The sequence below is a fragment of the Zonotrichia leucophrys genome, chromosome 28 (assembly GCF_028769735.1).
Source record: "Zonotrichia leucophrys gambelii isolate GWCS_2022_RI chromosome 28, RI_Zleu_2.0, whole genome shotgun sequence".
In the NCBI taxonomy this organism is placed as follows: domain Eukaryota; kingdom Metazoa; phylum Chordata; class Aves; order Passeriformes; family Passerellidae; genus Zonotrichia; species Zonotrichia leucophrys.
Genome location: NC_088197.1, coordinates 2793731 through 2915626, shown reverse-complemented (window position 1 = coordinate 2915626; position 121896 = coordinate 2793731). Strand labels below are relative to the sequence as shown.

At 44.3% G+C, this 121896-nt stretch overlaps 5 protein-coding genes across 20 annotated transcripts in view; 3 read left to right on the top strand and 2 right to left on the bottom strand.

Annotated features, from left to right (window-relative positions):
- The first annotated feature begins 548 nt into the window (after positions 1–548).
- On the top strand, positions 549–16463 carry SIN3B (SIN3 transcription regulator family member B). 2 transcript variants are annotated; one of them, XM_064734237.1, is made up of 19 exons: positions 549–656; positions 1197–1303; positions 2186–2339; positions 3391–3654; positions 4020–4163; positions 4372–4494; positions 4977–5066; positions 5311–5429; positions 6016–6223; positions 7221–7337; positions 7784–8022; positions 8496–8679; positions 8883–9477; positions 10419–10588; positions 11423–11596; positions 11847–11939; positions 12234–12328; positions 12818–13022; positions 13992–16463. In XM_064734237.1, the coding sequence occupies exons 1-19, from the start codon at positions 549–551 to the stop codon at positions 14220–14222; spliced, it is 3420 nt and encodes a 1139-aa protein (XP_064590307.1). In that variant the 3' UTR covers positions 14223–16463. The 2 variants fall into 2 exon arrangements, with proteins under 2 accessions (XP_064590307.1, XP_064590308.1); XM_064734238.1 differs by lacking the exon at positions 549–656 and adding an exon at positions 1055–1073.
- Positions 16464–23100: 6637 nt separating this feature from the next.
- F2RL3 (F2R like thrombin or trypsin receptor 3) lies at positions 23101–25349 on the top strand. Its single transcript, XM_064734547.1, has 2 exons — positions 23101–23176; positions 24280–25349. The coding sequence occupies exons 1-2, from the start codon at positions 23101–23103 to the stop codon at positions 25347–25349; spliced, it is 1146 nt and encodes a 381-aa protein (XP_064590617.1).
- Positions 25350–26321: 972 nt separating this feature from the next.
- Positions 26322–94983, bottom strand: CPAMD8 (C3 and PZP like alpha-2-macroglobulin domain containing 8). 2 transcript variants are annotated; one of them, XM_064734391.1, is made up of 43 exons: positions 94794–94983; positions 91409–91560; positions 89655–89677; positions 88636–88801; positions 88471–88523; positions 87289–87306; positions 86240–86294; positions 85986–86099; positions 84489–84573; positions 84106–84214; positions 82465–82692; positions 82160–82330; positions 81680–81808; positions 79221–79410; positions 77892–78064; positions 77633–77782; positions 77163–77324; positions 74766–74908; positions 73697–73762; positions 70075–70300; positions 68807–68960; positions 68137–68279; positions 67645–67696; positions 66138–66436; positions 64796–65021; positions 64081–64257; positions 62005–62086; positions 60138–60294; positions 59631–59705; positions 56904–57069; positions 53578–53664; positions 52549–52685; positions 52073–52228; positions 51652–51714; positions 50091–50323; positions 45418–45505; positions 40638–40712; positions 39972–40077; positions 39778–39888; positions 38287–38502; positions 37709–37783; positions 30903–31098; positions 26322–29892 (listed from the first exon to the last, which is right to left on the bottom strand). In XM_064734391.1, coding segments are annotated over exons 1-43 (5574 nt in total). In that variant the 5' UTR covers positions 94880–94983; the 3' UTR covers positions 26322–29891. The 2 variants fall into 2 exon arrangements, with proteins under 2 accessions (XP_064590461.1, XP_064590462.1); XM_064734392.1 differs by having other exon boundaries at positions 73697–73759.
- Positions 94984–102095: 7112 nt separating this feature from the next.
- On the bottom strand, positions 102096–109623 carry HAUS8 (HAUS augmin like complex subunit 8). Of its 3 annotated transcripts, XM_064734179.1 has the most exons (11): positions 109406–109621; positions 109199–109302; positions 108820–108916; positions 107990–108103; positions 107408–107496; positions 106728–106799; positions 106094–106252; positions 105236–105377; positions 104066–104207; positions 102613–102750; positions 102096–102450 (listed from the first exon to the last, which is right to left on the bottom strand). In XM_064734179.1, exons 1-10 carry the CDS (start codon positions 109557–109559, stop codon positions 102624–102626), a joined length of 1200 nt encoding a protein of 399 aa, XP_064590249.1. In that variant the 5' UTR covers positions 109560–109621; the 3' UTR covers positions 102096–102450; positions 102613–102623. The 3 variants fall into 3 exon arrangements, with proteins under 3 accessions (XP_064590249.1, XP_064590248.1, XP_064590250.1); XM_064734178.1 differs by having other exon boundaries at positions 102096–102750; positions 109406–109623; XM_064734180.1 differs by having other exon boundaries at positions 102096–102750; positions 109199–109299; positions 109406–109623.
- Positions 109624–110549: 926 nt separating this feature from the next.
- Positions 110550–121896, top strand: part of MYO9B (myosin IXB) — a 56125-nt gene continuing 44778 nt past the window's right edge. For all 12 annotated transcript variants that reach the window (XR_010442916.1, XM_064733969.1, XM_064733968.1 and 9 more), the window contains exons 1-3: positions 110550–110629; positions 117751–117859; positions 120355–121248. Coding sequence is in view for 11 of the 12 variants with exons in the window: in XM_064733969.1 (XP_064590039.1) it covers positions 120412–121248 (837 nt within the window). In the remaining variant the exon portion in view is untranslated. The remainder of the gene's footprint in view (positions 110630–117750; positions 117860–120354; positions 121249–121896) is intronic.

The following is a 121896-nucleotide window of genomic DNA, read 5'->3' as shown; positions in this document are numbered from 1 at the left end:
CCACCAGCCCTCCCGGCCTTCCCCAGCCACCCTTGGGCTCCTCCAGCCCCGTCTGAACCCCTCCAACACCCCCCGGCTCCCTCAGCCCCGCAGCGCCAGACGCGGCTTCTCCAGCCCCGGCCGTTCCAGTTCTCAGCCGGCGGCTCCTGCAGACTCCGTGGGATCCCGCAGCCCCCTCAGGCTCCGGCAGCCCCCAGGGCTCCTCCGCGGGCGCTGTTCCCCCTCAGCCCCGGGCTCCTCCGCGGGCGATGCTCGCCCTCAGCCCCGCCGCGGCCCCGCCGCTCCCTCAGGCGCTCCCTGAGGCGCCGCTCCCGCCCCGGCGCTCGAACGCCCGGAAGCCGCACTGGGGGCGTGGTCTGTCACTAATAAAGGCGTGGCTTACTGGACAGAGGCGTGGCTACACAGTGTGGGCGGTAAGGAGGTGTGGTTTATCACGGGGCGTGGCCAATCAGAGGGCGGAGACGCGGAGGGGGCGTGGTCTGTGCCGTGCGCGCTGACGCAGCGGCCGCGCGCGCCGCCGGGGCCGCGCTCGCCCGCCCGAACCCAACATGGCGGCGGGGGGCGGCGGCGGCGGCCGCGGGGCCGGCGGGGGCAGCGCCCCGCGCTGGGGCGGCGGCGGCGGCCGGGCCGCGCCGCACGAGAAGCTGCCGGTGCACGTGAGTGCGGGGGCCGCCCCGGCGGCCGCCATCGCCCCTTCCCCACCCTCCCCGCCCCCGCGAATGGCCGCTCCGAGCCCCCCCGGGACGGCCCCGCCCGCCCCCGCCGTGACCTGCCCTGTGCCGGCCGCGGTGCCCAACTCGTCCCCCGGGGCTTGTCCCTCACCCGCCGGTATCGGGGGGTGTCCTGGGGGCTTGTCCTCATCGCGCCGGGGGCTTCCCCGCCCTCCTCCGCTGCTTCCGTGGGGTCCCCTGGGGCCGCATCCTTTCCCCCCGGTACCGTGTCGTGTTCCCCCGGTACCGTGAGGGCTCCCCGGGCCTGTTCCCCCCTCCCCTGGGCCATACCGCTCTCCCCGGCCCTGCTGTTCTCTCTGGTACCGCGGTCATCCTCCCCAGGGACGTGTTCCCGGCTCCCCGGTACCGTGCCGTGACACCCCCGAGCCCGGGCAGCCACCGGGGCCTCTCCGGTACCGAGTGCCCTTCCCGGGGCTCCCCCGGGGCCGGTTCCCCTGCCTGGACTCACCGTGTTCTCCCCCACAGGTGGAGGATGCCCTTTCCTACCTGGACCAGGTGAAGATTCGCTTTGGCAGCGACCCCGCCACCTACAACGGCTTCCTGGAGATCATGAAGGAGTTCAAGAGCCAGAGGTAAAGCCGAGGTCCTGCAGCCCTGGGTGCTCTGGGAGCTCCTCAGCCTTTCCCAGACCCCCAGAACATCCTGAGCTGGGAGGGACCCTCAGGGATCGAATCCAGCCACCCCAACACCCCCACCCTGGGCACCCCTGGGAGCTCCTGCAGCTCTGGCAGCCTTGGCACCATTCCCTGGGCAGTGCCCAGCAGCCTCGGGGGGCAGAACCTTGCCCTGAGCTCCATGCCAAGGCCTGGCACAGCTCCAGCCCTTCCCCCAGGTCTCAGCCCTTGTGGGGTCTGTGCAGAGCCCCCCAGCTTCACCCCATCATTCCCCCTCCACCCTGTCCCACAGTGCTGCAGTCCTGGAAGGTGGAGTATTTCTGCCCATCCCATCATTTTCCAGAGGTGAAATCCACAGGAGAAAGCAAAATCTGCTTTTGCTTTCCACTCTCAAACACAGATTTGAGAAATAAGTGAAGCAGCCTGAACAGAACTCATGACCTGCCAGCCCTGGAGGTGCTGTCTGTTTGTCTGTCTGTCTGTCTGTCTGTCCTGCCCCTTTGCCAAGCTGCACTCTCATCTCTCCTCTCCATGGATCACATTCCCAGGGTGAAGCTGAGGTGGTCAATCCCTCTAATTGGGCTAATTTTTTAAAAGAATTGCATCCCTAAGTTACCAGATACTTCACATTTCTCTTGGTATTTTGTGGACTTGTGTTTCTGATTTGGATAACAAAGTAACAAACCCCTCTCAGTGCTCATTCCCTCCAATTTAACTAAATTTTTTTTAAAGAATTGCATCCTTAGGTTACCAGATACTTCACGTTTCTCTTGGCATTTTCTGGACTTTACTTGTGTTTCTGATTTGGATAAAAAAGTAACAAACCCCTCTCAATTTTAGCATTGACACACCTGGAGTCATCCGACGTGTTTCTCAGCTTTTCCATGAGCATCCTGACCTCATTGTAGGATTCAATGCATTTCTGCCTCTGGGCTACAGGATAGAAATTCCAAAGAATGGGAAATTAAGTATACAGTCACCTTTGAATAGTCAGGTATGTCACAGAGCTCTTGTTCTCTAAATAAACTCTTCTGTGTGTCACTGGACATGTCTGCTCAGTTTAGGCTGTGCAGATTTATGTGTAGTGCACGTTGCTGATGCTTTTCAAACCTGTGATAATGGGTGTAATATAAATTTAAATGTTTATTCAAAGACTCACAGAGTGCTTTGGGTTGGAAGAGACCTTAAAGATCACCTAGTTCCAACCCCTGATTTATTCTCAAACCAGGTAGTTTGACTTACACAGAATGGTGATTCTGCATGCAACACCAAATATTTCAGTTGTATTTGGAAACTGAAATGTAACAATATCAAGCCAATTACTGAAATTGTGATTGGCTTGACATTGTTAAATGGGTTCCTAATATTGGTTGTGGGTAGTGGCAAATTTCAAGGGTTGATCCTGGAAGAATGCACTTCCAGTCTTCCACTGAGAAACCAGGAAATTTGTTTAGGAAGCAGGCAAAAGAACTGTGAAATCATTGAGTTGTTTATGTTGGGAAAGGTCTTTAAGATCATGGAGTCCCCATCAGGTTCTGTTGGTGTGAAACACTTGCTGGGATACAGATGGGTGTTACCCCTGCTTGTTTTTTGTTGTTATTGTGTGGTTGTGGAGCTGAAATAGAACTGATAAACTTGTGGTTTAACTCCAGCTAGCAGCAGGAACTACCTTTTAAACCTCAGCTCCCTCAGATCTCTGTGTTGTTTAGGAATTAACACCTGTAAGGGTGTTATGTTTAATATAGCCCTTAAAACTGGCAGCTCCTCTGCAACAACCAGTGGCAGCAGCCTCTCAAGTAAAGCAAATAAGGCTGTGACAGCCACAAATCAGGTGATTCCTGCACCAGGGAGAACTTCAGGCATTATTTTAACAGGTGGAGTTAATAAACCTGACAGGGAAATTGATTGGTGACTGAAATACTTTTTCTTCCTTCTTCACGTGACAGTATTTCTTAGCTGGACACCTTGCCAGCACTGCTGCTGGCTTGTTGTTGAGCTGATCCCTGATCTTTTTCCAACCCATCTCGTGTGTCCTGTGCCCCCAGGTGCCCCCAGAGCCTGTTCCCAGTGCACTCCCTGGCAGTGGGCTGGTCTTGCACTACTCCCAGGAGAACTCCCACAACCACAGCGACTGCTCCGAGGAGTTCCGCCAGCAGCTTCCCTACAAAGAAGATAAATCCCAAATCCCCCTGGAATCTGATTCTGTGGAGTTCAATAATGCCATCAGTTACGTGAATAAGATCAAAACACGTTTCCTTGACCATCCAGAGATTTACAGATCCTTTCTAGAAATTCTTCACACTTACCAGGTAAAAAGTCTCCTGTGTTGGAGGCGGTGGGTTGGCACTGGAGCTGTTGGAGTTGTGGTTGTCACATTTAATCTCTGCCTGTTGAGCAGACTGAGAGTTCCCAAGCACTTGTCTTCATAGATATTCACAGAAAATTACAAAAAATATGAAAACTGTGAGGTGTAAAGAGGCTGTAGCCAGACCTGTCTTTACTCACCTCCAGCTGATTTTGTGATCCTGTGTGTGAAAAGAGGCACTGTAAGAACGTGGAGCTGCCTGAGAATCCTTTCAAATTCTGTGGCATTCATGTTTTTGTCTCAGGGTGAATTTTCTGGCAGAGTGAAGGAATTTCTGACTCTGTTGAACATCTGTGTGTGTTTTTTCAGAAGGAGCAGCTGAACACCAAGGGCAGACCCTTCCGGGGCATGTCAGAGGAGGAAGTGTTCACTGAAGTGGCCAATCTGTTCCGGGGACAGGAGGATCTGCTCTCAGAGTTTGGACAGTTCCTCCCAGAGGCAAAAAGGTCTTTGGTATGTGCTGAGAGCAGGGCAGGATATTGAATGCTCTTTCTGCATGTAGAATATGAAAAACATGGAAAATCATTCAGCCAGTAATGAACGTTGCTCCTCTTCATTGTTTGGATTTTCTCAGAACAGGTGACTTAACCACATGCTCTGTGTCCTGTTAGGATTCTTTATTGGAGAGGAGAATGTTGAAATCATTATTTATTTACTTCAGTTCACAGGAAATGGACCATGTGAAGTGAACAGTGTCCAGAAAACTGAGCATGAGAAGAATCTGGAGCACAGCAAGAAGCGATCCAGGCCGCTGCTGCTGCGTCCTGTTTCTGGCCCAGCAAAGGTATTTTCCAAAAAGTAAAAACTCATAAAAACCTCATATTAATTGTGCTTACTAATTACTGAGATAAAAGTGTAATGAGCAGTGTCTTTGATGTATGTAGGTGTATGAGAAACAAAATTTTGAGTTATTTTAATTGCTGTAGAAAAAGGCAATTTTTAATGCTTGCGTAAATATGTGTGGTAACATGTTTGATACTAAATATCACAATTTTCTGTGCCAAGTATTGGCCTGGAAAGGGACAATTTATTACTTCTATGCAGGATCTGAAGTGATTCTCTTTTTTTGTTGTTTCTTCTTAGCTGGGAGACATTTGACAGAGATTGCTGTGAGGATGTGACACAGCAATGCCAGATCACTGCTGGGGAAATACAGGGAAATGCAGGGAAATGCAGGGTCTCAGCCTTTGCAGGGAGCTGTTCTGTGTCAATAGAGTGGCATTTGAGTCACAACATTTTAAATGTAATTGCTTGTTCTTTTAACAGAAGAAAATGAAGCTGCGAGGTACCAAAGATCTGTCAGTCGCAACAGTGGGGAAATATGGGACACTGCAAGAGTTTTCCTTCTTTGACAAGGTCAGTATTTGTCCTTTTCTCACTTTCTCTGGACTTACCTTCAGCTTTTTATATGGTTGTTAATTTGTTGGTTTTCTGTACAATTGATGTGTCAGCACTTAAGACATTCCCTGACTTTTCAGGTATAGAAAAACCAACAAAAATTAAAATAAGTGGGTTTGGAAGATGAGTGGACTGCTAATGAATAATTTTCTCAATACAAGTGGCATTCAGGGGCTGTGATCATCTCTCCAAACTGCTGCAGGTGCGCAGGGTGCTCAAGAGTCAGGAGGTCTATGAAAATTTTCTCCGTTGCATTGCTCTCTTCAACCAGGAGTTGGTCTCTGGCTCTGAGTTGCTCCAGCTTGTTACACCCTTTTTAGGGTAAGTTACTAACTTACCTCTCTGCCCTTTACTTTGTAGATCCTACTCTGTTATTTTTTGGGCACATTGTGAATGTTTTGGATTTAATGTAGAAGTATCTCCTGGGTAGCAGGCAAAAAAAAATGAAGTTTAATCCAAAATGAGGAGGAATAAAATCTGAACCATTAAATTTATCTATACAGCTCTTAATGAGTATTGTGAAGAGGATATTTTCTTCTGTCTGTTCACACTCCCCATTTAATATCTCAAAGTGTAAAATGGTATAAACATGAAATCTGAGAACAGGGCTGTGAGAAGGATAAACAGCTCCAGCTCTGCTCTGAGCCTCCTGAGCTGTTGGCTCGCAGAGAAGAGGGAGAATCAAATGGCAAGGATCAGTTTCTCCTCAGGCACTTAAGGGGGAGTGTTTGTGTGGTGAAGGGAAATAATTTTCCTACCTTAAGTAAAAAAAAAACAAACCCTAGAGCAATTCAGAGAGAATGATAACAGAGGTGAGATGTTGGAGAAAGATTTCTCCCTTTTACGACATGCATTAACCACCCTAAAACTGTCACACTGAAATAACAAAATACTTGTGTTTTTGAAGGAAATTCCCAGAACTCTTTGCACAGTTCAAGTCCTTCCTTGGGGTGAAAGAACTTTCCTTTGCTTCTCCTCTGAGCGACCGCTCCGGGGACGGAATGAGCCGGGAAATCGATTACGCCTCCTGCAAACGCATCGGATCCAGTTACAGAGCTCTCCCAAAAACCTACCAGCAGCCCAAGTGCAGTGGGAGAACAGCCATTTGCAAGGAGGTACTCTGGGGTCAGGCTCTTCCATCCCTGAACACACTTAAAAATCAGAGTGGGGCGGTTCGTGCCACAGCTGCTGCATGTGGAGTCCCCTTTTCGGTGCTAATTCAATTTATTCAGCCAATTTATTGAAATAATACCCACATTTCACTTATTTTATCTAAACCTTTCTCAATTCACATCTCTAATACCTTTTGAGTCTGTGTGCAGACAGAAATTTATTCCTGTAGACAGAAAAGAATATTGAATCTGCTTGTCTTCATAGATGAGGATAAGATGAGGTTCGTTCATGGATTTCCATCCTGGAATTAATTTTCTCTCTCTCTCTCTCTCTATATATATATATAGGATGGATATAGGAGGTATATATATAGGATAGATATAAGATGTTGGATATATAGGATGGATATAGGAGGTGTGTATATATAGGATATATATATTTATAGGATATATATAGGACATAGGATATATATATAAGATATAAGATATATATATATATATATATGGGAGATATATATATACACACACACATATATATATATCCTATATATCCTATATTTATCCTTAATATAAAGCTAAAAGCTGCTCACCAAAACAGAACAGAAAAACTTCAACCCCAAGGTCTCAGGGGGACAGGGCCAGAGACCCTGTTCTTGGGGACCCCCAGGGCTGGGAGGGTTCAGTGTAAACAATTTTTCTCTAGAAGAGCCCCATGAGGCAGTGGCTGAGGTGCCATTCCTGCTGTTGTGAGGAGCCCTGTCTCCTTTATTTACAGCTGCTGATCACTGTTTGTGAGGTGACAGTGAAGGTGTTGAGTTTTCTGAACAGGGCCCTGCAGTTCCACACAGACCTCAAATCTGGGGAGTGGTGATGTGGGAATTAAACCTGGAATATCCTACAGAACCTCAGGAAAGAATTGTGCAAAAATACAAGAGAGAAAACCCCATGAGACCAGCTCTGGGCTCACAAGGCTCAATGTCATGCCTCTGCACTGTTGCAGGTGTTAAATGATACCTGGGTTTCATTTCCATCCTGGTCTGAAGATTCCACTTTTGTCAGCTCCAAGAAGACTCCGTATGAGGAGCAGCTGCACCGCTGCGAGGACGAGCGCTTTGAGGTACCTCTGCTGCTGAGCCCCCTCTCTGCTCCCTCAGAAAGCAAAACTGGATTTTGCTGAATTAATTAATGGCCAATTCCTGAAAGTTCTGTGGGTGTTTGTTGGTTTGAGCTGGAGTTTGGTGTGGAGTCTAATAGTTCTTCCTAGACTTGACTCCAGTTCTTCCTAGGCTTGAAAGTTCTGTTGGTGTTTCTTGGTTTGAGATGAAGTTTGATGTGCTGTGCTTGGAGTCTAACAGTTCTTCCTAGGCATGAATCCAGTTCTAAATTGCATGTGACCTTTGGGAGAGCTGGCAGAGGTTTGGTTTCCATTAAAAACCTTTCTGCTGCTTCCTGGCTCCACCCTGTGGGGCTGGAGCACCTTCCACAAACCTGAGCTGCTGCTGCTGCTCTCCGTGTTCCTGCTCTGCCTGTTCTGACACTGATTTTTGGCAACTCTCTCAACAGCTGGATGTTGTCCTGGAGACCAATTTAGCCACAATCCGGGTGCTGGAGAGTGTGCAGAAGAAACTGTCCCGCCTGAGCCAGGAGGACCAGGAGAAATTTCGCCTGGATGATTGTCTGGGAGGAACCTCAGAGGTGATCCAGCGCCGGGCCATCTACCGCATCTACGGCGACAAAGCGCCCGAGATCATCGAGAGTCTGAAGAAAAACCCAGTTACTGCTGTCCCTGTGGTTCTGAAGAGGTAATTCCCATTGTGTTGGGTTCTTTAAGAAGATGAAAAAGGATTTTTAAAGCATTTTTAAACAGTAAAACTTGAGGAATAGCCTCAGGCTGCGCTGCTGGTTGGACATCAGGGGGAATTTCTTCATGGAAGTGTTTTTAAACATTGGAAGGGAGGTGGTGGAGTCCCCATCCCTGGAGCTGTTCAAAACCCAACTGGAGATGGCACTTGGTGCTCTGGTCTGGTTGACAAAGAAGTGATTGATCAAAGGTTGGACTTGATGATCTCAGAGGTCTTCTCCAACCTAAATGGTTTTGTGATTCTCTAGGTGTCATCATCACTGCTGGTGCTTTCTCAAATGTATTTATTGCTTCCAGGAATCAGTTCCAGTTTTCCATTGAAAACTTCTTGTTGCTCCACAATTGGCTACATTAAAATGTTTTGGGTGTGTTTCTGTGTCTGTCTGTCTGAACTGACATTGTTCATTTATGCAGGTTGAAAGCAAAAGAGGAAGAATGGAGGGAGGCCCAGCAGGGCTTCAACAAGATTTGGAGGGAGCAGTATGAGAAGGCCTATTTGAAATCCCTGGACCACCAGGCTGTCAACTTCAAGCAGAATGACACCAAAGCTCTGCGCTCCAAGAGCTTGCTGAATGAAATTGAGAGTGTTTATGACGAGGTGGGTGTGACAGGGAGTGAGCCCTCCTGCATTTCCTGCCTTGCTGGTGTGACCCAGATGTGTCCGTAACATCTGGGACCGTGTGGAATTGTTGGAAATTGGGTCAAAACCAGCTGTGCCAAGCAGAGGCTTATTCCTCCTGGCAGGAATGGCTCTTGAGTATGGATTGGAGGGATCTTTATCTGTTTTTCTCTTGATTACAGCACCAGGAGCAGCATTCAGAGGGGAGGAGTTCATCCACAAATGAGCCTCATCTTATCTTCATCTATGAAGACAAGCAGATTTTGGAAGATGCAGCTTCTCTTATCAGCTATTATGTGAAAAGGCAGCCCACCATCCAAAAGGAGGATCAGGCAACCATCAGGCAGATTGTGCATCACTTCATACCTGAGCTCTTCTTCTCTCAGCCACCTGAACACAACATTTCTGAGGAATCAACAGATGAGGACAGAGAAAACCACCAGGGGCAGAACCTGGATACTCCTGAGCTGAGGAAAAAACACGTGCCTGGGCCTCCAAGCAGTCCTTTGGAGACCAAAGCCACCTTCTGTGATGTGACAGCTGCTGAGCCCCACAACACCCTGGATGATGTTTACAGCCTCTTCTTTGTCAATAATAATTGGTATTTCTTCCTACGCCTTCACCAGACTCTGTGCTCCAGGCTCCTCAAGATTTATCGCCAGGCCCAGAAGCAGCTTCTGGAATATAGGACTGAGAAAGAGAGAGAGAAGCTCCTCTGTGAAGGGAGGAAAGAAAAAACCAATGATCCAGCCATGGAGCTGAGACTCAAACAGCCAAGTAAGAATAATGCAGGGCTTAGTTCATTCATAATGCTCTGGGTGCTCCATTGTGTGTGTGTGAGTCACCAGGGCCAGCAGTGTGAGGGGTGTGGAGGTGCAATGCTCTGCTGTGTTGGTGATTTGTGGGCACAGCTCCTTCAGCAGGGCACTCAGGGTGGCACAGGCTGCTTCACAGAGATTTCCTGAGCACTGTGATCAGCTGTTCTCAGATACCTCACTGTAGGAATCCTGTTACTTTGATTTACAATGTAAACAGCCCCACAAAGAAATAGTTATTGCCCTGGGCACTCCTGGAAATGCATGAGGGAAACTGTCCCAGCCTGTCAGGGCAGCTGGCAGGGAGCTGCCTGTCTGTAGTGTCACTCTCCTGTCTGCAGTGTCACTCTCCTGTCTGTAATGTCACTCTCCTGTCTGTAATGTCACTCTCCTGTCTGTCATGTCTCTCCCTGCCCTGGGTTTTGTGGTTCTCAAGCAGTGCTGCTGTGGTGGTGTTCTCAGGGGTCCCAGGATGAGGGAAGAGATGAGAATCTTGACTCCATGGTTCAGAAGGCTGATTTATTATTTTATGATATATATTATATTGAAATGATATATTAAAACTATACTAAAAGAATAGAAGAAAGGATTTCATCAGAAGGCTAGCATGGAATAGAAGGAAATGGAATGATAATAAAATCTTGTGACTGACCAGAAAGTCCAAGACAGCTGCACTGTGATCGGCCATTAATTAAAAACAACCACATGAGACCAATCATAGATGCACCTGTTGCATTCCACAGCAGCAGATAATTATTGTTTACATTTCATTTCTGAGGCCTCTCAGCTTCTCAGGAGAAAAAGATCCTAGCAAAAGGATTTTTCATAAAATATGTCCGTGCCATGCTGCCTCTTGCATTGCTTGACTTCACTCTGCCTGTTCTGTGCCTTTCCCCATGCCAGGTGAGGTGGAGCTGGAGGAATACTACCCAGCCTTCCTGGACATGGTGAGGAGCCTTCTGGATGGGAACATTGACCCCACTCAGTACGAGGACACCCTGAGGGAGATGTTCACCATCCACGCCTACATCGGCTTCACCATGGACAAGCTGGTGCAGAACATCGTGCGCCAGGTGAGCCTGGGCTGGGCAGGGCTGGGCATCTCCCCTCACACACTGCCAGCCTTCTGCCAGTGCCCTGCAGAGCAGCGGGCACTGAGCTCAGAGCAAATCCAGAGAAAAGTTAAATCTGACACAGAAATGCCCCAGCAGAAGTTTAGGGAGAGAATTCGGCTTCTATACAAAAACCATCTTAGGGGGTTTATTCTTTCTGGCCTTTCCCAATTTTTTTTGGTTCCAGTCTTTTCAAAATTCTGCCATGCTCAAAATACATCTGTCATTTTGATTTTTTAAAGATTTTTCTAAGTTTTTTTAAAGATTTTCTAAGTTTTCTGATGTTTTCATTCTTGTAACAAACTTTCTCACGCACTTTCTGTAAATAACTTATTGTTTTGCATTCTTTATAGAAGAAGAAAAATTTGATAGATGTTTGTCCAGTGTCATTGGAGAGGTGGCATTTTCACCTTCCAATCCACTGTCACTTTTGGAAAACTATAACTGTTAAAATCAGAAAATAAATTTCCTTTTTCTTCACCTTGAGAGTAGAGCTCATGTTGTTTCATGTCCTATAGTGACAAACATGTAAGGCAACACAAAAAATGTCAGATCCTTCTTACTCAAATCTGTCTTCCAGCTGTACTTTTATAGTTAAGGCACATCAGCCCCTCACTCCCCTCTCTTCCTTTTATTGCAAAGTCATGAAAAAGAGAGTGAAATATGGGAAATCTTTGGAGTTTGCTGCTTCAGCTGAGTGTGATGCCATGCTGAATTTCACACTGCTTTCATGACACACTGGAGTTAACTCTTGGCCCAGGTTTGCTGACTGAATTCCCCCTTTTTTAATGGAAGCTTCACCATCTAGTGAGCGATGACATCTGCCTGAAGGTGGTGGAGCTCTACCTGAACGAGAGGAAGCGAGGAGCTGCTGGGGGGAATCTGTCATCCCGCTGTGTCCGGGCAGCAAAGGAGACCAGCTACCAGTGGAAGGCTGAACGGTGCATGGCTGATGAGAACTGCTTCAAGGTGAGACCTTGCTGCCAGGGAACTTCACAAAATCACTGGAAAATTCAAGAAATCTCTGGGTTTGGAAGCTCCAAGGTGAGAGAGTGAGCAATGTGGAGAGAAGGTACCAAAATCAGAGCACAGGCAGTGAGGGGACATTGTGGCACTGCTGCTTCCCTCCTAACTTCTGTTTGTTGTCCAAATGACTTGGGAATATGCAGCATTTTATGGTGAACCCCTGTGGCAAATATTTTCTGTAACTTTATCCCAGGTCATGTTTCTCCAGAGGAAAGGACAGGTGATCATGACTATTGAGCTGCTGGATACAGAAGAAACCCAGACAGAAGATCCTGTGGAGGTCCAGGTAACACCACAGTGACCTTAGGGTCTGTGTACCACAGAGCAGATGTCTAAAAATGAGGAAAAGTCATTTCCCTGCTTAATTGTTCAAAATGTGAGGCTTTGCCAGGAGAATAAATTTGCCTGGGAGGTGGGCAGATGATGTGTGGGGCTTGGCCATTGACAGAAATGATGCTTTAGCAAAAGAGTATCAACCTAAATCAGCCTCAGAATAATCAGCTTGGAAATAAACCGGTTCTTTGCAGTGATGTTTGTCCTGATGAAGTGAAATCTCACTGGAATTGTCTCCCTTGTGTAGCACCTGGCAAACTACATGGAGCAGTACGTTGGGGTGGAAGGAGCTCCCAACAACCAGAACGATGGCTTCCTCCTGAAACCGGTCTTTCTGCAAAGGTGAGCTGCTCCCTGCCCCGAGCCACACCTGCAGCCTCCTCCCTGCCCCTGTGCTGGGCTTTGGGTGCTGTGCCAGCCCTGGGGAATGCACTCACCTCTGAGGGGCTGCTCCAGCCCTGTGAGCTGCATGGCAATGCTGACAGAGAGATTTATGATCACTGCACTGAGGTTTGTTCATGGAACTGTGTTTGGAATGGAGCAGGATGCGCTCAGGATGGGATTCTGGGTCTGCTTTGTTCCCATTTCACTAAACATTTGTCAGAGGATACAGAGGAAGCTCCCGGAGAGAGCCTGAAATACAAAACATGCAAATACAAGTCCCGTACTTGTGCTGTGAGCCCTGTCAGCCGAGGAGGGCACTCCAGCAGGTGTGACACATGCTTTGTCAGCCGAGGAGGGCTCTCCAGCAGGTGTGACACATGCTTTGTCAGCCGAGGAGGGCACTCCAGCAGGTGTGACACATGCTTTGTCATCCTTGCTTTGCTGCAGGAACCTGAAGAAGTTTCGCAAGTGGCAGTGCAAGCAGGTGAGGGCCCTGCGCAGCGAGGTCAAGAGCTCCTGGAAGCGCCTGATCGGGGTGGAGAGCGCCTGCAACGTCGACTGCCGCTTCAAACTCAACACCCACAAGATGATGTTCATCATGAACTCTGAGGATTACATGTACAGGAGGGGAGCTCTCTGCAGAGCCAAGCAGGTACATACATCTCCCTTCTGCTCCCACTGCAGCCCAGGTGGTAGCAGAGGTTGGGGGTGTGATGGTGGTCACAGGGGTCTGAGGATGAGGGAAGAGATGTAGAGCTGACTCCATGTTACAGAAGGCTGGATTTATTATTTTATGATATATATTACATTATAACTACTATACTACTATATATTATACTAGATAGTATACTGTATATACACTATATACTATATACTATATATACTACACTATATACTATATACTATATACACTACACTATATACTATATATACTATAGTATACTATACTAGTATACTATACTACTATAACTATATATATTACATTAAAACTACACCAAAAGAATAGAAGGAAAAGTTTCATCTCAGAAGGCTTAGCTAAGCTAAGAATAGAAAAGAAAGAATGATAACAAAGGCAGCTGCCTCAGAGTCTCTGTCCGAGTCAGCTCTGCTGTGATTGGCCATTAATTAGAAACAACCACACGAGACCAATCACAGATGCACCTGTTGCATTCCACAGCAGCAGATAATCAATGTTTACATTTTGTTCTGAAGCCTCTCAGCTTCTCAGGAAGAAAAAATCTTAAGGAAAGGATTTTCATAAAAAGATGTCTGCGACAGGGGGTGGGAGGCAAAATGCAGGTACCAATAATTCTGATTCCACAATACCAATTGCACGAATTGTGGCTAAATTCTTGCAAGCTGCACCCAAAAGTTACAGCTCTGTGTTGGGTGTAACACAGAAGAGAGCTGGTAAATGCTCTGTACTTTGGATTAGCTCAGCAGCCTTTTCTTTACATGCAAATTCTAAGTGGGAGTGGCAGCCATTAGGAAATAGGGGTGGTTAAACGGTCTGTGGTTTCCTGTTTCCGTTTGTGCTGTTCCCAAAGCATTGCACACCTCAGGGAGAGCTCAGGGCTTTGCCTTTCCCTCTCAGTGATCTTTCCTGCCCTGCTCCTGCCAGGTGCAGCCCGTGGTGCTGCTGAAGCACCACCAGCAGTTCGAGGAGTGGCACAACCGGTGGCTGGAGGAGAACGTGTCCATGGAGGCCGTGGATGTGGTTCAAGACTGGCTCATGGGGGATGAGGATGAGGAGATGGTGCCCTGCAAAACCACCTGTGAGACAGTGAATGTCCACGGGGTGCCCGTGAACAGATACAGAGTGCAGTACAGCCGCCGTCCTGCTTCACCCTGAGCACCCAGACAGGCAGAGCTCTGCTGGTGAAGCACATTTACCATGAGAATAGTGGTGGGAATGCAATGTATGTATTAATGATATTTATCCAAGCAGCATTTTACTTTGGATTATCATGTATTTTCCATATGGCATAGACTTGTCTCCTTGCAGTGTAATCCTCCAGCCATCATGAAGAGACTTTGAAAAGCTTTTATGGGAAGGGGGCTCTTGGCATTGCCACACACTTTTGAGCAGTTTCCTGGCTTTAGGCCACTGCTGACCAGCTCAGTGAGGGGGTGAACTACCACTGGTGGCTTTGTTGGAGAGGTGGAGCTGGGCTGGTGTTTGAGCAGATGCTGGCAGCTGCTTCCACTTCCAAGGGTTTGATATTCCCTATCTTCCTGACGTTGTGCTGTCTTGGAGCCTGCAGAACTCCTCACTGGGGCTTCGTTATCCCTGTGACCCAACAAGGCAACAAATGACTCTTGTTCCTGGTGCTGTGGTGAGAAAAATGCCAAAACTGACACGGGGATGGCCAGCACTCAGGCTCTGACTGTCCTTCATCAACCAAGTGTTCAGGAGCATGAACTGAGGGAAGAACCCTGAGCTGTGGTGCTGGGATGGGAGTGATGCTCAGCCAGAAATCCTCCAGCTGAAATCCAGAAACCCACTGCTTTGGGAGCTGCAAACTCTGCCTTCCAGAATATCCATGGGGAGGGGCGTCCATTGCGAGGTCTGGCCTGGTTTTTGGGTTCGTGTTTTGCATGTTGGACGGCAGCTCCGGAGCTGGGCGTTTCCCTGCCCTGCCCCCGGCGCTCGGGGCTGCAGCACATCGGTGCCATCGGCAGATGGAGCTCCCGGAGCACGGCTGCGAGCTGAGATCCAGCCCACGGACTCTGCTGCTCCTGCTGGGTCAGCACAGGCGCTGGGTTGGCACGGAGAGCTGCGAGGAGCAGAGGGAGATGCAGCCACAACCATCCTAGAGAGCATCCATACTGCTATTGAAGCCTAACACAGCCTGCCCTGATCCCTGCAGAACACTACATCTGACTTAATCTAGTGAGAAATCAAGGAAATTTATTGGTGTCTGTCCTGCAGCCCCACTGTGACTTCTTCACTCCTGTTTTTCAGTGGCCAAGGGCAAGCACGCTGTCTGTGGAGTGTATTACAAAATCAACATTTTTGAGGCATACCCAGCCTCCTTTCAGCTTTGCTTCCAACTTTTCCCTGGCTTTTGGGGCAATAACCCCCCCCCCTACCCCTGAAACTTTCTGTGGCTTTGATTTTTAGGTTATGATTTCTGCCAGACCTAAGGAGCAGCCTGTAGGATTTGTCCTGGGTTATTTCCACTGTACGACATTTGGTTTCGCAATTGTCTCACTTGACAGTAGAAAAATTGGCCTTTGGGGTATGTTTAATAGAAAACTGTCCCAAGTCTTTGTCTTTTTTTGCAAAATAATCTGTGGGAGGGAAGGAGGGAGGCCACTCTCTGGCATTCGTGGCCACTTGCACAACCACTGCCAGCAGAGACTTTTCAAGAGCCCCTGTGTTCTCCTGGGCTGGGTTTCTGCTAAACTTTGGTTCCTGAAATGATCTGAAGGTTCTTCCCCTGCCCTCCTTGCAGTGATAAGAGACCACGAGGCTCTGCAGGGGCTGGGGGGAGCAGGGGGACAAGCCCAGTGCCAAGCACAGTGTCCCCCTTTCCCTTGCAGCCAGCTCACCAAAACACACCCCAGCCCTGCTCACCTCTCTGCTGTCTCCCAGTGGAGATGACAATTGTGCCAAATTTTATGGTTTTATGATACAGAAAAGTGTTTACTAGAAAATAGGTGGCAACTTGTGGCTTAAAATGCATTTGATTGCAGGTGTCCCAAGGTGGGCAGCACACCTGGGCACCGTCCTGTTCCATCACCCATTCTAAGTGTACTTCAGGTATTTTTAAGCATCCTTATTTTGTAAACCTTAATTTATAATCTGAACTGATTAAGCAAGACTTTTGCCCTTTTACAGTGCTATTGTCTCAAAGCTGAGAGTAGCAAAGGATGTGAAGGGAATATCAGGCAGGTTTGAGAGGGGCTTGTTCATGTCTGAGGGTTTCAGCTGTGTAACTGCACGACCTTGAGTCAAGAGTTTGTTCTTCCATTTGTTTGAAGGATTCTTTGCTTTTGGGCTTGTAATTGGTTTGCCAGCTCCTTGAATGTAGTTTTTTTTATATTTATTTGCACATTCAAGTAAAATAAAATATTGATTTTAAAAGTCTGCAGCTGCCGCTGTTTTATATTTTATTCCAACTAATTTAAACTTTGTGACAACCCCCAGAATTGATTGGTTTTTACCTGAAACTGGATTTTAAATGGGAGAAAATGCAATGGAAAGGTTGAAGGCTGTGCTGATGCAGCTGGGTGTCAGCAAATGCTGTGTGAGGGTGTGAGCAGTGCACTGCTGATGGAAAAGGGAAATAAATTCCCTGCAAGCAGAGATCCCACGCAGGAGCTGGGGCTGCACTCACCAAAACCCCTCCTGCAGCAGGGACCCAGGGGGTGGCACAGCTGCTCCACCAGAGAGCTCTCAAAGCAAACATTGGAAGGGCTGCAGCTGTGCCAGGCCTTGGCATGGAGCTCAGGGCAAGGTTCTGCCCCCCGAGGCTGCTGGGCACTGCCCAGGCTGCCCAGGGAATGGTGCCAAGGCTGCCAGAGCTGCAGGAGTGTTTGGACACAGAATTCACAGAATCACTGGGTGGGGAGAGACCTTCAAGATCAAATCCAACCCAGCCCCAACACCTCAGCTGAACCCTGGCACCCAGTGCCACATCCAGGCTTTGTTAAACACACCCAGGGATGGGGACTGCACCACCTCCCTGGGCAGCCATTGCAGAACTTCATCACCCTTTCCATTAAAAACCTTTTCCTAATATCCAACTATATTTTTTTCCTGATATCCAACCTGTATTTCCCTTGGTGCAGCTTGAGGCTGTGTGCTCTGGCTGTGTCAGTGCTGCTGCAGACAGAGCCCAGCCCAGCTGAGCACAGGCCCCTTTCAGGAGCTGCAGAGAGCGATGGGGGCACCCCTGAGTCTCCTTTTCTCCAGGCTGAGCACCCCCAGCTCCCTCAGCTGTTCCTCACAGGGTTTGTGTTCCCAGCCCCTCACTGACAGAGCCCTCAGGGCTGCTCAGGGTGGGGTTTTTGGAGTGTCTGTGCAGGGACAGGGCAGGATTTGATCCCTGAGGGTCCCTCCCAGCTCTGTGACTTTTTCAGCTTTTCCCAGTCTCACTGATATCTCACAAAGATGCGTCACAGCAAGGTGACTTTTCCTCCTTGTGTTCTCTTCCCCACAGAAATACATAATTTAAATCCAGAGAAGAGGCTCAGAATCGACTCCTGTATGAGTTTGCTCCTCCAGATGATGACCTGCTGCAGAACAGAACCTGAATGATGACTACTTGCTGATGCCCTCAGAACTGTAGGCTTTGCTGCCCCACGGGGCAGATCTGGAGCTCTAAGGGGGACACTCAGAGTTATTTTTCTGTCCATTTTCCTGCCTTCTTGTGCATCCTCTTTGGAGCCCTCCCAGTGATGAGAGACCCCCAGCTCCCTCAGCTGTTCCTCACAGGGTTTGTGTTCCCAGCCCCTCACTGACAGAGCCCTCAGGGCTGCTCAGGGTGGGGTTTGGGGTGGCTGCAGGGACAGGGCCTGGATTTGATCCCTGAGGGTCCCTCCCAGCTCTGTGACCTTTTCAGCTTTTTCCCAGCCCAGGCTCTGCTCTGTCTCACAAAGATGCAGGGCCAGGGGCTGGATTTGATCCTTGTGGGATTATTCCAGCTCTGGAGCTGTGCCCTGCCAGGCAGTGGCTCCTTGCAGCCTGGTTCCTGCCCAGCAGCACCTTTGAGGGGAGGCACAGCCCCAGGAGCCCCTCAGGGAACACCAGCAGGGCTCGGGGGAAGGGGCTGATCCCAGCTCCCAACCCCACAAACACATCTGCTACAGGTTAAAACAACACAAACTGCAACCATGAAAATAACCCTCCACCCGCCTTTCCCTCAGCCTCCCCAAATTCCTGGCTAATAACATGTTGAAGTGTGTTCCCTGTGAGCTCTGCAGGACAAATGAATGAGTGGATTTTGCAAATGAAGCTGCAGTGATGTGACCCAGAGCTGATAGGAGTTTCCTTGACATCATCCCCAACACTTCCGTTGCCATAACAAAAGGCAGCTCTGCTCTCTGGGCAGCCCCCTGCTCACTCACAGGGAAACCAAGGGTTGTTCTCCCCAGAACAATCCTCTGTGCACAGAATAATTGGATTAAAATGGTGGTGGTGGGGTCTCAGAGGACACAGCCCACTTTGCACAAGTCCTCTCACAAAGTCCCTGTGCTGCACAGCCAGGTGTGACATGAGAGCTCTTGGAGATATCCTGGAGTGGACAACAGCAAACAGCTTAAAAATATCCCTCAGGTCTGCAGGATGTAATAGGTACAAATGGTTTGCACAATTAAACCCAGAGTTGCTAAACCTGAGTTCAGCATTTAACATTACAGGATGTTTTTAAATTGTTTCCTCATCACAGAGATGCACTGGGAGAGCTGGGGCTCTCTCATCAGTGAGAGAGTCTGGTGAGCAAACACAAATTGAGGTTTTCTTCATGTTTTAACCATTCTTCTGGATTACAACTAACTAATTCAATTTACAGGCTAAATTAAAGTCTGGCAACTCCTAACCTGTGCTAAAGAGGAGTTAACTAAACTCCTAGTTAAATAAACTCCTAGTTAACTGAACTCCTAACCTGTGCTAAAGAGGATTCATTCTTTATAAAGAATGAATCCAAAGGGTCCTGATGCTGAAAAGGAATGATGATGATGATGATGAGGCTGTGTCAGACCAGGTAGTCCCCACCCCACTGTCACTATTTTACTGAGAAAGGCCCCCAAAAAGCTATTCCACAACACTGAGCTGTAGGGGTGTTAATAAGCTTCAAATACTCATGGAAAATGTCTTCACATGGACTTTTATGGTGTGAAGTGACAGCTGCCAGCAGGCAGAAGAGCAGCTCTGAGCAGCCTCCCTGAGCAGGGTGAGGCTGAGGAGAAAGTTTGGGATCAGCCAGGGTGGGATCCCAGAGGAACAGGAGAGATGTGGGATGAGCAGGAGGAGAGGAGAGGATTCCCTGGAGCCATGGAGAGTCTCAGGATGGCCCAGGGAGAAGGAGGGGACCTGTGTCAGAGATTTTAGGGCACTTTGAACGTGCAGAACCTGCAGAACCAGCTCCAGGAACCCCCTGGAGCTGCCACAGTGAATCCCATCCTTTACCCACCACAGTTTGCTCTTCCAAGCTGTGGGATCTCAGCATCTCAGTCCTGAGATGCCGAGTCACCGAGACCACCCTTGGGGGGCTCGGGAGTCCTGGAATGTTCCAGAAGTGTCTGGTGGCTGGGCTTTGATCCTACACAGGAGACGACACCTGTATGAGGATGGGAGGACTTCACCGGGGTGAATGGTGAAGGGATGAGTTAATTAGAGAGTGAAACACAGGGTTTAGGATTTCTGTACAGGGGGGTTTAGAGAAGTAAGATGGAGGAATTGGGGTGTGTCCTGTCCTTCTTCTCTTCTTCTCCTCCATCTTCTATGGTGATGGTGGCACTTTGGATTGGTCATTACTAAAAGTGCACCAGGCAATAAGAATAAATGGTATTGGGGAAAAATGATAAATATTGTACACGTAACTTTGGGTATAAAGATAGGTGGCTGTCCAGAGGGCAGACAGTGTGCTCATGGCTGGCTGCTGAGCAGACTCTGTCGGGCGAAAGAAAATCTTTTAGATAAACAATTAATAACAAAAACCGAAAGAAGAACTGAAGCCTCTTCTCGTCCTTTGATACGAGGGCTGCCCCAAGGCCACTCCGGGCCTTTCCAGGCCCTTCAAACAGCCGAAAACCGGACACCAAGCCTCCAAGATGTGTGGGACAGGCCAGGTGGGGTTTGCACCCTCCCTCCGAGCTCTGAAATCCCCAGCCTGATTTCCAGCATTACATCTTTTGGCTTCAGAGGCACGGAATGGAAGAGCCCCTGCTCCCAGGAGATGATCTATTGCACAATGAATTACTTGAAAACCAAATTGTTACCCCACAGGGCAGGGATCACATGACTTAAAGAGATGTTAACAAGCCGTGACAAACCTCTGGCATCAGAATTTTCAGGCAAGCTGTTCTGCATCGAAGGCAGTCACTAAAGATCACACAGCATCTGAAAAATGACGGATACAGAGATGAGTAACCCCTCTCTGCTCCACTCCAGAGACCTGCCCATAGGAAGCAGGGCTGTGATTTGCACACTATCTGAACCTGATTATGGCTAATTTTTTGCATACAGAGCATGGAAAGGATCCTGGCTGAGGCATGGAAAATATGCGGCCACATGAGTCATTCTGCAATGGTTCATAAATCCTGAGAGAATCACAAAAGCAAAACATCTAACATTGCATCTTCCCTCTCCCTGCCAGTGCAACCCCACCTCTTGACACGCTCGGCACAGGGATGTGGGAATATGGTGAAAGCAAAGGAAATAGGATCATTTTCTCCTTGGAATAGAAGAATCTCATCAAACAGCAGCCAGGCTCAGATTTGCAACCTTCACAGAAGAGGCCATTCATGAGGAGAGGAGAAAGAAACGAGCTGCTCCTCCTCGCCTTGCCAAACCAAATTTACAGTTCCTACTGCCTGGGCTCCAGCTCCTGTCCTTCCTTCCTTCCCTGCAGAGCACAGCCCAAAGCCAGCACCCTCCTGTCCCACTGACCCACGCCACACTGGGGCTCTGACACAGGACATGGGAGAGGATTTAGGTGTCAGAGCTCAGTGCATCCCTCTGGGTGTCCACAGTTGATGATAATCCTGCCAGGGGGGTCAGAGACCCTGGCACGCAGCCCAGAACACCTGGGGATTTGATTTTGACCTCATACAGCTTTGTATGAGGACCTGAAAGTCACAGAAGTTTAAATAGTAGAATAAAATTATCACAGGGTTGCCCAGAACCCCACCAGGGGGCTCAGAGACCCTGGCACACAGTCCAGAACACCTGGGGATTTGATTTTGACCCCTGGAGCAAGTTACCAGCTTTGTAAGAGGACCTGAAAGTCACAGACATTTAAATAATATAATAATAAAAGGATCACAGGGTGAAAATGTAGATTTTAGGATTTTTTGTATGGGGGTCATGGGAACAAGATGGAGGAACTTGGGTGTGTCCAGCCTTTTTTCTTCTTCTTCTCCTCCTTCTTCTCCTCCTTCTCCTTCTCCTTCTCCTTCTCCTTCTCCTTCTTCTCCTCCTTCTCCTTCTTCTTCTCCTTCTCCTCTTTTCTCCTCTCTTCTCCTTTCTTCTCCTCTTCTCTTTCTCTTCTCCTTCTCCTTCTCTTCTCCTCTCCTTCTCTCTCCTTTCTTCCTTCTTCTTCTTCTTCTTCTCCATTTTCTGCAGTGATGTTGGCACTCTGGGATTGGTTTAGAGTAGAAGTGCACTGTCTAACACAGGTGATAGGTATTGGGAATTAAGTGTAAATATGTTATAGGTAGTTTGTAGTATAAAAAGACAGCACAGAGAGTGCCTGTGGCTGCCCTGCTGAACAGAAAGTAAAAATTTATAGATAAGAATTAATAAACAACTTCAAGAGTGAAAAGTGAAGAGTCCGGATTCGTTATTCAGACACACGGGCTGAAACAGAGACACCCTGCACATCTCAGGGCAGCAATTAACAACAATCTGAGAGATTTAGGAGCTTCCCAGAGCAGAGCACAGGAGGGACCTTCTCTGGGGGTTAGAGCAGGGGGAACCTGGCAGCAAAGGATCTTCAGGCTCATTTAAGCTCTGCCAGGCCCTGTTCCAGCATCATCTGGGTTGTCTGCAGCTCCCTGTGCTGCTCTGAGCTCTTATCCCAGGCCCAGTGGGGATTGTGAGGGTGGGACTGCTCAGCTGTGGGGAAAAGCAGCTTTTAGTGGGGCAGGAGTGGCTGGAGCTCCCCATTATCTCCCCACCAGCAGGGACTTCCTGAGTGCCCTTTGCAGGCCCCTTTCCTGCTGCTTGGAGCTGCTCTCCCTGTCCCAGTGCTTTATCAGGGGAAGCAAAGCTTCTCCTCTCCGTGCCACCCACCCTTGGTGTGTCATGGTGCTCCTGCTGCTGCTTTCCAGTGCAAAGTCCTCCAAAAACCAGAGGGCTTTTAACCATTCTCTGTAGTTAAAGGTGCAGGAGCTTGGTGCTGTTTAGCCAGGAATAAAAGGGAATAAAAGGGAATGAAAGGGAATAAAAAGGAATAAAAGGGAATAGAAGGGAATAAAGGGGAACTCAGAAGGGTCCAGCCTGACCTGGAGGCTGCAAGGCTGACACTAAAACCCTTCCACTGCCAGAACATCTCCCCAGAATCACTGGCAGATCTGGGTGGTCTGCAGCTCTGGTGCCTGGGATTTCTCCCTGTTTATAGTACCAGCAATTGTTGTGACTCAGGCTTGAGGAAAAGACCTCAGCTCGCCCACAGAGCCACTCAGGTCTCTGCTGTGTGAGGATGCTCAGCATTTCCACGGGCTGAGCTGCCTGCGTTCTGTTTACGTGCAGACCAAACCCCACATTTGTTATTTCCAGGAATATTCCGGAGCAGGAAGGAGACCCAGATGAGTCACTTGAGCCACCATCTCACTCTGAGGATGAAGTGCAGCCCTAAAACACTTCACACTGGGTGAACAAGCCCCTCCCAGCCCCAGTCTGACGCTGGGGGTGTCCAGCGGTGCCAGCCCCTCCATCCCCTCATCCTTCCGAGGGTTAAGGAGCAGCAGGAGCAGGAAATGCGTGAGCAGGGTCCCTCTGCTGCTGCTGCTGCTGCTGCTGCTCCCACACAGCTCTGGGCTCTGCCAGACCCTGCACTGCCATGGGCACCCTTGGGATCAGGCAGCTCCTGCTCTGCTGGGCCCTCTGGGGACTCTGCCTGGCCTCAGACTATGATGGTGAGTGTCTGCTTTGGGTCAAAGCTGCCTCTTGTTAAAGTGCTGGGTGTTTGGAGCTTTGTACAATCCCTGAAATCCCTTTTTTTAATGGGTTCACAAGGGAGGATGCTCTGATAGAGCTTCGTGTGGCTCTTGTTGAAGCAGGAGGTTGTCAAAGGTGATACAGCAAAGAAAGAAGCTGGGGTGGAAGAAACTAGAAAGAGAAAGGAAAAAGAGAGGAACAGTAAACCAGAAAGGACTCAAAAGCTAAATCTTCAGCTAATAATACACCCAGAGCCACAACTTCACACTGGAGTGGCTCCAGAACTTCAGATTGTTGTGAAAGTCCAGCAGAGGAATTTCTCTCTGGATTCCCAGGCCTGTACAGGGGAATTGTTCTCTGGATTCCCAGGCCTGTTCATGGCTGTACATGGGAATTTCTCTCTGGATTCCCAGGCCTGCTGATGGCTGTAGAGCATCACAGTCCACTGTGAGCTGTGGGAAACCACAGGGCAAAGGAATCAGAGCTGTTCTCAGAGAGGTGGCTGAGGGTGGCTCCTGCACACCTAACTCTGCCAGCTTTTTCTGCCTGTCACTCAACAGCCTTTCCAGAACATTCCCCGTTGTAGGGACCCCAGCAGAAAAGACAAAGAGCAGCCTTTGGGGTGAGCTGTGTGCTCAGAGTGTCCAGCTGAGTGAGGAACAGGCTGAGTGAGGAACAAACTGAATAAGAAAGAGGCTGAGTGAGGAATGGGCTGAGTGTGGAATAGACGGAGTGAGTAACAGGCTGAATGAGGAATAAACTGAATAAGGAACAGCCTGAGCGTGTAACAGGGTGAGTGAGGAACAGGCTGAGTGAGGAACAGGCTGAGTGAGGAATGGGCTGAGTAAAGAACAGGCTGAGTGAAGAACAGACTGAATAAGGAACAGGTTGAGTGAGGAACAGGCTGAGTGAGGAACGGGCTGAGTGAGGAAAGGGCTGAGTAAGGAACAGGCTGAGTGAGGAACAAACTGAATAAGGAACAGGCTGAGTAAGGAACAGGCTGAGTGAGGAACAGGCTGAGTGTGTAACAGGCTGAGTGTGTAACATCCTGAGTGAGTAACAGGCCTCCTTCCCCTCCCAGATTACTCCCAGAACAGCACCAGCGAGCAGCCCAGCGCACCAGAGGTCACCCCTTGTCCCCGAGCCATCCCGGGGGACCAGGCCACGGTCAACAACGTCACCTACCTGCTGATCCCCGAGGCCACGCGTGCCCAGCTGGGCAGTGCCGTCACCGTGCGCCTCATCCCGTGTCTGTATGTGCTGGTGCTCCTGCTGGGGCTGCCCTCCAACGCCCTGGCCCTGTGGGTGCTGGCCACGCGGGCCGAGCGCCGGGCCCCCACCGTGTTCCTCATGAACCTGGCCATGGCCGACCTGCTGCTCATCTCCGTGCTGCCCTTCAAGATCTCCTATTACTTCCTAGGCAACCACTGGCCCTTCGGGGAAGGGCTGTGCCGCCTCACCACGGCGCTGTTCTACGGGAACATGTACTGCTCCGTGCTGCTGCTCAGCTGCATCAGCGTGGATCGCTACCTGGCCGTGGCTCACCCCTTCTCCTCCCGCGCTTTCCGCACTCCCACCTTTGCCGCCAGCACCTGTGCCGGGGTCTGGCTCTGCTCTGCCGCCCTCACGCTGCCCCTGACCCTGCAGCAGCAATCCTACCCGCTGCTCGGGGCAGGCCTCACGCTGTGCCACGATGTGCTGCCCAGGCATGACGATGATGGGTTTTACTTTTATTATTTCGTGGTGTTGATCTCCTGCGCCTTCCTGCTGCCGCTGGTGCTGCTGGTGCTGAGCTCGGGCGCGGTGCTGCGCGTCCTCCTGCGAGGGGGAGGCCGCTACGGCCATGCCGCCAAGCTCACGGCCCTCATGGTGGTCACTCTTGTGGTTTTTTTCGCTCCCAGCAACATCCTGCTGCTGCTTCACTACTCCAGCCCCTGCTCCCGGCTGCACGGCCGGCTGTACCTCAGCTACATGGTCAGCCTGGCCCTCAGCACCTTCAATAGTTGTGCTGATCCCTTTGTGTATTATTACGTGTCGGAGGATTTTCGGGAGAAGGTAAAGAGGAGAGTGTTCAGGGGCAGCAAAAAAACCACCACGTCCCTAAAGACCTCCAAGGAAACGCTGCCCCGTTCCAAGCACTCGCTGGTGTGAGCCTCCAGGGCACTCATCATGCACACAGAGGGGATAAGAGGAATTCAGCACTGGAATTCCACAAGTTTCACCCAGAACAGCGTTTCCCAGGAGTGCTTTTCACTGTTTGCACAGATAAGGATGAATAAAGCCAGGCTGTGGGATTCTTTGCCCAGACAAGATGCTGAGTGCTGGACACATCCATCCTGCACTGGGACACCGCCTTCTCAGCTGGTCCCACACCACCAGCTGGGTCTGGTGCTCCCAACCTGGCTGTTCTCTGCCTGCTAGTCCTGCTCCTGGCTTGCTCTCTGTCCTTAAATGCATATTTAAGTGCATATTTAAATGCATATTTTCCCTTCCCCTAAAACTGAAAAAGACCCATCATTGCAAAACCAAATGTTTCAAAAGAGACTCTCCTGAACTAAACCAGTCTGTCAAAAGAGTGCAGAGCGCTGGCTTGTGTAGCAAAAACATTCTTGGCTTGATTTGTCAGCAATGTCAGCCCACTGTTGAAAAAAGGTGTAAAAATCCCCTTCACTCATCCCTGTTTTTGCAAATCACCCTTGGCATCCATCATTTCTTTCAGGCAAAGTTGTGTTAATGGATTTTGTAAAAAAATGATGTCTCATGGAGGGAAATAGTAAAGTAGGAATGGAGCAAAGCCTCTGGTATTCCACACTCCCTTTGAGCAATGTCACCCACAGCCAAAAGCTGGCTCTGATCAAAGAGGTGCTCAGGTTTGTTGTTTGTTGGAACCTGCTGCAAATCTGACAAAATGCAGCCTGCTCATCTCTCAGACACAACTGGGGCACAGCTCTGAGAGCAGCCAGGTAGAAATGAGCAATAAACCTCTTTAGAGCCCCTTAATTCTTTTGTTTTCCCAGCACAGGCATGACAACATAAAGCGTGAATAAGAGGCAGAGAGGATTGTCTTAAAATCAGTTTTTAATAAAATATTTATCAGAATCTAAAACAAACACTTTTCTGGACTCAGACTTGCTAAGATGTGTGTGAACAAACCAACAACTGGTCAGAGAGCTGTTTGTGTGTACCTGTGGGGGCAAAAGGCAGGGGAAACACAAAGCTGGGCTCCAGGTGCTGGGCACTCAGTCAGAAACAGCAGAGACTTAAAAAAAACCCCAAACCCAACCCCAAAGCCAGGCTGGGAGAGGTTTTCTAAAGAGTTTCTCTATTCACAATAATGAAAACCAGGTTATTGTGCATTAAATGTCAACAGTCAGTGTGAGCAAAGCAAGTGCTGGTGTGTCAGGGATGTTCTTCAAGCAAGCTGAACATTCTTCTGGTATTTGCTTTCTACTGAGGCTGATTAAGAAGGAGGGGAAGAGGCAAGACCAAAACACAGGACAAGAAAGAACAAGGGGGGCTATTGCTTTAAAATAAATACCATGGTAATGATTACTCTGCATAATGTACAGTTACAAATATATAAATATTCATTTCCTTGAAAGGATTGCAAGCATCAATCACTGATAACTAGCACTGCTGCAGCTATTCAGTCACAGAACTCGATGGAAGAAGAAATTTCTGTGTCTTACAAACCCACTGGCATTTTTCTCCTTTTGCAGTGAGGGACCATCAGGAAAAGGAAAGGAGAAATATCTCTGATAGAGGGAGGCAAAGTCTCTAAACCAGAAATAACCCAAAGCAGCAGCAGCAGCTGCTGGCCTTGCTGGCTTTGGCTTTCCAGCACCCAGCTGGTCTTTTCCTTGGTGGAAAAATAAAATAAAATAAAATAAAACAAAACCAATCCTTCTGTCTAAACTGCCTGGCTGAGGTGCATAAAGTGGGAGCCTGAGATGTCCTTGTGCTCCCAGGGACAGGAGGGAGACTGAGCAGAGCTGGGCCTAAGCCTGTGAATGGCTTTGAGTCTGTTCAGCTGTTTCTGTATTCCAAGCAGGGTGTTGAACAATGGAGGAAAAATAATCTATGATTTTTTTTTCCCCCCCTAGATAAGAGTGAATGATGGCTACAAGAAACATGAACAGCAAATGTGGGACAGGGGAAAGCTCTGGATCCTCAGCTGGGGTGGAGAAGGGAGCAGAGACCTCCTTTATTCCTGCCATGGGGGGAAAAGGCAACCACAGTGGTGGAACTGCAGGTTCCTGGATTCATTTCCTTCAATAAAATCACCTTTTTTTCTTTTTAGCCACAAAGAGGAGTTGGTTTGGAGCAGCAAGAGCAGAGGGAGGCAGAGGCTGCCAAGAGAAGAGGGACTGAAGTGCCAAGGCTGGGGGTGAAGTGAGGATCCAGAAACCCTGTCCCATCCCCTCCCACACACTGCCCTGCTCTGTCTGGCTCTGAGGACATTAAAGCTGCTCTGCCTTTGCCTTCTGAGGGTCCAGGGCTCTCTGCCTTTCCTTTGAATTGTAAAACAGAAGCCAGACTCCTCTGCCTCCAGCACTGGCACAGAGATGCCTCAGACAAGGCCCTGATTGATGGGCTGGCACCACCAGCAGGAATTATTTACCTGGCAGCAGCAGGGGGATGTCTGCAGCTGGAATTAGGACATTACATGTCCCACAGCCTGAGGAAAGGGAAGAAAGCCAGGTTTAACTCTTGGCTGGAGCTCCCCACCCTCACCTCCTCATCCCCAGGAGGAGATCTGAGTGCCCAAATATCTGTGAGAGGGGCAAGCAATTTCAAATTACTTCAAATATCTCTCCACTGGGTGTGCAATGGGTGAGAGAGAGGAGAGGAACACCAGAAAGGGACTGAGGAATGCAGAGCACAGGTCCCAGCTCATGGATGAAGGCAACCACAGCCATCACCAGGGTGACCAAATGCCTCATCCTCAAACTCACAGCCCCAAACAGCTGCAGCCTGAACCAGCAAACAGCAGGGCTTGTATTGTGCAGTTTTAAGTTTTAGAAAATAAAAAAAAAAAAAGAAAAGAAAAAAAGGAATCTTGTTGCAGCTCACACTAGGCCTGTTATTTACCCAGGGATAAATATTGACTCAGTCCTCTGTGTGTACACAATAGCCTGCCAGGACAGTTGCTTGCAGGAGGTGGAATTTTAGCTTAAAGGCATTAATTTACCTGCCAGGCAGGAATGCAGCTGCCAGGGTGAGGGCAGGATCTGCCCCTGCACACCCTGGACCCTCATCCCAGCAGGATCCCCATGAGGGGAGGCTGGCACAGCTGCCAGCTTCTGAGGCAGCTCAGAAATTTCTGGGAACTTCAAGAGCCAGACCTTCATCATGTCAACTGCATTCTGCAAATGTCTGGCCCCAGACAAAAAGGACTGGAAACTACACATGCCCAACCTCTGGGATACCTCCTGGTTGTCCCCATGTGGACATTTTTCTGGAATAAACTTGCCTTTATTCTGGAATGGAATGTCTATACTGGGATATATTCTTGTCATGGTTCCTGTGTAAACAAGCTTTAAAAATGAATGGAGCTAGGCTTTTTTTTTCTGTTTCCATTCACCAATAAACACCCTCAAAAAGGAGTTTCCACCCTGCTCTGGGTCCTGGTAACAATAGAAGTGGGAAGATAAAATATTAACACTATTTTGCAAGAGGCAATTGCATGTAACTCCTCCAAAGAGAACAATGCTGCTCCAGGCAGGAAGGGAAACTCAAAAAATCTTGGCTCCTGCACTTTTGGGAACACAAAGCTTTTCTTTTTAAGTTTTGCCACGTTGCTTGGGGCAGGTCAGACCGAGGGAGTCCAGCCTGTGACACCAGGGATTGGTACTGGCCAGGGAGCACCAGGACCAGAACATGCTGTGCTGGATGCCAGTGGGAGCAAAGTAAAAGGGGTTGGTGAAGCCAGGCAAATATTTAAAAAGGGCTCTGCCTAGGCCAGGTTCATTTTTAGGGGCTGAGAAGGCTGCAAGCAGCCCCTGTCAGCACATAGTGCAACACAAAGAGGGCTCCCCCACCTCAGCCCTGCCTCTGCTGAGGCTGCAAACAGCAGCAGACATGAAACCTTTCAGCCCTGGCAGTGGATTTCAGTTTTCTCAGGTTAAATGCACCTCCCTGAATAGTGGAGCCACAGGGAAGTGTTTCTTTCCTGATGGGCTGGGGAAGATGAGCAGCCTCTTGCTATGTCATAATTGGCAAAACACGCTGATTTTTTATTATTATAATTGGAGCAAAAAAACTTCTCAGCCATCTTTCCTCAAACAGCAGTTCAGCTAAGCACAAGGCCTGGACTTAGCTTCTAAGTGTAGCTAGGAAATGGCATTTGCAGAATATCCTGATAGCAGAGAAAACACTTGGAAATGCTCTATCAAAGTTTGAATTCCAGCCCCTATTTTTCTCACCTAGAGGGCACACAGCATATTGGTCTCTCATCACTGGGAGGGCTCCAAAGAGGATGCACAAGAAGGCAGGAAAATGGACAGAAAAATAACTCTGAGTGTCCCCCTTAGAGCTCCAGATCTGCCCCGTGGGGCAGCAAAGCCTACAGTTCTGAGGGCATCAGCAAGTAGTCATCATTCAGGTTCTGTTCTGCAGCAGGTCATCATCTGGAGGAGCAAACTCATACAGGAGTCGATTCTGAGCCTCTTCTCTGGATTTAAATTATGTATTTCTGTGGGGAAGAGAACACAAGGAGGAAAAGTCACCTTGCTGTGATGCATCTTTGTGAGATATCAGTGAGACTGGGAAAAGCTGAAAAGGTCACAGAGCTGGGAGGGACCCTCAGGGATCAAATCCAGGCCCTGTCCCTGCACAGACACCCCAAAAACCCCACCCTGAGCAGCCCTGAGGGCTCTGTCAGTGAGGGGCTGGGAACACAAACCCTGTGAGGAACAGCTGAGGGAGCTGGGGGTGCTCAGCCTGGAGAAAAGGAGACTCAGGGGTGCCCCCATCGCTCTCTGCAGCTCCTGAAAGGGGCCTGTGCTCAGCTGGGCTGGGCTCTTTCTGCAGCAGCACTGACACAACCAGAGCACACAGCCCCAAGCTGCACCAAGGGAAATACAGGTTGGATATCAGGAAAAAAATATAGGTTGGATATTAGGAAAAATTTATCGTTCTTTTAGTTTTTAATGGAAAGGGTGATGAAATTCTGGCATGGCTGCCTGGGGAGGTGGTGCAGTCCCCATCCCTGGGTGTGTTTAACAAAGCCTGGATGTGGCACTGGGTGCCAGGGTTCAGCTGAGGTGTTGGGGCTGGGTTGGGCTCGATGACCTTGGAGGTCTCTTCTAACCCAGTGATTCTGTGAACTATGTGAATTGTGTGAATTCTGTGTCCAAGCACTCCTGCAGCTCTGGCAGCCTTGGCACCATTCCCTGGGCAGCCTGGGCAGTGCCCAGCAGCCTCGGGGGGCAGAACCTTGCCCTGAGCTCCATGCCAAGGCCTGGCACAGCTGCAGCCCTTGCTGGGCTCCTGTCCCTGTCACTCCAAAGCAAGATCCATGTCCATTCCCCCTCCCCACCTTCCCTGGGCTCCTCTGCTCCAGCTGAACACACCCAGTGACACATCACTCCATTCCCCTGGGGATGAGGTCCCAGAGCCTTTTGGAGCTGTCCCATTCCCTTTTTGGGGAACTGACCAGCACAAGGACACCAGAGGTGGCTCAGAGCTCTGATGTGGACTCACCATTCTGCTGGGGTGGCCTCAGCCTGGCTGCTGTCCCCTGCCCTGGAGGTGCTGGCCGTGCTCAGCTCTGCCACCAGCTCGAACGCGTCGCCCTCCACGGCGAAGGCGTCGGGGTCGTACTCGTAGGAGTAATAGGACAGGTCTGAGTGCAGGGGGGGCCCCTCCTCGGCTGCTGGGGGAACCAGAGCTGCAGGAGCTGGGCAGGGCAGCAGGAAGGGGTTTTAGTCATGGACACCAGGGTATTTCATTGTGATTTCAGGGTTTACCCCAAAACCTTGGGTCCCTCCCTAATAATTCCCTCCCAGGTGTGTCAGTCACCTCTCCTTTCCCCTCCCAGCACTGTCTGCCAATTCTGGAATTCCAGAAGGGTATGGAATTGGCAGATTCAAAGGTGATGGCAGATTCAAGTGATTGGCAGATTCAAAGGATGCCCTCTTTCCCTGTGTAGCCACGATATTTTCTGAAAAATCCTTTCCTTAAGATCTTTTTTCCTTAGAAGCTGAGAGGCCTCAGGAACAAATTGTAAACAATGGTTAACTGCTGCTGTGGAATGCAACAGGTAAATCTGTGATTATTCCATGTTAATTGTTTCTAATTAATGGCCAATCACAGTCCAGCTGTCTGGACAGTCTCAATCAGTCACAAGCCTTTGTTATTCATTCTTTTTCTATTCCTTGCTAACCTTCTGATGAAATCCTTTCTTCTATTCTTTAACTATAGTTTTAGTATAATATATATGATAAAATAATAAATCAAGCCTTCTGAAACATGGAGTCAACATTCTCATCTCTTCCCTCACCCTGGGACCCCTGTGAACACCATCACACCCCAGAGGGGCATTGGGGCCATCCAGGTGTCCTTTGTCCCTTTGTCCCTCCCCTCCTGTCCCTGCTTGGTGGCTCCCTGCCCCTCTCCCCGGGGTTAAAGGAGCAGCAACCACGGGCTCAGGGAGTTCTGTTGGAGCTGGTGCTGCATTCAGAGGCCTGTGGGCCAGAATAAAGCTCTGGATCCAAACCCTCCATCAGAACCGACTCCTTTCCTTCACCATCACCTTAAAGCTTCTCCACAGAGGGAAACCTGAGGAGCAGCCCCTGTTATGGGGGGAAGCTCCATCCCAGCACCACCAGAGCTCCTGCAGGCCTGGAATTGTCCCCACAGGCCCAGCTGCAGCACCCAGCCAGCCAAAAGTGTCTGTGGGGTGAAACACCACAAATCCACAGCCAAAAGTGTCTGTGGGGTGAAACACCACAAATCCATTTAACCAAAAGTGTCTGTGGGATGAAACACCACACACCCAGCCAGCCCAAAGTGTCTGTGGGGTGAAACACCACACATGCCACAGCCAAAAGTGTCTGTGGGTGAAACACCACACACCCACAGCCAAAAGTGTCTGTGGGGTGAAACACCACAATTGCCACTATTTGGTCAAGCAGCAAGGTTCAGACAAGCTCAGGCACGTCCTGTGTGCAATATTGGCAATTATTCCAATACCAGGGAATGTATTGGTGGGGTTCATAGGGGAGGGGAGAAGCTGCTGCAAAAGGAGTTTTCAATTTCCCAGTCTGAGAAATTGGAATGAAATGAAAGGAAAGAGGGGGAAGAAAGAGAGGGGAAATAAGGAAGAAAAGGGAAAACAAAAGGGGAAGGCAAATAAAGGTGGGAAGAGGAGGAAGCAAGGAGGGAAAATGAGAAAACAACAGAGAGGAAGAAGAAGAAACAAGAAGAGAAAGAAGAAGAAACAAGGAGACAAAGAAGAGGGAAAAGAAGGAGAAACAAGAAGAGAAAGAAGGAGCAAACAAGGGGGGAAAAAAGGAGAAAACAAGGGGGGAAAAGGAGAAAACAAGGGGGGGAAAAGGAGAAAACAAGGGGGGAAAAGGAGAAAACAAGGGGGGGAAAGGAGAAAACAAGGGGGGGAAAAGGAGAAAACAAGGGGGGGAAAAGGAGAAAACAAGGGGGGGAAAAGGAGAAAACAAGGGGGGGAAAGAAAGAGAAACAAGGGGGGAAAAGGGCAATGTAGTTTGAAAAAAGTCTCCTTTTCCAGCATGGAATTACCTGAGGTGCTGGAGTTCAAGCCCATCAGCCTGAGGGCTGCACACAGTGAGATAAAAAGGGGCAGATGGCACAAGGGGTTCACTCTGCACCCTGAAAATCTCCCCTCACCAGACACCTCAGGTAAGGAGAGCCCCATCTCTATGGGGACATGGCCTGTGTGCCCTCAGCTGTGCCTCATTCCATAAAACAAGTGACAAAGCTGCAGGGACACCCTGAGGGAACAGCTCACCTGGTCACTGATCAGTGCAGGCAGCCAATTTCCTTTTGGAGAAGGTTTTGAGGCCAGGAAGCCACAGCAGAACCATGGACTCCAGCCTGCACGAGGAGCTGAGGCACCTCTGCCCCAGCACAGTCACACAGCACTGAAATCTCCATCACTTTGTGTAGGGACAGCCCAGCACAGGCAGGAGCAGGAATTTCTCCTTTTCCCACTCCCTGCAGCCTGTGCAGGTCCCTCTCACCAGGCTGTGCCTCTGTGCTCCCTACCCAGAGGGCAAAACTGCAAGATAAAGGGCAATGTAGTTTGAAAAAAGTTCCCCTTTTTGAGCACTGAGGTGCTGAAGTTCAAACCCATCAGATAAAACTTCCAGGAACAGCAGCAGATTTGTGTTTCCTAAAGTGCTCCTCGAGCCAGCTCAGCTGTCCATCCTTCCTGTGTACACTGCTTTAATCCAAACCAAAGCAAGCTCTGAGGCAGAATTATTGCAGGGGAGGAAAAATCCCCAGCCTGCCCAAAGCTGGCTTGATTTAAAGAGAACACTCATCAAGGCCTTTGAAAATGTTTGTTCTCTAGAAAGAAAATATCTGAAGGATCTTCCCTGTTGCCTCCCACATCCTCCCAGCTCTGGGCAGGGGAGTCAGGCTCTGTTCCCTCCTTCTTGGCCTCCTCCCTGGGAGAACCTGCCAGAGCATGAGCTCCTTCTATGAATGGGTGATTGCTGGGATGGGATGAACATCACAGGCCTGACTCTTCCCAGGAATTCAGCTCTGGAGCCCAAGCAAAGAGCACAGGCCGAGGTTTCCTGCTGCACACAAACCACTCCCCCAGCCCCAAATGTTTGTGCCACGGCCAATGTTTGCTGAGCAGGGATGGGGGGGAGAGGAAAACCAGCTCTGTGCCAGCTCAATCAGTCCTGAAAGAGCTGTGGGGAGCACACCAGCCAGGGAATTTTGGGGATGACTCCACCTGGAAGCAGAGCTCAGGCTGATGCTCCTGGTAGGAGCTGGTGTGGGTGATGGCATTTAATTAAAAAAAAATTAAAATCCACAAACAAAACACCCCCCCCAAACAAAAGTCATAATTCCACTTAGAACTTTCTCCCTGTTCCAGCCATTGGCCCTTTCTGATTGTTGGAGCAGAATTGTACAAAGAGCATGGCTGTGGGGAGCTGAGCCTGGGGGGGTTCCTGCTCTGATACCCCAGCACGGCTGCTCCACACACTTGGATGTTGGTTTCCACCAAATCCATGCAGAATCACAGCAGTGATGGCAAAATATTGTCCTCCAACCATCAGTGGCTGTGTCTGGAGCACCTTTGGCAGAGATTTTATCTGGCAGTTTTACTCTGGGTAGGGAGCACAGAGGCACAGCCTGCTGAGAGAGACCTGCACAGGCTGCAGGGAGTGGGAAAAGGAGAAATTCCTGCTCCTGCCTGTGCTGGGCTGTCCCTACACAAAGTGAAATTTCGGTGCTGTGTGACTGTGCTGGGGCAGAGGTGCCTCAGCTCCTCCTGCAGGCTGGAGTCCATGGTTCTGCTGTGGCTTCCTGGCCTCAAAACCTTCCCCAAAAGGAAATTGGCTGCCTGCACTGATCAGTGACCAGGTGAGCTGTTCCCTCAGGGTGTCCCTGCAGCTTTGTCACTTGTTTTATGGAATGAGGCACAGCTGAGGGCACACAGGCCATGTCCCCATAGAGATGGGGCTCTCCTTACCTGAGGTGCCTGGTGAGGGGAGATTTTCAGGGTGCAGAGTGAATCCCTTGTGCCATCTGCCCCTTTTTATCTCACTGTGTGCAGAAGAACAGCAGGGAGTTAGTGATGTGTGGGAGCAACCAAGGCACCACTGCATCACAGAGACACCGTCAGAGCTACTGGGGATCCCACAGGCTCCAAAATTCACCCAGATCCTGGTGGCCAAGGAGTGACAAGGATCTCAGCAAAGGCACAGCCAGAAATTCAGTGAGATCCCAGTCAGTAACTCAGCTCCTGCTCCAGGGTTTTCTATCCAAACAAATATTGCAGCAGGCTGTGAAGGCACAGGAGCACACCCAGAGCTGGGCCCACTCATCAAAATCCTGTCCCACCCTTCTGAGACTCAGTAATTCACCTGAGAAGGAACAGCTGAGGAAGGGGATTCACACAGGAGTTATTACAGCTGAGTCCTGTCACCCTGCACACTTCCCTGGCAATCAGAGGATCTACAGATGCAAAGAGGATCCCACCCATCTGCTCAAAAAAAGTTTTAAGGTCAAACCTCAGCCATTCTGCCTCTCTGCAGACTTTGGGAAGGCATTTTAAAATGTTCTGACAACAGCAACAGAGCTGCATCCTGACCTTTCAGGGCCATCTCTGTTCAATTACTCATCTTGAACAGCTGGAATTTATTCCTGCAAACCCACTGGCGTGTGTGGAACTTCACTGTGGGTCCAGAGGGAGCCCCAACACATCCTGCAATTCCCACTGATGGCTGGGAGGCTGCTTGCTCCTCAATTAAAGAATTCAATTAAAGCATCCAGCGGCCCAAGCTGAGCTGCATGGCAAACTCAGGAGGCTCCCAGACAACACAAACACCACGTGCCTCCCTGAAAACCCAGCATTTCCTGCAGATTAACACACCCAGATGGTTTCACACCAACCTGCCCTAAGCTTGATTCGGCTCCTGGAGTTTTGCAGCCCTTTAGGAAGTCCCAGATTTAGGCACGGCTCAGCAGAGCCCCTGCTGGAGCACCTGAGCCGACTTAACCCCATCACATGCTCCAGCAGCCCAGGAGAGGCTGCCTGAGGAGGGGCTCATTCATCTGCTGCTCTTTGATTCATGTCCCGTGTGCTTGACCTGAGAGGAGCCCTGAGGATTAATGAAAATCACATGCTGGGCCCTTTTCCTGGGGTGGGATTTAGTCAGTTTGATTCCTGAATGCTCATTCTGCCATGGCTGCTCCCAGCTCAGCATCCTCCTGCCAGCAAATTTGGGCACTCCCAGATGCCAGGACAAAGCCAAGTGCTTGTGCTTTGACAAAAATCCCTATGGCACTCAAGTTTGTCCATCTAAAATCTGAATTAAAATGCCACACAAAATAATCAGATTTTCCCCTTTAGCTCCTTCTGAGCCAGCACTGTTTCTGTCAATTCAGAACAGAAACCACAGAGGGATTTTCCTTTTACTTCAATACAGATTATTTCAAAAACTCTGTTCTAAACATTTTTTTGATTGTTCATTACCATCATGTTCCATCATTTTTTTTTTCCCCCAGGTAATCATATCAAATTTTTATTTGAAAATTATGTAATGGCAGCCCCATTTTTGTAGACCTTGGTGTGGCCTCACATTCCAGCAGTGCCCAAATGAAACACTTTGGGAATGCTGCTTGAAAGGGCTCAGATTGCAAATTTTCCATGCTGAGCACATGGCATGTGTATAGAATAAAGGGCAATAAGATATAAATATATTCACAACAAGCCCAGGAAAAAAAAAAAGGGGGGAGGAAAATAGTAGAGATATTAAACACTAAGACTGAATGACCATTAGAAAATGTGATAATGGAATATTCACCATATTTTTGCACCTCAATAAGAAAACTGTCCATCAGCTGCTGTCCAGAAAGAAAAGAGCAGATTGGTGTCTCCTTTTGGACATTTGTTAGTCTGACTCTGGTGCACAAGGAGGACATGAGGAACCACAAAACTCCTGAATTTAATTCTTCTCCTGAAGACTTGAACTGATTTTACCAATTTGTTGGGAGAGTTGGAGGCCAGGGGAAAATTAATGAGTGGAAAGCAGCCAGGAAAAAAATCTACACTAGTTTATTTACTAGAAACAGCATGAAACAAGCTATTCTATTGACCCTCCACTGCTTCTTGGTGAGATTTATTGTGAGCCATGAGCGAGTTCGACACGAGTCTTGGAAAAAAGTGCACGAACATAAGCACCAAATAAAATGAGCAGCCAAATTCCTGGCTACTCCATCCACTGACCTTAACATTTTTGTTCACTAAGGCTCTTTATTCCAAACAGAGAGAACCAAGGCTGCCAGCCCCATTTTTGCACACAACTGCAGGGACAGAGTTAATCCACCTGGATTTGAGTCCTTGCAGTGGTTTGGGCTCTTGTCAGTTGTTTGTTGGAACACATTACATCAGCCTGGCTTTCAATGGGGTCTTTCCAGCTTAATAGTGGAAGAAAAGATCACAGAGAGTGTGTTGTTCAAACACAGCAAGGCTGAGAAAATAGGAGGGTCAGTTGTCCACTCCTACAAACAATTATCTAAATCCTGCAGGTGCTGAGCTGGGCAGGATTCCTGCATGATTTCCTGGAAGGAAAAGGACCAGGAGAGCTGTCTGAATACCTCTCATCCTCAGCTTCCCTGACCTCTTCATCTTTTTTCTGATTTCTGAATATTCTATCTTTTGTATAAGATGGAGAAATTCAGCATTTTTATTTAAAATGTGCTTGAGAGCCACTCGTACTTAGTACAGAGATAGGATAAACTTTAACCTTATTTAAGAAAGCCTTTGGATAAATGCAAAAGTATTGCATTACCTGCTGGGGTCTGGGGAACACTGGGCTGCTCAGCTGTGTGGGAGTGTGTCTCCCTTTCTTCTGGCAAGTTCTTGGCTGCAAATACAAAGAAAAATAAACTCATTTGTCACATAATTCGTTAATAATGCCTCTCTAGTAAAGGTTTGCATTTCCAGAGGCGGTGCAATCAGTTCCCTGATACACTACACACCTCGAATGCCCATGCAGAATCTCCAAAGCATGCTACATTTAATGGATTTAATTTTTATCCAGAAATAGTCACTTCAGATCAAACAGTATCACCCATTTTCTCTTCAATTCATTCTGACCGGTAAAACATGTATCCATGAGAACAGAAAACCAGTTTTTTCAAGCTGAAAAGCAGCTGCCCTTATCCCTTAATCTATATACTGTATTATCCCTTAATCTACGTACTTTTGCTGTACTATGAACAGCAAAATAATAGCACAGAGCAAGTTCTGAATCAGAGAACTCTGAATCCCTACCACACGTATGGAATATTAATTTGCTCGAATGACGGTTTGTGACATCCAGCAGGTGGATCATGACAAAAAAAAAGGGAAGGAAACGAAACCTACAGGCAGAAGAACACTGAGACATGGGCATCTGCTCTATCCTGGTGTTGTTCCTGCAGGATGCCACCTCCATCTGGCAGTGGTTGGGGTAGATGAGGCCGTCGGAGGCGCACACGGGCTCGCCGTCGTAGCCGCAGTCCCGCGAGCACAGGCACTGCTCGAAGTGCTCGTCCTCCAGGCAGCCAAAGATGTTGTGGCAAGGGCCAGAGTGGACAAAGCCTGGGGGTTAAACAATTCCCAGTCAGTTCTGCGCAGCACAGGGAGGGTGGAATGGAAATAGTTCACTGATCGTTAAATTTCGTGTTGAATTCTCAAAGATTTCTAAGAGGAATTTATAAATTTATGAAGTTAAAAGCTCTGGGAACAAAGTTGTCTTTTTGAAGGAGTCATGGTGCAACAGCTTCCTGACTTGGGATAAAGCAACTTTTTTTGGCCACAGAGCATGGAAAGGAACAACATTTTCTGGGGCAAATTATTACATTCATGGATGTATGAAATTGTCCAATCTTCCTACAGTTAATTGTGGAACTCCACTGCAAAGTATTGGAGAGAAAGAAAACCAAATTGCATGGTAAGAAATATTAGAGAGAAAGCAAATCAAATTGCATGGTGAGGATTTTTTACCTCCTTATTTACTGACACATCTCCCCATGTGTAGGTTCTTCCAGAATTAAACATTTTATCTTTCCTCTGAAATAAATCAGTCGCTTTAGTGCCTGAAGAGCACTGCTCTGTTTGTCCTGAATTTAACACTGCAACCCCCCAAACCTTTGTGAAATTTCCACTAACACAGAGAGGGAAACACAACATTTGTCTAAATATAATTGATAATATTATATAATATGATATAATAATATATACTTTTATATATTCATATATAAATATAATAAAATTATATTATTTTGTTATACTGACACAGAGTGTGAAACACAACATTTGTATAAATATAATTTATAATATCATATAATAATATAAAATTTTATATATTTATATAAAATATAATATAAAAAGGATATTTTATTGTACTAACACAGAGAGGGAAACAACATTTGTCTAAATACAATTTATAATATTATATAAATTATATAATAATATATAATTTTATATATTTGTATATACATATATTATTAAAATTGTATTATTTTATTATACTAACACAGAGTGAAACACATTTGTCTAAATAGAATTTATAATATTGTATAATAATATATAATTTTATATATTTGTATATACATATATTATTAAAATCGTATTATTTTATTATACTAACACAGAGTGAAACACATTTGTCTAAATTGAATTTATAATATTATATAATAATCTATATTTTATATATATAGAGATTATACATATGTATTTATTTTTAGATATTTTATATATTTATATACAAATATAATATAAAAATATTATAACTCAGAATAGAAATGCTCTGAGTTCAGAACAGTTGTGGGTCCCATTTTTCCTAAAGATCTGTGTGGTTTTGGGGTTACTCACCAACCCACTGGCTGGCTGAGCTTTCCACCTCGTTGCAGGTTGGGCCATCACAGAGCTCCCTGGCCAGGGGGCTGTTCTCACTCACGTTGTAGAAACGAGTGGCTTCAAAAGCTGCAGCAAGGAGGAGAAATCACAGCTGAGCCTCCTGCCTGGAGATCTGATCAATCAGGCATCAAAAGGAAACAGGCACCAACCTGGCTCGTAGTAATCGTACACCTTGATGGGAACTGGGGCTGTTTTCCCCACTATGTGCTCTCTGAAAGCTTGGAACTTCACACAGGTCATGCACTGGCTGGGAATCTGTGAGAAATGGGGTAAAACACTCAAAAACTACGCTTGAAAATGAACACAGCGTGTGCCCCAAATGCCAAGCACAAAGACACCTCCAATACTCCAAATACAAGGACAGAGATAATGAATAAAAACCAAGCAGGGTGAACCAAACCAGGATGCTTTGCTGACCTTTAAAACACATTTTTGCCACAGACATTCCAGCTGTGTTCCCTGGCTTGCCCACAACCACCAGACAATTTCCTGCTGCTGAGCAAGCCAAGAGAGATCTCACCTTCCACTCTCAGCTCTCTGCTGGGAGATCTAAATTATTCTGCATTTAGCACTGAAAATCAGATTATTTCAAGGCAAAAATCTAAGTGGGCTGGAGGGAATCACCTGCTCTGTTATACTTTGGTTTCCAAGCAAAACCAGAACCCCACCTGCAGCAAAAGAAGCTCAAGCAAAAATCACTTAAATCTGCAGGGTGATCCTCACCCCTGAGGGATCCCAACCCTGCCTGTGCCTCATCCCCTGCTCATTTGCCTCTCATTAAAATCCAACATAATTATAAGAAACAAAGCCATTACCTCATCAAAATAAAACAGGACTTTTCTTCCATCCACTTCATATCTTTTTAACCCAATTTGCTTGTTCATCAATAACTGTGGGCAAACAAAAAAAATTAAAAATCATTGTGTTCAGTTTAATCTCATTTTATAGAGAACAGGTAGAAGTGAGAGAATAAGATTTCAAACTGCTTAGAAAACTCATCAGACACTAAACTCCAGGGATTTCTTCTACTGGAAAATGGAGTTTCCATAAGAGAGGGAAAATGCAAAGGGATTGAAATTGCTGCCACATGGCTGAGGGGAAAAAAGCCACTTCTGAGTCCTGCTGAGGAATTCTTGCAAGAGACAGAAAATGCAAATAAATTGAAGTTGCTGTCACATGACAGAGGGGGAAAAGCCACTTCTGTGTCCTGCTGAGGAATCCTTGCAAGAGAGGGAAAATGCAAATAAATTGAAGTTGCTGTCACATGACTGAGGGGAAAAAGCCACTTCTGAGTCCTGCTGAGGAATCCTTGCAAGAGAGGGAAAATGCAAAGAGATTGTAGTTGCTGTCACATGGCTGAGGGGAAAAAGCCACTTCTGAGTCCTGCTGAGGAATCCTTGCAAGAGAGGGAAAATGCAAATAAATTGAAGTTGCTGTCACATGACAGAGGGGGAAAAGCCACCTGTGTGTCCCTGCCTGTCCTGGTGAGGAATTCTGGCAAGAGTGAGAAAATGCAAAGAGATTGAAGTTGCTGTCACATGACTGAGGGGAAAAAGCCACTTCTGAGTCCTGCTGAGGAATCCTTGCAAGGTGCATCAGCTGAGGGCTCCTCCTTATCCCCCTGGGACTCTGCTGCTGCCTCATCCATGATCTCACCCAGCAGCTCCCAGATTGTTTTCAGTGCCAAGGCTCCAGCAAGACCCCAGAGACCCCAAACCACTCAATGAAGTCTCTTATTTATTTTACACCCCTCAGACCACCAGGGAATCTCCCTGGGTATTGAAGGTCCCCTCCTCCCAGCAGCTGAAAAATCCAAAACATTCTTCTGCCAGGAAAATTAATCCTCCCATTTGAGAAGAGCAGCCATTTGAAAGAGCCCCAGGCACCCTCCCTTTGACAAATGGGGTCAGGCCAGGCCTCTGCTCCTCAGCTTCTCTCCCTTCCAGGCCCCAAATTTGGAATTTGGGGTCTGCATTGTACCAGGCAGGCCCACAGACCCACTTTTTATATTTTTATCCTTTTTATCTGCACACCATCTAAGGGCACTTCCCACATCTCCAAAACTTCATTTTCAATTTTCCAAAAGTTCCTCCCATGATTTCTGCCCTTGGAACATCTCAACACTGTGATTGTCCTGCCTGATTGAGCATTACTATTTTGATAATTTGTATTAAAATGCATCTGGCATGTGGAAAATACCTAATACTGAAGCTGGGGAGGATGAGGGTTTGTGGAAAAGGGTTTTTGTGTTTTAATCAAAGTTTGGAGAGCCAAGATAGGGCCAGAGCACTCTATTCTATAATTCTATTCTCTAAACTGTCCTATTACTTCAACCTCTGTTAGACAACCCTATTTTTAAACATATTGTTGTGGGGGTATTTTGTGAGTTTTTGTTTGTTTGTTTGGGTTTTTGTGGGTTTTAGGGGGTTTGTCTTTGGTTTTTTTGGTGCTTTTGTTTTTGTTTCCGTTTTGTTTTTATTTTGGTTTTAATGTTCTTAAGTTACTTTAAGATCGTAGGCTAAAATCTCTGTGAAAATGAGAACAAATAATTATAATTATTATTATTTTCATAATTATAATAATAATTATTATGAATAAATCTAATAATTATTGTATATAATAATGTAATATTAATATATCTTATATATATCTTAAGTTACTTTGAGATCGGGCTACAATCTCTACAGAAATGGGAACAAATCACTATAATTATTAATTTTTCATAATTATAATTTTCATAATTATAATAATTATTATCAATAAATTTAATAATTCTTCTATACGATAATGTAATATTAACATATATTATTATATATATCTTAAGTTACTTTGAGATCACAGGCTAAAATCTCTGTGGAAATGGGAACAAATAATTATAATAATTATTATATATTATGATATATATATTATATAGTATATATCATATATACTGTATACTATATAATATATAATATTAATTATAAAAATAATTACTACTAACAAATATTGTAATGATAATGATAACAGTAATAATAATAACTACAATTATAATTTAGAATGACACAAAACAAGCAGCACTGCTTCTTTCTGAGCACTGAAATTTGCCCAAACCTGCCACCAGCAGAGTGCTCCAACTTGTAACCCCTGCTCCTCCTGTAACAAGCCAAGCACCATCTCTTTAAGCCCCCCACAACATGGAAAGGGCCAATTTAATTTGTCCTTATAATTTTAGGGCCCTGCTGGTGGCTGTTTTCCCTCAGCAGTCCATGGCTGCAGACAGGACTTTTATGAGGGCCTGGAGACGCCGGCGCCACCGGGAACTGCTGGGCTCAGCTAAAAGTGCATTTTTCTGCTGGGGTTTGATCTATCCCAGCCCAGGGTGACCTCCTGACCCTGTCGACATCCAGCATTATTAGGAGGATTTGTGGTGGGCTGTGCACAGAGCCCTCATTAAGCACAGCTGCCCTGGGGCTGCACGTGGGGCTGCTCCAGGCCTGGGCTGAGGGAAAATGACAAAATGCCAAAAAAATGCCAGAAAATGCTGATTTACAGCCCAGCCCCTCCACAGCAAGGCAGGGAAAAGAGAGCAGGGACAAAGGTGGGACTTGGCTGTACTCAAGGTGGGGTCCAAAATACATCAGTGAGTGAATTCTGTGTTGGGACTTTGATAGCCATGAAGAAATCCCAGCATGGTTTGGGTGAGAAAAGACCTTAAAGCCCATCCAGTGCCACCCCTGCCATGGCAGGGACACCTTCCACTGTCCCAGGCTGCTCCCAGCCCTGTCCAGCCTGGCCTTGGGCACTGCCAGGGATCCAGGGGCAGCCCCAGCTGCTCTGGGCACCTGTGCCAGGGCCTGCCCATCCTCACAGGGAACAATTCCTGCCCAATATCCCACAAAAATCTCCCCTTTTTCAGTAGGAGCCATTCGCTGTGTCCTGTCCCTCCAGGCCTCGTCCCCAGTCCCTCTCCTGGAGCCCCTTTAGGCCCCACAAGGGACTCCGAGGTGTCCCTGGATTTTCCTCCTCTCCTGCCAGAGAACAATTCCCACCCCATATCCCATCTAAATATGATTTTTTCCCATCTAAATGGGATTTTTTTTCCCATCTAAATTTCATTTTTTCCAGTGGAAGCCATTCCCTGTGTCCTGTCCCTCCAGGCCTTGTCCCCAGTCCCTCTCCTGGAGCCCCTTCAGGCCCTGCCAGGGGCTCTGAGCTCTCCCTGGAGCCTTCTCTTGTCCAGGTGAGCACCCCCAGCTGTGCCAGGGAACAATTCCTTCCCAATATTCCATCTAAATGGGATTTTTTGCCATCTAAATCTCACTTTTTCAGTGGGAGCCATTCCCTGTTTCCTGTCCCACCAGGCCTTGTCCCCAGTCCCTCTCCAGCTCTCCTGGAGCCCCTTTTAGGCCCAAAGGCTCTCAAGGATGCAAAAGTTTTACACCTCTTCAGTTGAACAGTCCTTAAAAAAAATAAATCTTTGCAGCATAAGAACCCCAGCAGTGAATGTTCCACAAAATGTAATGAGTTGTAATGAATGGAATACTCCCACAAATATAGAGCAAAGCTCAAGATTTCAGTTCATCTGCCCTGAAGGGCTGGCTGGGCACGAGGCACATTCTGTCCACCTCAGCTTGGCTGCAAGAAACACCATGTTCTCCCAGAGAGAAGGGAAAAAAATAATAGAAAGGGCAAAAAATTCCAAGACACAGAGCCTCCAAAGAAATGGGATCCAGATGTTGGAGATAACACAGCTCACTAAGCAGCCATAAACAGCTCCTGTTAGAGCACATTTGCACCTCAGCTTTTCCAAGGGCTCTCAGTTAATTACTGTGCACTGGCTCAGGAAAGCCTTGGCTTGGCCAGGCTGGGTTTGCTCAGCCTGCTCTGTTGCCTCATTTCAGAGAGATTTTTTGACAAGTGGAATCTCTTCCTCCCCTTTCCCAATTTTAATTGCATTTTTTCAGCGGTGCTCTGACACTCAATGGGCTCTTCTTGCATCTCAGAGGGAAATCCTCCCAGGCAGAGCTCCACATCTCAGCCCTGCACCCCCATCCCACTGATACTATTGATCCTATCCCATCCCATTGATCCCATCCCACCGATCCCATTGATCACATCCCATCCCATCCTACTGATCCCATCCCACCACACTGATCCCATCCCATGCTACTGATCCCATCCAATCCTACTGATCCCATCCAATCCCATCTGATTGATCCCATCCCATTGATTCCATCCTATTAATCAAATCCCATCCCACCCCATTGATCCTATCCCATCCCATTGATTCCATGCCATTGATCCTATCCCATCCCACCGATCCCAATCCCATCCCGCTGATCCCATCCCACTGATCCTATCCCCATGGATCCCACTGATCCCATCCCATCAATCCCATCTCACTGATCCTATCCCATCAATCACATCCCATCCCATTGATCCCATCCCATCCCATGGATCTTATCCCATTCTATTGATCCCATCCCATCCCATGGATCCTACTGATCCCATACGAATCCCATCCCACTGATTCCATCCAAATCCCATCCCACTGATCCCATCCCATGGATCCCAATCCCATCCTACTGATCCCATCCCATTGATCCCATCCCTTACCTGCTCCAGGCTCTCAATATCTGCCCGAAACCCCGAGAACAGAGGCACTTCCAACACAGCCATGTTTGAGGATCCAGAGTGCAGCCATCTTCCCATGGGAACAAAAAGAGAGAAAATGGGAACAAACTCAACATCCATGGACCACTCAGAAAGGAGAAACCAACTCCAGAATTTAAAAAAAAAAAGTCATATTAAAAGGCTCTCCTTGTTGAAGTGCTTTGGGAAAGCCACAAGTTGGTTTTTAAAAATCCTCTTTTCTGCTTTTATTTAACAAAATGATGCCCAGCTCACAGGGTGTAGGAGATGTCCTGGAACACAGAGGCAGAAAAGCAGAGGGATGCAGCCACCTGTGGGGCTGATTGCTTTACCTTTCAATTAATCACTGAGAAAATACACCTGGGAAAAGGAAATAAACGTTTGGAGCAGGAGAAACTTCTGTTCCACCCTCAGAGGAGGGCTGTGGATGGACTGTGGTGGGAGAGGGATGCTCATCCCCAGCACCAGGCAAGGTGATTCAGTCCTGGGCTTTCATAAATGCCTTTTTCACCCCTGGCAATGAGAAAAGGGCTTTTGCTAACGAGTCAGCAAAGTGGTGTTAAATCACTGCCTGTATCATCCTCTAGAGTACAACTGAAAACTGAGAAAAATCTCTGAAACTGAGTTGTTATAAATGTGCACAAAACCCCCACACAGAAATGTGTGGAGAGAAGGGCTGTTGGGGCAAAATCTCAATTTTGCCACACCCCAGCCCAAGGCTCACAGTAGCATGAGGTGGCTCTGGGTGAGGCACTCAGGGCTCCCAGAGCCATTAAACCTCCTCAATTCCCATCTAACTCCATGCTCCTCTTGGTAATGGGCATCAAAACATGCAAGAGCATGCAAAGTGTATTCAAACAGACCCACACTCCCAAATTAATCATCCAGGATCCCTCAATTCCCAAATAAATCATCCAGGATCCCTCAATTCCCATCTAACTCCATGCTCCTCTTGGTAATGGGCACAAAAGGATGCAAGAGCATGCAAAGTGTATTCAAACAGACAAATAAATCGTCCAGGATCCCTCAATTCCCAACTAAATCATCCAGGATCCATCAATTCCCAAATAAATCATCCAGGATCCCTCAATTCCCAACTAAATCATCCAGGATCCATCAATTCCCAAATAAATCATCCAGGATCCCTCAATTCCCAAATAAATCATCCAGGATCCCTCAATTCCCATCTAACTCCATGTTCCTCTTGGTAATGGGCACAAAAGGATGCAAGAGCATGCAAAGTGTATTCAAACAGACCCACACTCCCAAATAAATCATCCAGGATCCATCAATTCCCAAATAAATCATCCAGGATCCTTCAATTCCCATCTAACTCCATGCTCCTCTTGGTAATGGGCATTAAAAGATGCAAGGGCATGCAAAGTGTATTCAAACAGACAAATAAATCATCCAGGATCCCTCAATTCCCAACTAAATCATCCAGGATCCCTCAATTCCCACCTAAATCATCCAGGATCCCTCAATTCCCACCTAACTCCATGCTCCTCTTGGTAATGGTTATCAAAACATGCAAGGACATGCAAAGTGTATTCAAACAGACCCACACTCCCAAATTAATCATCCAGGATCCCTCAATTCCCAAATTAATCATCCAGGATCCCTCAATTCCCATCTAACTCCATGCTCCTCTTGGTAATGGTTATCAAAACATGCAAGGGCATGCAAAGTGTATTCAAACAGACAAATAAGTCATCCAGGATCCCTCAACTCCCAAATAAATCATCCAGGATCCTTCAATTCCCATCTAACTCCATGCTCCTCTTGGTAATGGGCATTAAAAGATGCAAGGGCATGCAAAGTGTATTCAAACAGACAAATAAATCGTCCAGGATCCCTCAATTCCCAACTAAATCATCCAGGATCCCTCAATTCCCAAATAAATCATCCAGGATCCCTCAATTCCCACCTAACTCCATGCTCCTCTTGGTAGTGGTTATGAAAACATGCAAGGGCATGCAAAGTGTATTCAAACAGACCCACAGTCCCAAATAAATCATCCAGAATCCCTCTGCCCGCATCTCCCCAGCCTCTGTTACACATCACAGCTCTGTTTTCCACCCTGGGCTCTCCCCAACCCTCCAGCAGTGCCCCAGGGATGTCACTGGCCATGACAACATTTCATCACATCCTGAGAACACCCCCAGCTCCAAAATAGCTCACTTGTCATCCTCAGCTGCACTCCTCTCCTCACACTGCCCCAGCAAGATGATGGTGATGGAGCTGAGAGCATCATTACAGGGAGAAGGGGAGGAAAGGAAGATTTCGTTTGCTTTTGTTTCCTTTCCAAGCTATCCATCTCCCTGCACTGGGCTTCCTTCTCAAATTTCTGCCTCAGCTGCAGCAATTCCCAGGGCAGGAGTGTCAGAGCTATCAGCAGAGGGGTTGTGCTGATGCAGGGCAGCAGGAATTTGATCCTCCCCCCAAAACAGGCTGAGGGCTCGGGCAGGGGGAGAGGAGGTTGGCACAGTGACACTCGGGGGCAGTGCCTGTGCCACAACACAGCCCCAAGGGCAAGTTTGGGCCAAGGAAAACAAATCCCAGCTTTTCCTGGGGCCCTGCAGCTCTGCAGTCCCTGTGTGCCCTTGTCTCTGCAGGAAGGAAGGGACAGAGGCTGATAGGGGAGCCAGAGTTTCCCATTAAGCCCTGATAAGGCAGCACAATTTTCCATTTCCATCTGAGGCACTCTCTGGAGTTCTCCTGTTGGAGAGAAGCAGCACCTGCCCTGCTCCTGGTCACAAACATGAAATTAGTTCTGAATAATAAGTCAGTAATATTTATAAAACTATTGACACAATTAAGATATTAGTCAACCAGCTGAATTTACCTTGCTCTTTGAGAGTTTTAAGAAAATAATCCAGAACTTTTTCTTTTCATCCTTATACAAGCAAATCACATCACATTTGTAATATTCAGGGTTTGGAGAGGCAATAATGAAACTCAGTGATAACATTTTTCTTATTTCTCTAACTTTGCCACACACTTAGCACTGAAAAGATCAAGAATGACCTTGGAATGACTCTGTCCTACAATCCAAGTGGTGAAAATAATCCAGAACTAAAGGCAAGTCAGGTCTTAGATCTGTGTGAGCTGATTCAGTCTCAGCATCAGCTCTTTCCCCTCATTGGCAAAGCTTGAAATCTAACACAGCCCCTGAGAATTTTGGGGCTGTAAGTATTAGTACAGTTCTCCAGATCATCTCTTCTTCATGGCCTGGCTCAGTGGTACTCTGGCATTGATTAAAAAATGTGCTAAAGATTGACAGACAACACTATTATATATATATATAATATATATGTAATATATGTACAATATATAGCGTATATATCTATATACATATCTATATATGTATATAGATATATACACTATGTATAATACATATATTTACAAACTAGATTATGTATATATGCAAAAATATAATATATTTATATATTATAATATATTATATATTATATGTATTAAATATTTACTACTATTTATTATTAATATATATTAAATATTTTAAATTATATATTTATAGAAATTAAATATTTATATAAAAAGGAGGGCAATAGTAACTTTCTGCTTTTTTTTTTCTTTTGAGGAAAAAGAAAATTGCTTCTGTAAGAACTGTGGATTTCTAATAAAAAAGGACTTTCCTGATGATGGAGTTTCTGTACCACCTTTGTCTGTCCCCGATACCCCTTTGGTGACAATGCACACCAAGAGCTCATTGACGAACAGGACTGGCATTTCCTACCTGGTGCAGGTCTCCAAGGTATATACACTATAAGTAATACATATATGTACAAACTATATTATGTATAAATATATAATATTTATATAAAGAGGAGGCCAGTAGTCAATTTCTGCCTTTTTTTTTCTTTCGAGAAAAAAGAAAATTGTTTCTGTAAGAACTGCAGATTCTTAATAATAAAGGACTTTTCTGATGATGGACTCTCTGTATCACCTTTGTTTGTCCCCAGAACCCCTTTGGTGACAATGCACACCAAGACCAGCAAACCAAGAGCTCAGTGAGGAGCAGGAACAGCATTTCCTACCTGGTGCAGGTCTCCAGGATATATACACTAAAAATAATACATATATTTACAAACTGTATAATGTATAAATATATATTTATATAAAGAGGAGGCCAATAGTCAATTTCTGCCTTTTTTTTTTTTTCTTTTGAGAAAAAAGAAAATTGTTTCTGTAAGAATGAAGGACTTTTCTGATGATGGACTCTCTGTATCACCTTTGTTTGTCCCCAGAACCCCTTTGGTGACAATGCACACCAAGACCAGCAAACCAAACATTCTGTGGGGGGCAGGAATGGCATTTCCTACCTGGTGCAGGTTTCCAGGATATATACACTCTATATAATATAGATATATATTTACAAACTATATTGTGTATATATATATCAATATATAATATTTATATAAAGAGGAGGGCAATAGTAAATTTCCGCTTTTTTTTCTTTTGAGAAAAAAGAAAATTGTTTCTGTAAGAATAAAGGACTTTTCTGATGATGGAGTCTCTGTATCACCTTTGTCTGTCCCCGATATCCCTTCGGTGACAATGCACACCAAGACCAGCAAACCAAACATTCTGTGGGGGGCAGGAATGGCATTTCCCACCTGGTGCAGGTCTCCAGGATGACTTTGTACTCTCGGTGGTCGTGGTCAGAGGCCGGGTCCTCGTCGTCCCCCAGGGCCCTGTCCCTGTGCAGGGCTCCGGGGCGGCGCTCAGCGCCCGAGCGCAGCGGGGCCGGGGCCGGCAGGGGCTGCTCTGCCTTGGGCTCCTTCAGGTTCACCAGCAGCTGGAAGGCTGGCTTGGCTATGGGATCAGGCACGTTGTAAGTGACATCGATCTGCAGCGGGAAAAGGTGGGGAAAAATAATCTAATCAGGGTGGGTTATTACAGCTCCAATGTAATCTGTCACAGGCATCTTTTATGGAAAATCCTTTCCTTAGGATTTTTTCTCCTGAGAAGCTGGGAGGCCTCAGGAACAAAATGTAAACAATGGTTATCTGCTGCTGTGGAATGCAGCAGGTGGATTTGTGATTGGTCCCATAGAGTTGTTTCTACTTAATGGTCAATCACAGTCAGCTGGCTTGGACTCTCTGTCCGAGCCACAAGCCTTTATTATCATTCCTTTTTTTCCTATTCTTAGCCAGCCTTCTGATGAAATGCTTTCTTCTATTCTTTTAGTACAGTTTTAATATAATATATATAATAAAATAATAAATCAAGCCTTCTGAAAGATGGAGTCTCATCCTCATCTCTTCCCTCATCCTTGGACCCCTGTGAACACCGTCACAGTAATCCAATGTAATGTCAACACAAAAAAGTGTCCACAAACACCCAGCACAGGCACAAGATCTCCTCAGAAGGGGAGGCAGCAGAGGATTCAGCACATGTGGCAATCACATATCCTCTGAAAACAAACAGAGACATCGTTCCCTCCCAGGATTTTCCTGGGAAGCTGTGAGAAAGTTCAGAGAAGAGAATGAGAAACAATTCTCATCTCCATTTGCTGCACCTGTTGTTGTGCACATGTGTTATGGAGATTGTTTACCAAAGGGTGATTTCTTAATTGGACACTGGACAGTGTTTGAATTGATTGACCAATTAAGTTAAAACTGTATCAGATAGTCTGCAAAGGTTATGAGTTTCTTAATAGCATAGTATAATATAACTTAGTAAAGCAATTGATCAGGTAATTTCTTAATTGGACACTGGATGATGTTTGGATTGATTGACCAATTAACTTAAAACTATATCAGACAATCTGTAAAGGTTATGAGTTTCTGTATAGTATAATATGATATAGTATAGCTTAATAAAGCAATTGATCAGCCTTCTGCAATCATGAAGTCAATGTTAATTATTGGAGTCATGGAGTCAATGTTAATTATTGGAGTCATGGAGTCAATGCTATTATTCCCCATTCAGGGGGAATTGTTGTTACAATAACACACAGTTCTGTCTCTATCTAAGCTCTACCAGAGCTTACATAGACATCTCCACATTCACTTCCCAAATTAAAGCAGCACCAAGAGTTATAGGATTATTTGGAGAGAAATTCCAAGTGTAAGTCCTTCCTCGCAGCAAAGTGGGATTAGAAAAGCAGCAATCAGGCTGTGAGGTGAGAGATCATCTCCTGCCATGCCTTCTCCAGCCCCATGACAAGCTCACCTGCATCAGACAGCATCCTTCACCCTTGGCACTCACAAACAGCCCTGTTGGAATACTGGGGATCTGGGGAGAATGCACAAGACAAGACAAGGCACTCAGAGTGGAAATGAATATTAAATTTAGCTCTATTTTTTACAAAATACCTTTATAAAGGACATGCAGAAGTGAAGTGAGCATGGCTGAGTCTCTTCACCACCTGCACTTCCAACAGCAGAGACAAACAGCAGCACAAAATCAACATCAGGCATTGGTTATGGTGAAAAATGCCTTTAATTAGGAGGGCTGCCTCCTTCCCAGCAGAATCCAGGCACAAACCCACAGAAAGTCCCACAGTGCTTAACTTCTGCTTTTCCCATCACTGATCCAAGTCCTCACTCAGAACCTGATTGCTTTAAAAACCTCCCTGCTCAGAGCCACCTACCACTGCAGTCTGAAGGACTTTTTTATTCATCTTGTTAAGCTCAAAGGTCTCCTGGTAGTCCAGGTTTGTGGAAGCCAAGGAAATGGTCAGGTTGACTCCTCCAACATAAGAAAGGATGGCATATTCAGCCAGAGCCTGCAGGGCCACACAGGTGTCCTGGGGGCCAGAAGGGGGAGAAATCAGAATAGTGAAAAAGGAGCACAGCAAACTTCCAAACAGCTCCAGCTGGCAGAATCTCCCTTATTAATTCATATGGCAAAAGAAATAATCATGTTTTGCTCACTTTTCCTGTCAAAGGTGAGGACAAACTCTGGGTTCCTTTTATTACCAGTCTGAAGAGGAAGCAGCAAAGAGCCCTGGAAAGTTTTCCTTCTTACCAAAACACAAATAATTTCTGTCAGGAAGATGGAAACTCCACATTCCTGAATCAACTGCCAATGCATCCATCCCAGGTACCTTTTCCAGGGGCTGCCCACCTGAGTGGAGGAGAATCCTCCCAGTGCATTCCTCTGCTGGGAGAGCCACTTGACCACAGGGAGTGCAGAGGCCACGTCTCCCAGGAGTGTGTAGGTCAGAAGGGCATAAGATGTCATTTCCACCTCTGCAGAAACAACTGAAAGAGGGGTGAATTAAAAAAAAAAATCAAAATACCACGTAGATGTGAGAATCCAGGTCTAGAGATAGTTCTATGATATATTTATTAACTGAAAAATAATTCTAAAAAGTTAAGAGGCTGTAGAAGCAAACACAGGAAAAGGGAAGTTAAAAATGTTTGCACCCAAGGTGCTTCACCTGCCTAAAATATCTCTGCTTTCAACAAAAGCCTCCCTTCAGGCAACAGATAACCAAAAATGAAGATATTTACACAATAAACTCCTTTTTCTTGACTATATCTCACGAGTAATTCCTCTCCCACTGCAGTTCTACTCTGCTGCTGCCCTCACTGTTGTCCTGCCCCAGAGATTTTCATACAATATCCAGTCAGATCCCTCCTGAGCATTGCTGCACCCAAATCAATCCAAAGAGTCAATGGCTTTAAGTGGCTTGAAAATCACAGCATCATTCAGTTTCTGTGGCTTTGACAGCCCAAGTGTAGAAAAATCAGCTGAAGAATCAGTGCTACAATCCTTAGGTTCATTTGAAAATACATAGATAAACAGCTCTAAAATTAAATTTATTTGAATTCCCTCAGATTTCTGTTTTGAATTTTTACTCCCTGACAGAAGAGTGAGAACCACTTGGGATTCTGTCTCTATAAAACTGAAAGCTGATGAGAAATCTGGGGCTGAAAAACCTGTCCTGTCTGAACCACATCTTGCTCTGTCACTCATTTATTCTTTCAGCACCACGTTACCAGCCTTTCTGAGCTCTCTTTTCCCTGAACCCTTCCCTGACTGAGTGACAATTTCAAAATACCTTATATTTTATAAACAATTCCCTGCAATACATGCAGGCTGGTTGTGGCAGCCCCTTCCCTTTTCCCTGCCCTGCGGGTTCCCCATTACCTGATTGAGAGAGTCCATCATTAAACCCCATGAAGGTGTCTTCATCAGCCACAAGGGTTCCTGTGAGGCTCCAGTGGGTAAATCCATCTGGGAGAAGAGGGCACAGGGACAGGGCTGTTATCAGAGCACTCAAATCCGACTTTTGCTCCTTGCCCTGAGCTCCCTGTCCCTCTTTTTGGACACCCAGTGCCTGGGCAAGGAGCTCCTTTGGAATGACAGAGATAATTCAATGCAATCCAATGACAGAGATAATTCAATGTAATCCAATTCAATGAAATCCAATCCAATAATTAAAAAAAAAAGCAGGTGATTCTTTAATTTTGGATTAAAACACACCACCAGGGAGTGTGAGGTGTTACAGGGCATTGCAGAGCCTCTGAAAAACTCAAAATCATTCTGCTAGTTTGGGATCTGAACTGAACACCAGGGCTGTGGCTCTGATCTCTGTGTGGGACACTCACTCATTAATTGGTCCCCTACAATTCAGGATATTCTCTGATTTTGCTGCACTTGCCTCCCTTCAGCATCAGCCACATGTGTGGAGCCCTCTCCAAAGAAAACCAGGAGCACCCTTGCCTTACAAAGCCGAACTGTGCCACCTTGGGTTTGTATGAAAATCTTGCCTCTTTATTTTTTAATTTCTTTTCTTTAAATCTGGATTTTTTTCAGTAGATTTAGAGTTTGTCCTGTGGGTGTTCCTCTTCTGACAGGATTTAAAGGATCCTACCAAGGGTCTGATCCTAAAGAGGGCACAAAGGAGCTTCATGGTAGCCCAAATGTGCTTGTGAAAGGAAACTGTGATGATTTCCACATGAACACAAATGTTATCACTTTAGAGAGATGGGATTGTTCTGCTTTTATTTTTCCAAAATCAGCCTCTTTCAGTGAAACTGTCAGTGAGGAATCCTTGATCCTCCAGATCTCGTCCTGTCCAGCAGCTCAGATGATCCAGGCTGTGTTTGGATGGTGTGGGGGCAGAATAGTGAAGAACACAGGAACACAACAAACTCCCAAACATCAAATCTCCCTCATTAATTCAATTCTAGAAATTTGAACCATCAGGTTTTGCTCCCTTTTCCTCTCAAAGGAAACTGTGATGATTTCCATACAAACAAATGTTATCACGTTAGAGAGATGGGATTTTTCTTCATTTTTTTTTCTATTTTTTTTCTTCATTTTTTTCCATCTTTTTTTTTTTCAGTGAAAGAGGCTGATTTTGGAAAAAAAAACTGGCTCCTGTCAGTGAGGAATTCCTGATCCCCCAGGTCCCATCCTGTCCAGCAGCTCAGATGATCCAGGCTGTGTTTGGATGGTGTGGGGGCAGAATAGTGAAGAACACAGGAACACAACAAACTCCCAAACAGCAAATCTCCCTTATTAATTCATATGGCACAAAGCCCATCAGGTTTTGCTCCATTTTCCTATCAAAGGAAACTGTAATAATTGCCATATGAACACAAATATTATCACTTTAGAGAGGTGGGATTTTTCTTAATTTTTTTTTCCCAAATCAGCCTCTTCCAGTGAAACTGCAGGACCTGTCAGTGAGGAATCCCTCATCCCCCATCCTGTCCAGCAGCTCAGAGATGATCCAGGCTGTGTTTGGATGGTGCAGTGAAGAAAACAGGAACACAACAAACTTCCAAACAGCAAATCTCCCTCATAAATTCAATTCTGGAAATTTGAACCATCAGGTTTTGCTCCCTTTTCCTATCAAAGGAAACGGTGATAATTTCCATACAAACAAATGTCATCACGTTAGAGAGATGGGATTTTTCTTCATTTTTTTTCCATTTTTTTTCTTCATTTTTTTTCCATCTTTTTTTTTTTCAGTGAAAGAGGCTGATTTTGGAAAAAAAAACTGGCTCCTGTCAGTGAGGAATCCCTCATCCCCCATCCTGTCCAGCAGCTCAGATGATCCAGGCTGTGTTTGGATGGCGTGGGGGCAGAATAGCGAAGAACACAGGAACACAACAAACTCCCAAACAGCAAATCTCCCTTATTAATTCAATTCTGAAAATTTGAACCATCAGGGTTTTGCTCCCTTTTCCTATCAAAGGAAATTATGATGATTTCCATACGAACACAAATATTATCACTTTAGAGATGGGATTTTTCTTTTCTTTCTTACTTTTTTTTTCCCAAAAATCAGCCCCTTTGAGTGAAATTGTCAGTGAGGAATCCCTCATTCCCCATCCTGTCCAGCAGCTCAGATGATCCAGGCTGTGTTTGGATGGCGTGGGAACAGAATAAGGAAGAACACAGGAACACAACAAACTCCCAAACAGCAAATCTCACTTATTAATTCATATGGCAAAAAACCATCAGGTTTTGCTCCCATTTTCCTATCAAGAGGAAACTGTGTTCTGATCCTAAAGAGGCACAAAGGCTTCATGTAGCCCAAATGTGCTTCTGAAAGGAAACTGTGATGATTCCACACGAACACAAATATTATCACTTTAGAGAGGTGGGATTTTTCTTAATTTTTTTTTCCCAAATCAGCCTCTTCCAGTGAAACTGCAGGACCTGTCAGTGAGGAATCCCTCATCCCCCATCCTGTCCAGCAGCTCAGATGATCCAGGCTGTGTTTGGATGGTGCAGTGAAGAACACAGGAACACAAGAAACTTCCAAACAGCAAATCTCCCTCATTAATTCATATGGCAAAAAACCCATCAGGTTTTGCTCCATTTTCCTATCAAAGGAAACTGTGATGATTTCCATACGAACACAAATATTATCACTTTAGAGAGATGGGATTTTTCTTCTTTTTTTTTCCCCAAAGTCAGCCTCTTTCAGTCTGTGTTTGGATGGTGTGGGGGCAGAATAGTGAAGAACACAGGAACACAACAAACTCCCAAACAGCAAATCTCACTTATTAATTCATATGGCAAAAAACCCATCAGGTTTCGCTCCATTTTCCTATCAATGGAGGAAACTGTGGTTTCCTGATCCTAAAGAGGGCACAAAGGAGCTTCATGGTAGCCCAAATGTGCTTGTGAAAGGAAACTGTGATGATTTCCACATGAACACAAATGTTATCACTTTAGAGAGATGGGATTTTTCTTCATTTTTTTTTCCCCAAATCAGCCTCTTTCAGTGAAACTGCAGGACCTGTCAGTGAGGAATCCCTCATCCCCCATCCTGTCCAGCAGCTCAGATGATCCAGGCTGTGTTTGGATGGCGTGGGGGCAGAATAGCGAAGAACACAGGAACACAACAAACTCCTAAACAGCAAATCTCCCTTATTAATTCATATGGCACAAAGCCCATCAGGTTTTGCTCCCTTTTGGCCCTCCAAGGCCCCCGTGAGGCCCAGCAGCCCTACCTTGTGTGATGGCCATGCTGTTCATCCTGCGCAGCGTGGCAGCGGCGCTGGGGCTGTGCAGCAGGGTCAGGGCGTAGGCGCTCAGGGCGGTGGTGTAGGGATCCTCTGCTGAGTACAGGTTGGACTCCAGGAAGTGTTTTGCTTTTTCTACAGCTGTTCTTTCTTCCTACATTCACAGGGGAAAGAGCCCAGGTAGATGTACCGGTCTCAGGAGTTAGGGTTGCTTTATTACTTGTTAAATTTAAAAAAAAAAAGGCAACTTTTAGCATTCACATTGTCTGAAAAAATCCCCATTTTTCTCATGGGAAGCTGAGAAGCCACAGAGAAAAGGAAAACAATTCTTATCTCATTTGCTTCTCCTCTGTTTTGCTCATGTGGAATGTGTCTGGGGATTGTTTCATTGGTTTCTGGTGTGAAGTAATTTAACTCTTTTGCCAATCAGTGCCAAACTGTGTTGGGACTCTGCAGAGAGTCACAAGTTTTTAATTATCTTTTTAGCATTCTGTGAGTATCCTTTCTATATTCTTTAGTATAGTATAGTATTATAAAGTAATAATATTCTTTTATACAATATAGTATTATAAGAGTATATATTATAAATATAGTATAATATTATATATTATACTATATAATATATATTATAATGTTATATATTATAATATAATATATGTTATAGTAAGTAATAATATTCTTTAATATAATATAGTATTCTTTAATATAATACAGTAATAATATTCTATTATTACTATATTATATTAAAGAATATTATTACGGTATTATATTTAATTCTTTAATATAATATAGTATTATAATATAGTATTATAAAGTAATAATATTCTTTAATATAGTATTATTCTTTAATATAATACAGTAATAATATTCTTTAATATAATACAGTAATAATATTCTTTAATATAATATAATATTATAAAATAATGAATTAGCCTTCTGAGAACATGGACTCAGATTCACCATTCCTGCCTCGGTCGGGACATTTCCCAGCAAATACAACAGCAACCAAACAAAAACCACCAACAAAATCCAAACAGAAATCCACACAATCAGCTCAGAAAGATACATTTTGCTCTCTGCAGAACAGCATGGACACTTTGAGAACACGTTGGACACCCTGAGAAATGCCAGGCATCAAAAATTCAAAAAAAAAAAAGTGAAACAAGCAGAGTGAGAATGATTTAGGTTAACTTTTAGACACATTTTTCCTCCCCTAAAGCTGGAGAAATTGTGTGCCCTGCAAGGCAGCAGATGAGCAGGGCAGGGTGAGCTCGGGGCTGGAGGTTTGATTGTGCTCCTGACACGTCTGGCAGACGCCAGAGGATAATAAAGGCCAAGGTTCCCAGGGGTCCCTGCAGCCAACAAACATGTTTTATTAACTCCCCCAATGACCTCACCACGCAGGAACGTGGCTCTGATAATTTATAGAAACAATTTAATTGGACTTGATGTAATTTGGTTTCCTTTGATTTCCCTGTGGCGCTAACCTTGCCCTTCCTCATTTCCTAGCTCAGATCATTAGGAACACTCACAAATCTCCTCTAGGAAAAGCATCAGAACGCACAGAAACTGCACTGCTGGGGCTGCCCTGCCACACGGAGCATCACAGGGAGGCAGGAAGCTCCTCTGGGAGCTCTGCAGGGTTTTCTCGATTTTTAATAAGGTTGAAAGCTTCCACTCCAACAAGGACAGGGCTTAGGGGGCATCTGCCTGCAGCAGCAGCTCTGTTTTATTTTACTCTTCAGGCTCCACAGGGATGGGTGAGGAGCGCTGAGGTTATCAGAGGTCCTGAATGGGCACTGGCTGCTCTGACACTGCACAAACTCACCAAACCCAAACTGTGCCTGAATGGACCCTTGTTTGTGTGAGAGATCTCCAAAAGATGCTGCAGCACCCCCTGCACCTCCTCTTTTCACCTCCCAGGCCACCCCTGCCCTCTCCCCTGGCTATCCCATCTGCAAGGGAGCATCTTCCCAGTCCTGGCCAGTGGAATGTGCCACCACAATCTTATCTAAACACCTCCATCCTAGTGAAGCTGCATGCTGGCAGAAACACATCAGAGGGCAGGAGCACTGTGTTAGCAGGAGTTTTAAGGAGGAATCCCAAAACCACCAGTTATACTGGAAAATTGTTTTTTTTTTTTCCAGTGGAATTGGCTGTTCCTACATAGCTGCTTCTCCTTTTTTGCAGTGCTCCTGCAAAGAACAGCAACATTTTTCCTCGAGAGCCCTGAATCCAGCTCAGAGCAGGAGCTCAGCTCCCCAAAGGCTCTGTAATCTGACAGCAGTAGCATTTTGGCCGCTGCAGCCAAGCCAGACCACAAGAGCTCTCAGGATCCCCAAGTTAAACTGCTTTTAGCACCAAGCCAGGATTCCTGAGCCCCTGCAGGCAAGAGAAGAGCAGGATCAGCACAGGCTGCGCTCACAGCTTGAAGCTAAGAGGCAGAAAAACTCTTTTTGCAGTAATTTCTGGGAGAGGCTGAGGGATGGGGCTGCAGGGGAGAGTTTTGCTCTGCTGGAATAATCATGAGCTGATGGCTGAAGGGTGTGAGACCACCTTGAACAACTTCAGAACAGATTCTTTAACTTCAGAACAACCCAGCAGCCTCCCCTTCCCTGGATGCTGTCAGAGAGCACAGAACCTCTGGAGGCAAACAGCGGCAAAATGAAGATTTTATAAAGAAAGGACAGAGAGAATTTTTGGAGCTTTTGTTACCTCAGAAGTGACACCTGTTTCCAGAAGAGATGCAACCACATAAGCTGTCAGGGAGATCTTCCCATGGATCCCACCCTGGAAGGGCAAACAACACAAACCACTGGATGAAAACTACAGAAAAGGACACTGGGGAAAAAAAACCAGAATTTGAAGCAATCCAAAGGATGTGTTAGAGCTGGAGGAGAAGCTGAAGCATCACCAAATTTCTTTTCCTCGCACACAAGGAGTACAAAATTTAGGAACTCAAGCCCACATTGGTTAGAGCCAGCTGTCCCAGGCCTGAGGACTCATTTAATGCAGGATTTTGTAAGATTTCACACCTTGATTTCCATCCTCTGGGGACACAGCCACATTCTGATGGACCTTTCTGAACTGGAATTCCTCTGATTCTCCCTGCAGCATCCCAGCCTTTCAAGTGCCAAATTCACATTCCAACTGCACCACTTCATGCCCTGATAATAACTCTTAAATTTTTCTTGCTGCAAGTTGATCCTGGGTGGGTTTTACCTGAATATCCTTGTTCAGTATCCTGCCCATAGCAGGGAAAGAACCATCTTCTTTCTGGTGCTGGATGATCCAGTCTTTGGCAGCTGAGAGTTCTTTGGGGTCAATGAAAATAAACCCACGGGACTGAGCAAAGGACTTGAGGACAAAAGCTGTTAACCTGGAAAAATGAATTCATCATCTTTACTGAAAAAAAACAAATTCAGATTGAAGTGTCTGTAAGGAAAAAAATTATATTCTTAGAAAGCATAGATTGAAAAAGATCTTGTTGGGAAACACTAAATATTGTTGTTAAAACCTCAATAACAATAAATTATTGAGGTTTAATAATTATTAAATCAATAATTTAATAATGGGACATAAAATCACCTGAACACTGTCCAGGCTTTGGATAAGAAAAGGATTAAAGGGCAACCAACTAAATTGAAAAGTAGAACTCAAAGGTGTATTTGTCATAATTATGCCACACTCTGAAATAGTTATTTTTTATCCCAAATTATTAACGTTTTTAAGCAAAGAATTAATATTTTACAGTTAAGAATCAACATATTTCTCATAAGAAATCCAGATCCTCTCCTCAAGCCTGAAGCTGTGTTCCACTTTATACAGAATTAAGACTTCAGAAAGCACCAGAAGTGTTTTTTTGGAATTCTAAACCTCTGACAGCAAGTGTGAGCCCTGGCCAGCTTGGGGGATTGAGTCATTGCATTTACAGGCCCCTGAGGAATGGGAGGGTAGCAAACTCTGCTGCCTGGCAGGGGATTTTTGGAGTGTGGAGTAATTCTGTGTCACCACATTTCCCATCCAGGCACTGGGACATGCTGGGGCTGAGGTGGAAGCTCCCTGTGTTATGGACACATATTATAATATTGGCTTTTTGCAAATATTAAAATGGATTTTATGTGTGCGATGTTAAATAACTTTGTTATAAAGATATACATTTTATTTCTGTTGTTAATCAAGCTTAATGAAAGTAGCTGATTTAAGCATGCTTGTGTTAAAATGCCTGCTTGGATGGGAAAAGATCCAATAAAAATATAAGATAAATAAAAATATAAGATAAGATCCAATAATAATATAAATGAAGACACCTGCTACAGAAATGCCAACAATCAGCACTCACTGACTGAAGACAGTGAGGACCAAAGCCCAGAACTAAAAATTATAATAAAAAAAGACTAAAACCACAACCAAGGAATCCACATACTCTAAATAAGTAGAACTAAGAAGGAGACACGCTAAAACATTCATAGAATATGTAAACTAGTATAGAGAAAAAAGTTTATGAATATACAACAAACTGATGTCAGAGAAAATGAATTTAAGGATTTTCTCCAAAGATCAGAAGGACCACAGTGCACAAACCCATCCTGTTGGTACAAGAATGTCTTTGAGGGGTTTTGGGTTGGTTTTGGTGGATTTTTTACCTGACAGAAGCCTCTGCTTCAGGTAAAATCCCCTTCCCTAACAGAATCAGGTGCCTAATTATCCCTTAATTGCTACTCCAATTGCAGATATGATCCCTAACTACAGCTCTGTGCCTGAAACCTGCACTAATTAGCAGATTTAACTCTCCTAACTGCTCCTGAGTCCTGAATCACACCAGCTCATGCAGTCAGAGCCCTCAGCAGCACTGTACAGCAATTCCATAGAATATCACTGAATATTTCTGAGTATTATTGCATTATTTCTGCTCTCCAGTGTGTGTGATACCAGAGAAAAGCTGGGAAATCACTCCTCTTTCTCAGCCCAGTGTATTTTTTCTTGTTTCGCAAACACTTAGCCCTTTTCTAACTCAGTTTTAACTCAGTTTTAAGTAGTTTGAGCTCAGTTTTTAATAGTTTGGGCTCAGTTTTAACCAGGCACTCACCACATGCTCCCTGAGGAGTCCCTCTCCCCAAAAGCACTGTAGGAGCCATCCTGCCTCTTGTAGGTCAGCTGGCGCTGGTAGCCTGCAAAGAATTGGGGGAAAAGCAAAGAAATTAGAAAAAGAAAAGAATTGGGGAGTGCAAAACCTCCTCACACAGAGAAAAATGAGTGTTTAAAGTGAATGAAGGCTCAGAACATCTGGAACATGTGTAAGGGATTCTGCTGCCCCGAGGCAGCTTCTTATTCTGTGTATTCTGTGTATTCTGCCAGCTCTGTGTGCACTTTGTGCAGAAATCTGCTCAGGGTAACATCTGGGACACTGCAAACGCTAAAAATCTGACACTTCTCTGGAAAAAAAATGCATTATCAAAAGGTTTTTTACTTCATCATGCAGCCACTCTCCTTCCATTTTACCTCCATTTACAAATGAAAAAGGTTTTGCCTGTGACAGTACAGCTGGGTTCTGGCTTTTCCCAAAGCTGTTGCTTGGAACAGCTTTAGGCAACATAAAAACAACAAACAGCTGTGGCCTCGATGCATGTGAACACCTCCAAGGCTTGCTTTAGACATCATTATTAACATTATAATAATTAGGTGAATAATTAAGGTGAATGCTGAAGATAAGAACTCCCTCCTGGAACATCTTCTGAGGCTGAAAATGACAAAAAAAAATTGTTCTTTCTACTAGGAAAATGATTTATCAGACCTTTTTGTCTATAGCCATGCTCATCCCCAAAAAAATGAATTGTATAAAATGTGTATTCATCCAGTTTTCCCCTGTTCACTTGTTTGGTTTTTATTTTTGTGGGAAAGTATTAAAAATACTGACTGGTTTAGCCCAGGCCACTTCAAAAGAAGAGGGAATATATGGGAATTATTGGCATTTATTATCTTTTTATCCACGATGGATGCTCGAGGGATGAAGGAGTTTTCTGGCTTGGTAAATCACAAAAGCAATTCTAGAGTGAGCATTTCCCATCCAAACCTTACATTTGGCAAAACTCCAGCGAACACAGAAGGGTTTAAAACTCTTGGGAGTTTCCTCTGTAAGGGTTAATTAGCAAACAGGGTTTGGAGCCAAAAACCTGGAAGGTTTGCAGATTCATAAAAAGAAACAAAAGCAAATGATGTTGCAAAGGAAACACTGACTCGGGCCATTAACAAATTCCCTTTGCCTCACTGCTCCCAGCAAGCCCAGAAAATTCCAAGTGAAATGAGCGGAGCCAGGCAGAGGAAGCAGAGCTGGGCTCTTGCTGCTGAACACAAGAAATATCTCACATATTACATTTTATATTTATATTTTCAGAGGAGAACCACCTAACCCTGTCACCTCTGATTTCATGACATGACTATTGTCTGACTCATACACAAGAGAGCTTTGTCCCTTTGGGTCACTCTGGGTTTTTAATGATCTCTGAATTCTTACTTGTCCTGAGAATTATTGCACTTAGTTATAAAACTATTCTGCATGTGGCTCTTCCCAAAACAAATGCTGAGAAGAACAGTGAAAAAAAAACAAAATAAAAGAAAACAAAAAAGGTTATTTTGAGTTGCTTGGTAAAGTAGGACTGAAAGGACAGATAACCAAGAGCCATGTAATGAAGGATTTTAACTACTTTGGATACTAAATTTTGATTTTTGGTATATTATTCTATTACTAAGAAAATATATATATTCTATTACTAAGAAAATACTACTTAAAAAAAAATCCAGAAAAGAGCCTTAACTCTAGTATCTAAAGGTTTGAAAAGAATTTATGAATAAGGCAAACCCCCTAAATATATAGATTTTCACTAAATCTCATTTTCCTTTACTTTCTATAATGTTTAAACATAGAAATCAGCTAAGGAAAAAGAGATCGAGATAAAGATGAATCAATAAATATCTGAATAGGAGTTACTGAAGAGAAACAGATTAACATCTTGCCATCAAAATCTGTCAGACTCTGAGATTATCCTGCAAGAAATGATGAATCCTCATCACTTGGGCTATTCTCGATCACAAAAAGTGACATGCAAAGCAAAACTATGAATTCAAAGCCTTTTCTCCAGCTGTGAATTTAATTGTGCTGAGTTACCTTGAACGAGGTAATCTGTAGCCTCAGCCTCCACCTCGTGGCTGAGCTGCTTGGTTTTCTGCAGGTATTTCAGGACAAAGACATTGGGGGCAAAGTGGATCATGTTCTGCTCCCCGCAGCCAAAGGGCAACCTCAGCAGCTTGTCCAGGTTGTTCAGGGTGGGACCCATCACATCTCCTGATGAGAAACAGGGGAATTGGTCAGGACCAGGCAATTTAAGGTTTCCTTTTGGTGTTTTTTGTGGTTATCCCCCAGCTCACTGCGCTAATATCTCCTGGCTACCCCAAAGCAGCTTAAATAAACCGTGAAAAATGGGAAGTCCTTCAGCTGTTAAGTCCTAGCCCTTCAATCTCTTGTTGGATTAAATTCCACATTTCAGCCTTTGATTATCCATGACTTCCCAGTTTAGACCAGTTTAAATCACAATTTGTGATGAGGATGACAATGAGATAAACACCACGAGCTGTAACAGACAGTGCCCCTGCCAAGCCCCTCACCAACTTCAAGCCACTGACAACCCAAACAGGCTTCAAACAAACGCCAAAAAACCCCAAGCAATGATCTGCCCCAGAATTAAGCAGTAATAAACCTTTTAAAGTGCCTGTGACTATCTTATCTGCTGTGCATTACTCAAGAACTGGTCAGAAGTAACAGCTGGAGCATCTGTTGACATTTGGGAGGGGGTACCTAAGTGATACCTCCTGATTATTGATACCTATTATTGAAGCCGTAGCTCTTTCTGATCCTGGAATTATGTTGTGGGGAACTCCAAGAGTAAATGCTTCATTGTGATTTTCATCAGTCTCTTCTTTTCTCCAAATTTTAAACTCTCCCATTGACCCCCAGCCTGTGGAAAAGCCAATGTACTTCACCTCAAGCTGTTTGGGGACTGTCCACTCCACAATTATAGATTCGTTTAGCACCCGAGTACCGTGGCCAACCTGAAAGGGACAAGAGACCATGGAGATCCAAGAGGCCACACAGGGGGAGATCCAGGAGCTCACACAGGGGGAGTCACTGTCCCTGGGGAGCTGGGACACCTCCCAGCCCAGGGAGGAGCAGAAATTCCTCTCTCCTTCCCACCCACAAAACAACCCAAGGGAGTTCAGTGGGAAATCCACAGGCTTGGCCTGCAAGGCTTCAGCACTACAAATACTGGGGACTTGTGGGAGAGGTTTTAGAGCAACTTCTGTGAGCCAGAGAGAAGTTTGATCAGAGGATCCATGTTTACCCCTGGAAGAATTTTCTACCAAGGTCACTGACATAGAAACCAAGAAAGAAGGAGAAATAAGAGAAACCTGCAGCTATTCCAATAAACACTTTGTCGTTTGTAATCAATGAGTAAAGTGTAAACTTATGAGTTTTGTAAGAAGGTATAAAAAGCATGCATGCTAGAATAAAACCAGTTTGAAGCCTTCTGAAAATGGCAATAAAACAATAACACAATATGGCAAATAAGACAATGGAAAAAAAGACAACACATTGTTGTGATGGTGTTCACAGGGGTCTGAGGATGAGGGAAGAGATGACTCCCTGTTTCAGAAGGCTGATTTATTATTTTATGATATATATTATATTAAAACTATACTAAAAGAAGAGAAGAAGGGATTTCATCAAAAGGCTAGCTAAGAATAGAATAAGAAAGAATGATAATAAAGGCTTGTGGCTCAGACAGAGTCTGAGACAGTTGACTGTGATTGGCCATTAATTAGAAACAACCACATGAGACCAATCACAGATGCACCTGTTGCATTCCACAGCAGCAGATAATCAATGTTTACATTTTGTTCCTGAGGCCTCTCAGCTTCTCAGGAGGAAAAATCCTAAGGAAAGGATTTTTCAGAAAATATCATGGCTACACATTGCTTTGCATTGTCTCCATCTCAACCAGGACTGAGGTCCTGAGAACACATTGGCGGCAAAAAGCAGATTTGTTGTGATCACAACAGCCTGATCAGGGCTTCAGAGGGAAAAGGCAACAGGAATGAAGCTCAGGGAAAAACTGCTCTGTGTGTGCTCAAATTGCTCACAAAGAGACTTCTAGAAGACTTCAATACCTGGATAACTCCATTTTTCCAGCTGATCCAGAAGCTGCGGAACTCATCCCAGGAGAGGATGCCAGGCGTGTCCCTGCTGGCCACCGGCTCTCCCATTTTGCTGGAGGAGATCCAGGTCCGGGAGTTCTGCTGTCCCCCGATGACGATCTCGGCCATCTCGGCCATGTCGTGGGGCCCCGAGGACAGGGCCAGGTGGGCGTCGTTGTGAGCCTTCACTGCCACCTCAAAGTGCCTCATCTGCGCTGGCTTCTGCAGGTACTGGTACTCGTATTTGTTAGGGGTGGAAATGTGTATTTTCTCTAGTCAGAAAAACAAGGGGATGTCGTAAGGGTTGGAGCTCAGCTTAGAGGCGATGACTGAAATTCAAACAGAGCTTTGCTAAGCACGTGGTTTTATTCCAGCTTCTTTTAAGGTATTAATGTTGGGAAGGATGAAAGTTGGACAAGAAAGTCTCACAGATAGGTGTGCTTAGCAGAAAGATTTTTAAATGTGGAGTCTGATGAAGGAATAGAGATGGAAGCAAGTTTTGATATAGAAGAAAAGAATTGCTGAGCCAGTCTTACTGGATAACCAAGGAGGCAAAGGGTGTGTTAGTTAGAAGTGGTTTTTATGGCTTAGAACAAAGGATAAATCCACCTCAAACCAGTTAGAAGTGGTTTTTATGGCTTAGAACAAAGGATAAATCCACCTCAACTATGAAGGTTTATGCTTAGAACAAGGAAACCCTCAATATTAGAAGGGTTTTTATGGCTTAGAACAAAGGATAAACCCACCTCAAACCAACACACCCTTTGCCTCCTTGGTTATCCAGTAAGACTGGCTCAGCAATTCTTTTCTTCTATATCAAAACTTGCTTCCATCTCTATTCTTTCATCAGACTACATTTAAAAATCTTTCTGCTAAGCACACATATCTGTGAGACTTTCTTGTCCAACTTTCATCCTTCCCAACATCTCTCCCATTCTGATGAACAACATATTAAAATACACATGGCTGTTTCTTCTCATCTTTTATTTTTACCCCCTTCAAGGCAGAAAATCCCTAAAACTGCTCAGCTGAATTTCTTATGAGCTCAGCAAGTGATTTTTCAGTTCTAATCTAGTGGTCAAAAGCATCTCTGTTCAGCTAGTGGAGGCAGCTCTGAGCTATCCAAACCTCTGGCAGAAAGGACAGACTGATTCCAGAACTGAATCTTAAAGCACCAGCTGAAAATAAAGCACAGTCCCAGTTACTGTCCACAGTGCTGAATACTGAAACTGTTCCATAGAGTAAAGGAATTTAATGGCCATTTCCAGAAATCACTTGGGCAGTTAGAGCAAATTCATAATTAGCCAGCCAGGTAAGAAAGACTCTTTATTTACAAGTTCTTCCTACAGACCAGAACTCATCAATCACAGAGAAATGGAAACAAAGATTTTTTTAAATTTTTTTTTTTTTAAGAAGCCAAATGCTTCTTTTTAAAACAGATTCAAACAAACTGAATATCTCATTCAAATCATGAACTTACCATTTGGGCAGAAGAACACACTGTAGGTGTATTCTCTGGACAGTCCCTCTGGCTATAGAAAGACAGAAATCCATGCATAAACCACAGGGCTTGGATTAGCAGGAACAGATCCCAGTTTGACTTGGAAAACACAGAAATTATTTTAGTGCTGTGCAGTGCTTTATATCCTTTATAGAAAAGCGATGGCACTGTGTTCTGTTAGCTGGAGCAGGGCCAGAACTTTCCCTTTTATCATATTTCTTAGATTAACAGGGCAAGCTTATCCCATAAAAAATCCATTCTTTTTTCTCCTGAACAGTGTTGAAGATTCACCAGAGGAGCTCAAATGGACTCTTTCTGTACAAGTCCCACTAAAGCTGATTATTTCCAATCTCCTAACACACCATAAATCACCTTGAGGGTGAATCACCTTCAGGATCATTATAAGCCTGCTCAGGTTTGATTTCACAGTTTCCCAGGCATTTTTATTTTCCTAAATTGGTGTTTTCTCACCTCAATAATGACACTGCTGCGAACATAATCCACCCCCACGGGGCTCCTTTTGTCCAGGTAAGGATCCTCTGAGTGTTTGCCATTCTTCAGGCTCTGCATCCCCTCCTGGCAGCAATTGGTCCCACCATAGGCAAAAGCTTTTGCTAAGAAACAGAAGGGAAAAGCAGCAGAGATTTTAAGATATAAAGATCTCTAGAAGTTAAAAAGATCCAAATTAATTAGAAGCAGCTGATTAACAAGTGCTGTAATTACCTCTCTCATATTCCCTTTATCCATATTTGAGTGGTGACATATAAACCTAGGCAATATTTGAACAATTATGGGGCAACAAAGAAGCTCTTCCCTAATTTTTGGTTTCTGGTTTTCACTGGGATTATTTGCACAGAATTTGCTGCTGTTCTCTTGTTTTAAAATTTCCACTGATCTCTTCAGGGAAATGAAACAGGCCCAACCTTAATATCACAATAAAAAAATGATAACCAGAGAATGTTTTGATGTTTGATTGTAGATTCTGTGCATCACAGGCAGGGGATTTGTTCCTACAATAAATGAGGTGGAAAAGCCAAGCTGGCAGCAAGTGGAATGAATGAACTGGGGCAATGGGGAAATCAGAATTTTCTCCTGAGAGAGGAAGGGAAATAAACGCTTGTGAAGCTGTTTGGAGTTGTACCAGTGATGTTGCTCAGGCCCAGCTCGCTGAAGGACAGGACGATGGAGGTGGGCTTGGCCTCCCCTGGGGCCACACATTTCTTCCTGGTCAGGTGGTGCTTCCCAGGGTGCCCCACAAACTTGATGCCTTTTGGGACAGAAATCTTCACGTGGACCTGTGAAAGATTGGAAATGCCATTTATTGGGAATAATATCAGCCACAAAGTCAAACTGAGCTATATGAATGAAGAACTCCGTGGGTTTCCCATCATAACAATCACAGAATGAAGATTGGTAGAATCTTCAAATCTTTGAAGATTATTCATTCTTCAAAGTTTCCAGCCATGGATTTTACTGAGAGCAGGGGCTCTCAAATATTTCTGGGAGCTCCTTCTGGAGCTGGGCAGATGGGGAGTGTGAGAAGAAAACATCAAAGGAAATGGAATTTCTTGGGGAAAAAAACATCCTTCAAAATAAATTATTTTGGCAGTTTTTAATTATGAAAGAAAATTCTTTTTGGTTCAGCATGAGATTCCAAACTGGGGAATGTAATTTCAAATGTCTTTTCCCTGTCTTTTTCAACATTTGCTTTTCTGAAATGCTGCAGGACACTTCAGCCTGCCACAGGCGTTTCAAACCAAAGCCAAACCAAGCAATGACATTTATTTGAGTTGAAAAAAAGCAATATTTATCTTCTCAAGGCATCTCTGCTGAGCTTACCCCTCTGTGAGCCTGCCACCTTCTCTCCTGTGACAGGTAAATCACCCTCCAGCCATGGAGAGGAGTTAGAACTGGAGCAGGGGTGGAATATGCAGAGCACCCCAACAAGGGAAGAGATGAGAATCTTGACTCCATGATTCAGAAGGCTGATATATTATTTTATGATATATATTAAAAGAAAATGATATATTAAAACTGTACTAAAAGAATAGAAGGAAGGATTTCATCAGAAGGAATAGAATGGAATGGAATGATAATAAAATCTTGTGACTGACCAGAGAGTCTGAGACAGCTGACTGTGATTGGCCATTAATTAAAAACAACCACATGACATCAATCACAGATCCACCTGCTGCATTCCCCAGCAGCAGATAATTATAGTTTAAAATAATAATATTAATTATGTACATTAATTTTAATTAATAAAATGATAATTATTTTAATTAATTTTATCATTATTGTTTAAAATAATTGTTCCTGAGGCCTCTCAGCTTCTCAGGAGAAAAAGATCCTAAATAAAGGAATTTTTTCAATAAAATATGTCAGTGGCAGGAGAGGGCTGAGCTTTACCTCCACACACAGGGGCAGGTAGTTGTAGACAGTGAGGGGGATCTTGGTCTGCTCCCCCCTGATGACGTGGTAGGGCAGGGTGAAGTCGATGAAGAAAGGTTTGAAGGTCCTCAGCTCTGCCTGGCTGGCAATGCCCAGCCCCTTGTCCTCAGACAGAGCCACGGCCTCTGTGATCCACGTGGTGATGGAGTCAGGCACCTCCACCTGCAGCTGGGCTTCCCCTGAGCTGGGTGAAAAATGCACATTTTATGACTGGCTTTTTGCAAATATTAAAATGAATATCATACTGTTGTATATCTATCATACTGTTGTATATCATACTGTTGTATATCATACTGTTGTATATCATACTGTTGTATATCATACTGTTGTATATCATACTGTTGTATATCATACTGTTGTATATCATACTGTTGTATATCATACTGTTGTATATCATACTGTTGTATATCATACTGTTGTATATCTATTATTAATTATAATGTATAGTCTATATATAGTATATATTCTATACATAATACTATAATATATAGTCTATATATAATATATTCTAGATAATTTATATATTATATATAATAGATACATAGAATATATATAATATATATATATTACATTTCACAAATATTAAAATGAATATTATGTTACAAAGTGATGCTGTATTAATTCTCTTAAGTAGCGTGTTCAATATAGTTTTAGGTTACAACAAAACGTTAAAATAGAAACAATGCTACGTAGGATACTTTTTTTGTAAAGAAAGGACCTGCAGCCACAGGACACCTGATTCTTTCAGGGAAAGAGAATTTATTGCCCCATTATCAGGAGAAATGAACTTCTTCCCACCTTGCTCAGTTAGGATTATGAGGAAGAAGTTGACTCTGACCAGACAGAATCCTGTGTTTGAATGGAATTGATGAGGATTGAAATTAGTTATTAAAAATCAAATCTTTGCATATTTAGCTTTCCTATGCATAGCACAAAGGGATATCACAGCCCTGGTATCCTCTTCCATGCTTTATAATAATAAAAATTCAGATTGGCTCTTCAGACTTTGCTGTTTCCCCCCTGCAAAGCAGCTTTGGCCCTGCCTGGAACAGAAAACATTTCCTCTAACACAGAAGCTGTTTCATGGTTTAGCTGGCAGGGTGATGGGTGCAGGTGTGAGTACACCCCGAGGTTGTTTCCTCACAAGTTCTTATTTATTCCCCAGAGCCTCACACATGGAAAATGAGAATGGGAGATCTCCAGAAGAAATGTCCAGCACGACACAGTGTCCTCATGATGCACACCCAGAGCTGCACTGCCACTGCTTTTCAGATTTGTTCTCACTTGAGAAAAGCACCTTGGCTTTCCTTTTCTCCTCTAAATAAATGAATTCCCTGTGAAGCTGAAGGTGTTGCTCATGTGAGGAGCCAGGCAGCTCATCAGGGACCCATCTTTGGGTTTGTAATACAAAGGGAAAGGATTAAAACAATAAAAAGTGGAGATCAGTGTGAACAATAAAAGTGGAGATCGGCGTGACCAATAAAAGTGGAGATCGGTGCGAACAATAAAAAGTGGAGATCCGTGTGCTTTTTATCATTCAGCCCCACTCCAAGCACTGGCTCGTGAATGTGGCTCCCCCAGCTCAAACTGCAGAGGGAAATGCCTTGGGAAATGCACTTGGATCATAAAAATATGGAATGGGTTGGGTTGGAGGGATCTTAAAGCCCATCCAGTGCCACCCCTGCCATGGCAGGGACACCTTCCACTGCTCCAGAGGAGCTTCCAAGCAATGGAAATGTTCACAGAACCCCAGGATGGTTTGGGTTGGAAGATCTCAAAGCTCATCCAGTGCCACCCCTGCCCTTCCACTGCTCCACAGAAGCTGCCAAGCAATGGAAATGTTCATAGAATTTCAGGTTGGAAGGGAATTTAAAGGCCATTGAGTTCCACCCCTACCATGGCAGGGACACCTCCCACTGCTCCAGAGGAACTTCCAAGCAATAGAAATGGTCACACAATCCCAGGATGGTTCAAGTTAGAAGAGACATTAAAGCCCACCCAGTGCCAATCCTGCCATGGCAAGGACACCTTCCAGTGCTCCAGAGAAGCTGCCAAGCAATGGAAACGTTCACAGAACCCCAGGATGGTTCAGGTTGGAAGGGACCTTAAAGCCCCTCCAGCCACACCTGACATGGGCAGGGACACTTTCCACTGCTCCAGAGAAGCCTCCAAGCAATGGAAATGTTCACAGAACCCCAGATGGTTCAAGTTGGAAGGATCTCAAAGCTCATCCAGTGCCACCCCTGCCCTTCCACTGCTCCACAGAAGCTGCCAAGCAATGAAAATTTCACAGAATTCCAGGAGGGCTCAAGTTGGAAGGATCTCAAAGCCCATCCATCCCAGCCCTGCCATGGCAGGGACACCTTCACCGTGCCAGGCTGCTCCAAATCCCGCCCAGCCTGGCCTTGGGCACTGCCAGGGATCCAGGGGCACCCACCCTGTGCCAGGGCTCCATAGAAAGATTCCTTCCCACTAAACCAACTAAAATCTCCAAGTTATTTAACCCATTTCCAGCAGCCATTGGTGCTCAGTTTGCGTTTGCAGCTGCCCTGATGCCGAGCCCTGAGGAGCAGCAGGGAGGGAGGCAGTGCTGGCACAATTCCAGCCTGTTTAACCGGACAATTTGTTGCAGCTGATGTTCTTTCCACTGGGATTTCAGCCCATAACCAGCATTAACATTATTTTCACACATGAGGGCACTTACTCTTCTGGGCACAGGGCCAAAGTACACACTCATTTCCAGCCATTAGACCCTCCGGCCAGGCTCTAGGAATTTTTAGAATTGGTTTGGGAAGTTGACATTAGGCTTTTGTTTCTTTTTTTTTTCCTTTCTTTTTTTTTAGGATTGTATATTATAAATTATAGAAGGAAAAAAAAAAATTCTTCCTGTTCAAGAGAGTGGAAATGAAAGGAATGCTCCACCTCAGTTGTTTCTAATGAAATGAAGTAGAGAAAATGCAATCTGCAACTTTTTATTCCACGCTCTCCCACTTATAATTAACTGCCCTGGCTTGCTGAGGCCCAAATGGGCACTTCTGGAATTCTTTGTGTATTTCTACAAAGCATATTTCATGCTCAATTGAACAGATTTGAATACACTTGCTCCAAGTTCCTGTCAAATTTAATTTACAACTATTTATTGAGGATGAAGTTTACTTGCAAAACCTGGAGAAGCTTTTTAATAATTGCTTCAAATTATCCTAGATGTGCTGTTGTGTTATGGATTTATTATCTCTTTAATAATTTATTTTTTTAGTTTCAACTGTACCCAGAAGAAATCAGGATTTATGAGGAGGCAGATTGAGATCTGGGGGAGATGTTCTTGCAGGAGATGACAGAGAAAGTGAAAATTTGATAAGCAATCAATAGAGAATCAATGTGGGCACAACTACAAGATTCACTTTGAAGCAAGGGAACACTTCAGGACCAGAGGAAATGCTGCAAAGATTGAAATGGTAATAAAGAAAACCAACAAAAATAGGGAGAAAAAAATAATAAAAAAATTGAAAATCAGAAAATGCCATAGTTAGATTTTAAAGAGCTTTGTTCACAACCCTCTGGATATAATTAATGCCAATACCTGACATTGAGGCAGCGCCAAATCCACGTCTCAGGGAAGAAGGTTCTTTTCCTCTTCTCTGCTCTGCTAGAACAAGAAATAAATCCTTCAAATTGATTCTTTTAATAAGATATTTCCAGCAGTCAGTGATAAATCAGAGTTATCAGCTGACTCTGGCTCACATGAGTGAAACTCTGCCTGGTCCAGACTCATTAAGGAGTGAATAACATAAATTAAATAGGTTTTGAAACAATCCCTTTGTGTGCACACCCACTCCGCAGGCAAAAATCTAAAAAATAGTACAAGTAAGGCCACCTTTGAAACCAGCAGAAATAATGGAATTTACAATAAAATTCATTTGTGATTCAAATTCTTTTACCAAAGGGAATCAAGGGGAAGAAATGCAGCACTTGACTTTTAGCAATGACATCCTTCTCTATCCCTGCTCTTTGAATTGTCCTGATTTCTAATATTTGTCCTGATTTCTAATATTTGAACAATTTAAATCAGCTTTTTATACCAGTTATACTTCATTATACCTATTATACTTCATTATACCAGTTATACTCCATTATACCTGTTATATTTCATTATCTATTTCCTAACCAACCCCAAAATTTCCTCTGCCAAGAGAAGCTTTTAGGAAGTTCAGGATGCAGAGGGAAGGCCCATCCTCATCACCTCTGGTATTTCACAGCCTTTCCCTCATGCAAATCCTCATTCTGCTCATTTTGACCACCAAATCCTGAGCAATGAGTGGCTCTGCAAAAACAGCTGTAGCTTGCAAATATTCCAAGAAATTCGCAGCAAATTGCAAAGAAATATTCTTCAAAATGATCATTTAGCACTCTTTGCACGTGTCACTTTTCCAGAATTAAATTAAATTTAACAAAGCAGTGCCAGTTTTTGGTTTTTAGAAGAATTTCTCCATCACTGCCTTGTCTAAACCTGAGGTGGAAAAAGCTGAGAATAGAGGAAAAAACCAGCCAGGAGTTATCTATATTTAATATTTATTATATTTATTATTTATATATATTTATCTATATTAAATATCGATCACAGACCATAGATATTAAACGCCAAAAGTTACCTTGGTGCTATTTTGGAATGCATGGTGGCCACCAAGGTGCCGGTGTGTGGCTGGAAGGCTGGGACAGCCTCGTCCGTGTACATCCCCCCATTCTGCCTGTGGTTCAGGCTCACTATGTCAGTCATCACCACCAAGCCCGTTTCCTAGACAGTGACAAGTCAACAGCACAAAACAAAAGCCAGCAAGGAAAAAAAAAAAGAAAGAGAAATAAATAAAAAAGAATTAAAGAAAAAGAATTAAATGTGATTAATGAATTGATTTTTTAAAATAGAATCCCTTAATAATATTTTAGCGTTTGCCGGGGAAATCTCAATGGAATCTTGAGGATTTTTTTTAAAGCTTTGTGTAAAATGATTGTTTCTGTGAAGGTGAATAGGCTTTATGAGAAAGCTTGGAAAATATTTATATTAAATATTATTAATTGTATAATAATAACAACAATGTCCTATAGATAATATTTATATTAAATATTATTAAATATTAGTATTTAGTTAGTTTAAATATAGAAATACTTAAATATAAATATATACTATTTATATAATAGTATAATATATAATACTAATATAACTATATATAAACTAACTACATATAACTATATATATAGTTATATAATAGTTATATACATATAGTTAGTTAAGCTAACTATATATAAATATATATAATACTAGTATAACATATACAATATTTATTTAAATATAAATATATACTATTTAAATATAAATATATACTACTTAAATATAAATATATACTACTTAAATATAAATATATACTACTTAAATATAAATATATACTACTTAAATATAAATATATACTACTTAAATATAAATATATACTATTGACTGCTTGGAAAATACATTTCAATCAATATCGACCATTACTGGGCAAGTGTGACAGGTGAAAAAAAATCATATTTTTCCTCCTAGAATAAAACATCACAGCTTTTTACCCTTCCTAAAAGCTCCCAGTGTGCTCTGCTGCAGTGAGCAGGCTGCTCTCTCATCAGGCACCACCAGTTCTGCCCTGCTAGGGATGCCAAGCAAAATGAAAAATGCCCTCACAGGCAAAGCTCCCAGCTCTAAATTCCCTTTTTCATGAGAGGCAGCAGCTCCCAGCAGCACTGGAGGATGAGCTTTGTTCCCTGCATTCACACCAGCTCCCCAAAAATGAACTTGTTCCCAAGATTTTCAACTCTCAGTAAGGACAAAAAAAGCTGCATCAGAGAAGAAAAACCCTCAGATCCCAGAGGGAGAAGCAGCAGTGGGCAAAAAGGGAGAAGGGAGGCTGGTTATGGGGCTGAAAATGAAAACATTAAAGTGCAGGACAGAGAGGGGAGGGTGGTTATGGGGCTGAAAATGCCCCTGCAAACATGAATGTAGAAAAGAGAGAAGGGAGGCTGGTTATGGGGCTGAAAATACCTCTGAAAACATGAAAGCAGAAGGGAGAAGGGAAGGTGGTTCTGGAGCTGAAAATTGCCCCTGCAAACATGAAAAGCACTAAAGAGTGAAGAGAGGCTGGTTATGGGGCTGAAAAATCACTCTAAAAACATGAAAGCAGGGAAAAGAGAAGGGAGGGTGGTTATGGAGCTGAAAATGCCCCTGAAAACAAGAAAGCAGAGAAGGGAGGCTGGTTAAGGGGCTGAAAATGCACAGCAAACATGAAAGCACAGAAGGGAGACACTGCAGAGAGAAAGGAGGGTGGTTATGGAGCTGAAAACCTCCCTGCAAACATGAAAACACAAAAGACAGAAGGGAGGGTGGTTATGGGGCTGCAAACATGAAAGCAGAAAAGAGAGAAGGGAGGGTGGTTATGGGGCTGAAAATGCCCTTGCAAACAAGAAAGCAGAGAAGGGGAGGTGGTTATAGGGCTGAAAATCACTCTACAAACACGAAAAGCACCAAAGAGACTCTGCAGAGAAAGGGAGGCTCATTCTGGAGCTGAAAACCCCCCTGCAGACATGAATGCAGAAAAGAGAGAAGGGAGGGTGGTTATGGGGCTGGAGAGGAAAACATGAAGGCACAGGAGACAGAAGGGAGGCTGGTTATGGGGCTGAAAAATCACTCTACAAACATGAAAGCAGAGAAAAGAGAAGGGAGGGTGGTTATGGGGCTGAAAATGCCCTTGCAAATGAGAAAGCAGAGAAGGGAGGGTGGCTATAGGGCTGAAAATCACTCTACAAACACGAAAAGCACCAAAGAGACTGCAGAGAAGGGAGGCTCAGATGAGGAAAACAGAGGAGCTGAAAACCCCCCTGCAGACATGAATGCAGAAAAGAGAGAAGGGAGGGTGGTTATGGGGCTGAAAATGAAAACATGAAGGCACAGGAGACAGAAGGGAGGCTGGTTATGGGGCTGCAAGCATGAAAGCAGAAAACAGAGAAGGGAGGGTGGCTCTTCCTACTGTGAAGGCGAAGCGAGCGTCCTTGGTGATGTCCCAGTGCCAGGGGAACACCGAGGAGCGGCGGCGCCGGCGGGAGGACATGCCGGGCCACCAGAAGTGCCCTTCCTCCTTGGGAGCCCCAAAAGCATCGGACACATCGTACTCTGCCAGCTCCTGGAACACCTGCAGGGAGAGGGAGAGGGAAAGGGAAAGGGCATGGGCTGCTCTCCTTGGCTGCTGCCAACAGCTGGGGAGGATCACAGGGCCCAGGGAAAGGGCATGGGCTGCTCTCCTTGGCTGCTTTCTCCAGCTGGGGAGGATCACAGGGCCCAGGGAAAGGGCATGGGCTGCTCTCCTTGGCTGCTCCCAACTGCTGGGGAGGATCACAGGGCTCAGGGAAAGGGCATGGGCTGCTCTCCTTGGCTGCTTTCTCCAGCTGGGGAGGATCACAGGGCTCAGGAAGGGACATCAGCACTGGGAGCCCTCCCTACCTGGCTGGCTGTCAGCTGGAAGCCTGGTTTGAGCAGGTAGACACTCTTGTCCACCGTGGCCAGGCAGACACAGCTCCCTTTGGCAGCTCGGACCTTGATGTTCACAAGGTCACCAGGCCTGGTCTCGTTGGCCGAGAGCGCCACGGTGACCTGGGAAGGGAAACGCCATTAAATCCGGTGACTGTCCCAAAATCCAGTGACTGCCCCAAAATCACTGGGATGGTTTTGAGACAATCACCCAGCCCTCCCTCTCCTGTACCTGGTTCTCAAAGGAGGAGGTGACAGGGACCTGCAGGCTGTCCGTGACCCCCTCTCCGTTCTCCCTGACGTAGTACACCAGGAGCCGAGCCAGGGGAGCCATGGCGTGAACGACAGAGAACCTCAGGAAGGTCACACACACCTCAACCTCTGCTGCAGGAGTGCTGGGAGGTGCTGAAATAGGAATTGTGGGGAAAAAAAAAATAGTTTTATTTATCCAAGTCATTCCCTTCCTGCCCCCTCCTAATGCTGACGGGCACAGAACTCTCCATCCAGGACTTGCATTCTTCCCTTGTTCCTGCTGCACACCTGCTTGAGCTCACAATATTTCCCTTTTCCTCCTCGTTGTGGAAGGTAATTAGCACTCCTAATTTAATGAGCAGCATGGAGAAGGTGGGGAGGGAAGGATTACTCAGTGGTTTTCCAGCCATGAAATCAAGGAAGCAAAGTTTATTTTCAATGGCTTGATAACTTAACAGAAAATGTTATCTATTGCTGGAGAATGCTGATGAGAGAAAAGGAATAAGCTTGAAAAAGGATGATATAGTTTGTAGAGTAGAGAATCACTGGAGCTGTTAAATAGAATCACAGAATGGTTTAGGTTGAAGGGACCTTTAAAGATCCTCTAATTTTGTGGACAAGGATGTGTTTCACCAGACCAGGCTGCCCAAAGCCCCACAGAACCTGGCCTGGAACTCATCCAGTGACAGAGCAAACTGTGAATGCAACAGCTCAGAACAAACCTTCAGTGCAGAGAATCATCACAAATCCTAAATTACTGACTCCCAGAAGCTTGGTGGGTACTGGAGGGAGGTTCCTGTTCCTCTTTCCCCAACTCCCACAGCACAATCAGACTTTTCCTTTGGCAGGTGTTATAACCATCTTCCCAACCCCACCATTTTTCACTCCCCAAATCCACCAGATTTTTGTGTTTCTGTTACTCCTTGTGCAAACCAGGGGTTCCCATTTCATTTTCCTGCCCCCTGTGGGCTGTGTGATCTCCTTTATCAGCCCATTTAACTTTCTCTTTCCATCCCATATCCTCTCCTCAGTTTAAACTCAGCCAATTTAACCAACTCCCCCAGCCCTGCTACTGCACTTCAAGCAAATATTAGATTTTCCTCATCTGAGAAACACTTCAGAAAGACCAAAGAAAACTTTTCATGAGTTACCCTTCTGGGAGAACATTTTTATATGCCTGAGGGCAATGGATTTCACTATTTCTCTTGCACAAATATTCTTTAAGGAGCATCACATTAACAAAAAAGGTGCGGAAAGAGATTTTTTTTTGCTGAAAATAGAAGTGAGCTGCATTTCTGGTGCTGGCTACCTGTTCCTGGGAAGTGTGTGAGGTCAATGTTCCTCTCCAGGGCTGTGGTGGCTCTTTTGCTCCTCTGCTGGGTGACATTGCTGGGCTGCAGCCCCGACAGGACAATGTTCCCCCTTGATGCCACCTCGTAATGGAGAGTGAAGTTGCAAGGACAGGTGGATTTCACTGCAATCCAGGCCTCCTCTCCCACCTGCAGGCAGGGACAGAAAAGCCAAAAATTTGTTTTGTTAGGAGTTTTTGGGTGATAAAGGACAAAAAACTGCTTGGGTTCCAGGCTACAGGAGGTGTGAGCACTCTCCTAACAAATGGGTGCATTGAAAAGTGAATAATAGTAATGGTAGTAATAAACAATAATATTAATAATAATGTCATAATAAAAATAAAATAATAAAAATTTAAAATCAACAATAATTTAACAAAAATAAATATAATTTTAAAATAATAATATAATAAAACTATTATTAATAAAATAATAATAAAAATTAAAATAAAATTAATAACAAAAATAATATAATAGTAAAATTAATAGCAATAATTAAAAATTAATAACAATAACGATTAATAATAAAATGAATTAATAATAAAATAATAGAATAAAATAATAAAACTAATAAATAATAATAACTAATAGTAAAAATAAATAATAGTAAAAATAATAATAGATAATAAGTAAGATTTTATAATAATAATAACAATAATAAAATTTTAATAATGATAATAATAGTAAAAATTAAAAATAATAACAATAAAGATGATGGTTATGATTATGAATTACTACATTAGCACTGTTCTCAGGGGCTTTTTCCACACTCAAAAGGAGCCTGTGTTCACTGCAAATCTACAGGAGACTGAGCTGGGGGTTGTGTGCATTAATGGAACAATAAAGGAATCTCTGGAATTCTGAAGTTAAGCCTTTTGGCACAGAGCAGCTGTCAGAATTGGTTGAATTTTAGACACCCCTTCAGTAGCCCAACCCAAAAAAGGAAAGAGTTGGGTTGGGGGTGGGAGGAGATGTGTGTTTGATTGTCTTTGAAATTTAATTGTCATTATATCCATGTGGCAAATACCAATTCAAACATCACCACGAAACAAGTGGGAAGAGATCCGAGGGAAATTGCTGCCAAATTACACCAAGCATTCCTCCAGCACCTTCCCCTCCTCACCCTCCTGCCATTTACATCAGAGCAGTCCCCAAATAAATAAAACCGTTCAATCTCAGAAAATCCCCAAAGAAATGTTCTGAAAAATTTCTCTTTTTTCAGCTCCAAGTGTTCTCCCTGCAGAATTCACCCGTGGCACCGAGAAAAAGGGCAGAACTGGAACACAAGGAGCTGCTGATGCTGAAACACAGCGAGAATGCCACAGAGTCCAAGAGGGGCCTCGTGACACCAAATATTTGAAGTATTAAGAATTCCCCGGTGCAAATGATGAAACAATTCATTAAAAAAATGAATGTAGCTAATTGGAACACCCAGTAAGAGCTGGCAATGCATGGGAATGGTTCCCACATCAGCTGGTCACCCAGCTCCAAGCTTTCCCACAGAAGAATTAGTTCTAATCAGGTTATAATAAGAACAATGTGTTCAGATTAGCAGTGTATAATCCCCTTTCCATACCTCAGGAAACTTGTAAAAGATTAATTAGCCATTAAACTTCCATGAAATGCAATGATAAAAAAAAAATAAAAGCTCTTATTTGGATACAAAGAATCTGAAACCAACCTCACAGACCTGCTGATAACAAATCTCAGTGTGTTTATGGCCAAAACTCACTTTTTTATTTCCACTATGCAGACCTTCAGAACATTTTCTTGGGTAAGAAGATACCCTGAACAACTCTCAGAAAATATTATGCAACAGATGTCATTATTAAATCAGATTTTTTTTCTCTAGGAGAGGAATCACGACAGCTTTTATAGGGCAGGATTACATTTTTAGAGAGGCTCCTACAAAACCTACCAAAGAAAACAAGGCAATCATGTTCAGAGCCCAATAACTGGAGGATTGAACAGATCCAGCTGAGATTTAAGCTGGAAGTTCCAGTGAGACTACACAGCCTTAATTTTGGTCTTCAGCAATTCAGCCCCTCCCACTAACATCACTTCCAATCATTTTCAGCCTGCAATCCGTGTCTGAGCATTACTGGAGGCACAGAACACACATTCAAATGTGAAATTATCAAGTTTTCCATGCCTACACCCACCCTGTCTGAACAGAAAGGGTTGGATTTGTGGATTTGTGCACAGACCACCTAGAGAATTTTGTTTAGCACCTTGTGGAGCCCACATTCAACAATTATTTGGTGGCTCCAGTGAAGCTCCTTCATCCTTTGTAGTGGAAATAGTTCAGGATCCCAGAATCAGGAATATCCAGAAATATTTAATTAGAGCAAAGTGCTTTAAGCCAAGCAATGCAGTGGATTTATTTTAATTTCCATGCTGGAAGGTGAAGCCAACATACCTGGAAAGGTTTATCTGGTGCCTGGAGCTGGATGTGGCACTTGCTGGGTGAGTACCAGCTGCTGATGGACAAATAGTTGGGCAGATATTGATCCCCAGAGGGTTTCCCATCAATTGCTGTCACTTTGGTCTTTAAAAAAATGGAAAAAACTTACATCAATGTTATGAATAGAAAGCTCATTTTGTTCTTTTTTAATCTCTCCTCTCCCATTTTATACCTTTCAACCCTTGACATCTTTACTCCCCAAATTTTGCCCCCTACCACCATGTTAAGGCGCATTTGGAGGATCTTCTTTTCATGGTGGTTACCAACATCAGTTCTCTTGGCAGCAGGAAACAAACCAGTGTTTGCTGTGTTGAAATCCAGAAGCTGGAGCTAAAAGGCACCGATTTCCTGTTTGCAGCGCTGGTTTATAAAGTGCAGGTTTGACAAGATTAGTTCCATTAAAGCCTGCTAATCCCATAAGGAGCTTTCACCCACCTCCAGCCAGACATACTGGGCAGCTGTGGGGATGGAGGGGATCTCAAACTCCACCAGGCCATTCCTTGAGACCAGCTCACTTGTGTAAACGTTGTCCTTTGGTGTGAGCTCGGCTTTAATTCGGATGGTGACTCTGTCAGCTGGGCTTCCATCGGGGTAAGTGACCTCTACCTGCACAGTGGGGCATTTATAGAACAATTAACATTAAATCAGCAATTCCAGGTGGGGAAAAACCACCGGGGTCAACTTAAATCAGCCATATTAGTACACAAAACCATTAAAAACGGGATTATTCCTAATCTCACCTTGCCTTTGTAAGGCAGCCCAGGTTTGAACTGTTTCCTGGTGTCCTTGGAGTACTTGATGTCAATCAGCTGCTTCTGGACGGGCGTGGAGTCATCAAAGGTCACCTGCTTGCTGCCATCAGAGCTGATCACCGTGGCCCAGATGCTGACGGTGCCTCGGAAGTGCTCGGGGACGTCGGCCGGCATCATGTCCCTGACACACACCTCGAACTGGGCTGAGCCATCCATCTGGGGTGGGCACACGGGGATGGGGTTGGGCACCACACAGGGCACAGCAAACACAGCTAAAGCACAGGCACATCAGGGGTGTGCAGCAGGGTTTGGAAGGAGGAAAAAAAGGAAAAAAAGGAGGAAAAGAGGAAAAGGAAAAAAAAAGGGAAAAGGAAAAGAAAAAAAAAGGGAAAAGGAAAAGAAAAAAAAAGGGAAAAGGAAAAGAAAAAAAAAGGGAAAAGGAAAAGAAAAAAAAAGGGAAAAGGAAAAGAAAAAAAAAGGGAAAAGGAAAAGAAAAAAAAAGGGAAAAGGAAAAGAAAAAAAAAGGGAAAAGGAAAAGAAAAAAAAAGGGAAAGGGAAAAGAAAAAAAAAGGGAAAGGGAAAAGAAAAAAAAAGGGAAAGGGAAAAGAAAAAAAAAGGGAAAGGGAAAAGAAAAAAGGAAAAGGGAGGAAAAAAGGAAAAGGGAGGAAAAAAGGAAAAGGGAGGAAAAAAGGAAAAAGGAGGAAAAAAGGAAAAGGTGTGGGAATGTTCCTCACTCGGGGTCACCAATTGTAGCAGTGTTCACGGGGGTCCCAGGACAAGGGAAGAGATGAGAATCTTTACTCCATGTTTCAGAAGGCTGATTTATTATTTTATGATATATATTATAAGAAAATTATATATTAAAACTATACTAAAAGAATAGGAGAAAGGATTTCATCAGAAGGCTTGAAATGAATAGAAAGGAATGATAAAATCTTGTCACTGACCAGAGAGTCTGAGACAGCGTACTTTGATTGGCCATTGGTTAAAAACAACCACATGAGACCAATCCCAGATGCACCTGTTGCATTCCACAGCAGCAGATAATTATTGTTTACATTTTGTTCCTGAGGCTTCTCAGCTTCTCAGGAGAAAAAATCCTAAGGAAAGGATTTTTCCTAAAATATGTCCGTGACGGGGGAAAAGGAAAGGGGAAGGGTGTTCCATTCTCCTCCCTTAGCCATGGTCTGGACTAACTCTGTCACCTCAGGCTCCTGCTCTCCTCAGCCCCATAATCTTTAAACAGATTAAAACTATGCCAAGAAATTCTCATCCCACCAAATCCCAGAATATCCTGAGCTGGAAGGGACCCTCAGGGATGATCAGTGCAGCCCCATCCCTGCAGAGCCACCCCAAAACCCCACCCTGAGCACCCCTGGGAGCTCCTGCAGCTCTGGCAGCCTTGGCACCATTCCCTGGGCAGCCTGGGCAGTGCCCAGCAGCCTCTGGGAAAAGAGCTTCTTCCTAATATCAAGAATAATAAATATATAATGTAAAAATAAGCAACGGCCTCAGTTATATTTACTCCTTTTTCTGGTCTCCCATCAGCAACAAAACAGAGCTGTGGGATAAGTGTTAAAGAAGACAGATCAGGCATTTTATCACAGGTGGGTCCATGGTCTCCCTCACCTGGGTGGTCTTGAGGACAGGGTGTCCCACTTCATGTCTGTAGTAGCCAACACCATTTATTGTCATATTGACAATTAACTTCCCTGTCACTGGTTTGCCAAATGTGTATCTGAAATGCAAAGGAGATGATTAATAACTTCCAGCTGGTTTTTGTTCTTCTGGTTGTATAAAGACAATTATCATGTCACCTGCACATCTAGAAAACATTCCCACAGGAAGTTTTCCAAATTGTTATTTTTTACTATGTTTTTGAAGGCTCTTACATCAAAAAACTTCTGATGATGATTAGAAATCATCTGGAAAGCGTGCAGCAGGTGGGATCCAAGCTCCAGTGCCCGCACTCCAACCCACAGCAGTGAAATTTTATTTGAGGATGCTCCTACCTGGCATGGACAGTTCCTTTCTCACACAGGGAAAGGTCCCGGATGTAGCGCGGGGGATCAATCAGCAGCTCAAACTTTGGCAACACTGCAAGGAAAAGAAATAAAGCAGAACCTTTCCAAGCAGATCTCATTGCCCAGCTTATAGAAAAAGTCCCCACAGCTCTGACAGGAGCTGGTTCTGATTTATCAGGGTAACACCCAGCAGAGGGTCAATAAACTAGGATGGAAATGGGGGTGTGTGCTCTGTTCCCATCTGTCAGAGCTGGGGCAGTTCTCTGCTGCTCTTGGGGCAGTTTTCTTTATTTCTCCCACAGCCAACCCTCCCTCCAGGAGATCTCTTCTTTTAATGGGCCATTAATTATTAATTATCTTCTGTCCATGGCCACTGAGCGTCCCTGCAGGGCTGATCCAATCCCAGCATCCCATGGGGAAATGCTCCACCCAGGGGAGGAGCCAAGCATTCCTACCTGGGCACAATCTGAGGTTTGGGACACCAGAAACAGTCTTTCCACTGGAAACCCAGAGGAGCAGCTGCCTTTCCCACTGGATCTTCAGAGGAAAACTCCCCCCTGCTGCAGGATCCCTGCTGCAGCAGAGCCACAGCTGGCACTGCAGGAGGGCTGAGCCCCCATGGATGGGGCTGGGACGCCCCCTGACACACAGGGGGACAGGGCATGGTCTGACTCTGGCAGTGGTTTGTTTTCTCTTTTTTGTGCCACTGTATTGAAGTTGGAGGGAGACGACCCACCTTGCGTTGGTCAGCCATCGACTCCGATTTATTCATCAAACAGGCACCTTTTATAACAGTGTTAATTCACTTCATGCATATTGCAAAATCTGAGCTCACAATAGGCCAGAGATTACACACCAACTCCTCCTTATGTTTCCAATACCAAGATTTGGGTTCTCAAAATTATTCTTGCTTTCCCAAAACAGCCAAAGATAGAACATCCACTTGTTATGAGAAAGCTGCCTGAGAACTCTGATGTGCAAGGCTCTCAAGGCCTTCATGTTTGTCACTTTTACCTGTAATTAAAAATAACCTGAGAACCTCTGCTGTTCACAGAAACAGGCTGTGAGAATCTGCTCCTCACAGCTGCCTTCTAGGCCATCCCTGAAAAAATCTCCAACACCACTGCATTTGTGTTTTTATTTATCCTGTTATTCCTATTCCCATATCTTTGCCTGAAAGCCTTTTAAATTTCAAAATGATAATAATTAGGAGGGAGGGGGTTTGCATTTTCCATTTCAGGGGAGGCTCCTGCCTTCCTTAACAGAGACCTGGCTTTTCTAACCAGGACAATCAACAACAGCAACAAACCAAAAACCACCTTGGCAAGGTGACCTCAGCAAAGCTCCCAATTAACATCCCTGAAATGCATGGCTCTAAGGAATTTTTCCTCATGGCATTTCAAATGTTTCAGGTGTTTCATCTCAAATGAAAGCATTTCTCAGTGTTCTGGACTTCCAAATGCACCAGAGTTGGGGTCAACTCACCATATTTCTGCACCTCAAAGGATTTGTTGTAGGTGTGCCCCTGCATCTCTGCAAAGATGAGCCATTCCCCAAACACTGGCTGATCAGAGAGGGGAAAAGTCATATTGACAATGCCTGAAAAAGAAAACAGCATTCTCTGAGCTCTGTCACTCTCCAGCCCCTTCCAAGCCTCACTGAACACCACTCAGTGGAAGCAGAAGCAAAGGCAAATCACAACACAAAGAGGGAAAAAAAATAAATAATCTGGAATTTACCACAACAAAATGGCTTCAGGTTATTCCATTCTATCATCCGAGACCCCCGGGGATCCTGCAGGGAGGATTAGGGGAGAGAAATGAGCATCACTCATGAATTTATCTCAGTTTGCAAAATAACTTCCTTTTGTAATACACACACCTCACTGACAGCTCAAATGCAACAAAAATGTCCCAAAAATACCTCACAGCAGGGGTATTTGCTTTCTGGAGTTATTTAAGAGCTCTGCTCCTGTAAACAATGCACACAAATAAACGTCAGGCAGATCTTTCCCCTGCCTTAAAACACCAGTCCTGGATGGGATGAACTGACCTCATTCTTAAAGGGAGCTGTACAACCAGAAAAGCAAATTTTGGATGAAAAAACCCAGATGAAATGAATCCTGCTGGTTTTGTCAGCATTAAATCTTCAACAAGAGTGAATCCTCCTGCTTTCTGACAGGTAAACACATTAAAAAACACCACCAAAAAAAAAACCAACAAAAAAACCCAAAACAAAACAACAAAAAAAATCTACAAAAACCCACAAAAAAACCAAAAACCAACCAGCAAAACAAGACAAAAAACCACCAAAAAACAAAACACCAAAAAACCCACCTCAAAACAACACCCAAAAACACCCCCAAAAAAACCCTTAAGCACAGAGGGAACCTCTCATTCCCCTCGTAAGGAAAAGGACAGGAGAACCTTTCCTTTCCATGAATTTCTACTCTCCACTATCCATGTTTGGATGCAAGGATTGGAGTGAAAAGAAGGGAGAAGAAATGGGGCTGTCACATTTACAAATCCCAGTAAACCAAGCCAGTTCTTCTCAGGCTGAAAAATGAGAATTAATTTCTAAAAGTGAAGTAGAAAACCAGGATATTTGCTGGTGATGGCAAAAAACCAAAGGCACAGAGATCAGATAGAGACACAGGGATAGAGAATTGCATTGGTTAGGGGTGGGAATGGCAATAATGCACAAAAAAAGCAGAAATTTGTTCCTTTAAATGCTACACAAACCTTGTACCTCTACAGGACAGGTGCTAGAAGGGCACACAGATACTCACCACAACATAAGCTTCAATCTGAAAGAAAAAAGCAAAATAAAAGGCTTTATGAAACAACTTCTCTGCTTTTCGTGATTAAGTGTTGAGTCAACATAAGCAAAGTGTGAGACCCAAAGTGACAGAGTTTGAACATCTTTGTTAAGAGTAGCCTGAGAAAAACACATTTAATTCAGAGATCTATCTGGAAAAGTGACCATTTACGTGTCTCTGCACTACCTAAATAAGGTGAAAGTATCTGAAAAATTCTTCTCTCTGCTCTGGCAGGGCTGCCTCCTATTTGCCAGCACTCCAAAAGTTTGTATTCACCTCCAACAGGAACATGACCAAGTGAAAAAAGCTTAAACTACAAATTACAAATTGTAAAAATTACAATTTACAAATAAATTGCTAATAAAAATTACAAATAAAACAAGTTGTCACAAGCTATGCCCAAACAGCTTAAAAATCCAATTTTGTTTCTGCATAAATTATTGGTGAGCAGCCCCAAGGCTGAGCTTCCAGCACTGGGCAGCCTGTGCCTGCTGAAGTGTTTTGCTCTAAAAGGACCTTTTATAAAATATACAAATTAGATATATTAATATATAATATTAATATAATATATATATATAAATTTTATTATTTTATGACATTAATACAATATCTATTATTTTTACATAATATATATAAATTTATTTTATAGATTTATTTTAATATATATTTATATCATATATATTAATATACTATATATTTTTATTTATATTGTTAATATAATATACTATTAATATATTTTTATATACTTATAATACAAATACATATTATTATATATTTTATTATTTTATATTATTATTGTAGTATATATTATTATATATATACTACAATAATAGTATAAAATAATAAAATATATAACATATCTATTATATAATATATAATATATACATTATATATAATTATATACATAATCATATATATTATAATAATATATTATTATATATTTATATATTATATATAATATATAATATATATATATATTAATATATAATAATATTATATATATAATTAATATATATAAAATAATTTATTATATTAAATAAATATAAAAACTATATTTTATATAATTCTCAAATGCTCAAATATTTGAATAAAATGCAGGCTGCCAAGTATTCCATCACATTGCACAGCGTGAAAGAAAACAGATTTCTTTACCCTGTCATTGACTGGCCTCAGGTCAGAAGTCACCATGAAGAGATTTATCAACACTAAAAAAGGAAAAGAGGGAATTGATCAGTCACCAGAGCTGAGGCTGAACAAAAGAGCTCACCCTAAAACTCCCTTTGAAAGCATCTGGCAACTGATCCGAGGTGATTTTACCTTTCTGCTTGGGTTTGTAGACAGGTTTGTCGGTCTGGATGAACACGGAGGAGCCCTTGCTGTCGATGGTGACCGTGGTGTAGTTGTGGAAGATGTGCCCGTCCTCTGCCAGGTGCCTGTTGCCCCAAACCTTCAGGTGAGCTTGGCCACGGAGCCCTGGAGGCACCTGAAAACCACAGAGGAGGTGAGGAACACACAGAAAAACCTCTGAGAATATCACTAAAGTGAGCAAGAAGAGGAACCTGCTGCGTTTTGGTGTCAATCTGTGTTGGTAGTGAAAGGAAAATTAAGGACATGTTAGGTTTTCTGCAATACATAAACCTCAAAGGAGGTAAATTCATGCTGAAACAGGGCAGGAAATTCTCTCCTGCCCTTTATCACTCAAGCAGAGTGATGGTGGATGCATGATCCACACATGCAGCTCCCAGAACAGAGCTGTGTTACGTGGGGAAACCAACCCAACAGAGGGAAAAACCCAAAAAGTCCCCAAAACAAAAAGTGCATGCACGTACATGTTCATCAAGCTGCTCAGACAAATAAGTACTTTAAAATTACTTCAGATTAAAAGTGACAAAAAATCTGATACCATTCTGGGTGCACATAATTGAATATTCTGTTCCATCATCCCTCTTTAATCTCCCAAAGATGACAAGCCCAAATTAAGTCCTGAGTCAAGAAACCCAACACTTTTAAGGGCTTGTTCTTCTAGTCCAGCTCCATTTTGCCAACATTTGAAGTCATGACCCCCACATAGAATTCTCTATTACCATTTGTATAAAATAACTCAAACACAGAAATTTATGTGGAGCCACTGATTTTCTGTAGTGGTGTAAAGGTGAGCTGTGATGGGTTGAGCTTTGTTGTTTTAACTTTCCATTTTTCCTCTGTTGAAGGCAGTGTCCTCCTCACTGTGTGCCCCACAATGTGACATTTATTTGTGCCAGAGACCAATGCTTGGTGCAGCTGAGAGAAAATCCCTTACATGTTCACCAAAACATCTTAAAATTATTGATACTCACCTTCAGCTTGATTGTTCCTTTATCTAAAATATGAGAGAGAAAGCAAGAGTTACTCTGAAGGTAAGGACTAAGATTTTAGATCTTTGCACTTGAGTGAAGGAAGACTCCCACACCACAGAGCTGCTCCCTTTTTTATGATTTTATTGCTCCCTGCAGTACCCCTTTGTGATTTTACCTGAAATAATTTTCCTGCACTGTCTGCAGGGTAAGTCAGACCCAGTAGAGCTCTCCAAAATAAACCTGGTCCACATTTATTTACAACTTTTGCCCAAGTTAAATTGCAAAGTGCTCTGCTGAATTGTTTTGCTCTAAAAAGGACCTGGCCTTTTTGGGACTAAAACAATTCTCAAAACAAACACTCATGGGATCTGTTTGGATTGCTGGACCCAGCCATACCTAGGAGTTCTCTGGAGCATTTGCTGCCCACATGTGTCAGCATCACCCCCTTTGAATTGCTCTGCAATTGTCAGCCACTTTCAAACCATCAAGGGGAGGACACAACCAGAGAAAATCTGTTCCAAGAAATGGAATGGCTTTCATAAAACTCTCAGTTTTAACACACAGAAGGGTTTAAACATGAGGGTTAAAGAGCCTGATTGCCTTGACTACACTGCAGCTTCCACTACTACTGACAGTGGCACCACAGGGCTGCTGCAATTCACTTTCACCAGTGTAAATTCACTCAGTGTTAAGCTGGATATCATCAGATCACATTGATTTTACTCACAGGACAGAGGTATCTAGCTTGGATTTAAAAGATTTATCCAGCTATACAAACATTACCACCTCAGTTCTAAAGATGGGGAGATTGTGTTCCCAGCACTCAATTTGGAGAGAAGAAATTGATGATGACGTAGATTTTTAATTTTTCTTAAAAATAAACTTTAAAATTTTCACTGATAAATATTCAGGCATCAAAAGAAAGTATAATCACTATAAAACTCTATAATATCAATTATATTGAGTCTCTGGATGTCTTGGTGTTTCAAAGTTATCAAAGTGTTTGAGACTAACACAACCAACAGAGAAGGCGCAGCAGCAGCAAATCCATTTGTTTGATGCCATTATCACCTAATGTCGGATCTCAAGATTTCAGTCCTGAGATGCCGGGCCATCGAGACCACCTTGGGGGCTCGGGAGTCCTGGAATGTTGCCAGAAGTGTCTGGTAGCTGGACTTTAACCCTACACAGGAGACGACAAGGATGAGGACTTCACCAGGGTGAATGGTGAAGGGATTAGCTAATTAGAGGGTGAGACACAGGGTTTAGGATTTCTGTACAGGGGGGTTTAGAGGAGTAAGATGGAGGAATTGGGGCGTGTCCTGTCCTTCTTCTTCTTCCTCTTCTCCTCCATCTTCTTTGGCCACGGTGGCATTTTTGGATTGGTTATTACTGAGAGTGCACCGAGTTATAAGAATAAATGGTATTGGGGAAAAATGATAAATATTGTACACGTAACAATGGGTATAAAGATACGTGGCTGCCCGGGAGGGCAGCACAGTGTGCTCATGGCTGGCTGCTGAGCAGATCTCTGTTCGGCTGAAAGAACATCTTTTAGATAAACAATTAATAAACATAAAAACCGAAAGAAGAACTGAAGCCTCTTCTCGTCCTTCGATACGCGGCTGCCCCAAGGCCACCCTGGGCCTTTCCAGGCCCCTCAAACAGCCGAGATAAACCGGACAACCTAAAGCAATTCTTTAGCAAATACCAAGGTGCTCCCCCAGCACCTCAGCTCATCCCTCAGAGCTCACCCAGGACTGTCCCATGGCTCCGTGACACCGTCTCTCCCTTGACCACCAGCTGGATCTGCACCGTGGTCTCCTTGGCAGAGTTGAAGATGGTGACGCTTATGGCTTCCTCCACCCCAGGGCGGAAAACAGAAGGGGCTGCAATCAAATAACCCCTGAGGAGCACAATTGGGAGTGGTCAGTCAGGACACAGCCACAAGGAATGGCTCCATTTGTGAGGCACTTCTGGTGTGGCAAAAGGAAAAGAACAAATACTCTGAGGTGTATTTCCTCCTGTAGGGTCACATTTGTTGTCACCAGCAGCCTAAGCCTGTATCTAATGTATAAATATAATTGAATGTATAATTATCTAAGCCTGTATCTAATGAATCTAATCAATTAAATTATAAGACAATTTAATGTCTAATTATCTAAGCCTGTACCTAATGTATAAATATAATCTAATGTATAATTATCTATGCCTATATCTAATGTATCTAATTGTATAAATTAACAGAGCCTAAGTGGCTACAAATGGCTTGCAAATCCTTAGGATTTAAATAAAACCAATAATATATCCATGTTTATTGCAATAGTAATAATAATAATTTCATATTCAAGTGAATACATTCATATTCAAGTGAAAAAATTAATAAAACCCCATTCATTTATCTACAATGTATCTAATGGTATAGATGAACAAACAGAGCCTAAGTGGCTACAAATGGCTTGCATATCTTTAGGATTTAAATAAAACCAATAATATATCAATGTTTATTGCAATAATAATAATAATAATAATAATAATAATAATAATAATAATAATAATAACAACAACAATAATAATAATAATAATAATAATTTCATATTCAAGTGAATACATTCATATTCAAGTGAAATAATAATTTCATATTCAAGTGAATGCATTCATATTCAAGTGAATAAATTTAGGAGATACCAAGGTGCTCCTTGGTAAAAATTAATAAAACCTCATTCATTTATCTACAATGTATCTAATTGTATAGATGAACAAACAGAGCCTAAGTGGCTACAAATGGCTTGCATATCCTTAGGATTTAAATAAAACCAATAATATATCCATGCTTATTGCAATAGTAATAATAATAATAATAATAATTTCATATTCAAGTGAATGCATTCATATTCAAGTGAATAAATTTAGGAGATACCAAGGTGCTCCTTGGTAAAAATTAATAAAACCCCACTCATTTATCTACAATGTGTCTAATGGTATAGATGAACAAACAGAGCCTAAGTGGCTACAAATGGCTTGCATATCCTTAGGATTTCAATAAAACCAGTAATATATCCATGTTTATTGCAGCTATAATAATAAATTCACATTAAAGCAAATAAATGAATATTCAAGTGAATAAATGAATAAAACCCCATTCATTTATCTACTATATGTAACAAACTAAATGTACAACCCCAAAAGAGTTAAAGTTCATGAAGGAATAGGGAGGTACCTGAACTTCTCAGAGCTTCATAACCAAGGCTTTCTTTTAAACAATTTTAATATTTTTAACCCAATCACATGGCTCCATTTTCATAGTTCAGCTTCACACAGGAGAAGAGAAGGGACTCAGATTTTTGGAGCTTTCTAAATGTCAGGCCCAAGGCATGTAACACACCTGACCTTGCAGTTTCTACAGAAGCAGCCCAGAAACTGCAGCTAAAAAAACCGAGCTCGAATTCCCAGCTCTGCCACCACATTCTTGTTCAAACAATTAGATCCTGCAAGCTTACAAAAGGCATTATTTTAGGAGGCTTTAAAGCCACCCAAAACGACCTCCCATCGATGCTGCAATGTGAGAGTTTCTGAATGGAATCTGCACCACTCCTCTCTGGATGGCACCGTGCCATGAACTTGTCAGCTAAAAGCATTGCAGGCTCTGAGCCCTTTGATGCACTGGGCTGGAAGCAACACATTTATATTCTCTTCATGACACACCTTTCTGGGGTTTTTTCCCCACCCAAAACGATTTTTTTTAAAACAAGAGGCAATTCCTCAGATGCCTTTTCAAGCCAAATTTCTCAGCCCGTGCCTTTCTGCAGTCCCATGAGTCAGGTTGCTTTAGCTCATGATTAATTATCACTTTGGGATGAGGATGATGGTGTTTTACAGCCCCCAAGTAATCTTTTATCAAATTCCAAGCCCATGTTCCTCTCTCAGCAGGCCTCATTGCCATGGAGATCCCATTACCCCCAAAGGAAGTTCAGAACTCTGTGGCATTTGAGTTAAATTGCACGGGGTACTCGCAGATTCGAAACCTTATGGCTGCCAGGTTTGAAAATTCATCAGAATGGCAATAAATAACAATAAAAAGTTACTACTGAGCCTGAAATGCTGGGTAAGAGAGATAGCTGATCTAGCTGCAGAGGGAGAAAGAGTACCAGCTGCATTCAGGATGAAATGATCAGATTTAAAGTGTCATGAGCCCAGCACTGCAGTGCCATATGTGAAGCACATGTACTCACATTGTTCCCAATTGCTGAAACTCCTTCTGAAGTCTCAGTCCCTTGATACAACCATTTAAATCACTTAATAAGTGGCATTTGAAAATTAAATATTGGATTTGGCAACCAAAGAGTTAACTTGACAGGGACCGGACAGATCCTTTAAGCACTTTTAACTAACACCTCTGTCAGGTTACACCAAAACTTGGCAGGAAATATTTTCTAGTTAGCAAGTGAGAATAAGTTCTCCATGGCACTCAGTTAATGCAGCTATACACGATGTTGTCGGGCTATAATAACCCAGGGATAAAGAACAAAGCAAACCTTAATCAGAATTAACGTAAACACACTGGAAAAGAGCTGCGGATTCAGTCCCTCACAGTGCGGGGAAAGTTTTCTGACTTTCTTCCCGGCTGATCTTTCCCATTAAAAAAAAACCACCAAAAATCTTCACACGCTGCTCAGGAGCGCCCAGCGCTACCTTCAACCACCCCCAGCACCGCAGCCGGCGGATTCCTTAAATAACTGCCGGCAGATAAAAGCTCCGCTCCCGGAGCAGCTGCGGGCAGGTATCGCACGGGAGCTCCCTCCTCCTCCTCCCGGTTCGCTCTGCCCGCGCTCCGGACACCGGGGACAACGAGGGACAGCCGGGGACCGTGGGGCAGAGCCGGGGACGGCCGGGGACAGCGGGGAAGAGCCGGGGACAGCGGGAAGAGCCGGGGACGGCGGGAAGAGCCGGGGACACCGGGGGAGAGCCGGGGACAGCGAGGGGCACCGGGCAGAGCCAGGGACCGCCAGGCACAGCGAGGGACAGCCAGGGACCGCCGCGCTCCATCCGCGGGCTTTGTTCCGCGGTCGTGACCGGGCAGAGCCGCTTCTCCCCAGCCGCCCAGCCCGGGGATGCTGCCGCGGGGTTCCCGGTACTTACTGGCGCTGGCGGGGCTGGGCAGCGCTCAGGCTGCAGAGAACGAGCAGCAGCAGTGCCGGGGCGCGGCGGGGCTCGCAGCCGGACATGGTGCCGCGGAGCCCGGGCCACGGCGCCGTGCGCGGGCAGCTGGAGCCTTTTGTTCGCGGCGAGCGCAGCCCGAGGCTCCGCCGCCCCGCGCCCGGGCTCCGCTCCCCGGTGCCTTTGGCCGCCGCCCCCGCCGCGTCCCCGCCCCCGGGCCGCCCCCTCCTGGCCCCGGTGCCCGCTCGGCTCCGGCCCCGGCTCTTTGTCTGCGGCTCCCCCGCCCGCTCCTGACAGCGCCGCCGGGGAGGGGGCGAGGGGAGGCGGCCGCGCCCCGCCCGGCCCCAGGTGCGCCCAGCCCGGCCCGCAGCTCCGCCCTGCCCAGCCCCGGCAGCCCCGCTCGGCTCCTCGCCTTCCTCCTGAGCCCGCAGATGGGAGCTGAGAAAGCCGAGGTCCCGTGGAGCAGGACCGCGACACGGTCCGGTCCCTGTAACTGAGCTCTGTGCGCTCAGGGCTTCGTGGAGTTCTGCCCTGGAGCTGCTTTCCAACCCAAATTCCAGCACTGACTGATGCTCGTCCATCCTCCCCGCTCCCTAGGCCCGGATCTGCCCCTCTCCATCCCTCTGTCCCGGGGATTGGGGTTGGGACAGGAGAGGGAGCCCTCGGTGCACCGGCCCAAGAGCAGAGCTCGCACAAACCGGGAAAAGCAAACCCAGGGCGACAGCAGAGAGCCTCGGTGACAGAACAAATGCTACACAGAGACATCAAGGAATGATTCCTCTGATCCCTGCTGGAGAAATCCCAGGCACATCAGGGCTTCAGAGGGGAATTCTTGCCCCAGCAATAAATGGATACCCTCAATGTAGTTTGAATCATATTTCTCCACCTGGCTTACACACACAAAGAGTGCTTAGATTTTTGTCTCGTGTGAAACTGATGCTCATTTTGATGTCTTCTCTTAAAAGTAAAGTCACTAACTCAACAGCTTTTTGATAAATTCAGATTATCTTAAATAATGGCTAACACTGTGAGATGTGGCTACATTTTTCTCCTTTAATCTATCCTAAACCAGCACGGTCTCATTTTTGTGGAGAGGCAGAACAAACCTAGAAAAAGAACAAACTCTTTTTGACAAATTAGACAAGATGGGACTCTAGAGGGACCGGGGTCACTTCCCAAGGATATGACAAGCTAGGAACTAAGAGAAGGAATTTATTAGAAAGTACATTAAAGTGGAATGGTTTAGGTTTTGTTTGTTTAAGGATTTTTTTTTTTTGAGACAAACTGAAACAAGCAAAGAAAAAATCTGGTAATTCCAAATTGTTTTCCAGTTTCTTCCTATTCTGAGCTACAAACACAGAACCCTGTCTGCAGAGCAGCCCTACTGAGCCAGCCTCTCCTCAGGGGGACATTTCAGGGCAGGTTGGGATCCTTTATTTAAAGATTAAATAAGGCAAAATGAAAATGAAGCACCTTTGCTGTTCCCATGGCACGGCACAGATCAGGTATGCTTGGGCTGAAAGAGTATCATGCTTTCAAAAATATTAATTCATGAATTACCTCTACACTCAATCCATATCTTTCTAGAGCAAACCATAAATGGCTCATTACAGACTTGTACATGAGATCTATGGGGAATGTACCAAAAAAACCCACAAAATGCCACTAAACACCCATCCTGCCAACCACAGGAAAGCTTTGAAAAATCTCTGGGTAAGGACTGAACAAGCAACAGGATTCAGCAATGGATTGATGCAGGCAGCAAAGTGCAGTTCTAAAATGGAGCTCCATCACCTTCAGAGCAACACACAAATGTGTATTTCTACATCTCAAAAAGCACAGAGAGAAATCACCCTTATGTGGAATACCCTTATGTGAATTGCACATTCTTTTAAAGGAGAGATTTCTCCTAAATTGAAGATTTTTCCATTTGATATTTACTGACTACAAGAAATCTCAGGCAATTACAGCCTCTGAAGACTGCAAACCATCTTCTAATTATGAAGGTATGTGCAATCCTGTAAATAAGGCTGGAATAAAAAAAAAAAAAAAAAAAGGAGGCTTTAGATATAATTTCAAACTATTTACTTACTGAAATGGAATTTTCTGTGCTTGCCAAAATGAATCCCATTCAGTGTGATGCAACAGGTGTTGGAATTCCAGCAGCCGCCTGCAACCCACATCTGGTAATGGTTAGGAGTTAAAAGGAAGTTCTGTAAGAACTGCTCATGTATAAAAACTATTCATCAGTCACATCTATGGGCCATATTCACCCACCCGCTTGCTCTGCGCATAGCTCAGATTTTTATTTCGTTTACAGAAAACGTAATTCTGCTCCTCATAAAGTCTCAGGAATCTCAGGCACTTGGGAGCATGTGGGGGATTGGTGTTGGCCCTGCTGGTGGCAGAAAGGTGAGGGAGGGACAGGGGTTTAGGGAACAAGGTGTGAACCCATCTGTGCTGGTTCTGGCTGGATCCAAATTCACACCCTGATCACTTCTCATCATTGCCCTGCAGGAGAAGGAATCCTCCCCCATGTCCCAAATACCTCATAAAAAAACCCCTGTGCAGTGTGAAAATTATCAGACAGGGATTTGTCAAGCAAAAAAATAATAATAATTTCCAAGTGCTGCCACTCCCAGCTGGGAATCCTTCTGGTTTTCCCCCCTCCTCAATTGCCAGATCGAACTCAGTCAGACAACTCACAGGAAACAGTGGTAGGACAAAACTATCAATAATTAGTCCTTGCTAACTGCCTCAGCATGAGTGGTGTCACTCACTTGTCACTCAGGTATAAAAGGTAATTCTCACTTGCTTAAATATTTTATTGCATGTAAATTCTGCATAAAAGATACTGTACTAAACCCAAGGCTTCTAATCATTGAGTTTTGTGTTAAGTCCTGCACACACTACATTGCAGTAGAAAGTGGGTGAAAAATAAAAAAAGTCATCAATTTTCAGAATAATTTCTCCCCCTTTCCCAGAGGAAAAACATTCACCTCAGTCATTGCACAGCACCAGACAAGAACAAGGCCTTAGTTAATTTTTACAGCTTTATATTCATGGTAAAAAAGCCACACCTATTCTTTAACTCTGAGTTTTGTTCTCCCTTCATGTTTCTGTGACAGACAAACAGAGATAGCAAAAGCAGAAACTGATAAACTGCAAATGTCCCAGGCTTTGCCACACTCCTGCACCTCCCAGCACTGAGGAAAATGGTTTAACATCAGTCCAGACAGTGGCAGAAACCAGACTGATCCTGCCCCCCAGGAATACAAACATCTCTAGAAGAAATTATAAGGAAAGGATAATTAAAGAGCACTTTTCAACTAAGACTGTAATCTAAGTAGCATGTAACAGGATAATGATATTGAGAACATAATTATTAAATAGTTCTGTCAAAAATGGTTATTATTCATCTATAGAGCAGGAGAGTCTGATCTTTCACAGTAATATAACATTTTAATTCCTGACAAAGTGACTGAAATAGGAAAGCATTCAAATGGAGGATTTTTAATGATTTGGAGGGAAGAGCACTGTGCTTATCAGATGGGGTTGTCATTCAGATGTTTAGTCAGAAATAATTTCCCAATTCTCTTCTCAGCTCCTACATGACTGGTGAAATAAAATTTGTGTATAGTCTGACTGAACAGTAGAGCCACCTCCCATTTGCAAGAGATATTAAACAAAGGGATTAAGTTTTTAAATCCTAACATCTCCAAGCATACATTGTCTATATAAATTTGAAAATTTGTTATATCTAGGGGCAGCCATGACATAGAAAATTAAAGATCTTGAATCAGCAGGAAACTCAGATTTTCCATGTACATTATCACAGAAATATTTTAAAAAGAAACTGATCAGAGGCATTTGAGCCCACTCTGCAAACCTCGTGCTGGCTGTACAGACCACACACAAATGCAGCGGAAGAAACAACCTAAAATCATTTCTGTGAGTTGAACAGGAATGCTCCCATAATCACTGGAAATGCTCTTAATTGGTGTGGCTCAGTGGTGCATTGCAGAGCTGTTAGATCTTCTGCCCCTCTGGAACTCTTTTCATGTCCTGGCAGTCCCAGCCCAGCCAGCAGTTTGTTTATCATATTCAGGATGAATTTCCGGATCTCCAACAAAGTGGTATTTACTCCGAGGCAGGGAAGACTGCAGTAATCCAATAAGTTCTCATTAGCCTAAAATGCAAAAACATCTGCTGGGGTCATGAGCTGCTTTGCTGTTGATGAGCTCAAGCTCGGCTCCCTTTGCAGCTCATGGGAACAAAGAGTTGAGGATTTGGGGGACAAAGGAACCTCGGGGGTTTCCAGAGCTGCAGCTCCACCCCAGAGCACCCCAGGCAAGGGGGACCCTGCATTACCTTCACCCCAGAGCCCCCATTGCAGGGAGCACAGGAATTACAGCAAAAATTGCCTTGACTCAGCCCCCCTGAGGCTGGCACAGAATGTGGCCACAGCACCCAGGCAGGGCAAGCTGCAGGGCAAACCCAGCCTAAAATCTCTTCTTCAACAACCAAGAGTTTTGCAAGGGACAAATATTTTCATTTCTTGCTCCCCTTTCCTCCCAGGCTCTCACCCACCTGGCTCAATTCACAACTGCTTTGAGTTTTTGGAGGAAGAAAAAAAAAAAAATCCCTTCCCCAAAAAAAGCATCTTAACACACAGGAATGTTAACAACTGGTCAAGAACTTCTAGCCTAAAAGATGAATAAATAGGTAATAAGTACTGCACAAGTTCAAACAAAACAAAATTAAATCTCCATTGATGGAAGTTACAGTAAGGAGAACATCATTAATTCCACAGGGGGAAAAAAAAAGACACATAACCTGAATAAAAAGAGCCCTTAATTTGTTTAGGATTCCAACCGATTTAGAGCATGTGACATTGTCAGAAAATAAGTGGAAAACACAAAATAAGTGGTGTCACATCTGTTTAGCTCCTGCTCCAGTGATTCCGCAGTTCTTTGTTGTTGTTTGTACAGTGCTAAATGACAGCAGCCAATTCAAGGTGGAGGAGCCTGAAACACTTCTGCAAAGAGCCAAAACAAGACCACTTAAAAAGAATAGAAAATGAAGGAAAAGTCTCAGTTCAAAGCAGTGTAAAACCCTTTCCTGGAGAGGCCGAGCTGCTTTAGCTAACACTTGTTGTCCCATTCGTACACAGAATTTCACAAGTGCTCCGTTTAAAGAAGGGCCAGGACACTGAAATCAATGCCTGTGATTCTTGCGGAACAATGAGCGCCCATCCCCGGGCACGGCATCGCTGCGGAGCAGCAGCTTGGCCGCAGCCCCGGCACTGCCTTCGGCCTCGCGGGAGGATGAGGAGGGCAGCGAGTGCCCCGCAAGATTTACAGCTCTAATTGTGCTCGCAGCGAGCCCCTCCCCGCGGCAGAGCAGCAACATTCCTCTGCTCTGCAGAGGCAAAATCTGCATTGCTGCTGCTTGAGGAACCTTTGGGTGTAGGCAGAGTCGCCTTGGTTTTTCACAATTTTCTAAGCCTTTTATATTCTTATATATTCCGCTGTTTATATTCTTGTGTAAATAACTTGTTTTGCATTCTTTTATGGAAGAAACGTGATGGACTGTTTGTTTGTCCAGTGGCACTGTCACCCTCCAATCCACTGCCACTTTTAGAAATCTAGAAATGTTAGAATCAGAAAATAAACCTCCCTTTTTTACCTTGAGAACAGCAGTGTGTGTGTGTCATGTTATTTCATGTCCTATAGTGACAGGTATACACAGCCAACAGTATCTAAAGGGTAGAAAGTCACTTGAACACACAGAATGGGTTTAAGCATTTATTGGTTTAAATTTAAGTATTTAAGTATATTAAGTATTATTAACGTAAGTTTAAATTTAAGTAAATGTAAGTACTTTAAAAAAAGACTTTTTAGACAATCAGTAAGATGTACCATTAAGGAATCCTATGAAAGACATTCTGATATGCCTGTGCTGAGATATTAGAATCAAGACATTACAATATTGATTTTAATTTCATCCCTCCCCTCCCATATTTAAGATGACCCTCCCCTACTTTCAGTCTCAGAATTGACACACTGAGCATAAAGAGGTTAAAGGTGTGAGGACACCCAGCTCAGCAATAATCCAAACCAGTTTCATCACGTTGGAGCCTTTCTACCCACATCTCCATCCACCAAAACCAACCAGCTCCAACACTTCCAGCCAAGCTGACTTTGCTGGGCAAAGTTCCCCATCCAGTGGCCAAATCCAGGGATGCAGCCGATGCTCCTGCCCCAGAGCTGGATGCAGCTGCACCACCCACACAGGTGAACTGCCAGGTGCAGATTGTGAGGAAAAACAAATAACAGATGGATATCCTGAAATAACACTGGTTCACAGAGAAGCTACTGCTAAAAAAATGACACACACTGTATGCAAGGAGGGTCTGAACAATTTGTTGTATGGCTGTGCCATGATACTTTCTGAAAAATCCTCTCCTTAGGATTTTTCCTCCTGAGAAGCTGAGAGGCCTCAAGAAGAAAATGTAAACATTGATTATCTGCTGCTGTGGAATGCAACAGGTAAATCTGGGATTGGTCTTATGTGGTTGTTTCTAATTAATGGCCAATCACAGCCCAGCTGTCCAGGCTGTCTCAGTAACAGCCCTTTGTTATTCTTTCCTGTTCTATTCTTAGCTAACCTCCTGATGAAATCCTTTCTTCTATTCTTTTAGTATAGTTTTAATATATATCATAAAATAATAAACCAAGCTTTCTGAAACATGGAGTCAGATTCTCATCTCTTCCCTCATGCTAAGACCCCTGTGAACATCATCACACTTAATTTATACCTGATTTTTAAAAAAAGGAGAAAAGAATTAGTTAGACCTTCAGTAGTACCTGACCAGCACCTGAAGGAGTACAAGGATAATACTCCAGGTATCTTAGGAGTAGGCCAAAAAGCCTTATAGACACAGCTAAAGCTAGAAATGTGGAAAATCATCACAGAATGAGGTGATAAAATACAGGTTAGAGCACATCTTCCAGAGAAAAATGTAGAGAACAGGAAAGGATGTTGAAGAAACACACGCCAGGTGTGGCTGGGGTGTTCCTAGCACAGCACATGCACCCAGTGATCAGGTTTGTGGTTTCTTTCCCATTCCCAATCCTTTGGATTCAGCCCTTGGGGTGCTCATGGGACTCTGGGACATTGGTGTGTACCAGGGCAGCACTGGAAATGTGCAGAATGAGCCCTTAGTGAGGCCAGATGGAAACAGAAGCTGCTGCAGGAGATCAGTGAACACACTCAAACTTGTTAGAGCAGTGGAGAACAGTCTTTATTATCAAAAACAATAAAATCCTTAAAGAGGAGTCAGGTTTATACACAAGCATTTGTAATTTCAATAATTTATTTACAAGGCAATTAGGCAATGAAGAAGTAGTGAGAAGTTACCAAAATTTCTCACTTGTTTAAAGTGACCAGGTTCCTTCCAAGCAAGTGCTTTACACCCACCCAGCACATCCAGAAACATGGGACAAATCAGAGTTCCTGCAGAAGTTGTTCAGTGAGCAATGCTCCAGCTGTAATTCCCACAGAGATCAGATTTGCCAGGAATAACACTTTTTATCATTTACCTGTCAGTTGTGTCAGGGCAGGAAGGGATGGAAACCTGTCACAGAAATCCCCATTAAAAGCAAGCAGTGATGAGTCCCTGTGGGACAGGCAGAACAATTCTCCAATTCCTGTACCAGTGCTGAAAAACTGGGCAAGTTGGATGTCCACAGCACAAAAAAAAAGATAAGAAGTCTGCTGGTTTTGTGTTAGTACCTACCCAGTAAAACACTACAGACAGTTGAAATACCAGCCTTTCACAACATCTACTCCATGCTTCTCTTCACACAAGTACTGGTTATGCAGAGAAACTTCTTTACAGGCTTCAAAGGACAGGTTCTGCACATCTGTGAAGCTCCTGCAACACATGAAGCTAAATCAGTGACTCTGAAGGACAAAGATTCTGCTTTAGCCCAAAGACTGCATGCCTGGACATGTACTATGGCTCCACAAGAAGAAAATAAATGTAAAATGTGAATTTTCTTCTCAAAAGTAGGAACTAGGAGGAGAGATGGGGCAGTTGAGTGGTTTAATGGTCTATTAATCCTCCAAGATTTTAACTCCAATCTCTTCTGGGGCAAAGAAGGAAGGGAAGGACATCAGTTATGATTTATCTCTTCCTCACCCTCCCAGGGATGCTTTGCATTTGTTGTTACAACAGTTGAGGAGAAAACCCTTCTCTGTGCTCCTTGTGCCCTCACAAGGATGACACATTTACAGAGCTGTTATTTAGCACAGTTTGCAGCTCACTTTTCTGTCTCCTGGGTTTCTCCACTCCTACACACCTAAACTTGCCAAGTCTGTTCTTGCTCAGTGAAATTCCCAGCTGGAGTGGCAGAGATTGGCACACTGAGGTGGCACACCTGGGTACAAACCCAGCCCCAAACACCCTCCTGTGACTGCAGGCAGGGCAGCGACAGAAATATGATTGCTACAAAGAGAATTACACTTAGTGCTACCTCAGATAACCCTCCTCTGTGGGATCTCAGCACCTCAGGACTGAGGTGCCACCGAGACCACCCTTGGGGGGCTCGGGAGTCCTGGAATGTTCCAGAAGTGTCTGGTGGCTGGACTTTGATCCTACACAGGAGACGACACCTGTATGAGGACAGGAGGGTTTCACCGGGGTGAATGGTGAAGGGATTGGTTAATTAGAGGGTGAAACACAGGGTTTAGGATTTATGTACAGGGGGGTTTAGAGAAGTAAGATGGAGGAATTGGGGCCTGTCCTGTCCTTCTTCTTCTTCTCCTCCATCTTCTGTGGTGATGGTGGCACTTTAGGATTGGCCATTACTAAAAGTGCACCCGGCAATAAGAATAAAAGGTATTGGGGAAAAATGATAAATATTGTACATGTAACCATGGGTATAAAGATAGGTGACTGCCCGGAGGGGGGACAGTGTGCTCATGGCTGGCTGCTGAGCAGACCTCTGTCGGGCCGAAAGAAAATCTTTTAGATAAACAATTAATAAAGACCGAAAGAAGAACTGAAGCCTCTTCTCGTCCTTTGATACGCGGGCTGCCCCAAGGCCACTCCGGGCCTTTCCAGGCCCTTCAAACAGCCGAAAACCGGACACTCCTCCAGCCTGAGCTCTGAATATATTCTGGCAAGGGATAGAGATTTTCCTCTTAATATTTAGTCAACAAATCTTTCCCCCCAATTGCTGTGATACCTTTGAAGCCCTGTACTCAGTTGCTGAGACACTTCTTGAAGCTCCTTCAGTGCACCAAGGGCTTTTCCACCATCCACTGAGTGCTCTGGCATAACCTCTGTCAGAAGCTCCTGTGTGATCCTTAACTGCTTTTCCAGTTCCTCTGGAAAATGAGAAGTCAAAGGTATTACTAAAAATGAACCAGTTAATACAAGATATTAACAGCTGGAGTAACCCAGAGACAGGTGAAAAGATGACAAAAAAATATTCAGTTTTCACAAAACCACCATGAAACTGTGAAAGCCAAATTATTTTTCACTGTTGTGACTAGCACCAGCAACAGGCTATTAAAATTGCTCATCAAGCTCTCATTTAGTGTATGGCAAAGGTTTTTAAGAGGAATGTAAGAGGAAAAACAAGTTTTAGACACCCAAAGTTCCCTGGGCAGTATTGCTGTTGGCATGTATCCCCTCCATGAAATCCACTCAGCCATTTCCTAACATTCACAAACAAAAAAAATGCACTTATTCCTTTCTAGCCTTCTCACAAGAATTCTAAGTTCTTCAAGAAATGTTTTTCATTTGTCCTAAAGTGCAAGATTACTGTAAATCTTGTTTTTAGCAGACCAGCAGTTCAAAAATGTAACTTTTTGTCCAGACTTCAATACAAAATGCATGTACTGGTTTATTAAATATTCTCTGATTTAAGACAGCACATGATAATATTTAAGCTCCAGTTCCACAAGAAACAGAAGTTTGAGCAAGTCTGCCCAGGTGAATCTGTCCCTCAAACACAGAAAAAAGAAAGATCAGAGCATTCCTGTAAGTTATTTACACAGTAGGAGAAAGAAAGGGGGAGGAATGCCAGGAATAAAGTTAAAATACATAGAAACCTGCTACAGAAGGTGTATATGAAGACTGAGCTAACTTTAAAAGTTTTTTAATAAAAAATTTTTAAAACTTTAAAAGTTTTTTTAATAAAATTCTCTGCTGCAAGATAAAAAACTGTGTAGTTAAGTGGTTAAACAGAGGTAAGAATTCCCCACAGCACAATGTGTGATTATGTATCCACACAAACTCTCAGAGCACACACAGTTCCTCCAGTGGCTGATGCAGCAGTAACAATGTGAGAATTTATTCAGCATAAACCCACTAAAACTGAAAGCAAATTTGATAAATGAAATTTTCATACCAAGGTAGGTTTGCTTATCTCCTTCTATGTGAATGTCCTTTATGGGTAATTTGTGCCTTGTGGCATCCAGGCCAGCTGCAAAGCTTTTGTATTGCTCTTTAAACTGCTCACACACAGCAACCAGGGGAGACAGCACTTCTATCTGAAAGAGAAACCCTGATCAACACCTCTCCAAAAACATCTGTCATCACACACCTGCCTCACTACAAAAAAAAACTTTATGATCAAACCAAACACCACTCTGAAATGCTTATTGACACAGGAATGCAAGAAGTCTGTGGAACAATAATTCTATCAAATTGATTGTGTTTCCCTCTCTGTCCTCAGCACCATTCCCTTGTTTCTGTAGCTCAGAGATTGGCAGCACAGCCAGCAAAGGGTTTTATATCAGATCCTTTGATATAAATTTGATCCTTGTAATTAACAAGTGTGTTGTCCAAAAGCCTTGTTTGATTTTTTCTCAATGAGTATTTATTAAAAAGCAAAGAGAGTCAGTTTTGAAACTGACTCATTCATTATTCAAACATTAATTATTCATTAGAAACCTGTCTTCTTACAATTAGGCCAGAACTACTTGAGGCTAACACATACAAATAAATAAAATATAAAATAAAAACCAGAATCTCTGCAATCTCTGCCCTTGCCCAGGAGCTCCAGCTTCTCCTTCCTGCCTGTCCACCAGGGAACCCAACAGTGCCAAAGGTGCTGCAGGCCTCAGCAGGAAGGAGATATTTATTTCCTTTAAGATGTATAAAATTGTACCCCTGCAGGCCACAGAAACAGAGAAATCTCCCCTGGATAAAGGACTACATCATAAATGAGTTTCTGTAACTACAGAGGAACATTTTTAAAACTTACCTGTTTGTCTAATGCTTCATTGAGCTTCTGCTTTCTCTCCTCGAGCAGAATTTCACGTTTCAGCTCCAAGAGCTTCTCCTGCTGTCTCCGCTTTTCTTCACACAACATTAACAAGTATTTTTCTGCTTTCTCCTCCATCTTGGCAACCCTTTTTTCTGTCTATTACACCCCAAAAATATTCACAATTAAAGCAATGCTACATCTGAGAAATTAACATATTCTGAACAAAGAAATGCAAGCTTCAGATTAGATCAAAGAGTTTCAATTAATGAAGAGGAGACCTCACAGGGTAAGCACAGAAAATCAGAATTAAAGATCCTCTTAAGGCTCTTTCCTCACTCCTTTTTAAAGGAAAATACACAGAGCACTGAGGGAACAAAGTCACTGCCACAACCTTTAACTCCAGACAGAATCACATTTTCCCCCAAAATTTCTGCCTCCCTCTAATGCCTAAGAACCAGCATTAGCTTAATAAACTGGTATTGAATCAGAGCAAGTCTTATGGTTTTAAAAAATGATAAAAATATACAGTCACAAAAACCTAACTTTTATAGGTCAGGAAGTATTTAAGAAATGGAACAATTTCCCAATATCAAGTTCTATGTGAAACACCAAATATTTGAGCAGCTCTCACCCTTAATTTTAGGAAAGTTAAAATTAGTGCCTCAGATTCCAGCACTTCCAGCAGATCAAAAGAAGCAGCTGCCTGCAAAAAAGAAAAGAATATTTCACATCAAGTTAGGTATTGAAATAATTGTTTTATCAGGGGTGAAATTAATTACCAAATTAATTACTGATAGTCCAATTCATGCCTGGAATCAGGCAGCTCAATGATAAAATTTTATTTTTTAACACTCATGTTAATTAAATACATCTCTTTGTTCCACCACCTTTAATAATATTTTCAGCAGATTTTCATTATTCTGATAGAGAATTTGAAGCTCCAGTGCTACACTGAATGAGATCCACAAATAAGGCCCTTTTTATTAGATTGAGCCAGTGTCTGTTCTCAGAACAAAAATGCCACAAAATACTTAAAGATAATGGGATATAATTAAATATTATGGGCAGGAATGCAAGAGGAATCCACCTGAGGAGATGCAATAATTGGAACAGATTTTTTATCACAAGCAATGGAAGGAAAGCTCTGGTCAGTGCCCAGGTGTCTGATGAACACAGCAAACACTGCCAGCTCTGACTTCTGCAAGGAGGCTTTGGGTCCTCCCAGGGCCCAGCTGTAATTCAGATTAAAGATAAACAGAAAATCTTCATTTCAAAATCAATATCCTTACCAATGGAAGCAGTGAGACTCACCTTACGAGTCTTTCCAGTTCTTTTCTTTGCCTTTGAATTCTCTTTTGAAATAGGTTCTGAATAAGAACTCTTCTTGGGGTCACTTTTATCTGAATCACAACAACAAAGTTAGTGTGCTGCTCTTCTGAGAGGTCTGTAGGGTGAGTCAAGAGACCACCAGGTTCTTTAAAGGCAGAGATCATTTTAAAATTATTGTGTGCACCACTAAGAAAGATTTGTGCTCTGTTTCTCTCTCTGATATATTCATGGGCAGAGATGGATCTTTTAGCTTTGAGTGACAAACAAATGTGATCCACTTGTCAGAAGGGCTGACACCCACCTGTTATAGGAACAAAGACTCAAGAGTACTTTAATCTTTGACCTTATTCTTTACTTTTAGACTTTAAATAAAAGCAGAGCACCAAAAGATATCAATTAAGAGGTTATTTTAAACTCCAAAAGTATTGGTACCTCTACTTAAAATCCTTTTGTGAATATACAAGAATACAACAATTTCTTATCTCCAAGTTTCAGCACACACATTAAAAATTAAAAAAAACAAAACAACAAAAACCCAGAAATGGTGTATGAATGGAAATTTACCATTAATAGCAGAAATATCAAGGTCTGGTAGCTTCATTTTGCCTTCATCTAATAAAGTGGACTGCAAGTCACCCCTCTCAAGACCAGCCGGAGTCAATGAGCTGAGGTTCACACCTGTAGAGAGAAGCTGTGATCAGACCAGGAGAAGCAGAACTAGAAGGATAAGGCTCAGCACAATTCACAATTCCACCTAGAAAAGGCTCCTCCTGAGCTCATCAGAAACACTCTTCCCAGCAATGTCCAATGAGCACCTGTTTTCTAATGAACAGCCTTAAAAACTTATTCTTCTTGAACCTCCTGAGAAAGTGACCAACTGGAATTGCAGCCAGAATGGAAAATTATTATGGCTACAGCTCACTCTCTAAAAAGTGAGAATCCCCCATAAAGTGAGACCCTTTGAGGTCCCAATTCCCAGAAAACAAGGGAATAATTTGTCTCAATAACTGGGTATCTGTGGAGACAACCAAGGACTATCAGTAATACCAGACAGGAACCATTGGTAATAACAAAAGAAATAAAAATGGATGGGTTTGCAGACAGATTTTCTGTCATTCACATTTGGCTTAACAGAAAGATCAAATAAAAAAAGCAGAGTAATGGTGAGGGCAGAGGAAAAGAACCATCCTGCAGAAGGCAGGAAAGACAAAATCACTCAATTCCAGAGGCAGGACCTGATTTGTCTTAGTCCCACATCGAGCTTCTTAATTTCCTATGCATACAAATAATAACTGCCAGTAATGCAAATAACACAAAATATCACTACCTTAGAGTTAACAGCTTCATAGGCTAGAAATACAAAATAATAGCTTTTAAACACTGGTAAAACTTACTAGCAGAAGCTTTCTGTTTCTGAGAGACAACCGCTCTTGCTTCAGCTCTAGAAGACAGCAGTGAACTACTTGATGAGGAGGAACCTGAGGAAGCATCCTGAAAATAAAGAAAACAGATAAGACAGAACATAATCAGCAGTATCTTAGCTTCAACTTAAATGCTGACAATAAACAACTAAATCCCAGGTCACCTTGCTGCTTTGCAAGTTCACCTGAGTACAGTCCCAAGCTCCCACCTAGCAGCACTCCACAACTCCCTCATAACCCCAGCAGAGGTGGTTTCCCCTCTGTTTTATTTTGTTTTTTCGGTTGGCTGAGGTGTTTTTGTTTGTTTTTTTTTTTTCTCCTCACTGCCACAGGTCCAAGCAGCCCCTCACACCTTTGCTGCCTTTCGCTGAGCGACGCCTGAGCTTGGCTGTTTCGGCACCGTCTTGCTTTGTTTCTTATCGTACTGCAGGTAGCGAGACTGAACAACTCTTCCTGCTAAAGAGAGCAAAGAGAGCTCAGCCGGGCCCACCGCGGGGCGTCCCCGCCTCAGGTCGGGTCCTCCCTCAGCCGGTGCGGATCCGCCCTCACCCCACGCTACCTTTCCGCTTAGCTTTAGGCGTTTGTCCGGCCGCCGCCATGCCGGTGCCCTCCGAGGACGTCGCGCCGAGGCAGCGGAGAGCGGGCGAAGAACCGGGCAAGGATCGCTCCCCCTCAGCGGCCGCAGCCGCCATCGCTTTTGAATCACCGCGCATGCGCGCGCCGAGGCGGGAGCGGTGATGGGGTAGCAGAGCGCCCCCTGGCGGCGCGGAGGAATGAAACCCTCCCGGGGGCTGCGCTGCTTTTAAATAAAGCGATAAAGGAGGGTCTGGCTACTCCTGCAGCACGGCTGGACCTGAAAGTGCTCCCTGCCTCAGGCTTTTGGTGGGAGGTAGCTTTAGCTGGTGGAGTCTGTTCTGGGATCCTCAGTACAAGAAAGATAAGGGGCTGCTGGAGAGAATCCAATGGAAGTCACAGAGATGATGAGTCTGGAGCATCTGTGTGATGAGGAGAGACTGTGGGAGCTGCTTAGCCCAGAGAAGAGAGGGCTGAGAGGATCTCATCAGTCCTACATAAATATATAAATATACCGCTCTAAGAGGTGTACAGAGGATGGTGCCACTGCTCAGTGATACCCAGTGACAGGAGGAGGAGCAATGGGCACAAGCTAAAACACAAGACAAACCCCTCAACATGAGGAAGGCCGAGGACTGGAACAGCTGCTCAGGGAGGATGTAGAGTTTCCCTTTCCGGAGAGAGGCGTTCCTGTATCATCTGCTTCAGGTGGAGACAGGACTGGGTGATCTCCGAAGGTCCTTTCCAACCTAAACAATTCTGTGATCCTGTGAACCACTGTGCCCCAGTGCTCTGACACACCGAGCACCAGCCAGCCCACAACAACCGCAGCGGCAGGCGGGGACGCTCTCCGCCCAGCAGCACTCTAGGGTTCTTCAGTTTTGACAGAAATCCACCCCCACTGCCTCAAACAGACACAGATAGACAGACAGCACCTGGCTGCAGCTGCCACCGCCCAAACCAGGCGGCAGCGAGAAGCGAGCTCAGGACTCGAACCTGGGTGCCCCGCATCATCTCCCCTCCCACTGCCTTCAGGCCGTGCTGCTGCTCCGCGCCCCCACCACGGCCCAGCCGGGGGTTGCGCATGCGCGGGGCGAGAGCGGCGCTGAATGGGCGCGCCCCGGCCCCCCCCCCACCCGGAAGTGGCGCGCGCGGGGCCTGTGGCGGCGGCGGGGCCGGGCCGGGCGGCCGCGCTTCGACACCGGCGCAGGTAACGGGCCCCGCGCTCCTCTTTCCCTGCTCCGCAAACCTCCCGCTCCTTCGCTACGGGCTACCCAGCGCTGTGGTAGCCGTGCCTTGCAGCGACCGATCTCGCACCGAGCGCTCTGGGCGGCCGGGGCAGCTCTGAGGGGGCGTGTGGGGGTCGGCTCTGAGGGGATCTCTGAGGGTCGGTGCCGATGTGGGGGAGCGCGGGAGGGTCGGCTCGGAGGGGCTGTCTGGGGGTCACTTCCAGCCCAGGGGGCACTTCCAACCTGGGGCAGCCGCCCTGAGGAGCTCGGGGCCGGAACGGTTCCCCGGGACTCCCTGAGGAGCTCGGGTGTGCTTGGGGCCGGGGTCTGTGCCCGGTTCGGGAGGCTGCGCCCGGGCTCTGGGTGCTGCGCCCGGGCTCTGGGTGCTGCGCCCGGGCTCTGGGTGCTGCGCCCGGGCTCCGGGTGCTGTGCCGGGCTCCGGGTGCTGTGCCGGGCTCCGGTGGTCTATACCCGGTTCATGGGGGCTGTGCCGGGCTCTGGGGGCTGTGCCTGGTTTGGGTGTGCTGTGCCGGCTGAGGGGCTGTGCCGGTGCTCCGGGGGCTGTGCCCGGCTTGGATGTGCTGTGCCCGGGCTCCGTGGGGCTGTGCCCGGGCTCCGGGGGCTGTGCCCGGCTTGGGTGTGCTGTGCTGGGCTCCGGGGGCTGTGCCCGGCTCCAGGGCTGTGCTGGCTCCGGGGGCTGTGCCCGGCTGAGGGGCTGTGCCCGGGCTCCGTGAGGCTGTGTCGGGCTCCGGGGTCTGTACCCGGTTCAGGGGGCTGTGCCCGGCTTGGGTGTGCTGTGCCGGGCTCCGGGGGCTGTGCCCAGCTCCAGGGCTGTGCTGGGCTCCGTGGGGCTGTGCCCGGTTCAGGGGGCTGTGCCCGGCTCCGGGGGCTGTGCCCGGCTCCAGGGCTGTGCTGGGCTCCGGGGGCTGTGCCCAGCTCCAGGGCTGTGCTGGGCTCCGTGGGCTGTGCCCAGCTCCAGGGCTGTGCTGGGCTCCGGGGGCTGTGCCCGGCTCCGGGGCTGTACCGGACACGGGCAGATGCTGATAAACTTTGTGTCAGCCGTGCCCTGGGGAAGGGAAGTGTCTGACCCCGGCTGTGCCTCCCGTTTCTCGGGCAGAGCCTGCCCGCTGAGCAGGGCACGGTGTTGCTTCCAGCTCCTGGTTTTCTTCCGTCCCTTGCTTGTGATTTTTTCAGTCTCTGACTCTCGGTATGAAGAGCCTGTGATCTTTCAGACACATATCTCACGATCTTACAAAAAATTCGTTAAAGCTCTCAGGGTTCTTTGGTTTCTTTGTGTTATTTTCGAGCAGCTCTTGACAGCTGGTGCTGCTGCTGTGCTGAGATCGTGCTTTATCCTGATGAATGTCATTGCCCACTTGAATCGTGCCTCTTGCTGTGTGCATGTCGATAGTGCTCTGTCTTTTTGGCAAGCTCGGTTTTGCAATCTCTGGGAAGTAAAAACTTTTGCAAGCTCGGAACATCCTTTGTTACATGTTTCTAGACTAAAAGTATCAGACTGCTGGTCCTGACTCATGACAATTCAGGCCATCGGTCTGATACAGGTATGTGTGATCCTGCTGGAAGATGAATTCCCACTCTCCTTTTAGCTTTGTTTTCTGTTACTCTGTAAGCATTTTGGTAATTTTTTCGCCCAGCTTTATTTGCAATTCGCGTTTGTGAAAAGCGAGAAGCGCTTTGGATGCAAACGAGCTGAGCATTCTTTGATTTCACCTTCTGGAAAAGGGTGGCAGTGGAGCAGAGGGCTGGAGATGATCTCAAGCTCCTGGCAGATGCAATTACCCTTTCAAAGATGTCATCACATCCTCCCACGGTGCTCCTAGAGGTGGATCGGTATCGGTGCGTCTGCCAAGCTGTTTGCAAATAAGTTTGTCATGGGTAATTAGGAGCTCTTTGATTTCCAGGCCTGTTAGCTGCGATCCAGGCTGAAGAACTTGCCCTAAAGTAAAGCTCGCATTCCGCTTTAGGATGTTGCTGTCACACCCAGCCAGTTTTAGTGAGCCCTGGGTGGTTTTAACTCAGGATCTTGTCAGGAACAAACCCATTTAATGTAGGAGAAGCAGCTTGGGGAGCATTTAATGCATATTTCAATTAGCTCCAAGATTTGTGGCTTTTTTTAGAAAATAGTTCAGCTTGGGGTTTTTTTTGTCTTTGCACTGCTGTGGGTTTTTCTGCCTGCCCTACATCTGAAGTGCAATAACATTGTGCTTTTCAGGATGATGCATCTGAGGCCACTTCCTCAATCTTTAAGCCTTAATTATTCACATAAAAATTATTCCCATAAAACTCGGGAGTCACTGCAGTAACGCAAAGTGTTTTAACTTGGAACTTTTTTTTTTTTTTTGTTGTTTTTTTGTTACTGTGCTTGAACATTTGGCTCAACAAAAAGCTTTTTCACGAGTTGAATGTTGCAGCTCCTGCAGTGACAGCTGCCTGCACAAACTGTCCATTCCCTGGGGGAGGATTCCCAGCTCTGAGCTCTTCTGTGGAACCCAAAACGCCCAAGCAGCTGAATAATTTAGAAAGAATAAATGCTGCTGATGAAAGATTTAAGGGAGGCTCACCTAGGAAGAGAAACTTTTCTGACCCACAGTGATTCAAACATCAGAGCCCTTGAATAATCCTGTGCATGAATAACGGGTTTGACTCACATGCACACAGGCTAAATATGGCTTTTCCTCAGCTCCAGGGTCACAGGGCAGCATTTGCATATCCCAGGCTTTTAAAAAGGAAGAATTCCTCAAAAATGCAGCAGCATTGGCTGTCTGAACAGTCAAGGAAAAATTCTGATTCAACAGAATGTTTTGGCTCAGTGTTTTTTGGGAATTTGAAGGTGTTTATCACATTTGTAAGAAACAAGGCCTGTTTATGCTAATATCAAGCCTGAGATGCTGATAAGGGTTTATTTTTCTAATAGGAATGTCTTTATTTCCCCAAATGAAAATTCAGAGGTTTTGTCTGTAGAATATTGTGTTTTCTTGGTGTATCAAGTGACTTAAGCCTGGCTTGTGGAGTTGCTTTTATCAAGGCTTTATTGTGTTGTGTGTCTCTGATTACCAAATGAAACTCAATGCAGATTCCAGAGAAATCTGCCCTTTCTAGAAAGACCATTGATACTAAACAATAAAAGTGTTTTTCAAGCTATTTTGGACATGTGTACATTCTGTTCAGCCTAAAGTTTCTTCAAAAAATTTCTCATCGGTGTAAATGCAACATTAGAGCAGTGCAACTTTTATTTCCTTTGTTGCCAGCTGTAGCTCTGTTAAGAAAAAAATTAAAAAAAACTACAAAAGGTGATAGAATTTTATTTATTTGTGGTGTTAAATTGTTTTTTAATTTTTTTTAAAGTAATGACTTGGGAATTTGTAGGATTTTGTGAATTTGTAAGTTGTTAATATTTGGGTAATTGTTGGAGGTTGATTAGGTAAAGTTAGAATAATTTTTTTACATTTATTATTAGTATTTACATAAGTAAGGTTTTGAATAATATAAGAGTGGGTTTCTTTATTTGGATATTGTTTTTTGATTGATTGAGTTAATTTCTTTAAAAAAGAATGATAGGATTTAGTTTTATTTTGTTTGATTAGTGGATAAGAATTTAAAAGTGAAAATAAGGGCTTTTTTTGTAGTATTTTTAATGTTTGTTAAAATAGGTTGAGGTAGGTTTATTGTTTGATTTTTAGTTTTATGGTAAGGTGAGTTATTAATTAATTAACATTGTATCATTAGTATTTGTATATTTTAAACCTAATTTATTAAGAAGTTTTTTTTTTATTGTGAATTGGTTAAAATTAGAGAAAGTTATATTTTTATATAATTGTATTTTGTTTTATTTATATTAATTTATATTGTAAATATATTTTTATATAATTATATTTTTATATAAATTTAATATAAAATATAATAATTTTATATTAAATTTATATAATTTAATATAACCAATTTTATAATTGGTTATAAAATTAGAGAAGTTATATTTTTACAATTAGTAGGGATTGACCCCTAAAATTCTTTTGGCTTGCATTCAGTCGAAATAATTTATTTTCAGCTGCTTTGCCTTGATTCCTCAGCTGGGCCACATTTTCTGACTCAGGCTCTGATGTGTAACTGTGACATCACACTCTGATAGGTGACATCACTGCTAAGAATGTTTTGAGGTGAGGTTGTGTTTGTGTTTTCATGTGAATTTGAGTCACTCAGAGGAAGTGGCTGCTCGAGGTGGGGATGGGATCAGGGCCCACAGAAGGAACTGGACCCAAAAGGATTTCTTTGACTTTTTCCTGTTTTACACTGCATTGCAGCCCAGCTTGCAGTAACTTCCCTGCAGGCTGGATTGCAACGAGTGGTAACAAATGTGGTGAAATTGTTGTGTGGTCCATCCAAAACTCCTCCTTTTGGAGCAGAAAATCCCACAGCTTTTAAAGAAAAGCAAAGATTTCAAGTTGTTTAGCCCAGCTGAGTTTTTCATAACCAAGGAAAACACTGAAGTGTGATCAGAACCTGAAGTGATTTTTCACATAACCTACAAATGCCAGGAATACTAAAAAAAATTAAAATCAATGATGCTCAATTAACAGACATGAGGTAAGACAAGGATCTTTACCTTACCTGTTAATTGTGGAAATTTTAAAGTGTCTCTGTAGCCTGATTTGCTGGAAATCCTTTGCTTTGGAAATCAAGGTTAGTAATATTTGGAATATTTTGAATTTTCTAAGTGCTGAATATTTTGGATTTGCTAAATGCTGAATATTTTGAATTTGCTAAATGTGAATATTTTGAATTTGCTAAATGCTGAATATTTTGAATTTGCTAAATGCTGAATATTTTGAATTTGCTGAATATTTTGGATTTGCTAAATGCTGAATATTTTGAATTTTGCTAAATGCTGAATATTTTGAATTTGCTAAATGCTGAATATTGTGAGTTTGCTAAACGTGAATATTTTGAATTTGCTAAATGTGAATATTTTGAATTTTGCTAAACGTGAATATTTTGAATTTGCTGAACGCTGAATATTTTGAATTTGCTAAATGTGAATATTTTGAATTTGCTAAACGCTGAATATTTTGAATTTTGCTAAGTGCTGAATATTTTGAATTTGCTAAGTGCTGAATATTTTGAATTTGCTAAGTGCTGAATATTTTGAATTTGCTAAATGCTGAATATTTTGAATTTGCTAAATGCTGAATATTTTGAATTTTGCTAAACGCTGAATATTTTGAATTTGCTAAACGCTGAATATTTTGAATTTGCTAAATGCTGAATATTTTGAATTTTGCTAAACGCTGAATATTTTGAATTTTGCTAAATGCTGAATATTTTGAATTTTGCTAAATGCTGAATATTTTGAATTTGCTAAATGCTGAATATTTTGAATTTGCTAAGTGCTGAATATTTTGAATTTGCTAAATGCTGAATATTTTGAATTTGCTAAGTGCTGAATATTTTGAATTTGCTAAGTGCTGAATATTTTGAATTTGCTAAATGCTGAATATTTTGAATTCGCTAAATATTTTGAATTAGCTAAATGTTTTCAATTCAGCCAAACATATTGGTCACTTTTGGGGATGGTCACTGGCAGTTCTGGTGTTGAATATCAAAAACCAAATACCTGTGGTAGATTTGCACTTTTGTGGTGAGAATTTATTGGTGAGCAGTGGGAGAAGCTGGAATTTTTCCCTCTGAGGATGCAGCAGTGGAAATGCACATGAAAATGTGATGAACTGGAATATTACACAGTTCATCCTCAACAATTTTGCTGTAATGGTAGCTTTCTCTTTTTAGCTTTGCCATGATTCATTGACTAAATATGTGCCTTCAAATTCTGGCCTTATTTAAACTAAAGAGAGCCCCTGCACTGATTGGGGCAAAGCTCTGGGCTGGAGTTCCACTCTGTTACCACTGTTGGCTTTAATGCCTATTAAAAAATTATTAATTGGCTTAATGGAGTCTGGAAAACCCTCACAAAATACCACCAAAATTTCCATCTAGAAATGGATTTTTTTGGTGTTGTTACTAAAATTTTCTGAGCAAAACCAAATTTACGGATTTTTTGCCTCTTCTGTGTATTGAAAAGGGATTTTTTTATAAGAAAAGGTATTGAAAGAACTTGAGGTAAATGCAGAATTTCCACCTCCAGGCAGTGGTGGTGGGGCTGCAGGGTTTGCCTGTGATGTGTTGGGTTTCAGGATTACTTTCTTTCTTGTATTTCTCCTTTTACTGCCAATATTTCTGCACCTGAATTCAGCCTTGTGCTTCCATGATGAACCAGATCCCACAGAATAAATATTTCAATTGCTAAAAACTGTCTAAATAATTGATCATAAAATGAGAAGGAATCATTACAATCTCTTCAGACTGCTCTTGACATAAACGAGGCTGGTACCTAATTAACTCTCTAATTAACTGGTTACTGGGGGCTGGCTGATTTTCTAAAATGGCTTTGGTGTGAGTTAAATTTTTGCAGTTTACCCTCCTGCTGGTGTTTTTGTCTCCTGTGTGCCTGGGTTGGTGTAGCTGGGATTGCAGCCTGTGCCCTGTGCTGTGCCTTTGTCCTCCAGCCTGGTGATTGTGCCCGGGTGCAGCTCCTGTGCAAGGAGTGCCCGATAACAGAGTGCTCTGTGTGCTCCTGGCAGACACAGCTTGCAGAGTGCCTGCCTGCAAAGGGAGTTCTTTTCTTGTTGTTGCTGCCCTTAGCTCCTTCATTGAAATTTGTATTTATTCCAGATGCTGTGTCGGTCATATCTTCTGAGTCCAAGGGTGACATGGCTGCCTAATGAAATATTAATTAATGTTTAGCTGGAGATTGCATTCACTGTCATGCTTGGGGTGCTGTGGTAGAAAACCATGTTCAAATAATTCCTTGCTGTGCTTTCAAACCTATTTCAGGATAATTCCTCTTCCATCCTCTGATATAGATTGGTTCTTGGATAAACTTGAAGTTTTATTTATCTGTAAACTCAGCAGCAGTTGTTTTCTTACTCCTATATTCCTGAACTATATAATTGATTTAACTTCTTGTTCATTTGCTGCCTTCTCCATTTGTGATGTTCTTTATCAGTAACTCTTTTCTTTTTTTTTTTAGAACCATCATGAAAATGTTTACTTTGATGCCAAGAGCCCAGCTTTGCTAGGAACTCACCCTCCAACTGCTTGAAGACACCTGTCCTTAGTTGAATACTGGGACTCATTAGGTAACCAATTAATAATCTGTCCAGTGAATGCTCCTTTGCTTTTATGTTCTAATTTGCAGCTTGAAAATTTGTTCAGTGAGAAGCCAGAGCTCTGTCTCTGTCAGAGCAGTGTTGTCATCAAATAAATTTGATATCCTTTGTAAGAAAATCACAAGTAGTGGGGGACCAGCAGGTTTTCCTCAAACCTGTGCAATATCTGGACATTCTCAGATGGAAAAATTGAATTTTCCAGTTGTACCCACTTGAGCAGACCCTACTGGTTTGGGTTTGTCACTTGTGGAGAAGTGGAGCTGGGATCTTGAGCAATGCCCCAAATTTTGGTGGCTGACATGAGGCGAGGTTAGGAAATGTGTGTCAGTAAAGTCACAGGTCAGCACTGAGGTTCAGCTCCTCTGTGTTGGCAAAAAGCTGCTGCAAGGTTTTTTAGGGAGCTTTTTTTGGCCAAAATGCTTCTGAGGGGACTTCCTCTAACTCAGCAGACTGAGTGTCTGAAACTCATTGCTGGGGAGTGAAAAAAGGAAGTCTGCAAAAGGCTGTGTCCTTTAAATGGCTGAGGGGCTGCAGAGGAAAATGGTCACTGTTCTGTTTTTCTGTCTGTGCTCAGGTGGATCTTCCCCATGGGCACAGACAGAAAATCTGCACATTCTGCTCTGTGGCAAGGTCTGAGCTGTTCTATATTAAAAATGCTTAACACTTGTTTAATTACTTCAGAGGTGCTTCAGACTCCTTGAGTGGTCAGTGGTAATTGCAGGAAATGAGAGGGCACTTGGAGCTCCCTGCTGCAGCCTTGGGATGGCCTGGCTCTTGGAACAGCCCTCCTTAATGAACACACAGTGACATTTAACGAGGAAAAACATTTTTGGGTGGATCATACAGTTTGATCAGAGATGTGTTGTGGTTTGTCTTGCCATCTGTGCCTTATTCAGCTTTCCTTTTGATGAGTAGCCACTACAAATGATGCAGCCTGTGTGGCAGTGTCTGCTGTGTCTGTGCAGAGTCCCTGGAAGCACAGCTCCCTCCTCATGAGCCACAGCTATGTCATATGTTTTGTGAAATGATTCATTATTGCACTGGAAGTGGCAGCTAAAAGCCTCCAACTCTACTGATTTTAATTTGAAATGATTGCTCTCTGTGGCCTTGTGCAAGTTCCTGTGCAGTTGTTTAGTGGCAAAAAGTAACTTCTTTGGCATTTCTCTGCCTCTTCCCTCTTTTTTTTTTTTCAATGTATTTGGCATGTCAGTGTATAATTAGAACACTTTGTTCTTGAAACAAAAATTGAACTGCTATTCTCAGAATGCAGTTTTACAGCCTGCTGAAACAAAGGGGTTTTTCATTATCCTTCTCCTTCAGTACCCCTTGATAAGCAAAAAAACTGTGGAGCTAAAGCAGCATGGGCAAAACTTAGCCCTGGTGACACCAAACTGCTCATGAGGGGAAAAATCACTGGGGAAGGCACAGAGGTGACAGAGGCTGGAGACTTTTAACTTGGCACTGAGGAAGAGGTGGCTTTGAGGTTGGTGATTGAGAGGCTGGGTTGCTGTCTGGCTGCACCAAGGCTGAGGGGAGGAAAAAGGCACCATGATGAATGATTTTTGGAGATGTGTGAATGAGACCCTGAACCCAGTGAGGAAGGAGTTGCTGTGATGGGTACAGAGCTTGTGAATGAAGTGGGTTATTTAGGATCTTGTTTACTGCTAAAAAGTAGCTGCAATAAGACTTGACTTTGCTTTGTTGCCTAAAATGGAAGATAAAAGTCGTGTTCAGCCCCTCTGTAGCAAGGATGTGGTTCTGTCAAGTGGGATGAGCAATCTCTTGGCTGTGTGAGTGACCTGTGCTGGGGGATCCCTGTGGTGTCACAGGGGCTGCCAGCAGTGCCTGCTCCAGGCTGCTCAGGGGGTGGGTGCTCTACCTGTCTGTGCTTCTCATGGAAAGGGCTCAGTTTGGGAAAATAGGGGGAAAAAAGTGTCAGAACCATTTTCCTCCTTGTGTGTGCACTGATCCTCTGCCACAGCTCATGGCTGCTCTAAACTATTGAATTAATGAGTGACCAAACCCTGTTTGTGTCTCCAACTGCTGGTGCAGCTTTAAGGAAGAGTTTCTGTGGGAGGGTGGATAAATGTTTACATGGACCAGGTCAAGGAAAGCATCTGGGCTAAACCTAACCTGGGGAAATAAGGAAGTTTTAGTTTGGACGTTGCTCCTGGTTTGTTTTGCATTGTTTGTGTGAATTCTTGTGTGCCATGACAGGAAGAAAGGGGTGGCCTGGGAATAGAAGGAAAAGTGAAAGGAAGCTGGATGCTGTGGCAGCTCTGCACTCCATAGGATATCCCAAACAGGCTGTTAGAAATAAAATCATTGTTAGTAAATTATAAAGAACAAATATACAATATACTCTGTAACTAATGTATTCTCATCCTGCAGAAAATAGCACCTTGCCCTAATACTTGTTGTACCTGTTTTTAACACCTGATTTTTCATTTTTCCTTTTTTTTCAGACAATGGGCACTGCATATTAAGCAGGGGTGGAAGACTGAAGCCCATCTGGGGACAGAATGAGTTTAAAGGATGCTGACAGTGCAGTTTGCCAGGCAAAGGCAGCCTATAATCTTCATATTTACCCCCAACTCTCAACAGAAAGCGCTCCCTGCTGCAAAGTGACAGCAACCAAGGACAGCACATCATCAGATGTCATCAAGGATGTGATCAACATCTTAAACTTGGATGTCTCCAAGCATTATGTCCTGGTGGAGGTGAAGGAGTCAGGTGGAGAAGAATGGGTGCTGGACATCAACGATTCCCCCGTGCACAGGGTGCTGCTGTGGCCGCGGCGCGCTCAGGACGAGCACCCTCAGAAGGATGGCTACTACTTCCTGCTGCAGGAGAGGAACACTGATGGCTCCATCAAGTACGTGCAGATGCAGCTGCTCTCCAAGGAGACGGATGCCAGGCGTTTGGTGGAGAGGGGATTTCTGCCCTGGCACCAGGAGGACTTTGATGATCTCTGCAATCTGCCCAACCTGACCGAGACAACGCTCCTGGAGAATCTCAAGTGCCGCTTCCTGAAGCACAGAATCTACACTTATGCAGGGAGCATCCTGATTGCAATTAACCCCTTCAAGTTCCTGCCCATTTATAACCCCAAGTATGTCAAGATGTATGAGAACCATCAGCTTGGGAAGTTGGAGCCTCACATTTTTGCCATTGCTGATGTGGCCTATCACACAATGCTTAAAAAACACGTTAACCAGTGCATCGTTATATCAGGTGAAAGTGGGTCTGGGAAAACCCAAAGCACAAACTTCTTAATTCACTGCCTCACTGCACTGAGCCAGAAAGGGTACGCCAGTGGTGTGGAGAGAACCATTCTGGGAGCTGGACCAGTTCTGGAGGTAAATTCATGCTCAAGTTGCCTTCTGTGCTAATTGGTTTTTAAAAACTTCAAATAGCTGCTGTTGAAAGTTACTTCTGAGTCACCTACTTGGTTTAGGCTTAAAATGTCACTGGTTTAGGCTTGGTTTAAATGTCACTGGGCTGCAGTGGTGCTTGGCAACATTACCCAACTGCTTCTGTTTGATTTTCCTTGTTCTGTTCACTTCACTTCCTGTTGCTTGTAATTTGTATTTGACTTAACTTTGCACCACTGAGCACCAATATTCTGGGGCAGAGGTTACTGAAAGTTTTGATGGCATTTGAATCAAATCATAAGCAAATTTTTCATACACATTGTTCCACTGAAGCATCAGCTGCTTGGTGTTACCCTGCCTTTGTGTGGGAGCATTTACTGAACTCACTTTTGCAGGGAGTCATTTCTGTTTGTGGAAGAGAGCAACATTTTGAGTTGGGGAAGAAGTAGGAGTCTGATTTGGCTTTTAGTTCTTACAGCATTTCCAACAGAAAGCAAAACTAAACATGTGAGAAGGAGGGAGCACAGCTGGCCCTGTGTTAGGTAATGTCAGAATAAAATTAAACTGATCTGTTGGGCCCTTTTACTCTCTGAAAGGAATAACCCCAGAAGTGTGGATGGATGCAATGTTCAC

Coding starts and splice junctions, on each gene's coding strand:
- SIN3B (XM_064734237.1), top strand. CDS start 549: ATGGCGGCGGGGGGCGGCGGCGGCGGCCGCGGGGCCGGCGGGGGCAGC. Junction 1,304..2,185: donor AAGGAGTTCAAGAGCCAGAG/GTAAAGCCGAGG, acceptor TCTCAATTTTAG/CATTGACACACCTGGAGTCA. Junction 5,067..5,310: donor AGTTTTCCTTCTTTGACAAG/GTCAGTATTTGT, acceptor AAACTGCTGCAG/GTGCGCAGGGTGCTCAAGAG.
- F2RL3 (XM_064734547.1), top strand. CDS start 23,101: ATGGGCACCCTTGGGATCAGGCAGCTCCTGCTCTGCTGGGCCCTCTGG. Junction 23,177..24,279: donor CCTGGCCTCAGACTATGATG/GTGAGTGTCTGC, acceptor TTCCCCTCCCAG/ATTACTCCCAGAACAGCACC.
- CPAMD8 (XM_064734391.1), bottom strand. CDS start 94,879: ATGTCCGGCTGCGAGCCCCGCCGCGCCCCGGCACTGCTGCTGCTCGTT. Junction 84,574..85,985: donor CTTTGAGGTGCAGAAATATG/GTGAGTTGACCC, acceptor TTTTCCTTGCAG/TGTTGCCAAAGTTTGAGCTG. Junction 57,070..59,630: donor AAACAGGTGTCACTTCTGAG/GTAACAAAAGCT, acceptor CTGTGAATGTAG/GAAGAAAGAACAGCTGTAGA.
- HAUS8 (XM_064734178.1), bottom strand. CDS start 109,559: ATGCGCGGTGATTCAAAAGCGATGGCGGCTGCGGCCGCTGAGGGGGAG. Junction 109,303..109,405: donor GCCTAAAGCTAAGCGGAAAG/GTAGCGTGGGGT, acceptor TGCTCTCTTTAG/CAGGAAGAGTTGTTCAGTCT. Junction 106,800..107,407: donor GAACTGGAAAGACTCGTAAG/GTGAGTCTCACT, acceptor TCTTTTTTGCAG/GCAGCTGCTTCTTTTGATCT.